The sequence below is a fragment of the Centroberyx gerrardi genome, chromosome 16 (assembly GCF_048128805.1).
Source record: "Centroberyx gerrardi isolate f3 chromosome 16, fCenGer3.hap1.cur.20231027, whole genome shotgun sequence".
Taxonomy (NCBI): domain Eukaryota; kingdom Metazoa; phylum Chordata; class Actinopteri; order Beryciformes; family Berycidae; genus Centroberyx; species Centroberyx gerrardi.
In genome coordinates, this window is record NC_136012.1 from 14,311,370 (window position 1) to 14,441,307 (window position 129,938).

The window sequence follows — 129,938 nt, forward strand, 5'->3', positions numbered from 1 at the left end:
ATATACTGTTCTTTGGCGATCTAGCAGTGAAGACTTTTTGCAGTGTTAAGGGTTTAGAGACTGTTTTACAAGAAGTTTCTATACATGTTTTGTTTGTCCTTACTCTGCATACGTCTACCTGATTATTTCTATATACTGTAAGCATTTAAATACAAAGTGGAAATTGTCACTAATGCTTAGTGAATCACTACACTGGAACTATGTGGAAACTAATTGGAGACAGAGGACACAAATTCTCCGGCACTGACAAGCCAGTGTTAACGCAGCACGTTTAGATGAGCCATGACAGTTGTACAGTCAGATTGTGTGTGAAATTTCATCACCCTGTCATCGTCTTGGATGTGTTGTCTAAGCACATTTCCGTAATGTAATTCACCAGCTGCCAGGACATTCAACATTTATCTGCAGACCTAACCTGTCTAACAAAATCACAACACTCTGCGATTATGTAGGATGACTACAATTCCCTACATGAGAATCCCGGCCAGATAGTTCTGTGTAAGACTTAGTGTCAGTAACATACATGCTTTGTTCAAGGGTTCATCATTTCACCCCTAGGTGATGGGGGGCAGAAAAAAAACTGTTACATTTCACAACTGTACTTCTTTTTGTGTCACTCATTACTATTCAGTGTCAAGGATGTGTGTGGGTGTGCGTGTGTGTGTGTATGTTTTTGGGGTGAGCGCATGTCCCGTGCGTGCGCATACCCACCTGTCACTCTGACTGATGTGAGTTTTCTTTTTGAACTGAGAATAATAGACTTCTGTACTTGTGAATGGTTTTCTATTTAGTTCCTTGATTCAATGTTCCTTGCCTTTCTGCAAGTCAAAAATGCTGTATTTATAACATGCCACAGCGCTTATGCAATTGTATAATTCTTTTATTGTTTTTTTTGTTTTTTAACCTTTTGTGTTCCTTATCGTCAATGTAAATTGTTGTCAAAACTTTTGTGGCAATGGAAAAACTTCTGCTAAGGGAGATTTTCTGTACTTTTTGGACAATGATATGGATTTGTGGGTAGAATTTTGGAAATTCGTTTCTAAGTGCTTTCAAGTATTTACTTGGCCTTATGTATATATATCTATCTATGAAATTTCAGAAAGGTATGTATAGTAATTCAACCTGAAATTGTTGTAAATAAATTATATATTGTTAAATCAAGGACTGGATCTTTTACTTGGAAAATTACATCATTGCATTGCTTAAAAATAGATTTTAACATAAATATGTAGCGATAAATTATAGATTACTGGTTTATGTTTATAGTATTTCCAAGCTTAAATACTCAAGATCACTCAGTGTTTTTAATCACAAACTGCCAAGTCCTTGCATTATAAAATGTTTAGTTTAATGAGAATGAGAGAATTAGAATAGAATAATACTGTTGAAAATCAAACGAAAACAACTTTACTGATTACATGGCTCTAACAGTATTGCTCCTACGTCTATAAATTGCACAAATTCTTTCTTGCAACATCTAGAACATGTACACACTGAAGGGATTCACTAGGGTCTTTATTGCAAAGCTTGATTTTAAAAAGGCACTTAATACACTGTACTTTCATACAAAAAAAAAGTAAAAAACCTAAAAATAAATCTATCATAATCCTATTGTTTCAGGAGCAGGTGTTAATGAGAGCAGAGAAGGCCAAAATATCACTATCATTTGAAAATATTACAGCTGGGTTCACATCCAAAAAGCACTTTATCTCATCGTTCTGCCCCAAACACATGGCATTACCAAATTATTATATTTGAAACTTCTCTGCCATAAAACAGCAACTTACAGGCCCATTTAGAAACAATATAAATACATATTCAACCATGACATGAAGGTACTTTCAGGGATAACATTCACCATATTATAATAACAAGAGGGATACACACACCAGTTGACTTTCATACTGTAGTTTTTTTCTTACGTAAATATCAAAATGTCCAATAATTTCTATCAGAATTTCAAAGCTTCAACCAATCTCCTTGCCTTGGTGGAATGTAAAACATATTTAATAACACACTATTACCATCACCCACATGGGCACTTATTGAAATTGGATCAATTAAGGATTATTACATGACTCAACATTACTGTTATGAAGCATGTGCTCCAATTTGCCAGAGCCAGAGTGATGCGTGAAGCAGTTACTGCTTATGTGGAGAGTTGCGGGACATCTCTTTCTGCTTGACTAGACCCCCATTACATTAATCGGCACTGCGGTGAGAGCCAATGAGTAGGCCAGGGTCCTGGATGGGGCTTTAAGTGTACAGTAGTGGCAGATCATTACAGTAATATGTTCGACTATTAGAGGCTAAATGACTCATTCAACTTAGAGGATACTTACTTCAACTTACTACTGAACAAGGATGGGATTAGTCGAGCGATAACAATTCTTTACTAACAAGTACGACCAGATCTAGATGAACTGAAAGTGCCACCTCTAACGCCCAAAAGCATGACAATAACCATCTAAAAATGACTTAATATTCAACAAGCCACAGGTGATTTATTACAGTTAGTGATGACCTGAAATGACTCACTGACCAGTTCCACCTCCGACACTGCACTTGGTATTACAGGTAACAGGAGGTGGCAGTATGTGAAACTGGTGTCGAGTCTCAAATACAGAAACAAAACGGCTAAAAGATAAAAAATACCGGATGTTTTTTATTGAGTGTACCTATATGTGTGGTTGGCAGAGGAGAGGAGATGCAGTGAGTGTGTATGTGTGTGTGCCGGCGGGCGGAGTGGGGTAAGGAGGATGGAGAGAGGAGTGTTCCTTCCTCTGAAGAAGAAGAAGAAGCTCTCTCTGTCTGTCTCTTTCTCACACTGGAGCGAAGGCATGGCCTTTGCACAGGGGCTTATCCTTCTTCGAGTAGAACGTCTTCCCCTCCAGGTTGATTTGGCAGAGCTTTAGAGATGAAAGGAGGAGGAGAGAGAGACAGAGAGAGAGCGGGAGATTGAGAAACAGGAGTAGAGGGATAGAGTGCATATTAGACCTTATGATTGCCAATGTGAACGTACAAAACAATTTCTACTGACCAGCAGGTGCGTATTATGTATTTGATTTTATTTACCGTCTGTATTCTCCACAGAGTGAAAGAGAGAAGGAGAGAGTGACAGACTGCAGGTGACAGGTTGAAAGAGACAGAGGGAGAGAGAAATGCTGCAGGTTCAGAGTTTGGAGCAGATCTTTGGGACGGCATTGTGCTGGGACAGCCAGGAGAGACGGGGCAGAGACAGGCCCGCAGGGAGCCATATCAATCAAAATGACTTACAGCACAGACGAAGCACGTATCATGCCAGCTGTAGCCCAAGGCCTCCAGAAACCGATCCCCGGCATCAATCTTAAAGTCACAGCCGTGGCACTTAGTGCCAAACATCTTCTCATAGTCTGGAGAGAGAGAAAGGTGAGGGGAGGAGAGGTGACGGGCGGGGCGGGGCGGAGAGGGGGAGGGAGGGAGGGAGGGACAAGGGGAGGAGGAAGCATGTGAGATAACCATAAGGTTCAGCAGCAGATGCTATCATCGCCAGGTCTCCGTCTGAGCAGACTAATCATCTAACAATGAAATTCAAAAGAAGTTTCATGAACATCAGGATGAAGTCAAACAGTTTCCATGGCCTCCTCGTTCTCCAGATCTAAACATCATTGAACCTTTACGGGATTTTTGGAGCGTAGAGTGCGAAGTTGATTTTCACCTCCTTCATCCCTCAAAGAAGTGGGGGCTTTCCTTCTGGAAGAAAAATCCCGCTACTCACAGTTCAGGTCTCGTATGGCAGCGCTGAAGGAGGGGTGAAGTTGACCCTTCTCCTTGTTAGATACTTAGTACTTATAAATTGCTAGGTGTTTCCATTATTTTGTCCACCCCCTGAGCATTAGTGTGCTTCCTGAGTGTAAGGGAGGGATTAGGATAAGGGGAAATTGCTCCAGATACTTAACTGGATAGTACCAGTTTTTTCATTACGGTGACTCGGGGGAAAGTGTCAGGCTGTAATGCTGCTACTCAAGAGCGAGTGGGTGAGAGCCGCACAATCCCTGAAAGATGCTGAGGCGGCAGAATGTTTATCAACGCTAAAGGCATTATTCAGAGTATGAGTACTCAGGTTCTGGCTTCGCCTCTGATAAAGCAGCAATCCACTTCTGAGCCTCAGTAGTGGGGGAGAGGCACGCTGACCCGTTAAATCATTTACAGCACAATAGAACGGCACACACCATTCATAAAAACCAATAGAGAAACGTATAAACTAAACTGGGGCTAAATAGATTACAGCAGATGAAAACATCACGCATCTTGATGGACTGCGGGACGCGGCGAGAGATTCATGATGCAAGCCCGGCCAAAACCCCCACAGCAATAACGCTACAATGGATTGTTTCACAAATAGTTTCATAAAGAAAACGGATACATCACTTGGAAAATGTTGCCGCAACAGATGGTTTCAAGCGAAACTGGAGAAACACCTCGCAGTGCGCTGGTACTTTTTCAGCAGAAACTCAACTTTATCATAACGGACTCAACAATAACACTGAATATTTCACCTGGTGCATTATTCTGTTTTCGCACCACACCTTGTTGCTATACTTGACTTTGCTATCTGTTCAAAGTAAAGGGAAGTCCATCATTAGTAGTTTCTAAACATACAGATATCTGATTACTTTATACACCAACTTTTTGGGCAAATAAGCTCTTTCACTAACTTTCATCTCCGTCTGTTCATGTTCTTGAGACTCAATTCAGATTCAGATTAATGATTAATGCGTTAAGTTGCTTACACAGATTGAGATCTGTGTGTTTCAGCTGTTCCTGTCTGGACTCGGACTATTCATTCTGCACACTGAGGATTTTGTTTGTGCCTTTGCTTGTGCAAATGTTTATTCAATACCTTCTTTTTCTTTCCCATTTACTATGGTGGAAAATCAGGCGGCCACCGTTTGCCTTTTCATGTCTTTCTGCTGAGGCATTACCTTAAAATACCGTCTGCATTTAAAAGGTTTAGAACGACCGCACACAAAAATTTAATTGGATACTTGCCCTTGGGAAATTGATTGGATAAAAACATAATAAAATAAACTTTATTTATTTTTTTATTTCAGTGGCATCTTTGGTGCTATGCGCTCATTGCTGTGGTGTTTCTGCACTGCACTTCCCAGAGATCAGTTGTCAATATAACAGTGTGGCTAGTACTGTGACTGTCTGTCTTTTTGCATCTCTTTTATAATCCCTTAAAAATGTGTGTGAGATTAAACTTTGTATGTATGAGGTGTGAGATGAGACTTCAATAAAGGATTTAGCAGACTGAGATAGTTGTGTTTGTTTTTTAAACCTTTAGTTCATTTTAATAATACCGGTTAATGCAACAGTATTGTATTTGATGTCTGTGGTGTTCATTATTATGCAGGTTTCTTGTTTTACATCAGGATCCCAATGGGAGCACTTGACATATTGCAGGGTGTTGAGTACATATGGAAAGCACCGTTCAAATGGACTTAGGTCAGAATCCGTGGACACGCCTTGATTTACATAGTCATCATCTCAAATTTGCATCTTATCCTGCGTGTATCTCCATGGTTTGAAGCGGCACAGTGGGGCCCAAACATACATAACAACTCAAGCACCACTGTGTGGCGCTTAAGTCAAGGTCTGAATCAGCCCTGTAGCATTCTACAGTGTTTTTGATATTATAAAAAGCTAATTTGTACCGTCCACTAAACATATACAGTGGATGGTACAGTGTGTTAGTTTCAGACCACTGTTTTAAAAGGAAAGGTGTCATTTAGGGTTGGATTTTTGGACTGCCCGAGTTGTAAGTGTGTGTGAATAACTGCAGCGATTCACTCCTCACCTCTCTCACAGTAGGGTTCGCCCTCCTCCATGTAAAAGGCTTGGTTCCTGATGGGAGTCTTACAGGCAGCGCACTTGAAACACTGGACGTGGTAGGTCATCTTCAGGGCATGCATGATTTCCTAAAGTGGGGAGGAACGGTTGTAAATTGCTTGACTTACAGCTTAGCTCACCGGAGTCTTAAGAAGCTAGGAAACAGAGGCTAAACCTAAATATTTTACCCCTGTGATCTTCTTTTTGCACTTGGCACAGTTGGGGGCGTAGCGGTTATCGTAGCACTTGGTACAGAAGACAGAGCCTCTCTCCTCGAAGAAGCCCCCCTCCTCCAGGACCACCTTACACTGCGAACACGTAAACTCCTCCGGGTGCCAAGAACGCCCCAGTGCTACCAGGTACCGACCCCTGGAAAGACACACGCACGTGCACACACACACACACACACACACACACACACACACACACAAAGTAAACAACGCATCCGAAGCGTGATTGAGATCTGCTACACGGTTTTCCACTTCAGCACAGAAAACAAGGCCGGCTGTAATGGAAATGTCAGATCCAACAAAGGCACACATGACTAGCAACGCACAGCAAAAGTGCATGGGACGCTCTCAGGAGACATCCTCAGAGTTCTACTGGCAACTTTGTAGCCATCACTTGTTGAAATACCACAACAGGAATTATGTTTTCATCAGTTACCTCTGAAACAAGGAAATATGTGAAATGAGATTGAAATGATTTGATGGCCTCGCCTCAGTGACGATGGGGTGTCTCCAGTAAATTTACAGGTGGTATAATGACTTTTGTTGCGTATACAAATTCAATTGTCTTGAACTTCAACGATCTGCCTCATCTCTAAAAAGAGTTTCAAAGGAATAAACATTGGTGGTATTTCATTCTGTAGAATCTGTAATAACAAAGCTGTGGGAGTCAGCACAGATGGGACAGCGCAGCCTCACCTGATGATTTTGTTGCAGGCGCCACATAAAGGGGTCCTCCCAGGGTCTTCGGGTGCCTGCTGCGCCGCCTGCAGGATGGAGCTGCGGTTCTGCATGGGCGTTGGCTGGGCCGGCTGCTGGTGCTGGGTCAGGACTGTACTGGTCTTGTCCGGGCGATAACGGTCTGCAAAATTAGGGTCAGTGACCCACGGTGGTCGACAGGACGGGCCTGAGCCGGCTGCTGCTGCTGCTGCTGCTGCTGCTGCTGCTGCTGCTGCCGGGGTCTTAGAGCCTGGGCCAGAGAAACCAAGGCAACCGTATTGGAATTACACCAACTACAAGAACTCCACTCTATCTTTGACTAATTTGGCAAAGGGGGTACACTTTTCACACACTATTCAAGATTTAATGTAATATACACAATCTCACACACACACTCGGCTCCACTTGTGTGGTGTGACATCAGTTTTGTGTAGGTGTCATGTTGTCGTTCATGTACTGACACTTAATAAAAATCTATTAGCGCAGCATCGGATGCTGCTGGGGTTCCTTTTACACATCAGCAGGAGCAGAAACTCACCATCTGGTTTATCTGCTGCCTGGGCCTTGGCAGGTGAGGGAGTTGGCTCAAGGCTGTGGGGAGAAAATGACTCATTAGAAAAAGGTACACACAAGTCTCAGTCACCATGGTTACCGGCCGCTCAGGAAACTTCATGTTTAGACGCTAGCAGTCATGGCTATCTCCGTTATGGAGTGTCATGGATTACCTTCTGTGTGACTCATCGTCATTATCAGCAATAAGCTAGCATGGTGTCGCATTCTTGAACACAGCAAGTCTCACCTGCTGCGGCAAGGAAAACTGATGTGTGGAAAAAAAATAAATAAATACAAAAAAAAAATACTGCCAAAACATTGTTACTGACTTTTCTTCCAAGTTAATGAAATGCGGGCTGTCTCCAACATCTCATTGTGTTTGCGGGTCATCTTGTACGATCACATGTGCCTTTGTGTGACATTTTCAAGAAATCAATAATGTAATTCAAACAATCAATGATGGATAATGGGCACAATGGTGTGCATCTGAAAAAGCTGTTTTGCCTCTGCACCTACTAATGAAAGAAGCCTGAACAACTCCATGGACTGACTGACATCACCCGAGAAGCTACGCCACACCGTACAGAGAGGGCAAGTCATGAGACATGTCATCCTGTCAGATTTGGACGGAGAAGAGTTTCACTCTTCAAGCCTGCATGTGCAGAACTGTTGAATAAACGACTTCCTACGTGTCAAAGTTCTGTTACAGTTTGTAACCCGCAGCAAGCATCACTAAACTCTCAAAAAACTCGGAAAATCTTCAAACCATGACTGAGACGAACAGAGAACTTCAATTGAACTTCAATTGTGAGCCGAGACAGTGAGCTCTGGAGACGTCTTATCTTGGGAAAAAATATAACACTGCCGCAGGCTTCTATCATGTTTACATCATCTACTGTGCCATCCACAATAGACTAATGAAAGGTGATGAAATCATTTCTCATTTGCAGAGAAAAAGAAGAAAATGAATGTGAAACAAATGATCCTGCAGCTGCTTTGTTCTACAGCAGCGCCTGCCTCTTATTCTCACTTTATCAGGATTAGATCTCTATCAATTATAGCCCTTACTTGTCGAAGCAAGTAGACACAAGAAGAGGTTACAGAGGCAGGAGCTGTGCAGCACGAAGCAGAATGAAAACAGTTTGCCATTTTCCAAACAACAAACCCTGGATAACAAAGGACATTACGTCCCTTCTCCATAGGAAGAAGAGGGCTTTCGGGGCTGGGGACAGGGAGGAAGTTAAGTCTGCCCAGAGGGAGCAGGAGAGGAGAATTAAGGATGGAAAGAACACCTATCAGGAGAGGGCTAAAAACAAAACAGTGTGAAGGAGGCGTGGGATGATAAGGATCACTGGCTATAGGCAGCCGGGTCAAATGAAGGGGAAACAAGGATGGAGCGAAGAAGTTAAACCTGTTTTTCTAACACGTTTTGACACGTGGACCCCCCAGTTCATATACCAGGCCCACATGGTCATGGACAGCACCATCATCAGGGAGAGGCTCAAAGTGATGCAGGTGGACAGCACCATTGGTTTTCCTGAATTACACACTCGCTCACAGACAGGCCGCCGTTTGTGTGGGACAGGCTGCAGAGTGGCACAGCGGCGCCCCAGGGAACTGAACTGTCACCTTTCTTGTTCACTCTCTTTACACCTCTGATTCAACTCTGGTTCCTGCCACCTCCAGAAGACCTCTCAAGACTCCCCCTACTGTGAGATGCACCGGTGACGACAAGGAGGAGGAGTATAGGAGTCTGATGGAGAGCTTTGGCGGGTGGTGCAATGAGAACTATCTGGTTTTGATTTCCAAAGGAGCAAGAAGCCACTGACACCCGAGTGAGGAGGTAGAGATGGTGCAGTCCTATAAATACCTTGGTGAGCACATCAACAACAAACTAGACTGATCCAACAACACCGAGGCACCGTACAAGAGAGGGCAGAGTAGACTGCTCCTCTTGGCGAGGCTCAGGTCTTTCAATCTATACAACAGACTCCTCTACATGCTCGATCAATGAGTTCTGGACAGTGCGCCGTTCTGTCCATCCTAGACAACACCTCCCTCCCCCTCTGTTGTAAGGTGATGCAGCTACGGAGCACCTTCCCCCTCCGCCTCGTCTCCCCAAGGTGCAACTCTGAGTGCTTTAGGTGCCGTTTTGTGAAAACAGCCATTAGCCTGTACAATGATTCCTGTCCAAACAGCCTCAGCCAGAGAGGAGGGTGATGAAGCGGGGCGCCTGTATTGTCTATCAAACCTAAATGAGGGGAATACCTTTGCATTTCAATGCTCTAGACTATATGGCATTTGCTTGCAGTTTATATATTTCAGTATATATGTATGTAACACTATATATGTAACACTGTACATATGTTGGTACTTCATCTGGAGCTTTTGAAATGGAGGAGTAATGCACAGTTGGCATATTGATCTTTTTTCCAATTTTCACTTATTTCATACTGCACATATTTCCCATTCTTTTTGGCCCAGTATTCTGTTACTGTTTTCTGCTGCAACAACCCAATTTTCCCACAGGGATCATTAAAGTTTTTTTTTATCTTATCTTATTTTGAAAATTGGTTGCACTCCAAGCAACTTGACAATTTCTCCAACTGGGTGATGGGGCTCACTGGCAGAGTACTGTCTTGCAGATGGGTCTTTTGGATTTTCCTTTGACTGCTTTTCAACTGCGATCACATGTTCACTCACTACATATGGCCACTTGTTTAATTAATAATGGTGTATTTGTTTAAAAATACCTATTCACATTGAGTTAACAATGCCAAAATTATAGCCTAATCCAAATTTCCATTTTCCAAATGAAATTATTCATTTGTTTAATTAATGCCTACTTCCATTTTCCAAGGCAAATTCATTATCTGTTCAAATCGTTATGGCCTGATCCCAACAACGACCACAGGTTTCCTGCTGGCATGAAATTCATTATTTGTTCAAACAAAGCAAGGTAGAGTGCCTCTCATTCACTTCCACTGCCCAGAGTTTCACTGCTGCTTTAGGGATTTCACCTGCCAATTTTCTGGTCACAAGTTTATATCTCAAACCATCAGGCTATCACCATTCTCAAGCAACCAGCCCAATTTTGTCTAAAGACAAAGCTAGATTTTGTACCTTGCCCATGCATAAGGTTTCTGAATTATCTCCAGTAGTCTTTTCACTCAAACCATCTGAAAATCCTTTGCTTTCAAATGTTCTTATGTCCAAGTGTTCTTTCAAGAGTAATTTGAGTTTTCAACCCACAGTCCCTGATAAAACAGATCCAGGACTACATAACCATGAAACAGACTTACAGCTTGGATGGAGTGAATCTTTGTCTTTGCTAATTTGTTGATGGACAGGCTACTTATAGGGCACCTGTCCATCAAAACACAGGTATTAATGAAAAGTCATTCTCTATTCAAATTCCGAGTGCAGCTATTTTCCCCAGTCTTGTGTGCAGCATGCCATTAGAGGGTTCCTCATTAATTCAGGAGTGCAGTTTCCCTAGCCTTCCTCAGTAAAAACAGATGCAAAAAAACATCCCCTCTTAAGACTTTAAAAGCTAGGGAGAGCCCTGTTTCTAGATAATCATATTTGTTTGGTACACTAGGTAGCTTGCATTCAATATTTTCTTATCCTAAGATGATTCCCGTGATTCAACTGGAGGACGGCTACAACTAAGAGTCGGATATGAGGAGATGCATCCTTTTAAGTTTGAATATTGAATCCTTACAGGTAACACACTATTGTTAAAGAAGAAAGAAGAAACACAGAGGAAAGGACAGAGAAGCAGAGGAGTTGTTTTTTCAGATGTTTTATATTTTTGATGACAGCAGAAAAAAAAACAAAAGTACAGATTTATCTTCCCTTTCTTTCTTAATGGTTGGAGAAGCCTACAAGATGAGGGGTTTAGAAATGAAATCAGTGAAAGATGAAGAACTCAATACATGGAAACACAGAGCAAAGAGAGAGGGAGAGAGAGCAAGAAAGAGGGAGCTCACAGATCAAAGGAGGGTCTGAACTACACAATCAAAGCGGAATAAAGAGCAGAACGGTGCTTCCCACTGCCGAGACCCCTCCTCCCACCTCCCCGGTTAAGATTACTCCAGGTAGCGCAGTGTGACATGGGAAATAGGGCTTCAGACACACGGTGTTCCGCAAAGTGTTGACAACACTCATCAAGTCAAAAATTCAGAGGGAGATCTGACACATAGGCTCAGTATGCAAGGTTCCACTTTGGGCTTTGTCATCTAGGCCGCGTTACTTCTATTTTTTGGTTTTCTTTTCTCTTTTTTTTTTGCCCCCCAAACTTCGTTTTCGTCCCATCTGTATCTGGAGGGTGAATTTGTTAACTGCCGCTGGATAGTTGGCTATCGTCGTCTTTGTCATTTAGTCGTTGTGGTGTAGCTATCGCTAGCAGGCTCTGGCTGGGCTCTGCATCCCGTGACGTCTAGGATGTTGCTCAGGATTTGATATTGAGGGCACGAGCAGACCTCTCGTGGTGCCAATCCCTCAGACGGGCATAGCGGGGACTCTGAATCTCAGTGAGGAACTTTTCCCTAACCACACGCAGAGATATGAAGCAGAGATAGACAGGGAGGGGAATAGATTGGAAGGGACAGAATGAGTAAAAAGAGTAAGAGAGAGTAGAAAGTGGAGGGAAAATGCACAAAAGGGAGGAAAAGTTAGAGAGGAAAAAAAAACAGGTCAAACAGCATAGACAGAATAAGGCTAGGACAGGTTTGGAATGGAAAATGAAAGAACAGTCAATTATGATCTGCATTAAACCAGTGAAGCTGGAAGAAATCTGCTAATGATGCCATCAAGCAGATATGCATGTACTAAAAATACAAAGGATGGAGTACAACTCACAACACGCATGCTTGTGTTCAAAGCAGCTATAATTGACAGCTAAATGTAATAAACAACAAACGGGGATTTAAAAGTTGAGTTCAACTATTTTTCAAATAATTGCCAAACTGAAGCCTCCACACACAAGCGCATAAACACGACAACACACAGGCTTGTGATGAAGTGAGACAGAGCATGAGACTGCTCAAATCAACGGCACTCAGTCTTTACCTGGCCCTCTTCATGTTTTCATCATCTGGGTCCTGCACTGAGAGATCCAGGAGAGACACACATCAGAATGCCTCACTGCTTTACATTAACATGACACTCCACTTACTTTCATACTCTCTGCAGGCCTACTAACAGACTAATAAACAGCTGATACCAACCCAAACATGATAAATAATATTATAAATAGGCATTCATAAAATGGTGCTATTCTTATAGACGACTCTTCTTTTGCTACACAACGTTCGGCATGAAAATCATCATGTAAAGTAAATGTGCTTTTGTCATCAGAATGGTTATAGTCATGAGGAAAAAAATGCATGCTGTCACTGAAGACAGCATCTGAATGACAAAATGTAAAGTTTGAGGGTCGTCTTCACGCCTGAAAACTTGACACCCTTTTTTATCCATCTTTCCTGTGTCACTCACTCTCCAGTCACTCTCTCTGATGATCCTTATAATCATCAGATCAGCTCTTGTTCTGGCACTGGCCTACACCTTAACCTCTTCCCCCACCCTCCCCCCCTTGCTCCCCGCCTCTCTCGTGCGTCTGCCAGGCCTCGTCCCTGACTTACTGAAGTCGGTGCCTGTGAGCTGGGCCAGGATGCGGAAGGAGCGGGACTGGGTGGTGCCGGTGCGAGGCTGCCAGTCCTGAGTGTCCTCGATCAGCCTCTTCTTGCTGCGGTCGTTGGGGATGAAACAGGGCAAGTTCTCCGCCCTCAGGCCGTGCCTGCACACACACCCAGCAGCAGCACACGGCAGGCCCGGTTAACACAATCCCATCCCACCCATTCACTACAGCCGAGCTAATCAGGTGACCTTGAAAATAAAGGGCATTCTGAACAGATCATGCAACGCTTGTGTAGATTGCTTAGAATTACAGTCACACCATATGCAAGCTAATGGATGCTCATTAATAGGATTTCTCATGGGCACGCTGTAGATACACAAATTGACACTACTTCATTAGAGATCACATACTTAACTCTCATTAGAATCAATGCGAGAAAAGCTGTCAGACTATAGTACCTGCCCTTGTGTTTGTGGAAAAGGTAGCTCTAGATTCAAGCTGTAAATGTGATATTACTACTTCAAAAAGCAGCAGAAGAACTGCATCTCATTTCAAACGTGTTGTTCCGCGGCAGCTGCAGATCAACTGAAGCATGCATTCATCAAAAAGCAAACAGAGGATGAAAGATGAACGGTTACTGATGGACTCTCCATCTCTATCCTGTCCATGAACTCTTTCATCTAGCCAACCCAAGGGCATCAGCTCTTCTGTCCTACCATATCTAGCATGGCTGTAATAACCTAGTAAGCAGACAAGCCGGCCTGCATGCAGCTGCCCCTTACTTGGACACTTGGTACATGTCATCATAGAAAGTCGCTTCACCCCTGTAGAATAGACCACAGATCAAGAAAAGTATAGACAGATTGTGCAAGGAGAGTGAACAGAGGACAAGCAGAATATAGAGAGGAAATTAATAAATAGTAAGAGAAGATATTTTGTTGGGTTAATAGAGTTTTGAGAAGGACTAATAGAATATTTCTGGTTTGCCTGGCGGCCTGCATATAATCTCTAAATTTGTCCAAAACAATGTGAAGCTAATGGGGATTCGCCAATTAGAAAATAGTTGCACAGATTCTAATAGAGGATGGAAGTTATATGAGAGTGAATAATAATTTGACAGGCACACAAGCATTCATTATTTTGTAGTGAGGTGAATGAAAGAGAGTTTTACTAACTTGTCAAGAGTTTCCATCTGCAGAGTTAAAAGAAAAGAGAGAGGGAAAGTAAAGAGAAAAGGATCAGAGTTCAGCTTTGGAGAACAAGAGAAACAGAACATGTCAAAAATATGACAGCGGATGTGCACAATAGGAGAAAAAAAATTCTCTAGGATGCAGAAAACATGCAAGAGGTGACAAAAGAGACAGGCTGTTATTGTCAACAGGCTCTGTGAGAGAAAGACGGCATTGTGGGTCTGTCAAATGTATTCTATTCTCTTTAGTTTGTCACTCTGACCCAAAATGACTCAGCAGGTTCAGCACAAAACCTTTGCCATTCTGTTCCTCTCACTCGTGTACAACAAATCCCACTCAAAGTTATGTCAATAGCTGTGGCATTTGCCAAAGAAACCTCGCCTAATTTCTGTGCAACCCGAACAAGTCAAATATTTCCAATCTGTGCTCCAATACCCAGTCAATAATGGTAAATGTCACAGCAGTGATGCGCCATGATGACAATGTAAGCTCTGAATAAATAACATTACACCAAGCCTGTTTCAGTACAGCCACAGACATATTAGACACATTCTGTGTGTACCCAACTGTATTATCGAGAAAGTCTGGAGCCGTCCGGTGATGTCTTCATCATTCATTTGGGCTCACCAATATAACTGGGGTCTGTTCCTTTCAAAGATGGCGGGAGGAAGGAGTCCCGGCCCCCAGACAGCAGAGCTTCACATCCATGTGAGGCCTCTCTAAGTAAGGCTGCTTAAGTAATCCAGCACCGCTGCAGTAAAAGCGCTTTGAAAACTCAGCAGATTTTATGAGTCTTGAGTGGAGCTAAATACAGCAACAGACAACATCTAGCCAATGCAAATAGTCAGACCGCTACCATCCCCCAAATTACAGGAACCAGACTGTCCTACCCTTAAAGACCACCCTGTCCACTTCAAGGGGACGCTTAAAAAACTGACCATTTCATGCCACACTGCTCCAAAACCAGTTGATTTAAAATTGTGTTTTGATCTGTCCCAGGAAACCTTGTAAAAATCTTTATATTTTCCTCTCTGTGGTGACTGTAAAAACTAAGTTGAAGGTTTTGGTGGAGAGTGGTAAAATACAAGCTTGGGAATTGGGACTTTTGTCTCATGTTGTTCTAGCTTCTTCTAAGATTTACTCTAGTTTGGTCATGGGAATAGTCAACATTAACATCTGTTCAGAGATGATAAAACAGTAAGACACAGCAGCTTCAAAACACACAATCAGCTTTGAAACCAGGATACTTTTCTTTCAAAAACAAATGAAGAACCAAGAGATCAGAAGCCAAATTAACCCCTGGAGTTTTCAAAGACAAGAAGATTGCCTTTTCCCGCTCGAATGTTAATTTGAGGAATAACTATTGTACGGTGGAAAAAAGGGGCTCTCTAAAGCCAATAAGATATCATTTTAACATTTGATCCATCATATTCTTTTCATTCATACATTTCTCTCCCGCAGAGTGGTTAAACATGGAGTATAAAGACAAACCACATGAGCCACTAATGTCACAGGAGCCACAAGGTGTGTTTTAACAGTGAAGGATTTAATCACTGAGAGTCAAACAATAATAGCACCTTAAAGAGTAAGCACTGGGTAATTTTAGAAGCCAAAATACAAGTGGGGTGGAGGAAGGGTGCCTGTGATATTTACTGCACTATGATAAAAAAGGAAAAACAAAAAGTTTGGCTGCACAACCACTCTAAAAACAATCTTGTGCGACTGATTTTTGACACATCTTCCACTGATCTTTGTGAAAACACAATTTTCATCGTCTGTGTGATCCATAGCAGAGGAATTTCAGCTTGGACAAGCCAGTTTGGATGGCAGACACTTGGTCTGCAGGGATATAACTCAAGGAAATGAACATATTCCAGTTTGCGTATCCTAAGATTTAAGCACATTTCAGATGTTTTGTCTCAGCCCAAATACGGCCCCTCTTGGGTCTTTTTCGATAAGAGCTTTGACAATTTCCTCTTGTTTTCTTGAAAGGTTAGCACCAGTCATGGCGAAGGAGACATTGTTGATGAGTGAGATTATTATGTTTCATCACTTGTTGAGTCTCATGGCACAGAAAGCACACATCAGGCATCTTGCTTTTATTGCTGGTGTGCTTAGCCATGAAGTGACTAATCGTAGACAAAAATCAATATGGTTCCCATGTTGCATTTTGAACTCTTGGCGAAGAGTGGATTCATTTCCGATCACCTCAGTAGTTAGTAAACATACACTTCCTCTATTTCCCATGTTTGTTGATAAGACATGACTTTGGGAATATTTTGCAGCAGTGATTTATTTTTTTTTTCCTTTTTATAACATTTCTGTGTTTTTTGGATAGTAGTTAGTTTCTCAACATAATTTAGTTTGGAAATCTTTTCTTTTTTTCATGTTTTCTCTTTAACGCAAGTCCAGACTAGTCAAACAACTAAAACACCACGAAAACAACATCGGTCACGTTGTGCTTCCAAAGGCAATAGTCTGTGTTTATTTGTTTTTCCACCTACCCATTGTGTGGCTGCTGCATGCTGGCAGGGCCCTGTGAGCGTGGAGCGTTAAGTTTAGGTGAGTAGGCCACAGGCTTAATAACAGGACCTGAGTTGGCACTACCACCACCTGCCGCAAATGGCCTCGCCATCTTGTTAATGGCTGTGCTGGGGGCAAAGGAGTACTTTGGCTGATTGGAGGCTGGGGCAAGCGAATCCTATAAGGGTGTGAGAAAGGAGACAGAGTAGCACAGCACACAACATGCAGTTACACATTTAAGACACACAGTCCATGTTCTTTCTGCTGTTGCACAATCCCAGGCTTTATCTTAAAGACATATCTCAGTGAAGTCTAATATTTTTTCATAAATGATCACTCTTTGCTGCACCACTGGCTCTGTCAAAGCCAGCTGACGTTGCTCTGCACACGGAAGAAGCGCTTCATAAGTGTGAACGTAGCCCATTGTTTGACAAATATTTATGTTGGCAGTCACCCAAGGACTATCCAAAATAATCTTCTACTGCTGGTGAAAAACGCTCAACATGACAGGCGTGAAGCGTTACATTTGAATGACATGTTTCACTAATGACACTTCTTACTGAGCATTGTGCCGAAGGTGCAGCTACTAAAATGGAACTGTTTGCCTTTGTGGACATATTATGTTCCAGCTCATTTACCAAAAAAATACAGTGTGCAGCACAAGGCAGTAAATGACACCATTATAGTATTCAACCTGTAATGAATAGGGATATTAGCTTTCTGGAGGTTTCTAAGAGTGATACTAAATATATCACCATTACTCTTGAATTGTGGGATTGGGATTGTGCAAGGCATTGAAGGATATGCAACATTCACACCACTCCATCCAGCAAACCAATCGTCTAGTGACTCACTGATGCTTTGCTAATGGATACTGCATGGACCCCATGAGAGCTTGAGAAGTAACTGAATCAGTATGAGTTTAAACACAAGATGACTTAATACATTGTTGAGGCCCATCATGAGCAAAGTTTACATGGAGTTTCAAATTGCATCATCTGTCACCGTAGTCCAATAGCAGACCATGGAGGACAGAGAAGTCTTGCTTTAAAGCGGGACAGGGTAAGCTGAGACAAACTGCAGAGACCAATTCATTAAGGGTTTAACAAAACTTTGGAAATGTTGATCCCATTGTCAAAGCATCACAGTCTTCATACAGAGGTGAGATTAATGTGCCAGACAAATCTAGCCTTACCTTCTGGTCTCCTCCCGCTTGGAAAGCTCTGGAGGAAAGAGGGAGTGAGCAAACAGTAATTAGAACATGAAGTTACAGTAAACAAAGTTACATTAAACTCACACAAATAAAATCACAGTACCGAGGTTGCAATGTTTCAATCAGGCGTTTGAGACAGCCTTCTGAACAAGATATACTGGTTCTATGCATAATGCCTAGCCAAGATAATCTCCAATGATATGTACACTGAACAAACTGTAAGCATACTGCAACTGTAATATTCAGCAAATAAAACTGCACCATGATGTTTTGTCAGTTTTGTGCACCTTCAATTCAAAATACAATCACAAAATATATATATAAAAAAATAACTTTGTTCTGAATAGGCACAATATTTGCTTGTTGAACTGGATGTTGAAGTGGATATTGGATGCAAATTGTCAACTTCTCATTTCACATAAAGGACAAATAGCTGGCTCTAACCTGCCTGGAATTATACATGACACTGGTTTACAGTTTGTCTTCGTTTATAACTTTGGTTTGGTCTGTGGATTTATTACAAAACACCAAACCATCAGCAATATCAATCTTGTCTTTTTCCCCCCCAATAGGCACTGAACTACAGATTCACTCATAAGCAAGTGCCACGATGTTGTGCACTTCTAAACTCCAATCCCAGGGATCGCATTACTGAACGGCACTCTTGTTGACTGGAACAACACATAGGAGGCTGCTCATTAAAATCATTTCACACTTTATACAAAGGGGAACCTATAGTTCAAATTGCCACTGGTACTTACTGTAACTACATATAAACCATTTCCATCCATTGTCCTATGTTTGCTATAGCTTTCCTTACAGAAAGCTATAGTGGGGTTAGGCAAGGATGAACCAGCCCAGCAGTTAAACTCATTGTTTCAGGCTATAAACATACACACACACACACACACACACACACACAACAATTGGCATCGCTTCCTGTGACTATGAGCAGTGAGTACCCACTCATATCATGGCCTGCTCAACCACTGATAGAGACAGAATGACAACAAAGTACAACAGGGCTGTTAGATATAGAAAGAGGGAGAGAGAGGAGCGAAGGGAAGGCTGACTGACACGCCTGTGTGTGTCAGACTTGTAGGAAACAGATGACAACTCAGTGTGACATAGCACTTCAGCTAGACTATTGTCTTAAGAGTTAACCCACATTTTGACAAGCCAGGCTTAAGTGTGGGATATAAGGCATGTGTCTGATGGCCTCATGAAAAGCAGTTAAGATAGCGCTGCTCTGTGCTGTATTTCTTTTGGCAAACTGGACCAAAATGAAAACATGTAGAGATGATTAAGTCACTGCTTCTGGGAATAAGTTAGTTTGCTTTATGGACTGCATTTGACCTGGGCTGAAATTTGATATGCTTACCCATTTCAAGAGTCACTTATTCTAGCTGATACACGCTCGCTTGGCTTCCAAGCTGCTGGGAGTGATCTCAGAAATTTCACCAAAATCCACCCAGGCCATTCTAGTCAAGGTCGCATACATCATTGGCATGCTCAAACCACATCCCTCTAGGCCGGCCACTGGCAGTGGAACATTATAATCAAGAGGGACACAGTAGGCCCGAATTTCAAAAGGATAGTAGGTGGGGCTCTTCCTTTCATTGTAGGCTTATACTGCCAATCTTTTGGCGATTCCACTTCCTTGAAGAGGCTGTGGAGAAAGCCTAAACCTTTCCCATTAAAAAAAAGACAAAGAGATGATCATTGGTGTTGAACGAAACCAGACACTAAACCAAACAATACGCCATATCTCATAAATGTGGAGCTGTCCTCCTGTCTTAACAAAAATAGAAAGAAACAGTGGATGGCAGCCAAGATGAGAAGTAAAAAATGACAACAGCTCCTCTCCAATTTTAGTGTTTCAGGAAAAAGCAATATTTGCTTGTCTTACACCATAATAACAATAAGAGAGGGTGAGATGAAGAGAAGTGGATGGAGATTCACGGGAAGTGTCATGGGTAAAAAAGAGAAGAGGAATGTGAAGTGTTTACAATAGCCGGCCTCCACAAGGAGACGAGAAATAAAGGGAGGGGAACCACACAGAGCAAGAGAAGTATGTCTGATGTTAAGTAAACATGCTGGCCATTACACATCTGTCAAACCAATTACACCACTCCCCTTGGATGAGATTAAAGGGAAAAAAGAAATCAATTCTAATAGTAAAAAGACTTAAATGTGTTTGTTTTCAAATTTAATTCCACTCACAACAGATCAAGCAAAAAGTTTAAGAATTTAATTTGACACAATGCTTTTTGCGTGTGAAGTCGGGAGTTATTTCAGTCTCATTAAAAGGCTTCACCCCGAGATTCGCCTTGCCTCCATTCTCCAATCACAAAACCAAACGCAGACTAGATGTCTCGCTCTATTACAACTGTAGGTGTTTTCCCCCCCCCCATTTCTAAAACCCAGCCTCAAGAGAAATTACTACAATTCACTTTCAGTATATGCACAATAACAATATCTTCTGACATTAACAGGGTTAGTTTTGGCATATAATACCCCCTAACGCACATTCACACCCTAATTTCATCTTCTTCCACAAGGCAGATCCTTGGAAGAAGAAAACAAAAATAGACTTTTGGACTACTGGATGGATGAACAATGGACATAAAGGAAACAACTTCAGCAAGCTTTCAACATGCTGAATTCTAACACACAGGCCAAATACACTAATGATGGTCTGTTCGCCACCATATTGTTTTGTTTCCACATACATGTGAAATAGCAGGAATACCAGTGTGCTTGCTTGTATGACTCATTTTCAAAATTTGGCATAACATACCTACCTGCCACATAAGCCAACCTCACAAACTAAATGTCGTCCCAGATTCTCAAACTCTAATAAGTTGACTAAAACAATACGATATCTGTGAATGAACTCGGTCACATCTTAACAATGATGTGGAGTCTGATCCCTGACCAGGCAGCAGACAGAGACAGAGAGAGTACATCTGGCTCATAACAACTGGCTAAGCCTCGTCCATCCCTCAGTGGAGAGCATGACATCACTCTTCTCCTCTCTTGTCCCCTAACCACAATGCCATCGAGTCTCTCTGTCTCTCTTTTCTTCTCTTCCCCTCTCCCTTTCTTTCTCACTCGGCTTCTCCGCCTCTCACTCTTGACACTCACCACAAAGCCAAATGAGTCGGCTACTCTCTCTGCCTCTTGTTGCACACACGCTCCTTTTTTGGGCATTTATGTTGGTTTATAGTATGTGACCTCTTTCTGCGGGGGAAAAAAAGCTAATGCAGTGTCAGCTATCTATCTTTTTTTAGGGTCACGGAAAACAGGAATTGCTCACTGGGTCTAGTGAGACAGACCAGAGCCTGGCATTGCCGAGGAATATGCAGCAAATATTCACCAGGATCTCTGAACCCGAAACTATTCGTTTTAGGTTCTGGCTCTGCTTTCGGAGTCGCTCTCAACAAACAGAGTGAACAAAGTAGATTTATCAGAGCTCAGCTGTGGGGTCTCTTGGCAGGCAATAACAAGGCGAACTCCCTTGAAGTAAAAAGTAGCTGTGTGTTACGGCTGAGTTGACAACCCCAGTGCTTATTTGAGCACCACAAAAGCAAAATGAGCCACATGACAGCACCAAAGTGCATCCTCATTACTTCACCATACGTCAATACCCTCTTATTTATTCTTATATGGTTACATTCGATCTCACGGTGGGTGGAAAATCTTTTGTTATAATTAAGCTCCTGATGAAACATTTTGGCTCGCGCTCCAGAGAGATACTTAATCAGTCAGGAATTTTCTGGCAGGAGTTATGTGAGCAGGTATGAGCGCTGGCTGGGGGAAAGTTATCCAATACTGATTAAAATAACTCGGGCAAAATTAAATTTTCCTGGCTTCCATTTAGCAACAAAGTGTTTTTAATCCCCTGGAAAGAGTTTCTCCAATTTCATTATAAAGTTGAGGCATCATGTGAGGCACCCTTGGCTCTTTGAATAATGGCTGGCATTGTTTCAACAGAACAAAGGCCAGTGTATCAGCCGGAGAGTGGTGGGCACGGATGAGTGCAAACGACTCACCCCTGCACTTGCTTCTTTAGGATGATAAGGACTAAATTACTTTTTTGACAGTGTTTACCAGTGGGTTTGTGAACTAGGGGTTAAACGGAATCTAAGTCTAACTCTAAATCTAAAACTTATCTATGTCTTGGGGGAAGGGAAATAATGGGGTATGTGTGATGGATAACAACTTTAATGCTTTAACTTTGTTTTATTGGGCAGAATTTCAAGGATATTACGGCATCTCATCTCCCAAAGGCTGTTATGGTAAAGTAGGATATGTGCTCGGTGAGCGAGCATGTACTCGCGCATTGCATCATGCATTGTCAGGTGACTTACTTGCTGAGGGTGAGGGTGAGAGAGTCTGTTGCTGCTCTGATCTTGTTCTGTGCCTCCACGTGGGTCATGTCCTCTGCGTTGGTGTCAGAGATGGACACCACCCAGTCTCCCACACCAACACCGGCCTGAGCTGCCTTTCCCCCTGGGGTCAGCTGGAGGGGACACATAGGGAAAGAAGTTAGAGGAACATGCAGGGATAAGACGATAATCATCCACCACTCTGGGTCAAAATAAAAGACAGGAGAAAACGACAGATACTCCATGCACAGAAGGCACATGGATCATAGTCACATGAGGCATAGAAGTGCACATTTACTACCTAGGAAATCACACTGAGACGATATTCCTTTTATCAGCTGCATAAATACATGTGAAATATAATAATTCCTTTAGATTTTCATGCTTGTGTCTGAATACAAGCATGAAACATAAAATCTCAAAACACTAATGTGCATTTTCAAAGCTTTGCTTCCATTTCATCTTTGCTTCCATTTCTCCAATTGGCACGTCATATTTCACCAAACAGAAAACAATTTGAAATCCAGAGTGGTAAAATTAAGTACTTCAAATTCCAATGTGCAAACAATTAAATCACTATGTCAGCAACTATTATCTCGCACTTATCACTAGCTGGTCCACCTCTGGGGCCTTTTCACAGCAATCTGCAGGAATAACTGAATACACAAAAGTCCATGTTCATTTGGGTTCACTCTAGTGTCTGTTACCGACACTCTGTAATCAACCAGGGGAGTCTGCGTGTCTGGCTCTGACAAGCTAGCCATGATATTCCACTCAACACTATCTGCAACGGGAACTATAAGTCATCTCCCTGTATGATATCACCAGTCATCGGCCTATGATTTACTGCAGATGTGATTCAGACTATGAACTCACAAAAGTCAAAAACATGGACCATATGTTACAAACATGTACATCACTTACTGGAACAAACCATCTACTTAACCAATCCAGACAGGCAAGTCATTGACCAGTTTGACTGACAAAAGAATGACATCATCCTCCGGAGCCGTCATGCAGACGGCAGACATGTTGAGTCAGAGCTATGAGCTGGAGTTTCATTACAAAACAGGAAGAACAGGGCATAGTCTATATAGGTAATAACACTTTATACATATGCACGTACCACACTGTCTATGTCCTTTCAAACCACTAATATACACAGAGTGGAGATGCCAAAACGTGTTTAGTAAGGGCTTAGTCAGCTTGTCCCCGAGGCTTAATGAAACTCAAGACTTGTGTCAAAGTCTCAGATAACTGGAGTACAAAGTGTTCAGCATCAGATAAGTGAGCGAGCGCCAGGATTTCTGGCAAAAAACCCTATCAGGATTACTCTCTGATGTCATGGATCCCTGCAAACGTTAGCTCATCAAAAGGCTCACAGGACTCAGCGCTTCAATCAATAGATTTCTGCCATGTTCAGCTAAGCTATCACACTTGCCGCTTTGATTCTGCACATTAAACATAAACACTTGTGTGAGCAGCGAGGTAATACGTTCTGTAAACTGATGACAGCTCAAGCTGAAAACTACTCTGTACCCCACAAAGACAAAGAGGAACTGCTCAAGCATATACCTCGTCTCAAAACTAGGCTGTCCAGAGTGTATCAAAACATAAAAATAAGAAGTTTATGCATTCCTAAGAAGACATTCAAGCCACCTTTATTCTACGGCCAAGTTCAAACATCAGTCTAATTGCCTTTGATTCGCCCTCACTGGAAGCAATTAGGGTGGCTAAGAAAGCAATAATTTCTCCAGTTAAGAATGAACTTCAAAGAGTTCAAATGGCTTAGACGGGAGAAAAACAACTATGGAGGAAAACCAACTATATTCTGAGTGGGGGCACAGCCTGGCCTACTGCCAGAGAGGTACTCTATGGAAAGAGGAGAAGGGTAGTGTGGCCGTACACAAGGAGAGAGGCACTTAGAGCCAAAAGAGCTGATATGACTGGGAAAAAAACATTTCAGGATATACCAATGTAATACAACAAAAAATAAGGTGAGATAAAGAGGAAAAACTGGAGGTTGTGTGTGTATATGGGTGTAAGAAGCCCTAAAGACTCTGTAGGTAGAGGCCAGTGTGCGTATGCATGTGTGTGTGTGTGTGTTGGGTTAGTGATGGACACAGACACCTGCGCTCCTGGCTCAGGTTCAGAGTGCAGCTGCTCCCTCACTTGAGAAGGCAGCAGTTAAAGTTGCTGCGCTCAGACCTTTGGTTGGGAGGGGGCGGGCAGAAACCCTATACCCCCCCCAGCAGTTTTGTCAATACGGCGAAGGACAGTGGAAAACATGTTCTTGAATGCGGCACACTGCACCCTACCTCACAACAACCACAGATCTTACATGCTGGTCCGGTGTAGCGGCGACGCAATAAAGATGGCTTTTTAATGTGGCCAATTCGTCTTGGCCACGTAACAAACTAGTAACAGCTACATCATATATCATCACACATCATCATAAATGATTCAGAGCAAATATGATTGTAGATCATTCCACACCATATCTGTGGACAGTTTTTAATGGCATGACATCATTTATTTGACTGAAGCTATCCATAATTGAGGGGTCAGCCTAATAGTTAGTGGCCTAATCTGTTTCAAGGCATTTCCACAGACTAGAGCAGCAGAGCCGTTCAGAGAGATATTTTGGTATGCTATAGAATTTCAAAGCAGTAGCCAACCTTTCAAAATGCAGCGTCTCGAATTCATCTTTCAAGCGCTTCCCTCGACTGACCCTACAGGTGAGCATGGTCCCACACCTCTACCTCTATAGGCTGGCTACACTTCTTCTTGGTTAAACTAATAATGCACTTGAGTTTATCCAGGCCGATACAAATACTAGCCATTTGACTCTGTACCAGCACACTTTTATTCTTTCCGCAGCTATTTGGGGGCTGCGAGACGGTCTGCCCTTACATCACTTGCACAGCACAGCTGATGCAAAGCCATAAATATCCCTCGGAGAAATGGAAAGCCAAACCTGTGAGTATGCGGTCCTGCAGTAATGACTGCAGTGAGAACACCTAGCACAAATTCACCTTAAAACACTGCTGCACTCATGGCAACATAAGACATTCACATCCAACTAGCCACAGAAGAAACTCCCCCTGCAGGCAATCTATCAGTTACTCTTGAATTATTAATTCACCTCCGTAACAAGGCCTCTTTTCTCTGAGTGTGTGTGTGTATGTGTGTGTGTTTAAGGCGCTAGAAGTAAGCAATCAACAGATGGTCTTGAAGCGAGACAGACACACCCACAGCGAAACAGGAATAAGACTCCATGACACATCCAGCTGTGGGGGAGAGACATTCACAAATCTCACCACTTACTTATTAACATGACATCATCTGTAATTTCCTCCTAAGATACATTTGATTTCAGTGGTGTGGCATGTGTTTGTCGATAGAAACCAGATGGCGCTCAGCGTTATAGTATTATAATGTCAACGGAATCACAATGCCAGGAGATCTGGGGCAGATATATGCGGAGACGTCTCCGGGGGGAGAAGGGGGGGGGTGGGGGTTCCAGCTGTAGCAGACTAGGCTTAAGTTTGTCTTGACATGGTGTTTCCCTTCCACTGGTTTCACTGGGAAAGTATTCCTTTGAGATGGGCGGAGGCCATCATCATCATCTGGCGGAGAAAATGAAGTGTGAAGGACATATTGGGTGCAGAAAGGAGACAATGGGGTTGTCTGTTGGCAGCGACAGGATGGATATGAGAAAAATCCCAGGAATGCTGAGAAAGCATAGCTTTCCAGACTCGCAGAGAGGGGAGGAAGGAAACAGCATTCATAGACCGCGGAGGCCTATATTCCAGCTCACAGACATGAGGAAACAAGACACAGCCCTACACCTTCTAAATCAATACCAAACCACAATTTACAACATATACAAGATAAATTATCAGATTTTAAGTTATTGATGATGAGTAAATCAGCCTGAGCAAACTCATAAATGAACAAAATAACCATAACCCCCCCCCCCCCCCCAATACATCTAACCTCAAATAACACTAACTCCTCTTTACAAAAAAAAAAACACTTTAGACACATTGATCTTTCAGGCGTTATCACTTGTCATCTCGTTGCCTCTCAGCGTTTCACAGACCCTTTTGTCCTGTCACTCTGCATGTTCTTTGTTGTGTAATCTCTTTTAACTGACTGTCTGGGTTGAGATGCTTATCTCACGGGCTTTATGCCAGTCAAGACCACCCACTAAATGCATGCAACGCAAGCCCAGTCAGTCCAGGCCTCGGCGCGACTTTCTCCCTGTCAATATGGGATACTGTGCGTGTTTGAGGTTTAAATCCCCTAGATGGGCTGTTTCCATCCTGTGTGATTCACTGGCCAGACCTTTATGACATCCGAGAGGAGAGTCAACAGCTCTGGAGAGGCGAAGACAGAAAACCTGTGACATTTTTACAACTCCTCTACCCCGAGGCCTGAGGGACCACTGGAGCAAGCTAGGTAGATATTAGCCACTAACCAGTCGTTAAGCTTCCACTCATAACAATACTGTTTTCCAGAACGGCATCCATTATCAGTCCTCCTCCAAGCTACTCACAGTAGCCTGTGTCTAACAATGAATACGAATGCATGAAGGCACAGAGGCTGGCGGGGAAAGGCGTTGTAGTACAGAAAATGTGAGACATATTTCTATGACCGGAAGGAAAGTAATCAGCATGCGTAATGTACCTGGACTGTGGGGAAACTGACATTCTGCACTAGCTGATGATTACTTAACATATTTCAACTACTGCTTTTGACTCACCTACTGACATGCATCCTGGCCCAGACTGATATTCCTTTAACTCAACCCCTGCAGCCCACCACCAAAATTCTGCTTTGTTTTGGCTATTCATCACATTAAGTTTTTACATCTGTTCAGTCTTGTTGGGTAGAAGAAAACATTTCTTGTCTTGCATCCAGGAGGAACATTCTGTTTTCTGATTGTGACGCCTGCCAGAGAGTAAGGCAGGTACAGGACGTGTACTGACAGGCTGGTGATAATGGCTGCCCTCACCACAGGATTACGTCAACAATTCTCTCTCTCTCTCTCACACACACACACACACACACACAAACACATGCACACACCTTTAAGGGATCTTGCTTACAACACAGTGAAGAGCAGAATCCTTTTATAAGAGTTATATAAGCCATACTACACAAAGCAATGCATAATACTGTGTTTACATGTTTGTCACTTTTCATCTTGATGTGCCATTATAATTATGTGACTTTTTGGCTGCTAAAAAAGAACAAAGAATCAATAGTTCAAATTAAGAACACTGTCGTCACCATGGAAATGTATTTAGTGTTAATCAATTGTTTGAATGACTGAAAATATGTGGGGTGACTAGGATCAAGACTGACTCACAATACACAATTACCTACTCCCTCCTAATCATCTCTGAAATAGGAAATTGCAAACATTGAACGCAATTGAGAAATTGAGAAATGCAAATCCGTGCAACATTTATAGGTCATCCCAGCCTGTAAGGTAGCAATATAACACCGCCAACGGAAAGTGAGTGCATAATAGAATGCCAGATCTGTGTGCGCAATAGCTGGCAGCAATGTTGGAATGATTTTATGTGTGCGCATGTGTGTATGGCTATGTGTGTGTGTGTGTGCATGTGTGTGTCAAGCAAAGAAACACTGCACTTATAAGGCTTGGAAACTGGTTGTTGCTCTCTTCAATAGCGACAGTAGTTTATGGAGTATTAGAAAATCCATTCGACAATGATGCAGTTACCTAACATGGAGAGCGCGCTACCGTTCCAAAGCAGAGCTAGACAAATCCCAGCGTGTCCTTGTGAGCAATGAACATTATGAATGCAAAGACATTGACTGGTGAGACTAAGTGGATGAGTGCTGACGTGCATTAGGAGAATGTGAGTGGCAACGCAAACTTGAGAATGAAGAGAAATACGGATCTTATTAAAATCATTGCTTTTCTCGCCAAATTCTTCATACAAGAATCACTACTATTATCTATTACTATTACTATCCAAGCTAAACAAAAGGTGATATAAAGATGATCAGGTAGGGTCATCATGTGGTGACAAAGCTTGTACTGAACACTAATAGATGCCTTGAGAAGAGGCCAAGAATTTTACATACAAACATATGGCAACATGATGATTTGTTGGGATGGTTTTAAAAGCAAAACCTTTGGGAAGAGTGTAAGGAACACAAAGATCGCAGATGCAGAGAAATACATAAGTATACATCACTGACACACAGTTTCTTACCCTTGACACGGTGAGGGGCATGCTGAAGTCCTTGCCACCCTGCAGTCTGAAGCCCCAAGGTGCTGGGCCGGCGAGGGTTATACAGTATATATTCATGGCCTTGAGGAGGAGAACAGACATTAATTACTTGGAGAGCCTGGAAGAGGTTTACAAGGCCACACTTTCTTTTCTGCTTCATCCAAGCAGCCAAGTTGCTGGTTATCAACATTTGCTTGGAGCAAACTCACACATTTCCTGTAGAAATTGATATTTGAGTTGGATTCTTCCAGAGAAAATGAGGTTTAACCAGTATAAGATTCTGCTATGAGAATAACCATATTACAATGGTTCATTAATAGTGCCTTTTGGTACAAATTATCTACCTGACAATTTGTAAGTACTTGTGCATTTCACCAGGTAAGACAATGCCAGAACTGCAACTGGCATTCCAACACATCACATTAAATGCATTATTCAATAATTAAAGAGAATTATAATGAAACATTGTCCTTGTCCACAATATACAAACTTGCCTTGATGTTTGAGAATATTTTACATCATTTGCATATAGGCAAAAAGGTAAAGCAAAGGGAATATTATGTGAAACACTTTAAACTTCACTGGAACAAATTTTTCACATTAGTTGGCATGGCACCTAAAAAACAAGTCCATGTAATTTTAAGAACCAAGGGCAACTTGAGATCGAGGGCTATGTCACTTGCTCTCACCAAGTGAGTTACCGGCGTACCACTGACCTCTGTACCTGCACCCCCCAATCCACCTCTTGCTCCTCCCCCTCCTCACTAACAGGTATCATTGCTCTTCCTAGCTACCTGTGACGCTGCCATGCAAACCTACCTCGTCCTCAACGGCTGGCTGGTAACCCAAACCTGGGAGAAAGCTAGAGAGCTGGTGAGCTAAGGCAAGCAGATTCTCTGTCTGTTGGCAAACCTGAACCCTAACCCCCCCCCAACCGCCTGTGACACAGGCAAGCCCTTGCCTCTCCACACTCCTCAGAGGCTATATAAGGAATGTAAAACTACACCAAACTATTTCAGCCCAACACCCACATGAGTCACAGAGAGGAGGGGGGAGAGAAAGAGGGAGAGAGGGAACATCAACTACCCGTATATTCTGGCACCAGCTTTGCACATAAAAGCCAATGGATATTTAAAATAAGTATACTTGTGAAGCAGAAGGCCATGACTGAAGTCAAGCCTATGGGATATGACATTCCTTCCAGAGGGCATGAAGCACAGTACAACCAAACCAGCAATTAGGTTATGACATCATCAAGCCCTTAAAGCAACAGAGGGAACTCGCTTGGAATTAAAATATAAACTGACATCAGGCTATGCTTTCAAGTAATTTAAAAAAAAGTTAGAAATATGTTCTTTATGTATTGTAAAGTAAAGTAGCCAGCCAACTGCAGGTTATAGGTCTACCCAGCACCCAAAATGATCCCATGCAGAAAACATGGAATTCAGACCATTTATTATAAATTATAAGGGGTCAAATCCCTTAAAAGCTTTTTATAATATGCAGGTGCAAGACTGCAATTGTCAGTAAAACAAACCTTTGTATTATTGTATTAACAACTTAGGTCTAGATTCTAGAAGTGAACTCTACATAACATTACAATCACCTATGATGATATTTATAATAATCCTCATAAACATAAATAGACCTTATCATAATGTGAAGAAGGGTTATTAGTCCTACCAATTTTAATGTTGCTGTGTATCACAAAATCAATGACAAGCAGTACCATATCAATTTTTGGTATCAATATAGATTTGGGAGCATTAAAAGATATCAAAAGGCATCAAAAGCTTTAGCATACTGGATTCTTAAAAGCCTACAGACATTTTTATTGAGAAAGTCAACAAGAAGCCTATGGTCTGTTCTATTTATAAAAACAAATGGCATGTATAAATGTTACACAGATAGGAGAAGTTTCTCCATCATATGATGAAATGTGTTTGCATAACATTTCATCACATTTCATTGGTGTTTGCAAGAATGATATTCAGTATTCAAACTTTAAGTATCAAAATGCCACGCAAATAGAGTCAAAGTTCTAATAGATGCAGACTTACTGCAGAACTGCTTGGAAACTTCCCAGCCCAGATACTTATTACCCTAGTTCACTGTCACTTTACTCAGACTACAACTCCTATAGAGAAGCCCAGAAGCCACAAAAAGCAACAAAAGTCTCAACTATTATCACATACTTGAGCAAATGAATGGAAAGACACATAGTAGCAACAGGCAATGGGAAAATATAATATTATACTGGTGATAATTAAATACTATGTTTAAGCATATCACAATAAGACAGTTGAAGTAATAGCATGAATCCAGATGTATTTTTGTTAATTTAATACCAGCCTCTCTATCAATATCACCATAATATTCCTAGTTTTGCTGTTTGTTGTATAGCCTAGTATCCTTCAAAAATGTATCAAGGGATTACCATAGTTATTTTTCTTTTGACCGTAGTTAATTTGTATTTATGAGCACCTAAAGAATGGACTTGAAACAATATTTTGAAAATGGTAATTAAAGGGTATTTTGTAAACAAACTGGAGACTGCAGGCAGACCTTGAAAACCTAACACACCTTGGATTTCGCCAAGGGGAAGAAGCAAGAGGAGACGCAAAAACTGGACAAATTCTCTGCTCTCACAAAGTGGTTTGAACCGCTACAGGCCCATAGTGGTTCACACCAGCTAAAACTACAAACTGCACAAGTACGAGCCCAGCATAGCCCTACTGTACTGTGTCTTATTCACAGACACACGAAGACACATGAAAAGTTGACTTAAAAAGTTTCACCACACAGGCAGAAGTGCATTAAGATGTTTGGACAAATGAATTAGCCTACCTCTTGTCCTTCCCTTTGCTCGCCAGACATCGTGAATCGGTGTACCGGATAAAAAAGCCTATCGGCAAGTAGGCTAGACCAGCCTTAACTTCGGACTTCCTTAAAGCGGACGTCAGAAAGCCACCGTCGATCCCTTGGTGAGCAGCGGCGATCATTCCCTGAAATTCCTTTTAGTAGGACTCCGCCGAAACGTCAGAAGTCACATGGGTCCCCGGTTCATTTCATACTGCGGTAATGAAGGAATAAGCCAGGAGAGGCCGTGCTTTACAGCCATTCTGGAGCAGCTAACCCGTTTTAGCGGTTCTAAAATCACTGTAAAGAACGTCGTAGAGGGAGTTATTGCATTTATAAAACGGCGGTAATACACCATTGCACTTATAAAGAATAAGAACGCAAATGTCCAATAAATCTGTTATTTTTCATCGATAATAATAAAGAAGAAGAAGAAGTAGTAGTAGTAGTAGTAGTAACGTTAGTAGTAGTAGTAGTAGTAGTAGTAGTAGTAGTAGTAGTAACTTTAGTAGTAGTAGTAGTAGTAGTAGTAGTAGTAGTTCTTTCGCCAGGTTCTTGAACAGCACCTGAGGTGGTTGCTAAGCGACCCATAAGTACCCGGATAAGTGAATTATGGTTAGAGAATTAATGATTTACATTATATATCTGCTTTGTTAGTTATTATTTGGTCACAGGTACTTAACAACAGATTTGAAAGTGACTCAGTGAGTTAGAGCTGAGGAAATGTATGAGCGTTATGTTTTTTTCCTTCAGCAGTCTGTCTTCATTTGTGTCTTCATTTGTGGGATGCTCTTTGACTGTGCGCCTACTGTTTTTTTTTCTGGGAGAAACTTTCTAGCCAACAAAAAAGTAGGCTAATAGATGCAACACAGGTTTCAAGGGAGATAAGAAGCTATGCATTAGGCCTATTAGGTCTATACATTGCAATATAATCCTGCATTTCGATGGACATTCTCTATGCTTGTTTATGAAGAAATATTTGGACATTATTAAATTATATTTTCTTTTTTAAGTAATCATCACATTTCCTTGGCCTGAGATAAGTCAAAGAGCCAGGAGAAACTGGCAGGCATGGTTTAGTTCTCTGATAACAGCTGTTATCCCTGTGGCTAAATTTTAGCCACCACTAATAATAAATAAATGGGAGTTAATGGAGGAGGTGGTAATCTAAAGCTGCTAATATTTGTGGGACAATATTTAAAGAAACATGTTGGTTTTTACACACTGCTCTGGCAAAAATAAATAAATAAAATCTGAAAATCACATGGAAAAAACATCTAGGCCTATTTGTCTGATCTGTGGATATAATCTCTCACTTTGAAAAAATAAATAAATGAAATGAATCAAAGGCAATTTAATCAACATCAGCCTACGCTACTTTCCTAACATCAATTTTAACGATTGTGTGGCTTTTGATTAAACAGTAAAAACTGAGTATCTCATTGTCTGGAGGCAGACGGACGTGTAATTGTATTCACCAGCAGATGGGGACAAAGTGTAACAGAGGGAGGTGATGCCTCGGGGTACTACCCTGCTCCATCACTGATTTCACAGTGGTTGAACAAGTGAAGAAATCATGAATCATCACTAAGGACCATAACCGAAGCTAGACATTATAAGCCGGTTATACAAGTGAGTTGCTCGCCCTGTTGCTAAAGCTAGTCATTTGGAATAGCTGTTATCCAAGTGAAATATTTCGCTGTTATTTGAATTAACGTTGGTGAACTGGGGGCCTAGTCTGGGTCTTTAGCTGCCTCTGACTAACGTTAGCTAGCTAGCTAAACCTACCTAGCTAGCTGCCAACTTATAAACAGACGCACTTGACTTTTGTGAAACATGGCTGACAATGGAGCACACCCAGCTGAAGAGGACCCAGCCGCAGCTTTCCTGGCTCAACAAGAGAGTGAGATAGCGGTGATTGAGAATGACGGCGAAGGATTTGGAGAAATGGAAGGAACGGACGGCCACCAGTCTCCCATACATCCCCCCAACTATGGTAAGTTTGTGAATGAGCTAACGTCAGCTAGCAAGCCGACGAGCTAACGTTAGTATAACTAAAACTAACTAACCTACTTACTGGTACTTGGGCACTGTAGTGCTGCTAGTTAGCTAATGTTAACTCTAGCTCAATTCACTCATAATAGTAACAATAGTGTTACTAACATCAGGCAGTTTCGTTCATGGTAACTTTGCCATAACATTACTCATACAGTTAGCTGACTAGCTAACGCTAGCGCGTTTGCTGTAAGTTAGCCTACAACGTAGTTTGACAGCTTGTCCTTCTGTCCTTTTAGCGCAACCAGGTCACACCAGCACCACATCCACATCTCAAATATTGTGACATGTGTTCTTGATTATTCGAAGGGCTAGCAAGTAATTAGCTAATAGTATAGTAGTAAATAGTAGTAACATAACTAATGTTAACTGTTTACACTCTTTCGGAGAAACTGTTGTAGTGTAACGAAAATAGTTCCACAGACAACAGTGGCCAGATCACATCAGTGCCCAAACAGGTGCTCCTGCATTTCTGTGGTCCTATAGTTAAACAATACACCTCTGTCAAAGTGACACAGTAGACGAGGAGGAAGGGTAACTGCAAAACGCCAAGAAACTTTGCTTAAAAGACAACTTTGTGTTTTTTCTGATAGACGATTTTGGAGAGGAGCCTGCCACTGTGAATGGGGATATGTTCCAGGTGAGTTTCTCCAGTATCCTTAGCATAATTGTTCATTGATTAGGTAAGTCTCTCTCTCTCTCTCTCTTTCTGTGTGTGTCTGAGCCTCACTTTGAACAACTTTTTGAAAAATCAAATAATTTCTTATTCGTTTTTATAGTGGCAGTGATCTGTTTAATAGATGTATCACCTGCAGAATATTTTGATCTGGTAGTTTTTTGCAAGGGGGTAATTTTTTTTAATTTTCTCCTAAAAGGAGTCCAATGGCCCAACAGACAGCTATGCAGCCATCGCCCAGGTGGATCAGCTGAGGCAAGAGCCAGAGAGTCTTCGCAAGTGGAGGGAGGAGCAAAAGACACGCCTGGAGGAGCTAGGTGAGCAAAGATTCCTGTCCACTTCCTACTTTGCAGCTGTAATGAGCCACTGTGATTCTGTTTTTTGGATTTTGTCATTTACATTTGTATTATTTACCTTTTTAAGATCTATAATGCAACATCTACTTGAATGTTCTTACTCTTAGAACCGAAAACAGTCTTTGTACCAGAGAAAGATTGTTTTGAAGATATAAAATTATGTCAATATAACCATCTAATAATCTGTCAGCTCTTTTCCCCCTTGTGTATTAACCATGGGAATTCACTAACAATGTTATTCTCTGCTGTTGCACTGTAATAAGACACGGCATCCAAGGCCGCGGAGGCAGAGTGGAAAGAGAAGGCCAGGAAGGAGCTGGAGGACTGGCATGTGCACCAGAATGAGCAGATGGAGAAGAACAAGGCCAACAACAGGTTAGTGTCTGATTCCTCCCCTGTTAACATGCTGAGACATAACTACAGTTGGTGTATCCATTTTGTCTGAGCTGTAATCACAGTGGTAACGTTCCACTAATGTTTAGTAATTACACAATTAGCTCAACAGCCTTGCATAACATCGGAAGTAATAATAATTCAGAATTTCAATCCAATTTTATTTGTATAGTGCATTTCAGGTCACTCAAACACACTTTACATCAACTGAGACACTTTATATCAACAAGAAGCAAGACAGGATAAGGCAAATAAAACCCTAAACTTTATCAGATCAGGTGAAGGCCTATTTATACTCATATTTTGGAGACTGAATGCTCAATGAGCAATGTGGAAATTTGGAGCAGTTACATTTGGCCTCACTGCGTCAAGGGATCAAATGGTTTGTTGGACTGATTTATTTAACAGATGGATATTTTTAATTATTAAAAACAAGAAATATGCTGATCAGAGTTGCATATTGCTTATGTAAAGACAATCTGTCATTTTTTACTTAATGCCTTCGACTTAAAGACAGTTATTTTAGTCTGCTAGCAGTCTATGTTGTACACTATGCTTAAGAAAATGTTGCAGTTTTTCCTTTTCTTGACCAGGCTAACCCCTTCTTCTCTCACGCTTTCCAACAGACTCTGCCCAAGTCTGGCACGGTATCACTCTGCATCTATCACTCTAGTTTAGGCCAATTTCTGCCTCCGTGTCTTTGTAAGCACTGAGAGAGAATCCCCTGATGAGACATTAGTCTAGTGTTGTGATTCCAGTCAACACACCCAGAAAACTAAACAGGAAATAAACTAGCGAGACGGAATGCAAACAGCAGAATGAAAATGTCACTGTTTTCATTCACTTTGCAGTCTAGGCATAAGACATCCTGTCTTCGGCTAAAAAAAAATGCTTAGCCCATCCAAACTTGTTTATCAGCTGCAGTGCATTACAGTAGTATTGGCTTTGTGTATTTAGTCCTAAACCGTAGTCAGTTTTTATTTCCATCTCATTAGAGCTATCTTTCTCTCAATTGCTTACATCATCCTTTTCTCAAGCTGGCCCTAACTTCTCTCTGCTTGTTGTTTGACACTGAAACTGTTTTCCTTTCTCCCTCTCTTTCCTGCTTTCTTGGCCTTGCCTGCGTACTAGGATTGCTGACAAGGCTTTCTACAAACAGCCCAACTCTGATGTTATAGGCTTTGTGTAGGTTTAGAATTCTCATGCTTTTTAATGTCGTATGCCCCACATACATGAGTTGCCACTAGTTCCTTATTATCACTGGATGCATGCCCCAACTCTAAAAATACCACAATTAGTTTTTGAAAGATTGTTTGATACGGTTTGCATTTGATTACTGTGAATGCTAACATAGGCCTAAGTGCTCATAAATTCTGGCATCCATTGAACATGGCTCTGATGGGATGTATGGTGATCATTGGCAAGAAATGCATGAACGTGTTGTGTAGTGGACACAAAGATGCTATTCACATGATTTAACTTTGTGGTTGAGCACCATATTTTGCTCGGACATGGTTTGCTGGTGTGGAAATTCTTCTTTAATGCCTCTCATACTGGGACTCATCCATGTCTTCCCCTGGTCTCCCTCCCTCCTGTAGAGCGTCAGAGGAGGCGTTCCTGGCAGAGTGCGACGGTGACAGCCCAGGATCCGAGTGGGAGAGAGTAGCCCGCCTCTGTGACTTCAACCCGAAAACCAACAAGCAGGCAAAGGATGTCTCTCGGATGCGCTCTGTCCTCATCTCCCTCAAACAGACGCCTCTAGTTCGCTAGAGCACAATGCAGGGAGAATTCTGTCCTAGAAACATTGCCTTTTAAGTTTTAAAAATCCAGTTTGCATCACACGAGTTTGTATGCCCTTTTCCATAAATTTCAGAACCTTTCCTGGTATGTTTATAACCTTTGAAAACAACAGCCTCTCCCATCTTTCTTAATGCCTATTATATTGAATATTGATATAATATACTTTACCTCACTCTCTTGGGAAAAAATGGACTGCTCTATTGTTTCGACATCCCTTAGCTAGTCACAACTTTATCTCTATACTGAAGTAAATATTGTTACTGTAAGTTACACATTTTCCTTCCCCTTTAACTTTACAAGGTTATTAGGTCAACTTTATTGCATGCCTCTGCCAATATTTTGGATGTGCTATTTTTAGTTGTTTTATAAATTTGCATATTTGGTCAATAACAGCCACTAACTTAGTCTATTAAGCAAGCACTACTTAGGAATAGATTGTAACCACCTATGCCTGCCATGAATGAAGAACCATAATCACAAATACTTTGTTCACATTTGTTGTATGATATCCCTAATTACCATATTTTAGGTAGCTAACAGTCTTTTTTCTTTTTCAAATACATAAGCTTGTGGCCTTTTTGATCTCACCTCTTACTCCAGCAACTCCAGTTTGTGTTTTTAGCCAGATGAATTTCCTTCCCAATTGGGCAATTTTTCTGCAAAAAAGTTAAGTATACACAACCAAAGAATTCTGCTATAATCTAAATTTCCACCACACTTCACATTGATTAAGGGTGTGTGCTACAGTTTGATTTCTCATTTCATTGATATTCTCAGCAAAACAATTTTGTGCACAGTTTGTTGTACACCAATGTAATGTTTTACATTTTTTTTGGACAGCAATGAATAAGGTGTCAATTTCAACGGTAATGCCTATATATCGTTTCACATGTTGCCTATTCGGACATGAATCCTGAAAAAAGTGAATGTTAAAAAGGGAACTGGAAAACAGAATAAAAACAGACAATGGAGTATGAACACTTATATTAGCTCGTCATTAAATATTTCCCACCCTTAACAGTTGCCATGGAGGAGCCCTTGAACAAGTCACTTAAATGCCCCAATTTATCCGGCGAGACTGGTTATCTGTGTGTGTTTTGTGTGTACGCGTGTGTATAAACCCTCCTTCCCTTTGCACCTACTTACCCAGGCCATTACTGTAAACAAAGTAGAAAAAATAATAGCCAGTGAAATGACAGTTATATAAGTAGATGTCCTCTGAATACACTGAGCATGTAGTTTTGTCTCTCAAATATATACAGGACAACCAGAGCAGATTCCATTTTATGTCAGAAGATACAATGATCTGTGTTTTATTGACAGGAGACAACACAGTGACAGGAGACAACACATGGTGCAAAATTGTGGTTCCGACATATAGGAATAATTTAAAAGAAATGAGCAGCAAGCACCAAGAAACTGGCAATCCATAAATTATCTGTGTTTCATGTCAGTACTATTGTTACATAACTACATTTGATCTACAGTTAGATTCCAGTTTGCTTACTTGCTGTGGGAGGGAGTAGTCTATGCTTTGGTTTTCCATAGTGGCAGCCTCAAGCATAGCACAACTCCTGGTGCTCAGAGGAAGATAAATCTTGTGTTGGCCTTTACATATCTGCTCAACAATCCAAACATACATTTATTCACCACAGTTCTTTCCAACGGTAAGATCAACCTGATGCCATGTTGAACGGAGGCTGACAGAGGTCTGGAATTGCTCCATCTTCATTGCTTGGGTTTCAGAGCTGTTGTGAAGACACCAACAATAATGGCAACTACAGTGAAGCCTTGAGCAAAGATGCGCCCCCTCATCAGCAGCTGGGACTGTCTGGTTTTGCCTTGATTGAAGGCGCGGAGGCCATACAACAAGGCTCCTGCTGTTCCCAAACAACCTGGAGAACAAAAGACAGTCACAGTGTTCAAACAGGATCTTATGTTCACTATGGAAAAATACTCTGGCACTGGGCAGGCTGTCTGTTAAGATAAGATAAGATAAGATAGCACTATTAATCCCCTTGGGGAAATTCAGGTGCCACAGCAGCAATTGGCAGAACAGTACCAAGTCCTATAGTGTCCTATGGTAGAACAAAACTACATACTATTCAGACACTGTAGGCTCCCTATTCCCTATTGTAATATTGGCAAATACAATCCACATTTTTCCCACATTACACAGTAGCCGTCAGGTCAAGCCACAACATAACATTTTGTCAAGGACACTGTGGCCCCTCCAGTGATTCACAAACAGGCAAAGAGTACACCACTAAAATTTACTCATGTACGAACGAGATACTAGCATCAAATTGTTGTTGGCAGAGTTTGGCATATGCAAGTTGGCAAATAAATCTCTTGTTAGCTAGCAAGCAACTTACTTTCGATTGACAATTTCCTGAGGCAGTCTATAAGCGTTTGAGTGAGGCAAAACTGGGATGACCAGTTAGGATAATTTAGCATAATAGAGAAGACAGCGCCAGCGATTACAGAATGTAGAGAAAGCTTAACACAGTTTTCCACTGTTTTGGTTAGCTAGCTAGCACTTGGTGTAACTATCTGTGCAGTCAGTCCCTTATGCAACTCACCTATCGGGACGAATGGGTTCTCCTTGGTTTTTCTAATAAACTTTTCTTTGAAGGTCTCTTCTTTGAGCCTCGGTAAAGGAGAAAATCCTTCAATAATCGGAGGTTGAGAAAAGTCAAAAGGGACAGCTGCCATCGATGGTGTTTTTGATGTCTGTTCTGGGACCGCTGGGGGTGTAGCAGCCGCCATGCTTCCCGTGATGGAGGAGAGTACAAAACGGAATTACACTTCCGGTTAAAGTTTGCCCTCAGACTTCAAAATAAAAGCGCTAATGCTTGGTTTTTACATCAGAATAAAATACAATATGCGAGTGAAGGAAATATATTGAGAGTGTATGGTGTTAGTGTACCTCCTTAGTTTCCTATATTGCTATTAATTTTTGGTGCAAGAATCAATATCCAATTACTGATACCATCACTCTTTGTGTTTAGTAACTGGAATGGAGTTTCTTGAATGAGAACGGACTAAATTCTGAATACAAAGGGAAGCCTATGATTTCCATTTGACAACATGTATTTTATGGTGCCTCCAGTAAAAGTAGTAGCAAAATGAGCTTCTGCCTCTGATCAACTCATCAGTATTAGTAACTATTTGGTAACTGGAATTCAGTTTCTGGCATTTATTCAAAATAAAGCCTACAGGCATTGGGCATACAGTTCTACAACTCAACAAATATAACTTGAAGCAAGCTCTCCAACCATCTAAGGCAGTGCAATTCATGATGTCCTAAGACTGCATTTTCCTTGATCTTGAGACAAGTACTATGGCCAGGGAGATTGATTCAGATTCAGTTTGTTGATGGTGGCAGAGTAGCCTAGTGGTTTGAGAGGCCGTCCTGTGACCTATAGGTCTTAGGTTGGATTCCAGCAACAGACATGTCCTGTGGAAGTGTCCTTAAAATACATACCTGCAATCAAAATCTGCTTTTCTCCAAGACCGTACTCTGTACAGCTCTGGTTTACAAAGGAGACTCCTCATCAGAGACAATATTCAATATTTTGGTACAAGAACTTTACAAAAAAAGACACCACAGAAGTTCATCTGACAATTTTCACCAAATTTGGGGATTTTTGTGGGGTTTGGAAGTTTATATTTCAGTTATTGAGGTCTAAAATAGTGGTGAACCTGCACAAAATGGCGACTAACAATCAGCAATAATGGAATAAGAGGCAGAATATAAGGTATTTACACGTATCAAGGCAGGAATCACATTGGACACATCAAAAACACCATTATTCTCCTATAAACCAATTATTGACCTCTGTGCTACTGTTGTTGGAAAATTCATATGGTTTCTTCTGACACTGACATCATACACATACTGTGCATTGATCTATTACATTTCATTATGAACTGGGTTTTTTTTTAAGAAACCTCAACATTATGCACCACTCATGTATATGAATATTGCATATTTATGATCAGTAGTCATCTCAGTAGTAGTCTTAGAAAAACTTTGTTCCTCCTGTATGCAGCAATTACTAAATATTAAAAAAAAAGAAGAAAAGAAAATTATTAAATCTTTATTTACGGCACTGATGACTGGCTCCTCATATGGTATTTCTGGTGTAAGAGCTGCAAGCAGACCATGGTGCCTGTTGGAGTTAACTGCAGCCACTGACCGGTCAGTTAATAAAAACAGTGGATGGTAAAAATGCTTCTGTGATCCAGCTGACAGTGGCCCATGTGACATTTAGCATTGGCATTTAGCCAAGTTACACTTAATCAAAATCCTAAGACTTTTCTTACTCAGCAGCTAGTAATAAGTTATAGTTAACAAGTAATAAGTAGTTTTATGCAGAAGCCCAGCTGTGCACATGCATGTGACTTGCAAAAGCTGTCCAAATGTTCATGCTCATTGATGAACAAAGCGAAAATGTTTTATTTCACTAAGAAAACTCAGAGGAGATGACTAAAAGGAACCAAACTTTACATCACTTCACAGGATAGGTGTATTGAGTCTTGACCTCTGTCCATGGCTCGGGAGTCACTATGTGGAGTCACAACCTGGCACAAAGCAAAGACCAACAACCAAACCAACCAGCAAAGTTTTATAAAAGAGCACACAGAGAAATACTTTTCAATCTTTTTATTGAATATTAAGGTAAATATTTCACATTAATACAGGCTACATAAAGTAGAGCCACTATACGACATGAAATTTACTCTCATTTTAACCCTTTTTAGTATGTAAACAATTATACATGTATTTACCACTCTAAAAGGTTCTGATTTCTTTCTCTCTTTAGGTAATCATCATCTAGTTCTGGGCCGAGTTTAAATAGCTACGTCATGTTGAGCCCCCCTGCAGCCCAAGAACGGTGTATGTGGGTTTAAGTCAAAATCGCTAAACTACGCAGAGAATGGATCCTGTTGAACAGGTGATCACGCATGTTTGTTTGCATCATCAGGACACTGATAACAGCCCTCGCCAAATTTCTTATTTTCTTATTTGAGATAGGCACATCAAAGAATGGTGTCAAGAGAACTTCCAATTCTTCAACCTCTGCTCTGCACTCTCTTGTCTCTACTAAAGTTAACATGTTGCAGTTTTTTTTTTCTTTGTCACATCGGTGTTATTCGTCAGTTGGTAATTGATGTTTGCGCTGTGGGTCATGCTGTGTGCGTTTGATTGCTGTCGACGCCGTCTAGTTGACGTGGTTCAGGTGCACATTGCCCACGTGAGGCGCCCAGGTACCAGGCCACACCTGAGGGAGAGAGGCTTCTGTCAGAAGAACTGTCGATAAAACTTAAATCTGACTAATGACAGAAATCAACACAAGCTTTACGTCGGCCTAAACATTAAGCATATGACTAGACAGACCAGTCACGCTAAAAAGGGACTTCACCTGCTGTGGGTCAGAGTTATCTGCGTTGTTTGGGACCACTTTGATAATGGGGCTCCATGCGGGGTCACCAGTGTGCAAGCCGTTGTACATTGGTCCCCCCGGCCCCTCTGCCATGGGAGGATGAGGGGGCAGCATGGTTCCTCCATACATCGACATGGGCATCCCCTGGAGAGGGACATTGGTCATTGGTAACCTGTTTGCAAGTGAGAGGAACAGGGTTCCTTTTTCTGCAGAGGTTTGCATTTGTGTTACCTTAGGGAAGTCCATGTAGCTGTTGGGCATGTGCTGGGGCTGGTGGTAGTTGTTAGCAGGGTTTGCAATGCCCGTATCATCCTGCTCCATGGGCTGGTGCTGAGAGAAGGCCGACTGCTCCGCCTGCAGCTGAGGATGCATCATGTGGCTGCTCATCAGGGGCTGGGACCAACCAGACATGGCCTCTGTCACAAAAAAAACACAAGAGGTTAGCCTCATCAATGGATGTCACTCACCAGCGCACAGTAAAAAAGATTGTGTAAATATGTGATTGTAGTGCGACTAAAGACAAGCTAGTTTTGTAAAATCACACTACTGAAATTACATTCCCTTTTCCCACTTGTCTTAATCGGAAAAAAATATTTTCTCTCTCACCAGACGCACTGCCAACACCAAACGACCAAATGCCGCCCTGTCCGACAGACGCCGTGTAGCTGGTGGTGAGGAGAGGTGGGTTGACTGAACCCGTCTGCCTGATCCTGGCCAGCCGCTCTGTGCCGATGGGTGGGGGAACCTTCCGGTCCTGCTGTGTGGAGCTGCCAGGCTTGGGCTGGGGAGGAGGGGCCACAGCCGAGGCAGAAAGGGCGGAGGACGACACCGTAGAAGGAGGCGGTACAGGAGACTCACCTGGGAGAGAAGGGAGGGCAGGAGAATAGAGTGATTGAGTTGAAAGTAACTGAGTAATTTGCACAGCCTTAAAACAGTTAAACTGCTAACAAAAGACAATAAAATTGACAGCCATGAAACAGGGTTACAGAAACAAAACAAGCAAATACAAAAAAGACATCGGTAAAAAAAAAAACTATATAAAAAGCCTGTCTAAAATGTGTGTTAACACATGATTTTAAAGATGAAAAATTACAACACAAAATAAAACAAACACAAAAAGTGTGTGACTGGTACCTGATGTGGAGGCACTCCAGGGGTGGGGGGAGAAGTGCTGTCTGCTGAATGAGGGCGTGCCAACGGCCGTATGACCATGCAGATACACAGGACTGCCAGAGATACTGGTGGCATAGCTGGTCAAAGCTGCAGGTGCAGAAAAGAGACAGTTCACCATAGAGCACATAAAGCAAATTGCACCTCAAAACTTAACCTTGCCTTAAAGTACAAGGCCTTATCTTTCGGTATACTTTGCCCCTACCTGTACACTTTTCCACTTGTGCCAGTTTTTGATTGTTTTATATTTGCGTCTCCTCCCAATGTTGTGCCTTAGACACTGTATAATGGAGTGGTGAGGTTTATTATGACTGTAAAGCTCTCACTGAAAACTGTAGCCTGTATGCTCAGGTTCACTGACCTGCCGACTTGTAGGCTTATTCATTAGTACCGATTTATCTACAAGGCCATTCTGGGTCTGCTTCCTAACTATTTGTGCTCTTTTCTCGCTTGAATAATATAATTATTAAACATTAAAAAAAATACTTGGAAATTCCATTTTGCTGCCACAGGAACTGTCTTTAATATCTGACCCTAGGGTCAGAACTAAATTAGGCAAAAGTGCCTTTATGTATTCTGCTCCCTCTTCATGGAACTGACTGTAAAGATTTAAAGTGGAAAGAGCTGGTCTCTCTTGGTGAGTTTAAACTGATCTTTAATTTTGTGGCAGACTCAGTAAGCTTTGTTTAGTTTAATAATTAATAAGCTTTGTTTCTTTGCTTTACTTAGTCAAGATTTAAATAGGTTTGGCCCTGAGAACCTGCTGGTTCGATACTGGACTATTGGAGCGCTTACACAGAATATTTTACTTTGTTTTATTATATTTTGTTTTATAATGTTGACTATATTCTGCGTACACTGTTTTATGTTCTCAGTCTGCAACTTTTATGTTTGTCTTGCTATTTATATGCTGCTATTTTGGCCAGGTCGCCCTTGAAAAACAGATTCTTAATCTCAGTGGGATTAACCTGGTTAAATAAAGGTTATATAACGAAAAGATCAAGTATGAACGAAAAGGGAAACTGAGTTGTACCGATGGGGCTGTTGACCATCCTCTGGGAGGCAGAGCGATAGCCAGGGGCTTTGGAGCTGTCTGGGGGAGGAGGGGGCATCATACTCTCCATCTGGCCCATGCCCATGTAGGCTGGTGGGGCTGAGTAGGACTGCTCTGGAGGTGAGCGAGCAGGCAGATGGCATGCGCCCCACACCTGGTTGTTCCCCACCTGCAAGGCAAGCACAATAGATAACAACCAAAAATGATAGTTAGAGGGTGTACATATCAACTTTTATATGTTAAACGTAATATCCTTTCTACATGCTTATCCCTACATAAAAAAAAAATCCCTTCTGTCTCTCCTCCTCGTCTTATTCTGTTTCTTTTCCTAGCACTTTTGCATGATTATTCTAAAGTAACAGCAAAATTGTGAGGGTAACATGGCCCTGACCCTTGCACTCTTTACTGTATTGATTACTTGTAATTTTGTTGATCCATTTAACCTCATTCTACTGTGACATTCATTGTAAGTCACTCTGTCAGTCAGCCAAATGCCTAAAATGTAATGTCAAAGGCATGTTTATACTGTGTGTGTATATATATATATATATATATATATATATATATATACATACATACATACATACATACATACATACACATATATATATATACACAGGGTACTTGAACTCACCTGGCTATTGTTATCAAAGATGCTGCTGAAATTGAAGAGGCCTGCAGGACCAAAGTTTGGGGGCATTTGCTGAGGCTTGGCCGCACTGGGCACATGCTGCATCTGGGAACCGTTCATCATCCCCAGGTTAGAGGAGACCTGGAGAGAGCCAGGAGCTTGGGCCTGGGCCTGGGGAGGCAGACTGGTGGGCTGGGATGCCTGGGGTTGGGTCTGTTTAGGGGGTTCTTGCTGAGCATTGAGGGGCACGAACACAGATTGTTGTTGCTGCTGCTGCTGTTGTTGCTGCTGCTGCTCAGGAAGGGAATAGTAAGGCCCTGGAGGCTGCATACGGTGGGAGACTCTGGGTGCCGGGGCAGAGAAGTGGGGTACGGTGTTGTTGGGGTGTGCGACACTGTGTGAGGGGACAGGAGGAGGCGCTGAGGGGGGGTGGGAGCTAGGCTGCGGGTTGAGGAGGGGTGGTGGAGCCTCTGTGGAGGATACAGAGGAGGGAGGGGGAGGTAACTGCTGTCGGGGCTCTGGCTTGGGAGGTAAAGCCATGGCAGGGGCAGTGAAACCCACAGAGCTGATGCTCTCACTGACAGAAACAGGCTGATTCTCTAGAGGCAGAGAGGGCTTGTCTTTTCCAGGAGGGGCAAGGGCACTGGGCTCTGTTTTGGGAGGCTGGATGAGGGGCTGCGTGATGGGTCCGACTGGGTGCTGAGGGGCATTAGGGGTAATTGTAGTCGTACTGTGGTGGGCAGGAGACCCTGTGCCTCGCACTGCATTGCTACCACTAGTAACAGTGGCAGTGATAGACACGGGGTTGACCCCAGCAGGCTTGGGGTCAGGGGCGAAGAGCTGTTTTCTGACAGAGGAAGGGGTGGGGGCGCTGGGCTGGGGATTGTAGGGGCTGGGATTAGGGGTATGAGGCGAGGCTGCACCTGTAGATGTGTGAGTGTTAGGAGCGCTGGAGCTAGTGACTGGGGCTCCTGAGCTGGCTGTGTTGCTATGCTCGCTGTGGGTGGAAGAGTTGGATCTGACCTGGCCTCCACTACTGTTGCTCCCTCCATTGTGCTTGGGGGAGCTGTTAGCGCTGCCGGGACTCACAGGCCGCACAGGGAACGGTCCCCAGGTGCTGGCAGCGGGAGAGAAGGTGCCACCAAATTGGGCCATGGGCAGACGAGGGTGTCTGATCTGGTGCATGGTCTGAGCAGCCAGTAGAGCCAGCTGGGGATGGGCGTACGCAAGGGGCAGAGACACAGGGAAGGGTTGTCTCACACCTGACGACAGCCCCTTCCCCATTTTGCCCCCGGCCTGAGAGGAGGATGAAGACGAAGATGAGGAGGACTGGAAGGAGACCCCAGTGGAGGTGACCAAAGAGCTCAGGGCCTTAGGCCCAGCGGTCGAACCACTGGTGGCTCCTGTGGTGCTGGGGAAGGGAGCCAAGGTCGTCTTAGAGCCTGGGGCTCTGATGTGGTTCCGGGGGATCAGATCCTCAAGCTCTTTGGCTGGGTCTTGGATCAGAGCGTTGATCAGCTGGACTGCATGCCTTGTAGACTCTGTGCCTCCTCTGAAACAACAAGGGCACACAATCAGTAATCTATATATGCATGTGGATGAGTAACATCTCAAAATTAATTAATCAAAAGTGATTCAGGCCTGAATATGTTTGACAGACCAAACCGATGCCACTTTGTCCCCTCCTTTAAATATATCATACATTTATACAAAACAAAATGAACTAAAAAAAAAAAAATTTTGCTGAAAAGGTCACTGTATACATCTGCTGTTCAATGTTGCCAAACAAGACATTAAAAACACTTTACACTAAGCAGAACCAAAAAAAGTTAAAATGATGCAGATAAACTGTGGTGCCTTTTCTGGTCCCTAGTTGTGGTTGGCAGCAGTGCTAAGAATTTCTGTATTGACACACTGGAGGAAGTTTGGACAGCTAATTGCATCCATGTTTACCAAAAACAAATGTCTAAAATAGTTTGCAGCATATGTAATTATCACTAAACTATGAAAACACAAACATCAAGGAAGTTTTGATGATGAATGTTGTTGATGTTCAATTGCAGGACACGGAATAGTAAAATAGTGATTCAGAAAAAATGAAGTATAGCCCAATTGATTATCATGGTTTTATCAGCATGTCACAAACGATAGTTTGACAATATTACCCTCCCTTCATCATGTTCTACTCTGAACCAGGACCAAATCAGGACATTCCTCTATCGATTTTCACTGTGTTCACCTGTAACCCGTTCCCCCCCCCCCCCCCCCCCCCCCCCCCCCCCCATTTCAAAGTGTCGGATTGGACAGGAAATGATACAGGGTACTTGTGGCATGGTTTTAGTTCCATTTTTTTTTCTTGGTATTTGTTGCATTGTGGGATTGGCCAGTAGCAATGAATGACATCATCCAGGGGGGCTGACATGCTTTATTAATGTGACCAATGGAGTTGCACTCTAGCTGCAGTGGTGTTTATTGTCCACCAGAGGGCTCCCCTCCTACCTTATGGTGATCATCCTCTCTCCGTTCTTGTCCTTCTGTTTGTCCACGTCGATGTGAGCTCCTGTCACGTCCTGGATGGCTGTGATGTTGCAGCCGCCTCGGCCCATGATCCGAGACACCACCGAGGCTGGCACAGACAGCTTCTTGGATCTTCAAAAGAAACAGTGAAAGGTTTGAATGTGTTAATACTTGCTAAAGGTAACACTACTGTTTGGGATTTACATTGATGCATATGTCCATACAAATACAACGCAAATTTGTGAGCTGTGTATGTGAGCTCTGCATGTCATGGAGGTATGCAAAAAAACAAAACAAGTATTGTCTTTCTTGTCATTCTTCAAATGTGGGCACATGGAGTGAAACTTCACCATGTACACAGAAACCCAGTCAAAGGTTATGAAGTTAAACAATATGATTAAGTGAGATACTGACCTTCTGACCACTTCCTTCCATCCCTCTTCTCTCTTCTGGCCTCTCTTGGGGCTGGTGAGGCTGAGCTTACTGTTGGGGGAGGTGACGGGCAGAGACATGGTCTTGAATGGAGAGGGCAGGGAGCTGGGGGTCGAGTCGCTTGCGTCTGGAGCTCTGTGGGAGACAAAACAGGCAAAGTTCACATTCAGCTGGCCCAAAACAACGAAGAATAATCTGCTACTGTTCATCTTGGTTGACACTGATGAAACATTTTGAAATAAGGGATGAAATGAAAACTCCTCCTCTCTCCTCTGTAGTTTAACAAAATGTGCCGTGAATAGTCAGTTTACCCATAAAGAAGCATTTTAGAACTCATTGTTCCATGTGGGTGAGTAGCTGCACACACTTGGCTGTGCAATGCATGTCAGATGATAAATGCGCTGTGCTGCATCAGGGACTCACTTTTGCGTTGGTTTTGAGATGGAGACTGTGACCTTGTTATCCACCTTGCCGTCACTCTGCAGCTGAGGGCAGTGTCTCTTCTCTGGGCCGGGCAGGAGGGCCTGGGAGTGGGCTGCTCCTGAGGAGGGGGCGGAGGAAGAGGAGGAGGAGGAAGAGGAGGAGTAGGAGGAGGCGGAGGAGGTGAGGTCAGGGAGGTAGTTGAGCTCCTGACTCTTGCCCCCGCTGCTGCTGCTCTCGCTGGCACAGTCGGTGCTATCCAAGGGGTCAGAGTCGCTGTTGCCACCAGTCACTCCCCCACCCCCACCCCGTGGCTCACCGTGGATCTTGTTCTTGTCAGCCTTGTGCTGTGCTAGCGCCACCTAGAAGTAAGATGCACAGACAGATGTCATCATATTTGGGGTTTTCCATACAAATAAAAAGGTACTTCCAAGTCTGAATATATGACAAGCAAATTTGCAAGATTATGTATCAACAAAAACAGACTTTACTCACGGCTATCCATGGAAGAGTTAATGATTACCTGTGGATCCTGTAATATGATGGGTTCGTTGGGTGAGGAGTCCTTGGTCTTGTTCTTTTTGCTCTTACGATTGGCGCTGGGGGTGGTGGCCACACTAGCTCGCTTCTTACCAAAGGCGGTACTGAAAGTGGTGGAGGTGGCAGAGATACCAATGGTGGTGGTGGTGGTTGCACTCGGAGGCTCAATGGGAACGTCCGTTTCTAAGGGAAAAGCATAAAATTGAGACGGGAAAGGTGCTATTACCCACCACTTTATTCAGTACATTGACCTCAAGTCTTAGGAAACTCCAATTTTGAAGTTTCTAAGCAAGAGCCATATGAAGGATCGGTGTTGTGGATGTTAGACACTAACCTTCAGCTGAGTCCTCCTTCTGCTCCTGCATCTCAAAGCACTCCTCCTTGGTTTTCTGCTCCTCCTCTTCCTCCTGCTTCCTCTTCTGCTCCTCCTTCTTCTTCTTGCGTTTCTCCTTGCGCTTCTCACGCTTGGCGGCCAGGGCCTGCTTCTTGCTTTCCTCTCTGGACTGTAGATTGAACACATCACAGAGCCATGTGAAAAACACGTTTCAGATAGAGATTCTATCCGCGCAGGTTGGGGTTCGAATTCTTTATGATTTTTTGACATTCAGCTGAAACTTGAACATTGAAATTCATTCCAACAGCCTTATTCAGGATGCCATGACCCTGCAGAGCACAGCCACTTTACCTTCTCCAGGTCCAGCTCCTTGAGGAGGATGCTAGCGTTCTTGTTGGCCTCAGCTGCCTGCTGGTCTTTGGCTTTGACAATGGTCTCCATGCACTGGTGGCACTTCTTCAACAGCTCCTGAAACAACAGGGAATGAACAGCTGGTGTTATAAATAGCTCTACCAAAAAGTAGTCAATATTTTAGCATCAGTACATAGACTAATGACTGGAAAGTGAGCCACGTCCTACCTTGTCAGCGATGGTGGCAATATATCTCATGCACTCGATGTCTGATGGGAATTGGTTGACCTCCTTCACAAGGTACTGCACCACCTTCACATGACCCTAAACCATTAAAATACAATGGTTAGAGACCAGAGGTTTGCCAAAGTGTGGAAACATATTACCAACTACTGCTTAACAGTGCCATAGATGACATGGAGAAAAGAAGCCACAACACTCTCAAAATTAGGGTTACGGTCAACTCTGCACCTTGCGAAAGGCAGCCATGAGTGGGGTGATCTTGCGGTTGTCGGCTGCATCCACATCAGCACTAGCATGCACCAAGAGCTGGACCACATCAAAATGGCCACCGTTGGCCGCCAGCCAGAGAGGCGTGTTCCCTTTCTTGTTACGCACATCGATGTGAGCACCCCTGGAAAGACAGAAGGCAGTGTTGCAGTAAGGAATCAGGGAAAAAGACACTGCAGCTAATCCACTCAAAAGGAGAGCTATTGGCTTATGTAGGGACAGACAATGAGTCGAGGCGCTTTGAAACTGGAGAGGATAATTCCATTATCGGAGAAGTAGCAGTTGCGTACAGAAACACATAGCACAGCATTCACCTGTTGATGAGCAGCTCACAGAACTTGTAGTGGCCTTTGTCGGCGGCGATGGTGAGGGCAGTGTCTCGGGATGAGGGGACAGGAGGGGCGTTGACGTCTGCGCCTTTATCCAGCAGCACTCGGCCCACCTCTGCATAGCCTCCCGAAGCTGCCTCCATTAGAGGAGTCAGACCAGTCTGGGGACAGGGAGTGAGGAATCAGTTAGCAATATGGCCAGCTAATGCAGCACCAATAACAAAGGACGAGTGTATGGATTACATGCATTATGTGGTAGACAGCATATCATGTTTTCTCCTAACTATATTAAATATATCTGTAGGTATTGGTGAATGTGTGACACAGACTCGCACTCCTTCTTACAGATTTTTTGTAGATGTAGAGGTTAGGGGTAATTTTGGTTCTGTTTTTTTGGGGGGGTTTTATTTAATGATGAATATTCATTGTATTTACATTTTTCTAGTTGTGAGGGGCCCCTGCAGCCAAGTGAAAGCAAAGGGGACACTGTCAAAAGACCATTATATGCATTACGTTCATTATGTGGAAAACAGCACATATGTTTCCCCCTAACGATAAAGGGCTTTCAGGTGACATAACGCATGCTCTGGTGGCCATAATGAAGGTCCTCAGCGCTTGGTTAACAAAAGCTGTGAACAGATTAGTTGCGTTTCTAAATGTACAACTTGGCCATCTCAATAGAACTGAATAGACATGGTCAATTTCTGTGCTATTTTTGACTAGAGACTGATCATTTCATCACGGATAGCAGCAGCACCTGTTAGCTAGCAGACATAGTGTCTGATTAGCTAAAATACCGGTGGTCAGTTACGGATACACACTCTTTGACGCGGTTTACAGTCTTTTAGTGCAATTTTTTCAAGAGCTTTTGAAGAGTGACATGAAATCATACATATTTGAGAATGCAAAAAATAAATCTCATATCAAAGAGTGTTTGTGTCTGGATTTGGCCCAAAAGCATCTGGAATTAGCCACCAGTACAGGAACTACCACTGTCCTGTTAACACATCTAAGGCTAGGTCTAAAAGACAAGACAGTTTCCTGTGTCACAGTAACTTATATTTGGAAACAAATCTACCTAATCAGATTATTCACTTTGACTTGTAAAATTACTGAATTGACCTACACACACCACAACAATCTTTTCAGGCATTTCTCTTTTTCTTGCCTGGTTGTTATAGGCCTATATTTAGCCATTATTTACGCACAGCCAATTCTCTGGATCTCTATGATGGCGCCAGCTGTGGGTGCTAGGAGATTTGTGACACCGCTTCAAAGCCTCTAAATTAAGTATATGAGCCTTAGCGAATATGTCACTCAGATCCCTCACCTTTGCACGGTGCTCTACGTTGGCCTTGCGATCCAGCAGCAGACTGACAACCTCTGCCCGGCCCTGGAAGCAGGCCAGGGTCAGAGCCGTGTTGCGGTTGGTCTCAATTTGGGCGTTGATGTCCGAGCCCATGTCTAGCAGCAGCTTCACTGCTGGTACGTGACCGTTCATGGCTGCCAGCATCAGAGGAGAGATGCCCAGCTTACTGCCAGTCCTGATGAAGAGAAGGTTGAGAAATTAAAGTTACTAAATGATCTAAATAAATAAAACATTTAACTGTTAAATATCCACAGGGAACACCATGGAGCATGGAATGGGCCAAATTAGAATGGATTGGCCAATGAGGGAGACAAAACAGTGGATGTGATGTCAAGACAGAGCCAGGATGCAAATCTGACCCATTCCAAGGTTTTCAGATGAGCCGTTACTCCCCATAATATTTAAAATAGTAGGGCTGCATGATTATGGTGAAAATGATAGCTAAATATTGTGATCACAATCATTAACAATCACTATTATAAATAATTTTATTGCACCGTAACATATATTTTCGCTTTTATATTTATCAAGATAACAGCAGCTACAAAGTTTTGCTTCCACTCTTATGGTCCTACTCTTATTCTGTCATTTACAAAACTCAAAGAATAAATAATCACAACTTTGGCAAACAGCACAAAGAATCTACTTGTTTGTTGTCATCTGGTTCAGAAACAAAGTACCTCCAAATGACAGACGATGATCCACTTTTAGGAACTAAAACAAAGCTTTCACATTTTCAGACTCTTTTCTTCTCAGATTTTCTTCTAACACTGGGCCTGTCCATTCTTTTCCACTTTGCTCATCGCTACATTTTTCCAAAGATGGTCTATGTAAGGTTTCCATCTTTTCCACGGGCCTGCCTGCTTCTCCTTAACTGTCGTTTTGGTGGCATGGGTGCACGTTACGCATTAAAAGGTTGTGATTGGTCACACTTAACAGAAGCACTCGATATACCACACCAGGACTTTCAGGGGAATTGAAAATATAACAAACACGACAATATGCCGCATTATATGATTATTAATTGACGATCAAATCATGACAATTACATGTGCAGCCGATTGTACTGGTATTATCCATGAAATAAAATTAAATATTTTATCTATATGACTTTATAAACACCTCTGTTGGAGAGTTACAATGTTTGTTTCAGCAATTAAGCTGAGGAAAATTGGCAAAGGCACCCTCCCCCAGCTTTACCAAAAATCATCGGCCCATGACTCCCACCACCAAATGGTGAACTGTCCCACCAATACAAAGTGGTGAAATGGTGTATATATCAAGGTTCTTGCTCCTAACCTGGAGTTAATCTCAGCCCCAGCATTGAGGAGTATTTTAATGATGTTGACGTAACCCCCGGAGGCAGCCAGGCTGAGAGGTGTGTAGTCTGAAACGTTACGGTGTTCCTTATTGGCTCCCCGTAGCAGCAGCAACTCCACCACCTGACCAACACAGGAGACACAGTTACACAACATAGTTAGCATAGGGAAAATGTTTTCCCCAAATGTCTTGAGTATTGTTTGGGTGAGGGATAAGTGGGATGCTGACTCAGGGGGAAGTGAATATGTTTACCTCCTGGCGTCCCCCAGAGCAGGCCAGGGAGAGGGGTGTGTCTTTGGTTCTCTCCGACTGAGCCTCAATGTCGCCCCCTTTGTCCAGGAGGACTTCCACCACTCCCACGTGGCCCGCAGTGGCAGCCAGGATCAGAGGGGTGAAACCTGTGGAGAGCAGAGAGGGACAAGGGTTTATTGGTTACCTGGATTATAAAATGCCTACTGTAGATGCAAATCTGCTTCACCCTTCTCCACTGTTTATGATAATACTGCCTTTGCTTTTCATGTTCCCATTTTGTCACACTACGCCATACCTTTTTTGTCCCGGTGCTCAATGTTGGCTCCTCGTGCAATGAGGACAGACACCAGCTCCTCGTGTCCTCCTGCACAAGCCAGCGTCAACGCAGTGTCATGGTTACTCTCCGTCTGTAGGGAAAACAATATCTCTCAATAGGGAAGAGGTCTTTGTGTGCATGTGTATTCACTTGCATTTTGCCAGTTTTGAGGATTGTGTGAGTGATTGTTTCAGTTCGCAAGAGCGGCAATGTTTCTTACATGTGCATCAATGTCAACGGAGGGGTAGAGGGGCAGTACAGAGGGGGGCGAGGCGATGTTAGCGGGCGTCTGTGAGGGCGGCTGGGACAGGGGTGTGGGTGAGGTTGTAGTGTTCAGCATGGGCACGCGGCTGCTCACAGCTGCAACACAGAGACACAAGACAGTTCATATCACTTCAGACAACCCTTCCTGTGTGAGCTCTACTTTATCAATAGAACTCAAAACTTTCAAGCAGACTTCAAACAGATACACTCACCTGCCATGATGTCGTCCAGCGTGTCTGTGAGCGTCTGTGCAGGTGTAGCCACCATGAGCCCATCCGGGGCCTGCTGAGCCAGCATACCTGGGCCTAACCCGGCCAACTGTTGACCCTGGCCCTGCTGCTGCTGCCCCAGCATCTGCTGCCCCACCAGAACCCTCTGCAGCTCTGGGCTGGTACTTCCCGGGTAGTCTGCAGGGTTGTACTCTGGCAGGGGCTGGATGGGAACGAAGGTGGCCTGAAGAGGTGGAGGAGGAGGCTGAGGCTGGGCCTGGGGCGAAGGGGGCAGAGGAGGCTGCTGTGGGGGCTGCTGCCCATCCCTGTAGAGGATCGTTCCCACCTGAGGCAGCTTGGCATAGTCGTCATCTTCTCCGTCTGCCTCCTCCTCCGAACCTTCCTCTTCCTCATCGTCATCTTCCTCCTCCTGAAAATTGTATAATCAGATACAACTTAAGTGTCAGGGGTCAATAAAGACAGTGTTCAAGTCACTGCAGACATTTCAAATACCAAACATATAAAAGTACTGAGTTTCACCTCTTCCCCTTCCTCTCCTGTCTGCTCCTCATGCTCCCCATCTCTGTTGGCCTCTTCATCTGTGTCGGAGCTGGTGTGTGTTTGGGCCCCTGGTGTGGTGGTCAGGGTCCCCGGGCCAGACGAGGCACTACCCGGCCCCGGGCCCGGGCCCTGGCTTTGCCCAGCCTCCTGCTCCTCCTTTAAGCCCTTCGCCTCCATGTACTCTTTGGTGAACTGCTGCTGTGTCTTCAGCTGCAGCTGGCGCTCCACCTTCTGCAGCTCCTTCAGGATCTTCTTCTTCTTCTGTACCTACGAAGGCAACAGTCAAATAAATCTGCTTGTCTGACCAACTGAACTTTTGAAGCAGTGCTATAAGTAAGGATATATTTTAGTGCATTTTCTTGTAAGGCCATGTCGAAAGGTAATTGGTGCCATTACCTGCTCCTCTCGGCTCTTCTTGAGCTCCTCGATCTTGTCTTTGGTGAGCGGCTCCCCCTGAATGAGCTCTAGCGACTGCAGCTGGGCTTTTTCAATGGCGCTGATCCTCTGCCCCAGCTCGTTCAGCTTGCCCTCCGTCTCCTCCACAATGCACTCTAGGGGCTGGCACAAGTGGAAGGGTGGCAGAGGCTCTGCTTCAGGCCCCCGGCCCACTGAGCTGGGGCCACCGGGCTGGAGGGCCGCCTGCCTCTGTTTGGGCACACCTGGAGAGGAGAGAAAGGGATAGAAGCTGATTAGAATGGGGTTATACAAAAATGCCATCAGTACAGGCACAATGGTGGATTAGCTCAGAGAAATCTAAAACTCATGGGTAGACTCAAGGTTGGAGAGACGATGAGGTTTTTAGTCGTCACCTTTGCTGGAGACAGGTGGGGGTGTGGCGATGTTTGATGGGGCTCGGTCTGGCTCCTGAGGGGGCACCACCATGGCGAGAGCTTGGAATGGGACACGAGGAACCTGCAGAGGAGTGAAGGGGGAGATGTCAGTTTTAAGCTATCAAAAACAATTAATCAGACATGCCTCTTACTACAGATTAATTAGTCAGTTCCAGCAGTCATAAAATGTCTACATGTTCACCACCTGCTGTGCTTACCTGAGAGGCATCTTGCGAGGGGGGAGTGAGCTGGGAGAGATCAGGGGCTGGGACAGACAGGATGTTGTTGGGGTAGTCCAGCAGGTAGGACACCACATTGGTGTGGCCCCCTTTAGCAGCTTCTATCAGCATGGTCGAGCCATCCTAGAAAGAGAAACATGCATGGTTTAGGATTATGTATAACCAGCTACAAATGGATAACCATAAATATTCTAACTGGTCTACTCCAGTGTATGTGTATATTTATCCAGTGTATGTGTGTTACCTTGAGTCTGTGTGTAGGATCAGCTCCATGCGCCAGCAGCAACTCCACCACAGCCAGATGCCCACCAGCACAGGCCAGAGACACCACTGTGTGATCATTATTGGCTGTAGCTCTGTTCACGTTAGCACCTGGACAGGAAAGGAAGAGGAGTAAAAAACCAAGTTAAAACCCACTGTACCTTTCCAGTAGGAGATAATGGAGTCCATAACTATTCCATTAACAAATAGAGCTATATGTAAACTCCTAGGGCGTCACAGCACAATTAACTGTGTATAATTGTATATTGAAATTTTAGTTTCCACAACTAGGCATGTCAGTAGAGGTGCCTGGTACCAATTTTTCAGAACTGATACGTGTACCAAGTACTTTATTAAGTAGATCAGCCAATACATGTACCACTCACTAAAAATCAGTCACAATTTCAGAATAAAACCTATACTAATGAACATGTGTTGCAGTTTTTTGGGTAATACAAAATAAATATATTTAAGGGGGATTCCCCAAAACATCCTGTTCACACCATATAAATATACCAACATTACTTGATTCTTCTTTTTTTCCCCAGAAGTGACAATTTTGTGCTTTAATTTGGCTGGGAGAATCGCCTCACTTCTGGTATTATTCTAACTGTCTGGCTGGTTTGAGGGAGCTGCTTCACCTCTCCTCTACTCTCAGCACTGCCAGACACTTTAGCTTGGTACAGGTGGCACTTTGCTTCACTGAGATCAAAGAATCACCACACTGCAGACATTTTTCTGCATCAGTATCAGAACAGCTTCAATTGTCGATCCGAGCAAGAGTATTTGGGAGCTGGATAGACAGATATTACACTGCACAGATACATATCAGCAATCCTAAAACATTTCATTTAATGTGTGCACTGTACTGTGCACACATGAAAGTAGAAAGTAGTAGTAAAATCCAAATTGTTTTCTGAATATGAAAATGTAGAAGTCGGTCTGTTTTATCATTGTCTACTGGCATGAAACTAAGTTGTGGCCCTGAAGCATTTGATTTAGGCTGGGTTTTTGCTAGCGCACCGTTTCAAAATGTGTCTTTGCCAATTTAAAATAGACACATTTGGACAAATGTGCAGCTGTTGTGGATGACATCTTTTAAGGAAATGTCAATTCAGATTATTATATAAATTTTGACAACCTGGTAGCCTCTTGCCTCTGAAAAGTCTCTTAAAACTGCATCCATGCCTCACAGCTGCTTAGAATGATCTCTTTTGGTTTCAAGTCTGTAGCAACAACATTTTAATTTTTCAAATGGGGAAATTAAAATCACTTTTGAATGGATTCAGGTTCAAACTGATGGGTTTCAAAGATGATTCTCAATAAAATGGATGCTTTTATACCCATTTTTTAATTAGTGCCATTTTCAGCTTAACAGCCAATAACTCACCTTTGCTGATGAGGAACTGCACTGTACAGAGGTGTCCCGCCCTGGCCGCCTTCATCAAGGGAGTCCTCCCCCCTTCAGACTCATGTTCCTGGAGGACAAAAAAAAGAATGACAACGTGTTGGACACGGCTTGGTTCAGACCAGAAGCACAACAGAGGCATAGCAGGAGTTACGCGTGCCATTTGCAGCAGGGCTGTTCACACCACTAGTGCATTTCAACACGCGTTCTTACAGCTCCAACAGCCAAGACAACAGCATCCCAAGCCTGCCATTTTTAATGTCGTCTTTGTAGAAGCAATGCTGAGGGGCTGAGGGTCATATAACTCCCCGTATTTTCCACTTCGGCGATTAAATTTACATCGTCCATCTTCTTCACTTTCTTCAGACTCTCGTGCATTAAAACTCGCTTGCTCCCTCTCTTTAAAAGTAGAAACGGAACAGTTCTCTTTTTCTCCTTTTGAGGTAGTATATAAAGAAATAATATACGTATAACCAATATAAAAAAAAAATAACTACAAATTGAAATTCAATTAATAGGACTCTTATCTATAGCCTATAGTACACACGTCTGTCTGTTGGAATCTGACTAATTGCACTGATGGGAAGCTATGTAAGCCAGTAGCAAGAAAAAACAAAACAAAACAGAAATGTATACAGGCCTAAAGAAAACTGCACTGGGTTCCATAGTATGAATACGTAAAAAAGATCTAATTATACAATCAGAACAGCTGAAACATTTAAGAACTAACTATGTGACAGTAGGTGCAGATGCTGGATATCAGCATTAGAGTGCTATAGTTACTTTTGGTACTATTGTCCAATGTGGTAGTGTTGTGTTCAATCTATCTATCCATCCATCCCATTACCACGTATCCCAAATATATACTAACATTTATTCTAATTTAATTTAATTAAGTGAGACCTGTGGTTGCATTAAATTTACACCAGTGCACATGTATTAACAACAACAGTAAAGACATTGGCAGGTTGATATGATGTGGTAATATGATGCAAATAAGGCCATCTATAGTGTATTTTCACTGTGTATTTCTGAGAAATTTGCGCACACAGAAACAAATTTGACACCGAAACTATAGCTGCAGGTCCATGACCTGGGAGAATAGCTCTGCACCACAGTGGGTGACAGCACTCCAATCCATTGACATGGGCGCCCAGAGCAAGCGGGCTCCGCTACACGTCCGTTCCACTTTTGGTGTTAACCAAGCCTAACGAGAACAAAGAGCCATTCAAAAGGGACAAAAAAAGAGAGAGATGGTATGAGTGTGATGCGTACCAGGTTGGCTCCAGCCTGCAGCAGCACATCCGCCACATCAGTGTGTCCGTTCTCACACGCATATGTCAACGCAGTGTCACCTGTTGCCGTGGTGGCATGAACGTTTGCCCCTGAATGACAAAACCAACAGATTAGGATAACAATAACAGTGGTACAGCAGATATAAAAAATGCAGCTAAGCCTACTCCCTTTGCTTCTGTTCTCCTACATCTCCAACTACTTCTCCCTGCTCACCTGCAGCCAGTAGGTATTTGACCAACTCCAGGTGGCCCTCCTGTGCAGCTTCCATGAGGGGGGTGGAGCAGCCCAGCTCAATGTCGGCCCCTGCCTTGATGAGGAAGTCGGCCACTTCCAGGAAGCCTCCACAGCAAGCCAGGGTCAGAGCCGTTTCCTGGGTCTCTTCCGTCTGGGCGTTGATGTTAGCACCTGGACAGATTGTGTAAGAGCCATATAATTCTTTGCATCAAAAATCGGCCTACTTTGATTTTGAAAAAAAAATGCTATACAGACTATAGAGTCCACATTTGTTAGCCCTTCTGTACTTGCCATATTTTGCATTGAAGATAACCATAATATTTTAATTCACTGCATAAAATATTGTTACATTCTTTGCATGCTATGGCCTCTTAAAGCTTCTGTTTTTGCACATCACCATTGGTTGTATACAAATTACCATGTTAATAAACTATTGCTCATAGTTATTTTCACATTTTTCCCACATAATTGTTAAAGCCATTACAGTAATGGCATCAGATTGTACATTAGTTGTAGGCCTGTGGTGACATGATGACCATACATGTGTCAACGGTTCCTCTGTCAGCTACTTCTCTCTCTGTTGCATTGCAAGGGGGATGTTGTGCTGTTTCAAAAGGCTATAAAATGGAGACAATGGACTTGATTGAGGCAGCGATCATATGGAAGGCTTTGAAAGGTTTAACCTTTTCAGGCAGTTCTGCTCTCCGATAGTCCAAGTTAGCAGAGAATGAGCTGCTCTAAGATATAATCTTTGATTTGCCATGTCTCTTTTGGTGCTTATTTCGTTAGCTCAAATGTGGCACATTGCATCAACTAAAATTCTGTGTATTCCATCCGGCTATGGGGGCTACGGTGCCATGCTACCCCTGGGAAAAAAGTTTGATGAACAAGCTCTTTTCATGCATTTTAACACCTAAAAAATAAATGTCTCAATTATTAGATCATTTTAATATACCACAATAACTGTATGGTTTACTTTCCATATTAAATATGTTGTGGTGTAGAGCACTGAGCATTGGTAGTTTTGTACTGAAACAAAATACAACCACTATAGAGCTGCAACAATTAATCGATTAATCGATTAGTTGTCAACTATTAAATTAATCGGCAACTATTTTGATAATCGATTAATCGGTTTGAGTAATTTTATAAGAAAAATAAGTCAAAATTCTCTGATTCCAGCTTCTTAAATGTGAATATTTTCTGGTTTCTTTACTCCTCTATGACAGTAAACTGAATATCTTTGGGTTGTGGACAAAACAAGACATTTGAGGACGTCATCTTGGGCTTTGGGAAACACTGATCGACATTTTTCACCATTTTCTGACATTTTATAGACCAAACAACTAATCGATTAATCGAGAAAATAATCGACAGATTAATCGACAATGAAAATAATTGTTAGTTGCAGCCCTAAACCATTACCACTGAAAATGTACAAATGACCTTATAGATCCAGTTCTCCCACTACATTGAACATACTGTGTCTATTTAATAATAATTATAACAATAATAATATTAATAATAGTGTGTGTGGTCCTGAAAACAACATGCGTTGCTGACATAAAATTCAAAAGTGATCCATTATTGATAGAAAATAAGTGACTAATAGATGGATGAATATGTACTAAAACACAATAGGTAGATGAAGCCTTCCATTTGAGAAGACCAGAGTTACCAATGTAACCCACGCTAATGTTACGTCTAACTTGAATATGTAACAACCAAAAAAAAATAAAAAAATCAATGACCTGGTGATCTACACACCGCGCACCTTAACTGTGTTTGAATTTTAATAAACCACGGCTAGTGTGGGTTATCACAATGTGCTGAGTCAAATCAATCTGGAATATAGCTCCAACGAGCATGTGTGCAGCATTGTACTCACATTCACCTTATATCCAAGTGTTAGGCTATTTAGCAAATCGTTGACAACTAAAAAGGGTCAAGTTACTGTCTAGTACACACTGTTACAAACACAAGCGAGCAATGTGGAGTATAGAATCTTAAGTTCCACTTTTGTTTTACAACTGGAGGCTCTGACAGATTGGACAACATACAACTGATCTCTGGTCCCCATTAGGCTTGTCTGCACATTTTCTGACTGACCAGTTCCATTTAAGGCCCTTGTCTCTTATTGTTACCTGCTATAGAAGCCATTGTGATACTGAACAATGTTACCCTCTACTGCCAGGGGGGACTCGCATGTCCTTTTTTCTCCCAGTGTAGCACAGCGCTAAAATTAAGTTGAACAAATTGTGGCGATGGGAGCCTTGCAGTCACACGAGACGAACCTCAAAGATCAATATGTGATCAGATCCATTAGGATTTCTTCAAAAACAAAAATTACCATTAAAAAGTCACTGACTGGAAAGGAGTCAGTAACCAACTATCTGGCTGGTGCCAATGAAAATGGCTGCTTCTCCCTCATCATTTGGCTCCAAGTCAATTTGTGCCCCAAAAATGGCACAAAATACAGGTAACATTAAAGTAATAGATCATGATAATGGTTTACATTTCAGATTAGTCTTGGCTCTCTGGTTTCTAGCTTTGGGAAAGAGTTGTTCATGTCTATAAACACTGACAGGACTGTCTTTTGCCATATGAATGTAAATTCTTGAGTCGAGTGGTATTTCACTTTAAGCTTCCATTTTACAAATCAAGGGTTCAGGTTTGCTTACCTTGAGCCAGCAGCAGCGCCACCATCTCCTCATGGCCTTCTCTGGCTGCCTCCATCAAGGGGGTGTAGCCCTCATCATTCACCTGGACACAAACAAAAGCACAAGGAAATAAGAAAGTATAGGGGCGGGTGTGACTCACTGAAAGCTGTTGCACAACTGTTTCTTGTATGGGATATACAGTACAATCCATTGTCTAGAACTTGGCTTGTGCTTTGTGTCTGCGTGTGTGTTCTCACACGTCAGATTTCTAAAATTTGAATGATTTCCCAGATCCTAAATTCTTGATTTGGATTTGAAGACTATAGCTTGTGTTCACTATGATCCATGCTGGCATGCAGCAAGCAGTTACAAGGTTTTCACCCAAAAGCAACGATAAATAACTACATATGTGAAATCACAAGTTGGTCTACAACTATACTCACATAGGGTAGTATTGAGACACACACTCTCAGCAAGAGAGCTGGGAACTATCTGCTTCATTTTCCATCCTTTCCCAGACTTGTGTGGGAAATCTGGTTTATACATGAAAGTGTATTTACTTACCTCCTCCAAGTTGGCTCCTCTCTCTATGAGCAAGGCTGCCAGTTCCACATGTCCTCCGCAAGCTGCAAGGGTGAGGGGCGACTCGAAGGAATCAGCCGGCATGTTGACCTGCGCACCGCTGTCCAACAGCAGTCGCGCTACCTCCACATGGCCGTCCTGGGACAGCGCAGAGACACACACAAAGAGCGCAGAGATAAGCACCTGAACAAACATATTGGGGATATACACTTTTCCATCAAGCTGTCCAAAAAAATAAAATAAACTGGTGTCCTGGATTTTCCACAAGGGCTTTGTAGGAGCGACCCAATCTTAAAAATGCCTGGGACAGCAACTTTGATGGTTAATTAGTTTAAAACATCTTGCAGTGTTCATTCACCCTAAGGCAGAAAGAAGAAAAAAAGAGAGAAGTGTAGATGAAGGTGACGTGGTTTGGGTCAGATGCTCACCATGCAAGCCTCCATCAGTGCTGTGTGCATCTCATCTGTCTTATGCTCCTGGTCCGCCCCAGCCTCCAATAGAAAACGCACCATATCCAAGTGACCTAAAGAAGATAAAAAAAAATGCTTTTTTTATTAAAAAAAGCTTTTGACACTGTTAACAGGATACCAGTAAATAGTATGCCTACAGTATAGAGCCTATACATCATAATCAATGAGGTGTAGTTCTGACCTTTGTAGCAGGCGAGTGTGAGAGCGCTCTCTTTGAACTCGTTGGAGTGTGTGTTGATGCCGGCGCCATACTCTAGGAGTACCCTGGCCACCTCCACGTGGCCAGCACTGGCCGCCTCCATCAGAGGTGTGTGTCCATTCTCGTTGTGGTCCTCAATGTTAGCACCCTCCTTCAGCAGCACCTTCACCACATCCACAAAGCCACCGGCACACGCGTACGTCAGAGCTGTGTTGCCTGGATGGAGAAAGGACAGGAGAGAGGTTAAAACCTATTCTTGAAAATGTGTATAAGGAATGAGTGTGTAGGGGGCCAGGGAGCTTTACCTGTGGAGGACTGTGCGTTGACATCTGCCCCATGGACCAGGAGCAGTTTGACGATGTCCACATAACCTCCGCTGGCAGCAGCCATCAGTGGTGTTATGTCCCCCTTGATGCCCCGGTCCTCCACATTGGCATGCATGGCCAACAATACCTAAGGGCAAACCAACAGGTTCAAAGAATTTAGAGAATGTATGGAGACCATCATGATTTCATCTTTCCTTGGCAGTAAGTACGGTTAATACAGAGCACAGATCTTACACGCTGCAAGCACATAGTGCATGACTACACTAACTCCCATCCCACATTCAAACCTCCGTTTCACACACCTGTGCAAGTTCATAGTAGCCAGCAGAGCAGGCGAGGCACAGCAGGCTCTCTCCCTCCTCTGTGTGTTCGTTGACGCTCCGTCCCTCGTCCAGCAGTTTGCGCACTGCGTTCACGTCACCGTCTGAGCACGCCTCCGCTAAACTACGGCTGAAAATAACCAGACTGCTACAATTACTGCCACTGTGACAGGAGAACACACATACGCCTAACAGTTACACTGCTACAACTTAATCCCACTTTGAAAGGGCAAATACACACTCAGATGTAGACATACAAGCAAATCAGATTTGGGAAAAGGTATAGGAGAGTGATCATATCTGGATGGACATAGTCTATATTGGTCTATAAATAAACTGTCTACAAGATAAATGATTATTATGGTAGTGCCAGTATGGGTGAGATACATACTTGTCGGCTTGGCCGGCGTTGAGTGTGTTTTCAGCTCTCATACGGGTCAGGGCTGCTGCAGCCTCGTCCAGGGCACAACTCACAGATGATGTCAGCCGCCGTAGCACCTCGGGGTCTGCAAAAGCTTTACCATCGGCAGTGGACAGTTTACCGATGCCTGCCGGACACCAAGAGGGCAGAGGTGCATAGGGCAAGGCAAACCAGAGGGGAGCACAACCACACCCAGCCACAGAGACCAGATGAAGAAGCAAGTCCAGTCCAGCCAATCCAATCCAGGGTTAGTAGCAGCATACACAAAGGAAAAAACACACACACACACACAGAAAACACACACAAGCATTTGTTAATATTGCCAAAAAAACTTTTTTCATCAAAACTACTGGTCCATACCATGTGTGATTCTCAATAATTTCAATTTTGCTAACGATTGGGTCAAAAGGTAAGCAGGGTACAAAACAACTCCACAGGGCAACTATGGGAACACCCGGGCAAGATCAGATCTGTGACCAGAAATAGGATGAATGCAGCGAGTAAAGTAATGTTAGTTCTATACTGTGTTTGATACTAGTAGCAAGTGTTTAGGTTCGGGCTGTTAATGGTAGAAGAGAAAAGGTCTCCTTCTGTGTGAATTATAGATGGGGTGAGAGACGGTGAACGTGAGAGAAACAGATAGAAACAGGAGACAGTGGTCAGCAAGAGAGGGAGGCACAGCTGGGAGGAAAGCAAAAATGCAGAGAAAAATGTGTGCGCACACATGTGTATATGTCTGTTTGTCATGAAAGAGAAGAGAAAGCCAGAGAGGGGAGCGAGAGGGAAGAGCAAGCAGGAGGGGGGAAAAAAACAGCTTGTTCTAATGACCTACATTGAAGGACCTCTTTCAGAAGACAGAGCAAGGACCATTTCCCAACCAGCGAGACCATTCAAGTGTGTTTGAGTGAGAGTGTGTGTGTGTTTGTGGGAGCACGCATTTTGAGGGTATGTGCAGAACAGAAGCGAGAGGAGCAAAGAGAGCTGAAAGTAAAAGTGTTGGCTTAGAACTTTTCAGCCTCAGCCTCAACCCATCCATTAGTCAGGCAGAAGTGAGCTCCAGTCCTTGTGGTCCTCCTGTTTTCACCACTAGGCCTGTGACTCAGTCTAAACTTAGCATGGCTGTCAGAGAGGGATTTCGCAATGCTCCCCAAGGCAGAGGAAGCAGAGGTCTGGGAAGTTGATCATTAATGCATTAATGTACTGTTTATCTCACAGAATGCAAGAAGTCCACTGGCCCACAGAGACTCAGCATACAGTTGGCTGGACGCACTGTAAACACGTCAGATGAAAACAAAGCAACCAAGCGTGCCCTCTTCCAGGTTTCACTGACCTGGTTCTATATTATTGAAGATCTTTAGTTCAAATCCAAATTAATCAATCATGGAGATTTTTAATGCCTTTGAGGGTGATAATTTTCTCTGATCTTTATTTTTACAGGCCCATTTGTAAACTCTTATAACACAGCCTTTTCTATAATTGTGAATCTTGCTTTTAGCAAAATAATTGACCGTCTCCTGATTAAGTTTAGCTCTTTTTGTTCTAGCACTCAAACTAGCCTAAACAGACAGGAATAACTCACTGTCTTTTCACTGTGGGCAAAATGTGAGATAAGCTTAGAAACTCAAGTGTGGGACTTAAGTGCTAGTGCCAAATTTCTTGCGTTTCCAGTTAGCCATTAAGCTAACTACACCAACTGTGCCGCCAACCAACTCTGCAATTTGAATAAACATTCTGCTTAGCCACATAGCTAGTTAAATGCTACATCCAACATTTGTTAGAGGACATCCAACACAAAATAGCAAGCAAGTCGACGTTAAAGCTAAAAACAGCTACAGTTGCTTGCTTGCTGTTATTTCATTAGCAGCTACTTGAATTTCCAAACTTAGTCTGAGACTCTCAACATAGGCAGTTGCTATCTGTTCTTTAACTACATTAATGATTGTCAGCTTGTAAATCCAGTAGTTCTGACAAAGTAAAGGGCTTACGAGGCATTTCAGTCATTTTTTAAGTTTTCTATGGCATACTACCACCAGGTTCTGATGCAACTTCTTCGTCCTGGCTGTTTTGAATGGCCATGTAAAAGGTTGAGCTCCTGGATAAGCCCTGCCTTGGCCAAGCCCAGCACAGCACAGTGGAAAAGTGGCTGGATCCGTGGAATTAAGTCCAAGACCAGCCGAAAGTGGGATACAGCGTGTTTACCCATAAGCACCTGCTCCTGCACTGCTTCCCACAATGCTCTGGAAATATTTATACGGATAACATGAACATATCTTCTATCTTGTAGCTCTAACGGAATATGCATCTGCACAAGTCTAACCTTGTATACTGTATATACCAAATGGTTATTCACAAGATAAAAATTAAATTCAGACTGACCGACAGCATTGATGCTGCGACTGTCTCCTTCCTATTGATGCCCTAATTTGGGACAATCAAGAGAGAATGTTATGGGAGCTGATGGACCCTAGAATCAAAAGAGACTATCTCCTTCCCTCTTTCCAGAATTTCACTTGTTACCTATGAGAGAACGTACAGTGCCTTTGTTCAAGTCTGTGAGGGCCAGAGGGTTTTTTTCCCCAAAAAGCTGTCAAGTGTAGTGGATTCTGTATTGAGAGATCCAGATCTTCATAGTTTGGACTTGCTGTTGACTTGTTACATTTTTGTGTTTTTGAACACCTTCCCCCTATTTTTTACCATTTTTCCGACACTTCGGCTTTATTAGATGGTACAGAGTGGAGATACAATTCGCCTTAGTCATCTTGTATGTCCATTATTATTTGTTTTTAATTCTGCTGGACATTAATAGCCCCTTTACAATATGAGATTTTTGACACATCAAACAGAACAATCCCAAACTAAACACTAGGCAATTTTCCCTTATGTAGTGTTATTCACAGACTATGACTATGATTATTATTATTATTATTAAAGTTGTAATTGGCCGGAAAGAAATCAGATAATATAAGTTCCCACGTCTTCTGTATGACTAGTTGGGGAGAAAGGGGAATAGATTTGAGATTAGCCATTAGCCTTTCAACATGGTCTCTATGCATGCTGTGGAGGCTCAGGCGAGTTGCAGCGTTAATCTGCCTGGCCATGTTCATAAGCCCCAAGCAGGCCAGGACACACAGACCTAATGGATTAGTCCACACAGTCACTCTCACACCCAGATTACAAGTTCTAATCAAACTAATTTACTCAAATCACTTTCAAACTATGTGCTGATATAAGACCTGCAGAACCGGCAGATCCCCTTTATTTCCATTTCAGCCTTAGGTGGTATACAAACTAAGACCTCAGCATAGGTTTAAAAGGGATGGGGGAAAAAAAGAAAAATGGAGGCTGAAAGACACGCAATTGCACCCAATTGATTCTGAGACATGTTAAAGCACAGATTAAGGCTTGTTAGATGTGCTAGTTCATAGACTGGAATAGGTATGGCCAATAAAGTACTGGTTAAGTACTAATCAATAGAAGTTAGGTCTTATAAAGCTGAATCAATTTCAGGAAAAGTAGTCATACCTGCAGCCTCCAGCAGAGCTTCGAGGCGGGCCTGTGTCTCTGCGTCAACCGTCCTCAAGTCTACTCCATCTGTGGCGCTGGACAACAGCAGCTCTGACGCCGTCTTCATGATGGGGTTATCCAGGTCTTCCTGGTCCAGGATGAATGACTCCACCTGACAGAGACGGAGAAACAGAGGAGGAAGAAGAACCATTAGCCCTTATACAGATACTTCCATGCTGATTTCTGAGCAACAACAGCCAGACATATCATTTAAAAAAAGGTGACAAAGTAATAGATCTGGGCCAGGCAGAATGGCCTTTGGCTCAGTAATCGTGAAATAGGAACGGTTAATTAACAGAATAGGCATAATGTAGTAATGTGAAAACATCTGTATTAAGTTGGCATTATTGCTTAATGCACCAATTAATTACAAATGACTTTGTTCTGTATAGAATCAATGTTAGCTAAGGCTTTGGTATGCTCATTTTTTATCTTGACACCCCCCACCCCACCTTAAAAAAAGAGCAGGAATGCTGCTGTTCTTGATTTTATGTTTCCATTTCTTTTAACAGAGGGAAAGCAAAAAGGAGTACAGAGATAAAGGAATCACAATACAGGAAGTGCTATGGCCAGGAATCGAACCGCTGCACACATGGGGAGATTCAGGTGTGAGTCAGCTGCCCCAAGTAAAGCACCTCAGTCTCATACCTGATATCTCATATATCGCAGTCTTACAAACATTTCATTCTTTCATAAATCCTCCAGGCAATTCTACATCATTAATCGAAATTTTGCTACAAGGGGCAATGATTTATTTCTCTATGAAGTGTAGTTGCAGTGTCAATAAAAAGAATGAATTTTTTTGTAAAATGTCATTAAAATACTTAATAGTTGTACTACATGTAGTTGTGCAAATTATCCATGACACAGCTGGATACATTTTGCATACAATAGCTGACACAAACCTCAAAGTCAGCCCAATATAACTAAGTGTACCAGATATTCCACAAAACCAATGATATATATTAAAAAATCTGCCAATACACCAACCCGTGAAACGTGAAGTAGACTGGACAGTGGCCAAATGAATAGTGGAGAGTTGAGGTCTTGATTAAAAAACACATATCACATCCCTCTCCTGAGATGACAGATACTTTATGGGAATAGTGCTGTGGCGCACACCAGGAAGTGTAAAGTATTGCCACCTGGGAGTATTGACCCGTATCTAGACCTTTAACATCAAGGATAGCATCATGCGATATATTACATACAGCACTGGTTGCTTTACGCAGTTCCAGGCGAGTGACTACATTAAGTGCAAGGTCAAGGCCAGACAGGAGCTTGGGTGCACCAAACACCATGCTACCTTCAGGTGTCTTGACTCCATTCCGCTATCCTGTTTAGTGAGCCAGGCACATATATCAAGCATACTGAGAATGACAATATGACAGGCATAACAATTAACTTGGGCTAACATCCTATTTAGAAGTTGATATTTTCTAAACTTTTTAAACAAGAATAAAAAAACAAAACATGGCCATCAAAACATCTTAATCTGTGAAATAGCTTGGATAACCATGCAAAAACAATCCCTGACTAAAAAAAGAGCAGAATAAAATCTCAGCCTATTTTTGTCTATAAGCTGCAGCAGGCTTTTAGGGCCTGGTCCAGAGAGCAAATGTTGGAGGGAGTCGGCACTCAGTATGTGGAGGAATGTGGCTATACGATAGGAATGCAGAGCACAACGACCCATGGGGGATGTAGTTCTACAAAGGCTTTTATAATCAACAATGGACATCACAGTCCTCACAATTAATGAACTACAGTTCCCAGAATGTTAGTATCCAGAGAGCTGGAAAGGCCTAGAATGGCATCTGCTTAATCCTGGGGCTCAGATTTTAGCTACTGCCCAGAGCAGCGAGTTCTCCACTGGGGTAATACACCACAACAAACCCTCCCTTTCAGGCTGATACTCTAGGCGGCCGGAGTGGAGAAACATGACACGGAAGGCATACATTTGTCATTTGATTCAATTAAGTTGTCTGACAGATGATTGTCAAACTTATTTTCTTCCTCTGCTACTAAACACCTGATGCTAAGACAGAAAAAGACAGACTACATCTATATATAAGTATAAACTAACAGACTTACTTGTCTGTCTTGCAATCTTCAGACATCAATACTCTCACTAGTCAAGTAGCACAGAGATTTAAAAGGGTAGCTCAACAGGTAGTGTGCATTAAGAAATAGTGCCAATCCGTTGCACATCCTTGAATCCTTGACGAGTGTGTTTCTGACAGTGAATACTGCATCATCTTTTTAATCCAGGCAGATGGATTTCTCATTGCTCAATGTTAATGAATATTAAATTAGTATGGAAATGTAATTTAACTGAGACCTTAGACAGGTTTGTGCCACTCAAATATTTGCCATCTAGCCGTCTGGCAAGTTCCATTCCTGTGTCAGCCACCGTCATATGATCTGGCAAACTCAATTACATGACAATAGTGTAGCTGAGAAAGCACCATGCCTTTAAACTGACAGCTAACATAACCAAGTACACGTTGTGAAAACGTTTGCTGATAATGACAAGATATACGCTGAGTCTGACAGGTAACCATTTGATTATTTTATGCAAATCTTGGAAGGTGTGGCGTACTCGCGCGTTTTCATCCAGTAAGATATAATGGTGATTTTTAGTTAACTGGGATATTAAAAGGAATCGTACTGTAGAGAACATTTTGCATCCAGCGGAGTAAATATACAACAGGCTTATAGTATGTTCAGCTCAGCTGACGGGATGCTATAACACCTGTCCCAGTGTGTGACTGCCAGCACATGGAAAGTTGGACACTTCTCAGCATGAACTCTGCTTGCTTTCAAATGTGACAACACAAAACAAGTTGACATTGTTGTGGTGGCTATCAGACCGATAGTGGTGAAGGATGAAACTAACCAAATTAGCTTATTTGGCACACCGACTGTCGAAAACTCGACTAGTTTAGCGAGGAAAGCATAATCAAAACGTATCGAAAAGTTAGTTGAAGGACAGTCGGAGTCAATTTACATAATTTTGAAGGGTGACGTAATTGCACCACTACTATGAAATGGCAGATAGTTAGCTGACCATGTACGTCTGTGGGTTTACGGGCATCTTCCATTTGCTGTGGCTAGAAAGCTGTTGGTGAGCTGCAAAGTTGTGATGGGTGTTGTGTGCTGTGCTGCTGCACAGAGTGCGCGAGACGACAGCACTGACGAGGCCGTCGTCGCTTCCACCCGAACTAGGCCGTGGTCACAGCCTACGCCGCATAAATAAAACATTTCAACTGGTTAGCGTGAATAATTGCTTGTGTCTCACAAACATTGTCGATGTCAAACACCTCATACGCATATGAATTCTCAGGAGACATTATTCGATTAAAGTGCTGGATGATTTTACGTAATTTCATCGGCCTGGGAGGGGGTGGTTGCCAACAGCTAGCTAATTCGCTAGCTAGCTAGTAGCCAGCTCGCGCAAGGAGAGGAATGTTGGCTAGCTCTGGTTAGCGCTTAGCTAGCGTAGCTACCTCTGAGACCTCGTCTTCGTCGCTGCCGGATCCTGGACCCGAGGAAAGGACGGCTGCTGCCGCTAGTTTGAAATCCAGTCTTTCTGTTGCAGGCCCACCGGGCTCACCGAACAAACGTACTTTCTTTCCGCCCACACCAATCCCAATGCCCCCGAGTCCGACTCCTCCTGGTGTTGCTCCTACCCCCATCCCTACCGCTGGGGAGCGAGGAGTCACCGAGTCAATCTCGTCCTCGAAGCCGTCCGTCAGCATTGCCGTCCCGGCTACTGCATCCTGCATACTTATATTCACAATACGTGTATTAATGAGCTTATTGTTGACTTAAACGTCCGTCCAGGCTCTTTCTTGTAGAATATTTGCGTGGTTTTACTTCAGGGAATCCAGAAACTCTCCCGAAGCGAGGGTTGAGGAGGATCTCTTTCCCCCAGCCATTAACTTTCTAACAACCTAACCCACTACGCACTGTTTCTCAGAAAGTCCGCCTCTGTGGAAAATCCCGACTGCCCTATTGGTTGAGCTCAAAAAATGTCTGTTGTCAATTGGTCAATATGGATGCCTATCGAACGAAAGACCGCAACGTCATGTTAGGTTTACCAATATCACGAGGCTGTAGAACGAACGTCAAGACATGACATGGTAGGCCAACTAAACTGGTAGCTAGCAGTACTAGTCCATGTGAAGTAAACTCTAATACGGAATTCACGAAAATAGAGGGGAAACAGTGATAATATATTGGCATTGTTATGAATGTTAATTGGCTCAAAAGAATGATTTAGAATGACATAATGAATAACAGTGAGATATTTGAACCTTGCAAATTACTTAGACTGCAGCTCATCATGGTATAAGTGTTTCAGTGTGTTATTGACATAAGTGCATACATTTTGAGATGATAAATTGTCAAGGTCACCGATATCTCTTTTAATTCATGAGAAAAAAAAAATACCAGGATGATCAATGCAGAAGCCCTCAAAGTCCTAATCATACTTCATAATTTAATTTGAATATTAGATTACTTTCATATGTAGATAGATTTCTGCTGCAAATGAATGCCATAGTCTGTAAAATCATAAGTAACACATGATTCCATAATATCCAAGGACCTTCTGTAAGCTTATAATGGCATAGATTAAAATAGAGAGAGGATGGAGCAAGCAGGGGCCTCGTTCTCGTTACCGTGGACTCGTCCCACAAAAAAAGGGCTTCATTTTCACATCATATAAACACATTCTGAGACACTTTGTTGAAGTAGCCCTCTAATGCATAATTACATTTTAAAATGATCACAGATTTAAAATACTCTCCATCTGGGCCTTAGTGAGTCTCTACATCAGACTTACCAGTGACATAAGGCTCCTGTCCACCAGGGACCCCGAAAGTAAAACATCTGGTGTCACTTAACAAAGTGCCCAGAATGCTTTTATTTTTCTACATTGTTATTCATTGTTAATTTATCTGGGCAGAATATTTATGAAAAAAACAATTTTCAGTGCTGGAATACTTTTTTCAGTTGAATTCCTGCGTCTCTGCAAACAAACAAGCTGGTGTAAGACCTCACTGTACAGGTTCCTGGCTTCTAGCTTCCTATCAGAAAACTCAGTGTTCTTGCTGATATGAGTTTTGGAAATTCATTGGCAGTTAAGTTTTGTGACACTGCACAAAACATAAGGTAGCAATACGGAGGGGGTAATTCATTATTCACAACATTCCCAGGATTTTCTATTCTGTAAGTACTGCTTGCAAATGTAGTTGTCATTTAATTGACACATTCTAGATTATGTTTTTATAACCATTATTTATTAACATGCATGTTCTTTTTCAGCAATACTGTGCTTCATATTCATACAGGTACACACATTCACACCTGGGAGCTGGCCGTTAACCATAGTCTCCTGCTGTTGGCCAACTGCTGCAGGGTTAAGTGCCTTGCTCAAGGGCACCTCAGCAGTTGTGGTTAAGGGATGGGAAACTGTTAATTATTAATTTTCCTGCCCAGATTTTCGCAGGCAGTCCTGGGATTTGAACAAGTTATCCAATGGTAGCAAGCCTGCTTCTGTTACTTTTAGGCTACTGCCACCCCTACATCTTATTTACAACAAGGGTAGTTGCAGAGGGGCGGAGGGCTATTCTCACATGTGAACAGTCACACCTTTAAACGTCAAAGCACAACCACAGCCTTGTCTTGGCCACCAAGCATCTCCACTGGAGCAGTTGCCTAAGTGCTATCCTTGATTAGATTGTAGTTGTTGAGTGCTGCTTGTTCACTCCTTCCACCCAGATTTCAAATTGTCAATCTTCCTGTCACAGCCAGCCTTTCTATCCTTAACACTGCTGCCACCACCAGCAGCCCAGGTCTTAGATCCTGGTTTGGTTTCCACAACAGATCCAAATAGAACCATATCCACTGGAGTGCTCATAATTTTCACTCATTATCCCTCAAACCCAAATATTTGTCATATCTTGTTGCTAACTGAGTTGACTTGTCAAATGGGCTCTAGTTTCAAATAGTGCTTTTGATGATATATTGTAACATTTTGAGTTGACTTTGATGTGCCTGAGACCCGTTTCAATCTGTTGTGAAAAGTGGCCTATGCATGTTAGAACCTTTTTTAAATATGTCCACAGTGTAGAAGTAGTTGAATTGTAGGTCTATCTAATTATCTCATTAGGCACTGTTAATGGGGATTTGTAGGCCTAAGGTAAAGCACAGGAAAGGCCACCAGGCCAGGGCCCAGGGCCCAGGGCCCAGGGCAGCCAACGTCATCATTTTGGGGCGTGGACGAAGACCGGTTGGAGGCGCTTGGTTCTGCAGACCGGATTGCCAGGTTTGTAATAAAACCTCCGTTACTGGCGAGTTTCAGATATTTCAGGAGAGTTAGCAAAACTGTATTTTCTTTTATTTCGATTCATTTCAAAATAAACGGAAATGTGAATGAGGATTATCCGTGTGTTTATCATGATTGGTCTTGCTGGCTAATGTGTTTGTGTAGCACGTTGGAACAGAAGCGTAAACTAAGCGCCTCTTCTTGTATTTCTGGAAAGGGGGATGGTCTCACAGTTATTTGGCAACCCTGCGCAAGATTTCAGCAGCACCACGCAAGTCTGGCCATACAAGAACGTGTTACGTCTACGTTTGTAATTATCAGGTAAATTTTATTCACGTATTTGCCGTTGAACTTTTGAATAAGAACATAGCTCTAATTTTGTTGTATATTTTAACGTCTCTAGCTCGCTACAGGTATGTATGCCAGTTTTCGACTCCATCTTACTAACGTTAGTTAGCAAATGCTAGCTAGTAAGCTAACGCTAATAACATGGCGCAGGCTGAAGGCCGCTTTTGTTCTTGTGCCTGGGCGCGGTAGCGTGCGTGTGGCGGGGCACGCTTAAAGGCAAAAAAATATATATTTTCTTTACTAATGTCTAATGTGGCCTCGAACTCCAAAATACCGCTCAAAACGTTTCAAAGTCTAAAATATTGAGTAAAATATAGCTTCTATGTAGCTAGGTACGACTCTGGGCGCGCGCGTTTTGTTAGAGCGGTGGCTATCCGGCCTAGACTTGGGGGGTGGGGTGGGCATCGGGTGATGATAAATTGTTTTAACAACGAAAGTTTGTATGTTACCATTTTTTCAAGACGCCGGGAAGCCCTTGTCCACTGAAGTTATGGAATTTGTGTTGGCATGAGCAAGCGGCCCCAATACGGTGCAATTATTTAGCATTGTCTTGGATCTAGAATCAAAACGCGACTAACGTAAAATCTAGGAAGTCTTGTGGGAAGAAGAGGCCGATCAAAACGGGGTGTGAAACATTTTTTTCGTTTCTAACGTTACATAGAAAGTATGTGGATAAATGCACTTAAAAGTTCGAGTCGTTGTCCAAACCAACTCAGAACATCGAAGAAACGAAGTATCACACACTATTTATGGGTTATACAGACATGCAACTCGAAAAGCAATAAGTCATCTGGCCAGTTATGTTTTTATATACATTGACTCTGAAGTGATGTTGCCACTTAAGACGATTTCCAGGTTAACAACCCTGTAATGATACAATAGACCATGTTAGCCTCATTGACTTCCATGCAATACTGGTCTGTCTGCCCATTAGAGGGCGCTCCAAACACTTGACTGCAAGGGTACTGTTGGACAGATAGCGAGTTGGGGGGCTATCCGTGACTATAATGACTGGGAATACCAAGTCCATCTCTCGTGTCATCTCGTGTCTTTGTAGAGCATGCTGCTTCAGCATGCTCTACAAAGACACGGTAAGACACGGCAAGAGCATGCATATTCAATTCTATATTTACATAGCGATGTAGTTTTCAATGTAAAAAATATTTTTTTGCAAAAAATGCAATTGTGCTACACTCAACTTATCTCCAATATGGAGAGAACGTCACACTAAACTCCATTTAAAAATATGGCGCTGGTCGTTCTGTACCTTGCTTATCAGCAAATTTTTAGAAGCCACTGTACAGTTCGGCATACATGTAGTCCACAAAGCAGCACTTGTTCCAAAAAACTGTGGGAATGGGTTTGACTGTTATTCCTATAATCTTCTTCCAGCTAAAAGGCACCATGGAGGGGTAGCGGGTAGCGAGCGAGAGAACGACTCATAAAAGTTGAAATAAGAGCTGCTTGGTGGATTAGATGAATACCAAATTGAGAAGTGGCTCCTAATTCATAAACAAAACAAGCCACATTAAATTGCTAGGTTTGGCTTGACCTTTCAAATCAAAGACTTAAATACGTAGTAAGTTTTTAATGTAGTTTCAAATAAAATGGCATAGGCATAAGGCACCGCACCGGGGTGAAACTGGGGAAATAGGGAGTCCCTGCTGACTCTAGCATGCACAGACTGCTCTGTGGACCAAACTTGCAAACTCAAATGTACAAGACGATAATGCTGAGAGAATGCATTCCAACCAAACACCATCAGCCGATTTCACTGAACTGGTCTACCTTCAGCCAGAGAGGGGGAACTAATCAATAAAATCAGCTAATCTAGTGTTCGTTCAGACTCGAGAAGTAAATGAATGCAAATGAGTGACAGTGACATCTTGAGGCCATTCGGGTTAGGTTAGGCCCGGACGTCCAATTCACTGGCACTTGTAGTCTCTGGGGAATCATAGGCATCGTCTAAGGAGTAGCAGTGTAGGCTAATTTGCTGTACTTTAATTACAAAGTAAATCATGGTTTGGTATTCTTTTTCTCCAAGGGATCGTGACCAAACATGGCTGATGAGGGATACGTCGTACGCATCAGGGGTCTCCCTTGGTCCTGCTCAGTGGATGAAGTACAGAGGTTCTTCTCTGGTGTGCAATTTATTTATTTTACAATATTGCAACACCGAAGCATTCAAATTTGATTGAAACTGAAAATAAAAATCACCTTTTCAAATACAGATTGCAAAATTGCCAGCAATGGAACCAGCATCCACTTTACCTACACACGAGAGGGACGTCCCAGTGGAGAGGCGTTTGTCGAGTTGGAGACGGAGGACGACCTGAAGATCGCTGTGAAGAAGGACAGAGAAACCATGGGTCACAGATACGTAGAGGGTGTGTATAACTACTAACTTTGACTCTGCATTATGGCTCCTTCGTTGTGATAGACTAGGAGTATTGTCATTTTCTTGAATCGTAGCCGTGGTAAGTGATTTATGTGTTTTTGTGTCCTGTGATTTAGTTTTCAAATCCAACAACGTTGAGATGGACTGGGTCATGAAGCACACTGGTCCAAACTGTCCAGAAACGGCAGGAGATGGGCTGGTCCGGCTCCGAGGCCTTCCCTTTGGCTGCAGCAAGGAGGAGATAGTACAGTTCTTCTCAGGTAAGAATAAGTCATGCTCATTGGTTGACTGTAGAGCTTCCTTAAGGTCATATTAGTGCTAAAGATTTTTTCTCTCTTCCTTTTCTTGTTTCCTTTCTCTTTTGGACACTGAGTAATTAAGTAATAAAGACTATCGAACACTGGAAAAAGGATATTATCTGCATATCATGTATAATTTAATAAAAAAGGAATTAATTATATTTTGAATTAGTGACAGTCAGGAAAGGACACTTGAAAAGGAAGCCAGTTACTGTACATCTTAAATGGAGAAATTATTCAAAGACTGCTTGTGTTTTTGTTCAAGGGCAGGAACTTATTTTTCAAACTCCCTTTCCCATCCTTGCCCCATCATAACCATCTTTAGCCCACATTCATCACTTTTTTCCTATAACAAATTGGATCTGATACTCAGAGAATATTGTAATACAGTATAGCTACTTTTTTTATGTTGTCTATGCCCGAGTTAATTTTCTCATGATGGAATGGGGCCCACTCATCAGTGATCTGACAGACTTTATCATTATTTTTTCCTTCCCCCTATCTGCGCACACCCTTGTGTTTTTCTTTTGTTTGAAAAAAATAAAATTTCTTCACAAACATGTCAGTCTTTAGACCAGTACAGAATGGGCGAAGACAGTAAAGTTAACTCATGTCACTCACCAGGATCTTCTCCTCTGTTCATCTACACACCAATGCTAGCCTGATGTCCCACACAGTGACCTTTTCCATATATTCTTCCTCTATCCTCTCATCCCTCTTTTTTTCCCCAAACACAGTAAAAGTAAGTAGTCTAAATGGCCAGTCACTGGTAAAAACTCAACTGGTATGTGTGATGATGTATAGAGTTTTCCATAAGTTTTCTCTCTCTCTCTTTAGAGAAAGTTATCTCTCTGTGATTGGGCATGTGATTTAATATGTCCCCTGCTGGGGTTATCTGTCCTTGGGTTGAAGGGTTGGAAATCGTGCCAAATGGGATAACATTGCCGGTGGACATCCAGGGGAGGAGTACGGGGGAGGCCTTCGTGCAGTTTGCTTCACAGGATATAGCTGAAAAGGCTCTAAAGAAACACAAGGAAAGAATAGGGCACAGGTGGGGATGGTTGGTTGGTTGGCTGGATAAGTTGCTTTTCTTATGGTGTGCACCTTCAACATCTGAACCAAATGCAAAACTGACACTATTGATATTGGCTAATTCAAACACATTTGTAATATTTAATACAGTAAACAAACACATAGTCTTACTGCCATATTAGATCAAACTATACCACACATTCACAATGTTCAATGGGAAGATTAGTGCTTTGGCACCATTCTGTTTCAATACTTGAGGCAAATCTTGATTTAGAGAACATGGTATTTATTTTGAGAACAAATGGTGCCTCAGCACTAAACATCAGTCCAGGTTGATAAATGGTAAGAAATCTCCCAGGTGGTAAAATCAGAGGGCCGCTGTACACAAGGATCTGGAGCCCACTGTCACAGGTAATGCTTAGAGTGGGTTGCAGAAGGGCAGGAGCCCTCTCTGCCCCTCTAGAACCAGGACAATGGCTGTCATGGCAAGGACACAGGACGCTCTATTACAGTATGTTAAATCAGATCTGTAAATCACTTCAGGTAACCATAAGAAAAGTGCAAAAGTCATTAAGACCCTTATCAATTTGGATCCTTTTTTTCCCCTCAGTGTTACAGAATTATTCTTTTTATCTACTCTGTTAAGCGTCAGCATTATCCAAAGACATTACTACCTATGGACCACACCATGACAGCATCTGAATAGCCCAATTTCATCAGTATTGAGCAAATGCAGTCTCACCCGGTCCATTTCCAGAGTCTTCACTGTGATATCTGTATGCTCTTAGGTACATTGAGATCTTCAAGAGTAGCCGCGCTGAGGTGCGGACCCACTACGAACCCCAGAGGAAGCCCATGGGCATGCAGAGACCCGGCCCCTATGACCGACCCTCGGGTGGTCGCGGCTACAACATGATGGGCCGAGGGGGATCCTATGACAGGATGCGCCGTGGAGGCTATGGAGGAGGTGGGTGTGGATAGCTGACTGGAGAGTTGTATGGGTTTGGAACTGAGTCAAAATTAGGTATAGAAACTACTGCATTTATGCTTATTTCATATAATCACTGTCCCTCCATGCTAACAGTACGCAACAGATTTGATAAGATTAAGACGTAAAGTCTTAATAAAACCTTGTGTTAATCTTGATTATCTATATGCAGGTGTATCGGATGGGCGCTATGGCGACGGTGGCTCTTCCTTCCAGAGCACAACAGGCCACTGTGTTCATATGAGGGGCCTCCCATACAGAGCCACAGAGACAGACATCTACAATGTAAGTCGAGGAGAGAGAGAAGCGTCCCCCACCTTCTTTAGCTGAACATCTGCAAAGGCACTCGATCGTTGAAACCTGATTCACTCTGTGTGCATATCTTTAGTGTTTAGGCTGTGTGTGCGCGTGAGTATAGCACTGGTTAACGTTGTCTTCTCTTTTCTCCATTTCTCTCAGTTCTTTTCTCCATTGAATCCAGTGCGGGTCCACATTGAGATCGGCCCAGATGGCAGGGTGACCGGGGAGGCAGATGTAGAGTTTGCCACGCATGAGGATGCTGTGGCAGCCATGTCCAAGGACAAAGCCAACATGCGTAAGTTTGACTATAGCACCCTGAAATAATCCCCTGTATCACCCCCCATTCCCCCTTACATCCACATACAGATGTTTATGATGATGTTCACGGTCTCTCTCTGCCCCTCAGAGCACCGCTATGTGGAGCTGTTCCTGAACTCAACAGCAGGAGGCAGTAATGGCGCCTACGGCAATCAGATGATGGGCGGCATGGGTGAGTATAGCAATAGGGGTCCCAATGTCCTCTGTGTTTGGACAAAAATGCTTACACATTTCTTATATTGTCCCCCTTGGAACCAACAAATGTGGCCCACTATTATCTAAGATAGTAATAAATCGATTAGTCGATTGCTAGAAAATTAATCAAGTAAAAATGAACGAACATTTGCTGGTTACAGCTTCAAATAACATAACATTTGCTTGCTTTTTACATACCGTAAATCCTCTAATATTGGCCCGGGCCTTTATTTACCTCAACTGCAGAGGGTACCAGGCCTTTATTGGAAGCAGGCTTATATTAGAGACAGGCCTTTATTTCTAATTCCGTAGTAGTATATTTGCTCATATTTTAGTACGAAGCCTCCTTGTTTTCTGATCTGCTTCTGTTGGGGTACGTTAGGTAGACATTTTTTTGTTACTGCAATGCATTACGATAATTACGGTAATCGACGACGGCATGCTCCAGAGACTTCCGCCGGCCGAGCCATCTTGTGGCACTTGTACGTTACTACAAACTACAGTTACAAACAGGCACCAGGAGTTTACCGGTATCCACCGTTGTTTGCATGTAAGCTGAAGCTAAGTGAACCTGGGCGCCAACGTGGTCCCGGTGATCCGGCCGAGATTTCGGCCGGATCACCGGGACCACCGACCAGGAGCGCGGTGGAGAGGCAGCGGCGGAGAGAGGAGACGGACACGGTCCAGCCATATACTAGGTTTTGACCTAGTCTTGTTTCCTTTGTTTTTTCCCCCGGCCTGTATTTGAGGCGGGCCTTTATTTGTTTGTGTCGACCACGGCCCCGGCCATTATCGGAGACCCGGCTTTTAATTGACTACAGGCCACTATTTAGGATTTACGGTATATCATTATAAAATTAATAGTTTGGGGGTTTTTTTGGTTGCTGGCCAGACTTGGTAAGAAATTATAAGACATCACTGGGCTCTGGTAACTTGTGATGACCATTTGTCACTGATTTGACATTTTATAGACTAAATGATTCATCGATCAATTGAAAAAATAATCGGTAGATTAATCATTAATGAAATGATCATTAGTTGCAGCCCTACCAGTTATTTGTATATGCTAATGGCGGTCTTTTCCTCTCTACAGGCAACCAGTCCTCCTACAGCGGTGGCCAGCTGAGCTCCGGTTACTCCGGCGGATACAGCAGCCAAGGCAGTATGGGAGGCTACAGTGACTATAGTGAGTGTCAGCTCCGCTACACAGGGGCTCTGGGTCCTACAACCACCCACACTTAACAACCTTTCTGGCTAGGCTGTAGTTTCGACTTCAAGTGTCGCCGTAGCTTGCTTGCGGTGTCTATGGCAGTGCGAGCATTTATAGTTCTCTGTTGGTGGTTCTGCGCACGGACCGCCAAAACACTAGATCAGGCTTCTTCAGTTGTGGTCCTCCTGGGCTGGTGTCTGGCAGGTCTTTGTTCCTCCCTGGCAGTTAATGAGGCACACCTGGTCTCAGGTAGACACAGACCACAGGTGTGACTAACCACCATGTAGGACCAAAAGTCTGCAGGACATCGGCCCTGGAGGACAGAAATTGGAGAACCCTGCGCTAGATGGCAGTGTCATGCTTTGTTGAATTCTGTCTAGAAGAAAAACGTAAACCTGTTCATTCTCTGAAACGGAATGGTAACAATGTCGGCGGAAAGGTATTTGGAACTGGAAATGGCTTTGTTAGATGAGTAAGAAGAGCTAATTTGTCTATCATTATTGAAAAGGAGAAGATTATATTGTAGAAGTTGGTCTCTCTTTGACCTGCTCCATGTTGTCTTCACATGGAAATCAATCAGAAACACATGGGAGGGAATACCAAGCGGACCAATCACAGTTCTTGCGCCCTACACCTACACCACTGACACCTACGGCGACATTTTGACATTGAACCATAAATTACCCATGTCTCCCCGAAGGCAGTTCATTCATGTACCGCAGTATTAACATGCAACACAACACATCTATGTCCTATACAAGAACGGGATCTCTCCTCGTAAAACAAAACTCGGGCAGGTTTTTTGTCTTGTTGAAAGGACATTCGTGCAATGTCTACTTTCTGCATATGACTCCTTGGTGAACTCCTCGGTCCTATAGTGTGTATTCTCTCTCTCTTGTTAGGTAACCAGGGCGGAATGGGCAGCAGTTACTACGGCGGCGGCGGTGGAGGAGGAAGCAGAGGCTCCATGAATGGACTGGGTGGAGGATGGGGAATGTAGTTTTTTTTCTTACTCAGTTGATGTGTGTTTTTTTTAAACTCAGCATTTTGCTGACCGGACTGGAAATGTACATCTCACCTAGTAAACATAGGCAGGGTTGGGTGAGGTTGTTTTTGAAAAAGAAGAGGGGAAGGGTTTGGATTTTTTTTTTTTTAAAGTGGATGATCTTTATGGAGAAATGAGAGCATCTGGTACCACAAGAAGTATGTCAGAAAAAAGCGCTGTTTGTCTTCCTCATTCCTCCTCACAGATTTGACAGATCACAGAAACAGTTTGTGCTTTAAATTTTCATTACCGGGAAGTAGGGCTGAACAATTTTGAAAAAATATCTAATTGCGATTATTTTGACTAATATTGCAATTGTGATATGATTTGCGATATTAGAGGGAATGGTCATTTTTACATCATTATTCTCATTTTCATTGAAAAACATTAAAATGATTATGGTGTGATTTTTGCGGGGATCTGTACCAAACAAAGATATTTTCTTAAGTCTGTAGAATATGATGTGTAGGCCAGGACATCTCTGCAGCACGACAATATTTAATTTAAAATGGTATTTTGACACACATTTAGCCTTTAATAAATATTGCGCCTCCTGCGATTGTAAAATTGCAGTAGGCCATATTGCGATTTGGATAAAATTTTTATTAATTGTTCAGCCCTACCGGGAAGTGTGCTGTTTTTGTGTTATCGTTCTACAAACGCCTGGCAGTCCCTTAATAACTCATCTTGTGTTAATAGCTTTTCCATTAGAGTAAATGTTTGAGTGCATGAACAAACAAAAAATCTGTTTGTAAATATGTCTGGAATCCGTTGATGTTTATTCCCTGTTTCATCTTATACCTACATAATGTTTAGTCTGTTTTTTTTGTTTTTTTTTACAGTTGAAATGTTAATCTGAATTTGAGACTTCACATGGTCAGAGCATGTTTTTATTTTATTTTTTCAAGGTGTGATCGTGGATAGGGCAGTTTTTTCTCGAGGGCTACATCAAGGGCAAGCAAATTTCAAATCTTGCCAACATGAAGGTTTCTACTGCTTCAAATGCTATTCTTTGTATTTCCTGTGCACAAAGTGAATAAACTAGTCTGGAATATCTAATTGAATTAAGCATTGAAAAGAACAGGAGGCTTTATTGAATTCAATATCTCTTTATCAAATGTCTAGATAGAAAACATTTGGTCAAAACATGCCCAAATTACTTAAGAAAATGGCTTTGTAGCACTTGACGAGCCACAAAACTCCATTGTTATACATTCTAAAATAGGTTTTTGATTCATGTCAACATTCTACAGTCATTTACAATTTTTCATGTTTTAATGCTTTTGCAAGTATGTATCTGGGTAATGGGGCAACATCCATAGACTCGTCTTGCTGATTCACTGAGTAGGGGCCCAATTAAAAATTGTGGACAAGCTGAACAATATGAAAGTCGATGTTACATGTTCTCTCCATAGACAAAACACTAATCAACCTACAGAGACCATAAAAGGAACTCAACATAACTTGAATCCAAGGTTTTCATTAAAAAAAACTATGTACTTTATGTAGGGAGTGTCAACTTGCTCCAATACTGCTCCATGTAACTATGATGAAACATTGATCATATGAATATCGTGCACCATTTCATCTTCTAAGCAAGTCTTTCCAACATATCGTCTACAGAAACAATATTAGCTCATCCCATTAGTGGTAAGAATCATAAAAATGTGGCCCCTTATTATTCATTAATGTACAGACAACCTATTGTTCCTGAATTTCAGGTAAGAGTGGAAATGGAACACACCAAATCACTTTCCCTGCTAAGATTTGATGACTGTTTTTCTTTTAAACAAAGAGTATAAGTAGTTGAAATCGGAGTGAGGGTGAGTATGTGCAGTGTTAGAAAGCGAATGTATGAAAGCACGAGAGCTTGTGTGTGTGTGTTGTGTCAGGAGGCTGTGGACGAGCTTCTCTGCAGCAGGAGCGAGTGGCAGACGTCGCACACCCGAACGGGCCGAGGGTAGGAGGGCAGCGCCAGCTCGTTACCGGAGCAGTTGTTGCAGTAGATGTCTCCACAGTTTCTACAGTGGTGCTGCAAACACACACACATACAGAGCTTACAATGAAAAGACTGTGAAGACATATATTACAGAAACTCAGAAATAAAATAGTTGCGTAAAAATACGATGGAAAAAGAAGTTTAACCTTTCTGCGAGAGATGGAGAACTCCTTTTGGCATTGCTTGCAGTTAGTGGCCTCATCATCTTTCAGCCAGGCGTGACCCTGATGGGAGCAACAGGCGAACAAGATAAGCCTATATAGAGACGGGATGTTTTGCAGATATTCTAGTATCAAACGTAAACATCCGAAATGCCTTTAAAGTTTACCTTCAGGGCTTTATTGACCTCCTTGAAGTCCTCCATCTTGAGTTTAGACCTTTGATAGAGACGGATGCAACACAAAAACATAAGACAGACTGGTATTGACGAAATGTAAAAAAAGATGGCCAAAGGAGCAAAGAGACAGAGAGAGAGAGAGAGAGAAATAGCAAGGGTGAAGATCAGAGGTACTGACTGGCTGAGATGCAGGCCCATCTCCTGTAGAGCCGTTTCCTGCTGCTCGCACATCTGCTGCAGCTGCTGCTTCTCCTGCTTCAGATCCTGCAGCTCCTACACCACCAACACACAGGAGGAAAAAAAAGCATGTTGATCATACACCTGCACAGATTCTATAGTGTTTCATCTACATTCATTTAGCTGCAGTGGAACCCCACAGCTAGGAAAACATATCATCTGGTCTTATTTCTGAGACTGCCTTACCCCCTCAAAAAATTGGAATTACAGCACGATTGTCCATATATCATGTTATAAGTATTCAAACAGGAACCAGAAATGCAAGATCTACTGAAACTGATGCTGGAATGGGCTCAAGAGCAAACCTCAGAATCAAAATTACCCCCATAGCTACGAGAAAAACACTACAATGCCTTTTATAAGAGTAGTTTGTGTCTGTCAGGTAGGTATCAATTCATTCTAAAGTCACTCAATTCATTTTTGTAAATTAAAACTGCAATGCGCATAATGATGAAGAATTTTGTATGGGGAATTTTCTATACAGATCAGCTATAAAGAACCTCCTAGTGGCAAAAGGTTTCACATTTTTTAACATTTCCAATGAAAAATCATCCACTTCCTGAGTTATCTGAAGTGAAAGCGGATTGACCCCGACCCTGGTGTGTGTGTGTGTATGTGTGTGTGTGTGTGTGTGTGTGTGTGTGTGTGTGTGTGTGTGTGATACCGACCACGTTCAGCCCCTGGAGCTGTTGCAGCTGTGTGCGGAGCTCGATGCTGTTGTCCTGTTCCCTCTGGAGCGCTTTCTGCATGCTCTGTCTCTGTTCCTTCTCAGCGCGCAGCTCACTCTCCAGACCCAGCCTGGGCACAGAGGAGAGAGATGGTGACTGCTTGTCTTAATTTGAGCCTGTATGTGTGAGTCTTTGTACGTATGTAAGGCTTCATTTTTAAAGGGAGGTAAACAATGGACCTTGATGGCAAATTCCTTTCCCCTACCAAGACCACTGAATAGGAAACAATTATCTACAGCTGAGATGGTGCAGACTAAAATAACTGCCAGTCAGAATTGATTTTAAGATTTTACTGATCACTTTAAGAGCTCAAAATGGCCTGGCCTCTAGATATATTGCTGACCTTTTAACCTCTTATGAACCTGAGCGTGACCCGAGATCCTCCAGCACGAGAAATCGACTGTTCCTCAGTTTAGACTTAAGACTAAAGCTGAGCCACTAGGTTGTGGAACGACCTGCCTGACGAACTCAGGTTAGCCAAATCAGTATCATCCTTTAAATCTCTTCTTAGGACTCACTTTTATAGACTGGCTTTCATCTAAATTTGTCTTTTATGCTTTTTATTCCTTGTATCTTTTTCTTTTTATCATTTTTTTCTGACCCTTGGGTTATTTATTCTTACACCTTTTGCTCCAGTCCTTCTGTTTCTTAGCTTCTTTTATATAAAGGACTTTGTAAACTCTGTTCTTAGACAAGTGCTACACAAATAAAGTTCATCATTATTATGAACTGTGTGCGTCTTCACCTCAGTGTGTCCAGGTCAGACAGTTGTTTCTGCAGAGCGTCCACTTTGCCCTCCAGCTCGAACCTCATGTCTTTGTCTGACTGGTCACTCTGTCTGCGGTCCTGCTCCGAGTTCTGTATCCTACGACAGAAAGAAGGACCAAGAACTTTTATTTTGAAGAACATCATTTTTTAACACATAGATCCCCACAGATGCACACACATACAGTACAGTACATACCTCTGCTCCATCTCCGCCATGACTTTCTCCATTTCGCTCATCTTCTGCTCGAGCTGCACAGCCTCCGCCTGCCTTTTCTCTGCTTCTCGCTCCGAGTCCTTAAGAGACACACGTGTTGAGTGTGTGTGTGTGTGTGTGTGTGTGTCTGCCTGAGCGCGCATGGGAGAGAGAATGAGAAAGAAACAAGAGTATGTATGTATGTGTGTGTGTGTATACCTGGGCTTTGTGGAACATCTGCAGGTTAAGGGTCTTGACTTGGTCCAGCTGTAGCCGCAGGGCCGCCAGTGTGTCCTGCTTCTCGTGGGTGTCCTTCTCCAGCAGTCTCATAGCCACCTCCATCTCCTGCTTCAGCCCCACCTGCAGCTCCAGCTCGCGCTCCAGCTCCTAACACCGTGCACACACACACACAAAGGCACCGGTCAAATTCAGCTCTAGAGTCGATCCGTTACACTGACCACTAGACAGAGGGTCTTTGTGGCACGTTGTCGCTTTTTCAGCACGTACGGTACATCCATCTCGGGTCTCGATCAACTGAACAGCTAGTGTGCACACATCAAAATCTGCATCTTCTGTACATATGTTATTCACATCTGTAAATTTAATATATTTGATAAGGTTGCTTTTTTTAGAATGCATGTCACTCTGCACACCTAGAGCTGTGAATGTGTAGACCCATTAATATGAACATTACGCAAATTCTCTATATTTGCTGTAAATTCACACTGTTTTCTGCATATTCTAATGTCCTTCTAATGTGTTATATGTTGCACATATCTTGGTAATTTTTCACTTGCATACATTTCCCATCCTTGGTATATTTTCGTACTGTACATATTTTTCATTCTTTTTTTGCCTCAGTATGTTCTACTGCTGTTATTTTTCACACCCTCATGATGCTGCAGTTTGTTTTTTCTCTCACTTTGATTCATACATTTCTGCTTAACACCTTGTAGTGTTGAAATCGTCAGTTGTCTTATGTTTAAATACCTCCCATTTGCTCTATTCTTATATTCTTTTTCTTGTGCTGTACCCTGATGCTGCTGCAACATCCCAGTTTCCCCATGGCGATAATTAACATATCATGTTATCTTATATATATATATATATATATATGACAGATTTTTTTCCTATCTGACCTGGCGAATGCGCTTCTCCTCTTTGTACTGCTTCCACACCACGTTGTACATCTCATCCAGGCCCTGCCGTGTCTGTTTGTACGTCTCCAGCTCCACCTGGTTGTCCTGCAGAGTTGCCTGGAATGCAAACACACCCAACAGTATGTGGATTCATTTCACTTTAGATTTAAGGAATAGAGCGTCTGTGTTCCCACTAAAATAACAATTAAAAAAGCATCCAAAATGATAACTATAATTATAATTTTTTCGATCTCAGAGCTTTTTTTTTGGATGAGACAATGACGAAACATTTTCTCACAATCAAAGCAAAGTTGTAAGAAAGAAGGAGGCAGGAGAACTTGGCAGCTCACTACAGTGATATATTTGTAGTGTGAATGCTTGAGCAACAATGTATCATTATAGCTTATAGTTATCGTATGGGCCTTTAGGGTGATTTAGTCAGACAACAAAGTGAATGTGTCTCCATCTGTACATTGGTCTTCTGACCTCTTCCTTCTTCTGGCTGGACTGCAAGATAGACTCGTTCTCCTTTTTCAGCTGTTCCTGTTCCTCCCGCAGAGAGTTGATTCTGTCTGTCGCTGCCGTCAGCTGAGGAAAAGCAACACACACTGGTCAATCAGGTAAGATACGCCTAATACACACAGACACTACCTTCATGTCAATCAATCACAGAGGGCTTGATTGATTTTACATTATTGGTTCGAGCAAAGCAAGACATTTTTACACACGAGTGCACAAACACAGTTCTTCTGACCTCCTCTACAAGTTTGCTGTTGGTCTTCTCTAGAGAGTCCATCTTAGCCTGCAGGTCAGTGACGGTGCCACTTAGGTGACGATTCAACTCCTCAATGTAGTGCTTCTGATCCAATATGGCTGTCATCTTAGAGTCACTAAGAGAAAAAAAGGAGTCAGTTGTTAAAAATAAGAAGGAAAGAAGAAAAGGAATGTGCATCAGGTCTATTGTTTGGATTTTAATTATTATCATGGAAGAATGTAGAGTGGTTTAAACCAAATTGAATGTTTAATGAAAAGCAGTTTAGGTGAACTGCAGAATCCATGTGAATTGCAGACACTCACTCTTTCGGAGTCTCACTGTTGGCCGGGTCTTTCAGGTAAAGGGAGAAGTCAATGACCGCCACCTGAACAGGAAAGACAAGAACTTAGCACTCTGTATCCTGACTGACCCGTTCCTCAGAGGGAAGATGAGGTGTGACTGGTGGGAATTATAGGACTCGTGTGTCTATCCACCGCTCACCTGGGAGTCCAGGTCCTCCCCTTTAATACAGAGGTTTGCATCAATGACGTTGAGGCCCACCAGCATCCCCACTATCACCGTCCCCTCCTCCTCCATCATCAGCGCTCCAGGGTCATAGAACTCACTGGGCGGAGGCGGAGAGAAAGAAGAAATTAAAAGATTATAAAGTGTATGTAAGCTTGTGAATTGGAAATGGGAATGTATAACATAGTCGTATTATGCCTTGTATTAAAGTCACATTGAAATGAATTTTTTTTTTTCTTTTAAGCTCATTCAAACTATCATACCATTTGACAATTTATGCTAAAGAATTTTAAAAAACAAAATATTTTCTTGTGTTTTTACATCAAAATCTCATTAATTTTACTTACTGGAAAACAGAAAACCTTTAGTGGTGACTTCACTGTGTATATAAAAATTCCAACCAATAAAACCATCACGGATTTTTGAACAGTCCCACCCCTCCGCCCTTCCCATCAAATAAAACTGGCTTTCTCTCCATAACTGATCTCCCATTGGTTTACACTTTTGAATGATCCTTTCCCGCGTTTTGACCCGCCCCAGCAGGAAATACATCACATTAAGCAAGCAAGATCCTCTCAAAATGTGGTTTGACTTTGACTTTAAGCCCGTAGTAACTCACCCCAGGAGATCCTTGCGGTCCAGCAGGGCTTTCATGTAGTCGGCTACTTTCTTCTGCATGAGAGCTAAATGCAGCCAGGCCCTCGCTCGTCCCAAACCCGTCCTGAAAGAGAGCGACGGTACAAACTACAGAGTCAGACGGAGGCAGGTCTATCTTACATTGCAGGTTTAATGGAGAATGGTGTGCGAGAGCTTACTTAAGGCCGGGCAGGTCTCGGGCACTTGTGGCAATATCAGTGGACTCCGGACACAACTTCTCCACCAGCTCCAGCGGTCCCCATATGGACTTATTCTGACCAATGAAGGACTTCTTGGCTGAAAAGGCAGAAGGAGAGAGGAGGGTTGGGGACGGGCTTCTGGTTGGCTCTGCTTGCTCTTTTAATAATATGGTAATCAAGGGTGGAAGTAATTACATTTACTCAGTAGCTTAGTAGCTTTTTTGTATACTTGTAATTTTTTGAGTATATTTAAAATGAGTAACTGTACTTATAACTGTAGTAACTATACTTATATTGTACTTCTTAAATCACATCCCTTATAGAGCGCAAATTTTGTGGCTCTCCATAAGCATCAGAAACTGGACCATCGTAAATTGGCAAATTGTGAAGCCGTTCACAGTGAGCTGTCAGTCAGCAAAGAAGAGAAGAGTAATCTGGCTTTACTTTGTGCACTTGATTTTGTAATTTATAATTTTTCCAATTAAAAGGAATCTAGTTTGAACTCTGTCCTCTCATCCTTTTAGAATTGCATGGAAAAGATCACATGTAACAAAGTTGTCTTTTCTAAAAAAGTAACTCAGTAACTTTTACTCTGAGTACATTTTAAATGAGCTACTTTTTACTTGCACTTAAGTAGATTTATACACCAGCTGTACTTTTACTTCTACTTAAGTAAAATAACAGCAAAGTAACAGTACTTCTACTTGAGTAGGACGTTCTAGTACTCTTTCCACCTTTCAGTCTAACTGCAAATTTGGCCAGTCTCACCTTTCAGCCCGTGTTTGAGGCAGTGCTCCAGCACCACAAAGAACTGCTGCAGCGGAGGGTAGTCGGAGTCCAGCGTCCTGCCCAGACTCAGAGACGACTGGATCAGCACCTTGATGCTCAGCTTCATCATGCTGAGAAGGTTGGACCTCTCTATCAACATGGGGTCTTTGGGTGGCAGAACTGCAGAGGAGAAAGTCAGACTGAAGTCATAATTTTAATTACTTGAGACTTGACTTGATGCATGAAGAGAATACTTGAGACTTGACTTGGGTTCTGGTGACTTGGGACTTGACTTTGACTTGTACTTTGATGACTTGAAAAGGTTTCTAAAGTCTGAACAGAAGATCTTGTGTTTGTGTAAATGACTTAGGTTTAAAGTTAGGAGATTTGTTCCACCAGACGACTGAATTTGAATCCTGTTTTCTTAATTTGTATGGAATGATTGAATTTATTGAAGTTGAAACTGGTTATAGAAATCAAACTCATGAAGCACAAGTTTTTATACTTTTGAAACAATATCGCACTGAAAAGTCCTAGTCTCCTAGATATTTTGTTTTCTTTCAGATTTTAAACTGACACTCTTGATTTGTTCCGACTTGAGTTTCTACATTTAGACTTGACATTACCGACACAGACTTGACTTGGTAATCTACATTTAGACTTGGAACTTGACTTGAGACTTGTGCTTCAAGACTTGAGACTGACTTGGGACTCGAGCAAACTTAACTCGGTCACACCCATGTCAGTCAGCGTAGAGTTACTAATGCTTATATCCACAAAGTGCAGGATAAACATTCACGCAAACACACCATACAGCAGAGTCGCAGAGAAAAACGTAGTGTGCTGCTGTACGGGGTCACCGTGCCATAAAATCCAGCTTTTATCCATGAAGATATGTGTCCTGACAGCTGATCAATAACTGATAGAGAGAGGAAGTAGTCTGATGGACTTTGGCTGCAACATTTCTACTGAAAGTGAATAGAGAGTTTGGGTGTCAGCAGTTACAAATAAAAGTCTCAGCCCACCTGGAAGCATTTTCGAGCTGCCGCTGCTGTTATTAGAGTCATTTTCGGAGTCCTTCTCGGTCGGGGAGCTGGCCGTGGATCCCGGTGAGGGGTTTCTGAGGGCAGCACCGTAGCTCACCCCGCTGCTGATCGTCTCCGTGGCCTTGCGAGCCAGAGACAGGATGGGTGCCGACCAGCTGTTCTCTCCCACCGGCTTCTCTTTCCGTCCCTGGCCGTCGCCGCTGCTGGCCTCGCCGTCTGTCGCAGCTCCCAAAACTTCGGGCTCTTCTTCTGGCTGTTTGGCTTCACCATCCTCAACAGCTGTGTTTGTTTCCCCTGCCTCGTCGGCCATCTTTTTTGCTCCCCAAAGTAAGTCACGTGACCAGACCAGAGCAATCGCGCCTCTCGTGAGAGCCGATCAGCCCTGACCAGTCTATGGTCCTGACGCATCAAACCCAACGGTCAAACCCAACGGTCAAACCCAACGGTCAAAGATTCGGAGAAACGTCTAAATCTGGTGTTCATTAATGTAGGATTTACATTTACGTTTATATTTGATATTCCCTCCTTTAGCATTGAAAACAGGGCAATAATTCCATAGTCATTATCCATAGGCTAAAGTCGGGAATTACTGCGTCTGGTTCAAACTTTTACCGCTAGATGGCGCCAGTGTATTCAATGTATATTGGGCTTTGCCTCTCGAACCTCTTACAATATGATTTGTATTTATTTATTTATCTATTAGGTAAAATAACAATATTTTACTATTATTGTTTTAAATTTGCTCCACATGTGTAAGGGATATCCTAGTTTATAGGGCCAGTGTACCCCCCCACCCCAGACAAAAAAGAAAAGACATTATGTTTATTTCCACTAAGCTCAGGCTTAGTCTTGCATTAATCTCTTGCATAATGGGTTGTGGCTGTTAACACAGCACTGAATGCCCAGCCAAGGTCTAAATAACTGGAAGGGTAATATAGGCCCTACCCTTTCATATAGGTTGTTATATGCAATTAAAAAAAATTAAAAAAAAGGGCATAACCCTTTTGTATTCTACAACAGGTCTAGGTTTGTGACATGGGAATAATCTTGTATGTAGGCCCAGGTATATTACAAAGAAGATTAATCTATGTAAGGTTTATTCATGTGTACACATTTTACATTTTAGCCATTTAAGGGGAAATAAGTGCAGCAGGAATAAGCTCAAATTCCAGTATCACCAAGAAGACCAGCAGCCAGGACCAACACCAAAGTGCCAAGACAGTAGAATAATAACATTCCCGTGACTATGAAAATGTTTATTTGACCCTGAAATAAGCTACTCAAGTCTTCAATGAGGCAAGAAGTCTGATTATTAAAAAGAGCAAAACTTCTAAAAATAAGAGCCAAGGTTTTTTTTTTTAAAGACAGGATCAAGCAGGAAGCCTAAAGATTGAGGAGGAAGGTGGAGTTGATAAATTTGTATATTAATTCAACCTATTACTTAGCTCTTCCCTTATGAAAATAATCTTAGAAATTTTAGAAAGACACTATACAAATATCAGAGCACAACTATAAACTACATATAATATAGTTTAGGAATATTATAGCCTACTGTTACTATAGGAGATTAAAAAAAGAAAAGAAAAAAAAAGAAAAGAAACAATTTGTTAACTTTAACTTTAAATTAACTACAATCAAACTCACTATTGAGTACCACAGACACAGTATATGTTCCTATAGGAATATTAAAGTGACTTTTGATCTTGAACAGCATAATGTCACCCAACACAACAGTGAAGCAGTGTGTCTGCCGGTAGGCGTGGTGAAAGGTTAGCGGGCTATAAATACCGCTGTCCCTCTGTCTTGTCGCTCCTTCACTCCGCTCAGCCTGCGCCACCAGAGGCGCGTCACGCATCTGAAATAAGGAATAACTTAATATAAAACAACGAAAAAAGCGAGAAAGAAAGGAATATTTAGACCCGGAACAAGTCAAAGGAATACAACTATTAGATCCATTTTTTTTTTCAATTTCTCCTTTAAGAGTCACTGGAAGTTTTGAAGACATGAGGATTTTGAGAGTTGCGCTCCTGCTCGTTCACGCCTTCGGTAAGTTTCAAGTTTCCTCTGCGCTCCTAAGATGATCACCAGTATTTTCCTTCTCCATTGAGCAGGATCTGTAGGCTGCCTATATGAATGCCATGCTATAGCCTACTATTTCCTCCAATTGTTTATTTCTTGTTTACCTGTATCAAACCGACCCTTGTTTATTAGCGTGAACTTCTCCAGCATGACCTTGTGAACATGCCTTGTAAACTTTATAACCATAAGGCGACGATTTTCATGATGCGGAGGCTATTCGGGAGCTAATGGGGTCATCTCTCTATTTTAGAGCATGCTTTATGTAACTGGATACATTTATTTTTAACTCATATTCTTGCCTGACATTAGCTAACTGTCTATCCATGCAATTTTTTTTTTTGTGTGAGCATATGCCAGCTTTGCTTTGCCCCCCCCCCCCCCCCCCCTCCACTACATTACATTTCACTTCCAAAACCTACAAGTCCTAGCCAAGACCTAGACTGTCCCGCTACCGGAGGATCTGGGTTTAGGGTTTATGCCTCCGTGTTGGCAAGCATCCGCCCCGCTGAAGTGTCCTTGAGCAAGGCACTGGCCCCCTACCAGCTCCTGGGGCGCCGGGGTAGCCAAAAGAGAGTTTCTTAACGGGCATCGATAGCATCACGTTATAATCATTATTACAGTAAAATCCCCAAATCCCACCTGGAGCGTCCTGGTGCAGCAACATGTTTCAACTTGCCCCTGTCCGCGCGCCCACCCACGCACGCACGCACACTAAAGTCTGTGCGCTAGAAGACACGTTTCTTCGTCGTTTTAACGTCCACTGAAGTGATAACTACATCGAATTAACTATAATAAGCAAGTTTAATGTTTAATGTTTCATGTTTTTACCCCCCCCCCTCTCAGTGGTGTCCAGGCTGGCCAGCGGCGCTGCAGTTGACAGGTATGAGAGCGACAGGCAGCAGCACACGGCTGTCATCAACCTGCTGGACACGAGGAACGACAGGAGGATAGAGGAGGACAACAGAGCCGTGGACAGGACGACAGCGGAGTATGGCGAGGAAGAGGATGAGGAGTATGATGAAGATTACTACTACGGAGAGGAGGAGGAGGAGGAGGAGGAGGATGGCATGTCTGGAGGCTATGAGGTCGAATTGCCGCGAGGTAAGCCAACTGCAGGCTACTCACCATTACCTAATCACATGTGGGAACACAGCTGTGATGCTCTTCATCAAATTTGACATCATAACGAGACACTTCTAGGTGTGTTTGTTGTTTACCCCTGCTTCCTTAAAAAGACAAGGGGATTTATGTCACATTCATTCATTCATTCATTCTTTCTCTTCTTTTCGGTTCAGTTGCCATGTCAAGCAAACCCAAGGACTCTACTGCTGTCCTGGAGGCCGAGGGGAGCGAGGGGAAGAGAAGGAGAGGAAAGGGAAAAAAGAAGGGCAAAGGCAAGGGGAAGAAGAGGAATCCATGCCTGAGGAAGTACAAGGACTTCTGCATTCACGGCACCTGCCACTACCTGAGGGACATCCGCGCCCCGTCCTGTGTGTAAGTAGTACCTCTACATCTGTGTGTATATCTCCATCCATCCATCCATCCATTCATTCATTCATAAATCAATAGATCCACTCATTCACAATTGAATTATGATCTTCTCTGTGATTGTACATGTACCTTCTGAAGACGAGCCACTCAACCGATTCTCTCTTTTTCTTCTTCTTCTTCTTCTTCTTCTTCTTCTTCTTCTTCTCCTTCCTTTCCACAGATGTCACCTGAGTTACTCTGGGGAGCGGTGTCAGTTCTTCACGCTGCCCGTGGAGGGGAAGACCCAGGAAGGCTACAGCAGGACCACAGCTCTGGCCGTGGTGGCGGTGGTGCTGTCCTCGCTCTGTCTCACCATCATAGGCCTTTTACTAGCACTCAGGTGAGTCCAGCACACACACACACACACACACACACACATACACACACAGAAACACATGCAGATTTATGGCTTTTCTAGAGACTTGTACTGGGCTGAGACAATTAATGGTCCTAAATTAGGTCCTTTTTCTTTATGTGCTCACAGGTTTCACAAGCGGGGAGCGTACGATGTAGAGAATGAAGAGAAGGTCAAACTAGGGTTAGCGCCCAACCACTGAAGAGACAGAGAGGGGTGAGTAGTGAGGAACAGGGCCACACACACACACACATGCACACTCACACACACGCACGCCAGCATCTTTTGTCGCACTCAAAGATAGAAGATAATCACAACACATAACAGCAAATTCGATTCTTTTTCTTTTTCACGGTCTGAATGAAACGAAGTTCGCTCATCGCCTCTGTGTCTGTTTCAGGCAAGGATGCGGAAATTCTACCTCAAAATAGAAAAGGAGAAGCGAACTGCGAGAGGAAGACCGGGAGGAACAAGGAACGTACATGAAGAAGGGAACAGAGTGGGCGTGCCCTGTGGCCTGGCACCCTTAACCCGCCCCTGGACAGAGAGAGAGAGACGGACCCATCAGACTCAGGATTCTCCAGAAGGCCTCATGACCCGTGAGGAAAGAGCCGAAAGCCCGAAACTGGAATACTGATTGGCCCGGAGGACGGACTGGCGATGTGACGAGCACACGGATGACGAGCAGGAGGGAACGAGAAGGAGGAACATGTCTAGACTCACTGCTGCTTCTTGGCTGCGTTCAAAACTACCAGGAGTTTCAGACTTTTAACGGGATACATTTTTGCCACTCCCCCTACAACAATGAGAGCTCATCCTGGAGTTTTTTGTTTTTTTGTTTTTTTTTCTCTCAACAGACAGCATTTTATATTTTCCTGCACATGTTCGTCATTTTTTTAGTGTACTGTAAACCTTTTATTTATACAATCCTCCTTTTAATTTATTTATTTATGTTTTGCTGTATTTATGCAGATTTTTAACTGCTTTCATCCATTCAAAATGCACTGTCAGTTTGTAAAAAATGATGTTACGGTTGGTGTTTTTATATTTGATATTAGACAATATTTATTGATGAAACTTAGAAACGGCAAACGTTGCCGAAGCTCCTGGAAGACATAAGTATTTCAAAATAAGAGTCGTCCACGGATATCTGATTTCTAGCTTTGATTTCGGCACTCAGTAGGAGATGAATAGCACTGTGATTAATAGATTGATCAATTCATTGATTAGACACTACCTTAGTGTTCTGCCCCAATGTTACACTGACAGGTCTCTGTCTGCCATTATGATACAGTGCATTAGTCTTTTGTCTGGCTATATGTTGATTAATAACCAACAAAACTGTGCACTCAGCTTCTATGTGTCTGTATTGCTATGAAGAGTTGAAAAGGGAGTCAAATATCATACCTGGGGCCTTGTTTAGTCAAGGCATTGTAGCAAGAATTGGGTAGAAACACTAATATGTTGTATTGTTGTGTTGTCTTACCATGGCTAAAGGAGAAAGAGTTAACTCTCTCAGTGATCATTACACACTGAGATCCATGTTAAGCTGTTGATAAAAATGTGAATTCAAGTGTTCCGCCTTTTCAAAACAACCTGCCCTGCAGTTTTGAAGTGATTTTTATTTATGAAAGTGTTTTTTTTTTTCTCAGAAAGAAATAAAACTTTTTTCTCAGAACGTTTGACTCTCATAGTGCTCAATCACTTCTCAATGTACAAATCAATCACTGGTCATCGCATTTCGTTTTAGGCATGAATAGGAGTTTCATAATGTGATACTTGGAGTCTGATAAGTAAGGTCAAGTTTATTTTAGCTATGTGGTTCACTTCCTGATTCTGGTCTCACACTATATTTTAAAAGGGTCTGGATGTGATAACACCAGTGTCCTTTTGGCCCATTCAGGAGCTGTAATTATAGTAAACATAATATTTTATTTCCCCTGTCTCTGACGTGTAAGCAGCTCCTTTCAACCAAAGCACCTGTATCCTGGCCATCAGTGCTACCATTATGTAATGCTCTAATGGCCTGTATTTTTAGCTAGTACAGTTGAGTGCTATATAGATATGGAGGTAGAAAGCCTTCCTTCATAAAACTGATTACAGGGACATTTATTGAAGCAGAACGTCGATAGCAGTGTATAACAGCGCTGATGCTACTAGTACAGTATAACAAATCACTGTTGCTGGTTTGCGTGCAAATATGAGCTAAATATACATATTTGGCTGCTACATTAACGTATTTCCCGGAACTCTCGTCATTAGACCAAATGTAAATTGAAGAAATTATCAGTTTGCTCTGATGACAACCACATCATCAGTCTCACTGACAGATCAATCATAGGTTACGGCATGCTTGGGCGGCGGTCGGGACTCACTTACTAGCTGCTATGTATTTACGCAGCCATGGGAAACAGATGTGTAGCGTAGGCCAGGGGGACACCTGATCTCCAGCCGCAACACATCATGCCACAACACCACACCATTACTCACGCAGCCAACAGATGTCATGTTCAAAGACGCACCACTGTAACATCTGAGACCTCAACCGCTCCTGAATGCCACAGAGTTCAGAGAGACCACATACAGCGAATACTAGCAGGATGCAACAATGCTGTCATGTATACCGCACGCAGGTTTAATAGGGTGAGGATGGTCAAAAGGCCCAGCTGGACTCAAAGGCAGGCTGAGACTCAGCCAAATGTTAGTCACCCCTTGAAGTCACCTCCTACACGGATGTTGTTACACTGACAGCATGTGTGTGTGTGTGTGTGTGTGCGTCTGTGAGTGGGTATGTGGTGGAGTAATGCCTTGGAGCTGTGTCTGTGTGGGTTTCAAGGGTTAACCAACCCATTACAGCCAAAATCCACAGCAAAACATGAGTGTTTACATGTTTGCTATGGAACATCGTTTTCAACACTGTTTGTGGGTTTGATTCCCATACGTTCTATATATACTGAATAAACAAGATAGGGCTCAGATATTCACACTGGGGGAAGGTAGTTGAAGACAGATGTTCAGCTGAACCATAAGGGTGTGGCAGCTAGACCTGATCCAGGACTTAGCACTCCTCATACCATTTGTTGAGCAACTGAAAAGCATGAGTTCAGCATCTAACCAGTGTTTTTCCTGGAATATGCGTGCCATGCCCACTTGCACATATCGTGATTTGCTCATTTAGCATTTTTACCAGCGTGCTTTAGAGGGAAGTTCATTTCAACCATTTGATTAACTTTTCTGTGCGCGGCAGATATGTGTTTTACAGGGAATACATGCCGCCTTACTGAGGAGTCTTTTTACACAAATAAGCATTTTGTTATTGCAATGCATCTGTTTATTGTACGTATGACAAGTACACTTGAAACTTGAAACTACTTTTCCAACCATTGTGTTTGTCACACTATTTCATATGCAGCAGAAGTAGCTAGTGGAGCTATGCATGTTTGCATGCACGTATATATGCATACGTGCATGTGCATGTGCGTGTGTGTGTCTATGTGTATGTCTTTGTGTGTGTGTGTGTGTGTGTGTGTGTGTGTGTGGGTCAGGGGCTTGTCATTTACAGTAGTGGAGCCACATAATCCTGGCCTCTCAATGTCAAGTAGCACAGCACACAGAAATAGTGCTGTGTAGTCATGGTCACATAGCTGCTATTCCCGGGGCCGACAGGCACCAAAGGGCCAGAACGCTGAGAGAGACGGCGGTCCGCTGTGTTCTGTTTCTCAGCGGCCCGGTGGCTCGCGGCCAGTATGGCGGCCCATCGTCAGGCCGGCACCGCACCGCTCCTGAATTTCACCTTGTAGGGTCTTGAGAGGTGGAGGGCCAGCTTAGTATCTTGACACGTCCCTTGTCCTCATCATCTGAGCTCTCTTGAATGTTCCTAGAGAGACCGGAGAGGATATTCCCACAGCTCAGAAGGCATTTCCTTGCAGGTCTGGCAAAATTCATCGGAAGTTGCCAGACTTCATTGTGTGCCACAGCCTCCTGGGCATTGCTTTTGTACCAAGACCAAGACCAAGCTATTGTTTTCGATAAGTTATTGGCAGATATCAGTGCAGGACATTGGCATACAAACTGAGTGGTTCTCAACCTGGAGGGCAGGACTCCCCAGGGGGTCGCAAGATAATTTCGGGGGGTCACGAGATAATTCATGGCATATGAAAAAAAATTATTTCTACCATGCAAATTTCTTATCATGTCTACTTTTTCCGATTTTTCTCACATTTTTGCTTTTTTCTTGTGAAATACTGAATGGTTTTCAGCCGGTTGGCCTCCTCTGATAATGAATCAAATGAAACGAACTGAAAAGGGAAAATAATTTTTGGGTTGAACTGTTCACCACTCTGCATATGCAGCCTGTGATGGGGGTCGTGAGTAGGCATCACCTAGTTTTAAGGGGCCCCGATCCAAAAATGATTGAGAACCACTGTACTAACTGATACTTTTTTAAGGTTTCTGAACTTAATTTGACAGCACTGTGAAGTAAACCGGTATGGGTCTGTGTACTTGATACATGGCCCAGTAGAGCTGAGTAATCTGATGCTGCAGTGGTTGCATTGGGTTGAATCTGCGTTAAGAGGGATTGTTGTGAAAGGTGCTTCCTGCCCCGGTGAGGAGCAACAATGGGTAATTTCCACGGTGATATGGAAGTGCGCACACCAGCAGTTGGAAATATAATCATTCCCTTACCGGATATCATCAACAGGAACACATTATTACCTGAAATTAATGAGTGTGTTTGTCAGAGTCTGCATTTATAATTTATAATGTATAAGTCCTGTCATTGCCCTGCCTGTAAAGTGCTAGAAAATTGTATGTGTGTGTGTGTGTTTGACTTTGGCACAAACTGAGAACCAGCTGCTCCTGTACAGTCTGAGTGAAGTGCGAGCCCAGCCTCTGTGTGCCACTCAGGCCTGATGGATGAGGTGGTGACAGTGACACGACCATTGTAGCATGACAGACAGAGGCCGCGATGGATCAAGCGTGTTGTACACAATCAGTACCGCTGTTTACACGGGGTGGACAGCCAGGGAGAGCGAGGGCAGGAAGGATGAGAGCGAGGGAGAGAGAGGGAGTGAGAAGGATAAGGTCGACACGGTAACACGAGAGGGGGAGCGAGGGGAGGAGAGAGAAGGATGGAGAGTGGGTCAAGGTGAGCGCAACCAGTTAGGAGGGTGCTGACTTGTCTTCAGATGCCAGTGGATAAGAGAGATTAAAGAGTTAGAGGAGAGTCTCTGTCTGTCACTGCCTGTCACAGCTCCCTCTGCCTTCTCCGGCCCTTTGATTTACCCTTCCACAGGGCCGGGCGATATGGTTGAAATCAATATCATGATAATCATGAGGATTTGTTCCAGTATTGATATATATATCACGATATGACTCACATAAGAAAAATCACGTTAAATAATCAAATTAATGTTCATCCTATTGAACCAAATATGATGTTAAATGAAACTGAAATTTCCAAATAATATTCCTTAAAATGTTTCATACCTCATTTTTTAAGGTTTTTAAATCAAATTTGCTTGTTATCATCAGTTTAGACAGCAGAATTGTGTGTCACAATATCCCTAAATCACCATATCATCACGATATGATTCCACTAAAAGACGATAAACGATAATATTGAGAGCCCTACCCTTCCATTCCTTTTAACCCCATTTTTCTCCATCTGTGAATTCCCCTCTCCTCCCCTCCTCCACTTCCTGCCCTCTCTCCCTCTTCTCCCTCTTCCCTTTCCCCTGGAACTGTCATGTGTCCTCAGCAGTGTTGCTGTCCATGTTCCTGGTAGATGCCTTTGAGCATAAATAGTGTTGAAACACAGCTCAGCTCTGCTCCCCCCCCCCCCCCCCCCCCCTCATGATGCCAGGAGCTGGGCAGGGATACCAGCAGATTCCCCGCTGCTGATGTCACCCTGCTGGACGGACACTTGTTATGTATCATGGTCACACTATTAAATTCTCACTGGGGTCTATTTAGGCCCCGAGGAGGCTGATGGCAGCATCACATTACTTACTGGGTAAGAGGAGAAGAGAGAGAGAGAGAGAGAGAGGGAGAGGGTGTAGAAGGGATGAGGAAAGGAGACACAAGAGAGGAAGGAGGAGAGCAGAGGAGAAAAAATAGGAGAGGAGTGAAGAGAAAGTGAGGGAAGAAAGTGAAGGCAACGGGAGAGGATGAATAAGAGGTGAAATGTCTTAGTATGCAGGGCTGGAACAGATGCATGCACACACACACACACACACACACACACACAAAACAACATAACAATTCACACAAGCAACATCTGTGGGTTCTGTACTCCAACAGCAAACATAGTAGACAGGATGACTGGATGACTGCATGTTTGACTCATTTGTTTTCTCTGCCCCTTACAGTATATTCTCTCCAGAAAATCCTCCCATATCCGCCCAGGGTGTGCACGCATGTGTGTGTGTGCCCGTGCATGTCCATATGCATGTGTATGTGTGGAAGCAGGCACCTAATGTGGTTTTAGGGGAGCAGCCCAACGCGTGCTGGCTGGTTGTGCCGGGTGACACCACAGTTCATGACAAAGGAGAGGCAGACGGATGTCAGAGCAGACGGCAGCAGGCTCTGCTCACCGCAAGGAGTGGGCGCCAGGCATTCCTCTTAACTGTGTTTCCTTTGTGGTCAGCTGCTGTTGAAACTGAATGAACAACCCCCCCCCACCCCAAACCCCAGAACTTATGCAATAATTACTGTCTCCAAAATCTGTCCCATCATGAACGGACTGATCATGACACAGCGAAGGGTTTTCGCTCGTGGAAAAACACTTCTATGTATCTTCAGTGTGTTGATATATGGGGCAAGGGAGGAAGTGGAGGAGCGCTCTCTCTCTTCCTGTCCTTCCACACAGTCACTAAATCAGGAGCGGTTGACTGATGAGCCAGGTCTTCTGCTTCCTTCATGCCCGCTGTGTCACTAATGACCATTGAATGCTGACAATAGCGCAGTTCCCAGAAAGGCAGTTCAGGAGACAAATCTAGGAATGCTGGAATGCAGTAAACAGACTTGGTCTTGGCGGCACGGTGGCTCGGTGGTTTGTCGCCTCACAGCGAGAAGGACCGGGGTTCGATTCCTGTCCTCTGCCCTTTCTGTGTGGAGTTTGCATGGAATTCCTCCCACAGCCCAAAGACATGAAAGTCAGGAGGATTGGCGACTCTAAATTGCCCATCGGTGTGAATGAGAGTGTCAGTGTGCTTATCTTTGTGTTAGCTGTGACCTGTCCATGGTGTTTCCTCGCCCAACATGACTCTGAATAGGAATAAGCAAGTGAAGACAATGAATGAATGACTTTGTCTGTCTCTCTTTTTAAATTTCTTCACTCACTTGCCTTCATCTCATCCTCCTCTCTGACTTTCCCTGCTAACATTTCTCTCCCTGTGAGGCCGCCCAAACAGCCCACAGGCTATTAGTGAGGTCTCTGACCTCCGCAAGACTTTCCCCTCTGCTCTTCTCCCTCCATCCCTCCTCCCACCCTCCGTCTCTGTGCTCCCTCTCTCCCGCTGCCGTCGGAGACAGTGTGGGAGCTGTTCAGAGAGCAGGAATGCAGAGGGAGAGCTCAGAGCTCAGCTGGTGGAGGAGAGGAGAGGGAGGAGAGGAAGGCAGGAGAGGGGGATTTTTCCTTGGATGAGGTCATAGATGATGGCTTCTCTCAGAGCGAGAGCTGAGCTCGTGGCAGACGCGCCCCTGACCTCCCTCTGTTGGGCGCGCACACACACACACAGAGAGAGAGAGAGAGAGAGAGAGAGAGAGAGAAAGGGCTGAGCCTATGGAAGCACTTGGTTGGCAGAGAGATGACATCTAGTTTTCATCTCGGCCCATTACACCACAGCTAATCTCACAAGCCAGATTGCTCTGTCTTTATCAACACACCACACACCACAGCTAGCTTTGCACAAGGCAGTAAAGTCAAGCCCCAGTGGGCCACTTAGTGGACTCAGCCATGTGGTAAGCCCTGCTAAAATCTGCTCTATTGCTAGCTGAGAGATGGAAGTGATTAGTAACGTGCTACGTTTAGCCCGCTCAGCGCACACACATACGCACTGACACAGCTGATTCAACAGCAATATCCTCTCATCTTGAGGAGTGATCTGATATTGTATTACTGTACAGTTTGGCTGAGGAGTCCCGGTTAGTAGCAACTGTCGAGACGGCAGGATGATGGTGGTTATAATAGTGATTACTCAGCCCCTTTTCCTCCCCACGTGTGAGTCACGGAGGCCGGCGCTTTGTGCCTCGGTGTGAAAAATCTCTCTCCCTCCGCGAGCCCCCTTCCCCAGCATGGATTTCGGGAATCAGACATAGCACCAAAGCTTCGGCGGGGGGGACAATGGGGCCCGATCTGAATGTGACACATCCTTGTGGGTGCAGTTGTTGTTTTTATACATCCCCTGACCCCCCGGTGAGCTGGATTAGAGTCACCCTCACCACCCAGCCCACCCAGTCACAGTCTCAGTGTCAGGGAAACACAGACAGACGACTACATGAGAGTCAGCACTTTCACTGACGTCGGTGTCGCAATCATCTAGGATGAGTTTAACTCTCAGAACCTCATTTTACTCTTGGATGAAGACAACATGTCACTGACCCAACAAGGTCTGAAGGCCAGTTCATCAACTAGTGTAACTTCTTCTACTTCGTTTACAAAGGCAGTGAAACCAACAGGCACCTGCTGGTCTGACTTATACGTATTTAACCACCTTCAGAACCTTCACCTTTGGAGTTCTCCTCACAACACAATCCTTCCCATTCATTTTCAATCACTCACTCTCTCTCTCTCTCTCTCTGTGTCACACACACACACACACACACAGCCTGTGAGACCTCGGCGCTCTTTACTTTAAGACAGTGGTGTGATTGTTCAAGGCTGCAGGTGTGTTTGCGTCTTTGGGAGTTCCCTCGCACTAATTACAGGCTCCTCTCTGACATCTTTATTGTCACTGAATTCCAGCCCTCCTCCAGCACTCCCTCTATCCCTCCGTCCACTCCTCCCTCCCTCCCTTCTCTTTATCTCTGAGCTTTCTCAGGAACCCGAAGATCCAGAGGTCAGGAGCTGCTGAGAAACCACATCTCAGCGCTGTGAAAGCATTACAGGGAAATGAGTTTGGTAAGCCCAGTGGCCGCAGCACCCAGCTGACCGCAACATCCTCCCTCTCCTCGGCTCATTAACAGCGCTCTTTCCTCCCCGGATCGCTTCCGACCTCCGTCCATCTCTGCGGGGTATCACCCCCCCACCCCCCACCCCCACTCCACCCCACCCCACCCCACCTTGTCCGCCAACAAAGACCCCACATCAAACAGAGTTACGGCCTGGCAGGACGTGACATCACCACATCACAAGTCTTTGTTTGAGAAGGTTTGGTTCACCCGTGGGCTCACTTCAAAGCCTGCTGGGCCCCGGGGTCTGGAGAGCGGTTGTTGCACGGCGAGTTGGTATTGGCGACCATCCAGGACTGGAATTCCTGTAGCTGTGTGTGTGTGTGTGTGTGTGTGTGTGTGTGTATGTGTGTGTGTGTGTGTGTGCAGGGCCTCATTATAGCACCTTATATAGAGATAATAGGCAGGGTAAACCAGTGTTACTAAGTCCAATACACTTACTAATGTGATGGCAGATTCTTTTCCCCTGCTCAGACTCTTCCCTACAGCTTTAGCCAGCGCAGGCCTTTACCATCGATCTCTATAGTTACTGTAAGGGATGCCAGGCTGAGAAAACAACACCGTAAAAGAAAATTGCTGTTGAGTCTTAACAGCCGTTTAAACTGGATTCTATAGCTGGGTGGGTGGGGGTAATTGAGTGCAGATGTTGCTTTCTTTGTGGGATTCAAAGAGATATTTTGTGTGCTTGTGTGTGTCACTGTATGCCTACAGTAGGAGCAGTGAAGATGAGATCAGAGTTTTCCTGCTCAAGGTTAGCCAGTCAACTTTAGCAGATAGACACAACACAAGAACTCCCCACACCCTGTTTCCTATTGTCTGTCTGCTATCATCTTCTATTTATGAAAGCTAAAAAGTTTATCTGTTTGGGTGTCTATTTCCTGAACTGCCATATTTCCCAATAACACACTTAGGTCTAATATTACTTACAAATACTTTCTTAGACTTTCTAAGAAAAATAATTAATTGAAGAATACAATGAGCGCCAGAAAGTTTCGAAAATAAGAATTTTAATTTTTTCTGTGAGTGACACCATATCTGAGACAATCTCAAATGCCCTGAAGTGGTAAACACCCCCCATCTGCTAAGAATTATTTGCAACACGCACACACACACACTGGCATTGTGTGTCAGTGCCTGAGTTTGATTTTTATTTTGCTGACATTCAGCTCACCCCTCCCTAACACTCACACTGCACATTGCTCCATTTTGTCCTTCATTGCATAGTTTTCTCCTCTGTTATCTCTACGGATATCAAGTTTGCTTCACAGTTGGTAAAAATATCCCTTCTGTCAAGACCATTGTGTCTATTTATGCCATTGTCAACTGTTTTACTGTCTGGTCACTCAATACTGTATTTATTTATTGTAGTGATTTATTGTTCCATATACTTCATGTTTTCCTTTCGTTCTCCCTGGTCTTTTTCTATAATCATACTCTCTCCATTTTGTTTTAGTATACCCTATATCTTATTGTGCCCAGTCTGTCATATGGGGGTGTGCATGTGTGTGTGTGTGTGTGTGTGTGTGTGTGTGTGTGTGTGTGTGTATTGTGTGAGAAAACGGGTGGATCCCCAGGCTGGGGGAGATACGCTGTCTGCACTTGGACAGGCTCTTCCTCCTGGCTGATTACTCCACAGTCATAGGCACCACAAACGGAAACACACACAGACACACACACACACACACACACACTGACGACACACTGCTGACACTACACACCCAGGAAAAAAGCCCTTCTTGCATAAACACAAAGATTGTTCTTTGTTTTCCTTTTTTTCCAGTACCCTCTCTCCTTACCAACATAGCTGGGTTTTCTTCCATCTGTCTGTCAGCAATGCTATTTTAAGATGCTTTCTTTAGACGTGGGTGTTGGTAAAGCAATGGCCAATACACTAAAAATAAATGAATGAATTCTAAGGGACCTAAAAATAAACAAAAGAGGAAACCAGGAGGAGAGGAGGAGGATGTGGAAGGATGCATCCTCTGTCTGAACATTGAGTTTGTGTTTGTGCCCAGTGTTGCAGCTGTCACCTCCCTTTACACGCACACAGACACAGACACAGACACAGACACAGACACACACACACAGACACTTTGTGTACTTTGGAATGACTAAATATTGCACATTTTGAGTTTGAGTTTGCTTTGCAGGTTTATTTGCAAACAGTTTAGTGAAATACAAAAAAAAAAAAAAATTACAGTAGTAGATCTTTTCAAACCAATGAGTAACCAATAATGATGACTATGGATTGGTGACTCATGTTTCTCATTTACTCGGTAATTACGTTTCTCTGAAAAGGTTTCCAATCACAAAGTTTAGAGCTCCTACGCCTTTTCAAAACGACATGACATAGCCTGGTCGTTACTCTGCGAGTGTGGTGGCGTCAAACTTTTCTCAGAACAGTTCTTAAAGGAACACACTTCAGGAGAATAGTCTGTTGGTTATTTTACCCGTTAAGTGATGAGAACATAGACACCAAAATCATCCTTAGGTCCCTGGTAGATCATTCGCTCCTGTGCTCCATGCTAACACTTTAGCATACACCAAAGACTGTTAAACTGTAAGAAGACTTTTAGTGATAAAAAGTTGTTAGTTCTGGCATATTTTGTGTATATTTTACCAATCTGCTAGACAAAACTGCCAGACTTGGCGGAATATAATTTGATTGCTTATCTTTTAGCTTCAAAGCTGTTATAAGTTCTCATTTTCCCCACATTTTGAAACAATGCTAATCACCTACTATCATTCAATATAGTGTATGCTAGTTTTAGCAGCGAGCACCTCTCTGAACCTTTGCTGGCCTCCACAGATTCCTCCAGGAGACTCTTTCTGTATGGCTTCTGGACAGTACAGAGGCACCCCCAAGGGCAGAAAATGGTGTTGGAGAGAAGACTTTCCTCTTTTTCATGGGAACCTCTGGCTCCCCTATTGCTGTCTTCAGGGCTTTTGCCCCCATCAGGATAGAGTTTAGGATGGAGGTCGACAGGCTGGTTGGTGGGGCTGGATAGGAGAGTCGGGGTAGGAGGCTGATCATGGTGAAGGCAGGTGGAAGAAAGTTCTTGTCGTGTTGATTATTGCGTAGTAGTAATAGTAAAGCTCCCATTTCATCAGTGTTCAGCACTCCATTGTTTCCATGACCACAGTCCAATACAAACCAGTTATTGATGCTCTGGCTAGGGATTGAGGGGTAATTGCTGCCAGGCGTGCATTTTGAACACTCTATGGTATTGTTGTTAAACATAGCATTGCTGCCATGGAAAGGGTTTAGTATAGTCCAGGTCCAGGTGTTACTCTGGTTGGAGACTGAGAGGGAAATTGTTGCCAGTCAAATTACTGCCATTGTTGTTGGTTGTGTCAGTGTAGGCCAGTAGTTGGCCTGTGCGCAAAGGTGAACACAAGTGCGCAGAAACACTGTAAAGGCAGACAGATCATCGGCTTCAAAGTGTCACAAGATGCCTCACTATTCTACAGAAAGATGACAGTCGGGAATGTAGGAGGCCACACACAAACCATTCCCACTTCCTTGCTTTCCTTAAACCATTGTGGTTACATTACACTAACGCCTATTAGGCCTGACTTCCCTCACACCATGACTGTGCCTGCTGATATGTGGTTTTCCTGTAATACACTTAAGCGCCTCGCTCAGAAACTACCGGCTACTCATTGACACGTATCTCTCTCCACACCGCCTCTGTCTTTCTCCTTCTCCTCTTTCTCTTTCCAAGTGTGTTGTGTCTGTGGGTGCTCGGTCTGTGTCACGCTGTCGTGCTGCCACATTCCTTCCTGACCAGTTCCTGTGCAGTCTCAAAACGGTACTGACAAGGGAGAAGGAAAGAGGGAAGAACAGAGCGGAGGGCAGAAACTGGCAGGGATGAGAAGCAGAGCGCAGACGTCAAGCGAGGGTGGCCCAGTGAGCTCACTGCTCCTGTGATGCCATGGAAATGCTGGTGGCCTCAACGTAGGCACTGCATGATAATTTTGAGCTTGAAACTTATAAACACAAGCTGGCTGGTGTTTATAGCTTGTTTGAGCTAATAGCAGAGTACAACTAAGGAAGATATAGCCTCAAAGTTCCCCGTGCGGCAGTGGATCTTCCATCGACCCTCCGTGAACACAGAGAAGCTGAAACAACACAGGAGTCTTTGGAGTGAGGAAGCGAGGCTGAGGTGATTGTTGTGAGGATGAAAGCAGGAGAGAGCGAGGGGGTTTTGAACCCACTTTGGCCTGCGGGACCGACCCAAGAAGTCTTTGTGTGCGTTTTACTGCAGAACTCTTGACCTTCAAATGAATGAATGGAAAAAAAATAAGCCTCTGCCTGGGCATTTGAAAGGAGACGGGCAGACACAATGGCATAGGCGCACACACACACACACACACACACACGCACGCACACAGTGATACAATAGGGAGCCACTGGCATCGTGGTAGCACTTTCCCATAATTCCCTTGGGTTTGGGCACAACCAATGGGAAGTTACTATTTCAGTTTTATGTCAGTATTTTTACACATAGCAGTCAAAAACACACTTCCTGGTTGTTTTTTGGCATCCTCGGTCTCCAAAGCAAAAATGTTTCCCAGTTCTAAAGGGGTTACAGCTTTAAGAGCCGAGCTTCCCAGCTTTAAAGAGTTTTCTTTATGAGCTTTGTGCTTTGTCTCTGTGGAATGTGTGTAAAAGCCTGCGAGGGGCTTACTATATTCTAAAGTATGTTCCTGCTTGAGCCAACTCACCGCTGTCATGCAAGGCAGCATCGCTATGTAGCAGTGTTAGGTTAGGAGACAGCCAGGCACCAGGGCTTTTAAACCTGAATATATAATACAGTTATGGTAAATGTAGTGTTGTGGAACAGGCTCAGGCTTTTGGAAGACTGCCTAATGGACAAGCTTTAATAGTGCCAGTGTAGCGGTCTCATTGCTATTTGTTTTGTAAGAGTTCAAAAAGCACTGGTGAGATTTATAGGTGACAACAGCTAGCTTTGACAGACAAAATAAAAGCTGAATACTCAAATTATGAATTTAAAAGGCAATAAAACAATAATAAACAGGGATTAAATTCATAGGAGGACAGAGGTGGAAAAGAGCAAACATTCAAGTAAATAGTGGTATAGTCGTAGGATGAAAACCAAAATAAATAAAATAATAGAATAAAAAATTAAGATAGAGTTAAGATAAAAGATAAAAGACGTAAAAAGACAATAGAAAGATGATAAAAAGATGATAAAAAGCCGATAAAAGATAAAAAGACGATAAAAAGACGACATCACATAAAAGCAAGTCTATAAAAATGGGTTTTAAGAAGTGATTTAAAAGAAGTCACTGATTCTGCTAGCCTTATCTCCTCAGGCAGGTCGTTCCAAAGCTGAGGGGCCCTGATGGAAAAGGTCACCTTTAGTTTTAAGTCTAGACTTTGGAACAGCCAGAAGGGCCCCGCCTGAGGATCTAAGGCTGCGCACTGGCTCATATGGGGTCAACATATCTGTTATGTAGCTTGGAGCCAGACCGAAACGTGCTTTAAAGGGTAACTTCGGTATTTTTCAACCTGGACCCTATTTTCCCATCTTTTTGTGTCCATCCGGTCTGTGTGTAACTTCCTGCGACAACTCAACTCTCGCGAGACTTGGTCACACACAGACCGGATCAAGCGAAAGGTAAAGAAAAACGTTTCATTTCTCTGTAGGGTCCTTTCCATAATGTTGTCAGACACTTGTAATAACAATCTGAGCCTGTCAGTGGCAAAAACAAGCACTTTTAGTGGACGTATATTGACGGTGCGATTTGCCCCGTCGGATTACATTGCAGCTCGTTTTGCGGCTGCCGGCTGAAGCGATCTCGCTCAATACTGGACCAGTTTCAAAAATTGTTGTCCCCTTTAGTCACTTAGACACAAAAAGATGGGAAAATAGGGTCCAGGTTGAAAAATACCGAAGTTACCCTTTAAAAGTGATCAGTAAAATCTTAAAATCGATTCTAAACCGAACAGGGAGCCAGTGGAGAGAAGCCAGGATTGGGGTGATGTGATGTCGTCTGTTAGAACCAGTAAGTGGAAAGATACAGCGCTCTGAATGTTAGCTCACCTCTGTGACACACATACACACACACACTGGCACACGCAGTGTTACAGTTTAACTACAGGTTCTGACAGGAAAACACTGGAATGTGATAAACGAGGCGTGGAGGAGGTGAGGGAAGGAGGGACAGGAGGGACAGGAGGGGGAAGCGCGCTAAGCGTAGCCCGGGGCGACCTTCTTATACTTCAGATCTGTACAGGTGAGATCTGATGACAGAGGCATGATTTACACAGCGGGGTCCTGACTCACAGGAGTTGCACTGTTTTACACTGCTTTGTATTGTTTTATCTCTCTCTCTCTCTCTCTCTCTGTCTCTCTCTCTCACACACACATATTGAATCCTCTAAGCATCCCTAGCAGAGAGGCCATAGAGCCGGCCGTAGTAACCTGAGTAAGTGTATGACGAGGCAGCACTCAGGTAACTTCAAAGCTCCTTTTCCAACAAACATATCACATTTCTCTTCTGGAATGTTCCACTGCTGGAGATATGCTGGCAGGAGCTTTTAGTGAGAGGCCATGTTTAACCGCTTTTGTTTGACATGAAAGAGAATCAGTCTGGAAAACATTGAATCCTTTGATCGCTGCTAACACACCTCTGTGTGTTCGGACTCTCCGGCGTGGCGAAGACCAGGTGGAGAGCCTGTTGTGGTCGTGTAAGCTTAAATTTACGTTTGATCTTACACCGAAGCACCTGGGGAATGCAGAGGAAGAGAGAGAGAAAGAGAATAATGTGGTGACAAGACGTACACATACATTTACCCTAACAGAGAGCAGAACTTTTATGTTGTTTAAAGGATGAAATACTTTTGAGGTTACGCTGCATTCTTTCAGGTGAATACACTTAGCGGAAGAATCCATGGATTATTTGAATTGTTTCCATAACACAATGCATTTGACTCAAGCCTTGCAAATGCATATCAGGTATGTTTGAAATTTGTAGCAACCACAACTAAACTACCATTGGATACATGTTGCTTTGAGCCAGGATGCCTGGTAGTGCTGACAATAGCTAGTGACCTGAAATTGGTGAGAAAGCATAGAGTGTTACAGCTGGAATCCGGGACTTTTTCCAGTAATAAATAGCTATGTCATCCATCTGGACCATGGAGTCAGATTACACAATAGGCTACCAATTGGCAGTATTACCATGGTTGGAGACGCTCTCCATAGACCGCTATTGACATTTTTGACTGGGTAAGACAAACCCTAACCCTAACGTTAGCCAACACAGGCTACCTGCGCTGGTACTAGCCGAGTGCCGCTAGCTAGTTAGCATATTAGCCGATCCAAAGAGCTTACACTGAAAATAATTTTTGGCCAACCTGACTGATATGCTAGCGGCTCACACTGTAGGCTGCCGCTACTGTCAAGTCGCAATATTTACACCTTCATAAGCGATGTTATTGCCTAATTTTGTTATTCCCTAGCATGCCATTTTTAATCGGGTGGGAACTGTTTACTGGTGAGCTGACAGCACACTGGCTGCTGCACCTTCTTTGATAATATCATTATTACTTCCATGGTTGTTTGGTTGAAGACAAAGGAGGCAAGGAAATCAGGGAAATCCCAGATTTCAGCAAGGATAGAAAGATATACACAAAGAACTACAGAGAGAGGGGAGAGGAAATAAAAGATAGAGAGATATTATACAGTGATTCATAGCCAGCCTGAGTTCAGGCTCTAACAGTTTAAGTACAGTGCAGGGTTGGGTTGGGCTCAGCTGAGCCGGATGACCCTGTGATTCAGGTAGACTGAATGGGTCCAGACACGCCTACAGGAAGCACCCCTGGACCTGTCTGTCCTGAGGCAGATGGCACTGTCAAACAAATGCACACGGAAGTGAGGCCAAAGATTGTTAGCATTCCACCAACATTCCTGAATGGCAATACTCCACAGCCTGGATGGCTATGGTTACACCGGTCATTTCGATGTGACTTTTATCATTCGATCATGCCAGGACATAGCAACAGGTCTGGAACAATTTTGCTCACATTGCTATAAGAGCTTCAAAACCAGTTGTGGAAGTGGACAGACCTGCATTAGCCACAGTGTACATACAAGCAATGTAAAAAAATGGAGAGGGAGAGCAGGAAAAAGTAATGCAGATATAGATTTAAATGTATACAGCCACAGGTGACATATAAGTGTGGATATAGAGCAATGTAATTGATGTGATTGTTAGAATTAGATCTCAAAAATCACGTTTGAAAAGACAAGTGTAACCGCAGCCGGTGTCACAGACAGAGATCGATACCATCAGCCATTGCTGTCAGTTGCTCATACCATTCCTGACATTACTGTGAGAGGCAACCCCAGTTAAATATTTGCACTTCCTGCTATAAACCTGTACAGGATGACTGACTAATGAATACAGAGCTTTGAGAGAGTTATGAGAAGGACAGTGAAATACGATAGTAACGAAGAGGGCAAAGAGATAATTAGAAAAAAGAGCGGGAGAGATGGAGGGAGGGAGACGGGTCAAAAGGACAGTTTGCAGCTCCAACCATGGTGCTTTTTGCCTGTCAAGGCGTCTTTCATCACCCTTCCTGCGGTTTCACTTCTCGTGGAGGATGTTTCCTCATCCCCCACATTTCGATACTGTTTAAAAGAATCCACACCCTATTTCACTATCTGGTATTGGTTGAACTTTTTTCTTCTGGCACTCAGAGTCCACTCATCTTAAAAATTAACCCAATAACGACGAGGGGGTGGGGGGGAAACAGAAACCCTGAACCCTGACCTAAATTGCAGTCTCATGGCGACTCTGTCACTCGCTGCTGTGGCACCTGCTGGACTTTGGACCTTGCACCAGATCCAATGTGTGTGTTGTACAAATTCACAGAACTGATGGCATGATCGAGATTAGCTCACACCACAGCTTCTGCTCTGGGAGGCTGGAGAAACTGGAATTTACATCACTTTCATCCCCAGAACTAGTGCTAAGATTACAATTAGTATGTGTTTGTGGAATCTGTGTGGGGATTTTTTTTCGAAGGGAAAAGTCACTGATACCCGTGTGTTGCTCTGTCTTACTCACTCCTTGTCTGATCTGTCTGAATCGCAGACAGTCATAATACGATCAGAATCTCAGTAATCGCTTGTCTTCCTAATGCTCTCTGGCCTCGGCATGCACACACACACACACACACACACACACACACACACACACACACACACACACACACACACACACACACACTTCCTATTATCCAGCTCCCCATTGGTGCCTATGTAACAGGAGCTTTCTCACAGAATGGAGAATGTCACAACGATAGATCTCCATTCTACAGGCTCTCCTGACCTTCACACAATGCTGCTTTTGAAAGCCTAAATGTCTCTGCACACAGGCCAGGCAGTTGGTGTGTGTGTGTGTGTGTGTGTGTGGCAGGGGGAATCCCTGAGACAAAAAGTGTTTTTTTACAAGCCCAGCAATTGAATGGTGCATATTGCCAACATAAGCACGGTGCCCTCTCTTTCTAAGATTAGCAGACACTTTCTTAAACAATGTGGATTCTTTTAGTCTGTCACAAGCCAGAATGAAATGGATATATGGAACAGGAGAGAAGAGAGAGAGGGAGAGAAAAACCATTTGTCCCCGGGAACACAAGTCTGGGTTTCCTTGAGTGAGTGATGCCTCCCATGATGAAAACCCTGTTTATTTTTCTATCATGGACCACACTCACACCCCGCAGGGAGGGAATACGCTGTCTGTCTCAGCTGCGCCTCATGGATTATGCGAAATATGGAGAGGATGTGGGGGAGACAGACATGTTCTGTTTGACGTGAACGGTCCTTCCCTCAAAATAAACCCAAAGCGGTGCAGACGGACGGTCAGGGAGTCTGATGACTTGGCTGACACGCTGGATCTGACCCTTGTGACGAAGAAGGGAAGGAGAGTTCACCTGCCTCACAGATGATATGAACACTGATATTTGTCACTCCAGATATAAAACAATATATTTTCTTTTTGTGTTTTGACATGTCAGATTAGTGGGACAACACAGGTTCATAGCGATATTACACTGAAAAATCGTCAGTGTTAATATAACTCTGAGAGTGTAAATTAACACTGTGCCGGTGTTCATATAAGTCCACACCCATCACAGTTATTTTAACACTTTTGATAGTTTTGAATTCCCGCCCCAGAGCTGTATCAGCGCTATGACTGGACAAACAACTCTCCAATCAATACTTGTCAACTCCAAATAACTGGCACTGAAAAGTCAACATGTGTTACAGTAATACTGGAAAGTTTGCTGTGTAGCTTGGATTCATACCAATTTTGAGAATCAGTCATGATGCCAAGTTGTGGCTATAATCAGGAAGTGGTAGGTTTTATAAGGTACATTTAATCTGTAGTAGTAATTTAGTAATTTATCTTCAATAATTTATCTCGTAATTTGCCTAGAAACAAAAACAAATGTGCTTATCAGACCATGATTAAATAAAAATACCCCAAAGGATTGGGGTAAACACACTGTAGAGGGAATTAAATGTTGTTTCCTAGTGAAGGTGTGTGGCAAAGTGTCGACAGCGGTGCTCTGTCTGGACATGTGTGTGAGCAGAACCTCTGAACCTGTCATGACATCACGCTGACTGATTACCCGTCTCACAACTAAGGAATGCAGCGCGGGTTTCCCTCTCCCTCCTTCCCTCTCTCTCTCCTTCCCTCTCTCTCTCCCTTGCCTGTTCTTCAGTGTTGGGACAACGTGGACCGCTGCATCAAACAGATAGCCGTTTATTGCCTTGCCTACCACGCGTTTAGTTTCCCTTTCCACCTTATGCATAATTCTGTTGATCCTGTAAACAGACGCTCCGACCAGTGACCATGTTGTCTACTGAGATACTGACACCCTCCAAGCCACCACACACACACACACACACACACACACACACACACACACCTCAGATAACACCTATCAACACATAAACAATTTATAGCCCCTACCTCCTAAGCCACTGTATGAATACAGTGCCTGTTCATAGCTCAGAGGTCATAAAACACTACGCGGGGCGACTAGCGCAGCACTGACTCAAGCGTTTTGCCAAGACCACTGGGCTTTGATTATATTAACACCACATTCACAATTTATTACCCCATTGCAAATAAATCCAGCATCTAAGAATACACAGCATGCGGTGTAGTTTTGCAATCAAAAGCTGCAGAATAATGCACACGCAGTATTGTATGTGGGTGCAGTGGCTAAAAAGTGGAGCGTGGGGGAACCATACATAGCATGCAGTGAGTGTACATAGCCAGCATTCCCCCCACCCTTACTCTGTATTTAGCAGCCCCCCCCCCCCCCCGCCATGATCTACAGGCCGTCATGACCTCATCATCCAGGAGGCTCGTGCATTCACGTGGTCAAGGGGCAGGGGGTAGCCAGGGGTGTTAATTTACAAGTTAACATGATGTCATTAAACTACACACACACACACACACCCTTATCACAGCCCAGACTTGACCTCAAAATTAACCCCCCTCTGCGTTCAAAGCAGGTCTCTCATCAGGCAATATCATTGCAGCAGGGCATCGTGTGTGTGTGTGTGTATGTGTGTGTGTGTGACTTTCACGCTCTGAGGATTCAACGTGTGATGACATCTTTTTTCAGCACTTGTCAGAATAAGCCGCCTCGCCCCGGGTCATTGTTTATCAGCAGGGTGGATGGGAGTGTATGTGTGTGTTATTAATACCCCAGAGGCAGTCAGTTGGGGGGATTTGAGAGGCTTCTTGGGTTTCAGTGCTTCTGAGCTCACAGACAAATGTCCCTACATGGCGGGTTTCTTCTCCACTCCGATGTGCTAACGACTTGTCCCCCCCACTGAAGATGCCAATCCATCAGACCCCACTCTGCACCGCATCGCTGTGGCCTATATGATCTGCTACGTGAGCAAGCACACGCGCACACACACACATACACACCCATGGACGCGCACACACACACACATGTTGCATCCATGCACACAAATGGGGCAGCAGTAGCTTAGAAGTTGGAGAAGCAGACTTGTGACTGGAAGGTTGCTGATTCAAGCTGGGAGAATCTGGGTGGGGTGGGATGGGGTGGATGACAATCACCACCCCCCTCCTCAACAATGGCTACTGCGGTGCGCTTGAGCAAGGTACTGAACCCCCAACTGCTCCAGTGGGGCTTTTCAGTGTCCAACAGTAGAGGACTGTGGTTGCACTGGTTTAGCTGAATTAATGTGAAGCAGGGTGTGGCTGAAAAAGAGCATACATGCTTAGTCACCTTTCCCTGGTGAAATAAAGGTTAAACAACTACATAAACGTAAAAAAAAATACATGTGCACTCACTGCAAAAACGAATTTGCTGTATCGCTTCCTAAGGAGTTGTATAGTCATGCATGTCTGGGAACTCTACATAGCAGGATAACAGGGATGAGGCCAGTCCATGCCACGGGCAGAACATATGCTGTGTGTTAGACTTTGGCCATCGATGCAGTGAGGCCAGTCTCAACACCGCTCTGCCTGGAGGAATGACTCTGCATGTCTGCCTCCTATTCTCTGACCTTGTATGTACGTTTGTCTGCGTTAACACTATCTGTCCTCTCAGTCTGTGTGCCTGCCTATCTGTCTGGCCGTCTATTTGCAGTATCAGACAGTCTCTCCGGTTTGCGTTTGACAGTTGATGTGTTATTCTGTCTGTGTGTCAGAGTGATGTCATTCAGGTGCAGTGTGCCAGGGCAGAAGGCCCAGGTGTCACCATCAGCTTTTTTTTTCTCTCTCTGCCCTTTCTTCTGTTACCGGACACTTTACAGTCTGGGCTTAAACAGGCCACACACACATTCACATATGTACGCATGCGCACACACTGATACACACTTGCACACACACTTACACATGCAAATAGAGTGGGTATGCATGCACATGTACACGCTAAAAAAACATGCAGTACATGCATACGTGAAGGTATGCACACACTTGCATGCGAGCAGGCATGGTGTAAGGATGCAGATGTTTAATGCTGCGCTGGAGGTCCAGTGGTGCAGCGTGACCTGTGGCACTGTTGTGGTCAAGTCGTGAGCCATTTTAAATAGTCGAGCCCTGGGATTGGCCCTTGGTGACTGATGGGCCACACTTTCCCTTCCTCGCTCTCTGGCTGTCTGTGCTTTTGCGCTGCGATGATGGATGCCCAGCCCTCTGTAAATATAGCCCTGCCCCAGCTAGTTAGCATGGTTGGCATGACCCAGGCTGGCGGTCATAAGCTAAATATATCTCCAAAATAAATACTTCCAGATTCAATTCTCAACTGTTGTTTGGACAGGCCTCAGCGTAAATCTCACAGAGAAAAAGAGTTAAAAAACCATTTGGTGTTGATGCAACGGCCTTGGCTTAAACTTCGCAGAATCAAAGAGTTGAGAAACCATAGAACGGGCCATTTTTTTTAGAGACCAGTGGGGGGAAAAGTGGTTCTGCCGCTCTCTACAGAGGCTTTGCCCAGTACTGTGGCGACTGTGGTGACGAGTCATCGCTGTGGTAACAAGTCATTGCCATGGTTTCCGTCCAAACTCTGAATTTGTGTTCAAATGCACTGATACTGTGGAATGGATGCTGTGGGTGGGGAAATGAGGACACCCAGCCAGCAGCAACCACAGTAAGTGACGCAAGTTGAGAGGATATGATGTTATTGGGGCAGCGAAGAGTCCGGTCAGGTGTGATCATACTGAACAGCATAGTCACACCTGCTTCTCACCTGAATTCATGCAGAGAGAAGAACAATGGCACTTCCCTTTTCTACCCGCAGGTGACCTGTCAACACCGATGCTTTATCAGATCAAATCGGCATCAATGCACCTACACATTCGCAAACCTGTGAGATCGCTGTAAACCGCTCTCAGATAATGGGTCATTGAAGTATTCTAAAGGGGAAATGATTTGAATCCAGCGGGACAGGACAACAGACTCTTTGAGAGCAGTTCAGAAGAAGCTTATCAGACCGCAGCCACCGTGACCGCACTGGTAGGATGGAATCTTGCTGTGTGAGAGCTTCCATTCTCTCCACAACAATAGAAGGCCTTCTCCGCCTGCTTCCAGCCTCCTGCCTCTCCGCACCAGAATAACCCAAATAGTTCTCCGGTTTTCCCCCTCCGCCGCTGTTTCCACCAATAGACTGATGCCAGCGACACCGTCACCTGTGCAGAAACATGCATGAGAAAGTACAGACATGCCAGCGCTTTCCGAAACTCGCCTCTGGTTGGCTTAAACGTGGACTGTTTTCACAGCAGACCAGGAGCTGAACTCATTCATTTCTTTTTGAGGGTCACACAGGGGGCTGCAGCCTTTCCCAGCATGCACTGGGCAGAAGGCAGAGGAAACACCCTAGATAGGTCGCCAGTCCATCACTGGGCTAACACAGATAGACAATCATAGACATTTAGTTGCTTTTTTTAGAGTCTCTAATTCACCTGACGTACGTGTCTGGAATGTAGGAGGAAACCGGAGCACTGAGCACAACAGCGCTAACCACTTGTATATCATATATTGCCCTGTTTTGAACACCTACCAACCTGAATAACATTTTCCAAAGCATACCTATCTGACTGATGATTCTGTTTTGTTTTTCCTCGGTTGGTACTTGGTGCCCTGTCTCTCACATCACAAAAATGCGGGACCTGAGCAACGCTGCTGTCAGAGAATGACTGCTGAAGGGAAAGGTTCGACAGAGAGATCATCAGTCTGTTATCACATTGCACCTCCACCCATGCACACAATAACAAGCTCTGTGTAGAGGCTGCCTTCGGGCTCTGATCTGCAGTGATCTCTGCTTTGCATCCTACCGTGACTGATTACTGGGGAAATTTAATGATGGACTCGGATTGGGAAGTTAAGGGCAACTTCAAAATAAAATCTGAGATAATACAAAGCACGCCGTCCTCTTGGTTTTGTTAGCGCTGTGTTATGTGTTGCATGCTGAAAATACACCCTCACTATGGCACAGGGACAGGAAAAACACATGGAAAATCATACGTAACCCCTATCTGCTACTTATCTCTCACCCAAGGCACCACAAACAATGCAGAGGCACCAGCCTACGTAACAGACGATCCAGTCAACAAAACTATTAAGTTGAGTTTGACTGCACGTATTGTTTGTTTCACACTCTTCCTGCTTGTCTTGTCTTGTTAATCCCATGGTTACCTTGAATGTTACCATCAGCCTGGTTGTTAGTCCCAATTGAAAGAGCCTACTCCTGTAATTTATGTTTAATAGTCACTTGATAGTAAGTGTGCAAAATGGTTATTGTGAAGCCTGTAAACATAAGTAGGGATTGATGTGAAGGGTGGTGAAAGATGATAACATCTCCTGTGTTAACACAAATTCATGTCACTCATATTTGGGGAAAATATCTATTTAACTTCCACCATTCTCCTAGTGGTTAACTTCTGGAAAAAGGCTGAAGGGAGAACTCCTTACAGAATTATAAGCAAGCACAATTTAGTCTTTATTTCCTTAAGAAACGGAGGTCTTTTCATGTTTGTGACAAAATGCGTTTGAGTTTTTATCATAGTGTTCTTGTTACTGTTCTCAGTTATGCCCTCATTTGATGGAATGAAAACCAATCAAAAGAGAATGACAACAGAGTGGGAAGGATCAAGAAGCAAGCCGGTTCAACTATTGGATGTAATCGTGAAACAGTAAATTTACTGTAGAATAGGAAAGTCATGTCTAAATTTCAGAGTGTCATTGTCAACACAGATCACTACTTCACAATGTACTGATTCAACACAAAAGCTTTCAGTAACAGGTTTATTCTTCCCAAAACGTCTACAGAAAGGTTCAAACAACCTTCTGTTCGCAGTGTGATGAAACTGAAGAATGATCATAATGGATCTGTGCCTGACCTGTCTGCTTATTATAGACATGGATGGTTGTGTATGTATGTGCTGTTTGGTTTGTGTTCACCCTGTTTGTGTTTGTTACTGGTTGTTGCATCGCTTGTGATGTTTCTGTGATACACACATTTCCCTCTGTGGGATTAATAAAGTTGTACTACTACTACTGCTAATATTGGAGGGATGAACACATACAGAGTGGTGCAAGCAGGATGTCCATTGCCTCTCCTTATCCGGTAATTCTTAATCTTCTCTCTTGACTAATACAGCTCCTGTGTCACTGTCATCCAGCTGCTTGCTGCCGCCCTGGTGTTGACCTCTGGTAGCACTGCACAGCTGCCTGTATTTTGTTGTGCTGCAGGATCTCAAGTCCTCTCCGGCATGCCACGCATTGTCCAGGGAAGGTTCGAGATTCCACACACTCCACTAGGCGATAAAGCCAGAGATAGAAAGACGATGGAGTGAGAGAGGAGAGGGATAGAAAAGAGCGACGAGGCAGAGAGGTTGACCCTAAGTATTACTGTTTACTGAGAAAACAGGGGAGCCGGTCCGAGACTGATGTATTACCCTTCATGTTTTAGGTTTATGCTCTAATGTCTAATAGCTGCATTATTAAATGTCTGATGTCTAAGGTCTGTGTGGCCGGGGCCACCCTTACATGACTCACTGCTTTATCTCATGCTCCAAGAATCCGGTGACCCATACACCCCACAGCATAACGAACCTGACCACTGAACGAGACCAAAGACCGATTCCCAGGAGATTCCCTCACTTTAATATCATCCAGACCTCTCAGTCTTCAGTTGGCTGCAGCCCATGTGGTTTATGGCGCTGTCCAACTCAATATGCAGTGCTTTAAGTTGTGCTGTAGGAAACAGCTGACATAGTGCAGTATCAATAAGGACTGAGACATGCCATCAGCTCTGAGTGATTCAGGATGGAGGCAGCAAAGAGCCTGTTCCTGTCAATAAATCTTTTCTCTCTCTCTCTCTCTCTCTCTCTCTCTCTCTCTCTCTCCCTCTCTCTCTCTCTCACACACACACACACACCCCTCCTGCACTCTGTCTCTCTCCTCATTCCTTCCATTCCTCATTGATCTGCCATCCAGGTCTCGGGAGGAGGAGGACGGGTAAAGTGATCAGGCTATGACATCATTTTTTTGGCTACCTCATCCTTAATGCTGAATAATGTGTGTGTGTGTATGTGTGTGTGTGTGTGTGTGCTCCAGTCTTCCAGTCTCTCAAGGACAGACTCATACTATAAGTAACTGTTTCCTCCCTAGACGTTAGGGGTCCTGGGACACTAAGGGACTAGACTAGTCTAGACTAATGATTTCCACTCTAAATGAAAACATCTCATTTCAGTGTCCTGTTTCCAGTCCTTTATAACATAGCTGTCGTCGCAGTAGATATAGCAGTAGCCTCCAGCGAGGGATTCCTCCTGTGTGATTGAGCAAAAAGGCTATCGGGGCCAAAATCAATAATTTGAAACAAATGGTGTGGTTATGGTACAGGTGAGTCATCTAAAGCTGGATGATTTCAGGCTGGTGAATATAATAACAGAGGTTTGGGGGTGAGGCAATCATGAGAGATGATGTGAAATCTGCTCAGGCAGACAGGTAGGCACACTGGAGAAAGACAGACTGGTAATTGGTTGCTCGGGTTCCAATTTACACAAATGGCAAAAAAAAGAAAAAGGCCAATAAACTTGAACTGAGAGAGACAGGTCTGAATGACACATAGAGACACATAAACAAACACACACACACACACACACACACACACACACACACACCAGAGGAGAGTTTACAACATGGGCTTGTTGTTATGCTGAGCTGTTGCTAGGAAACAAGGTGAGAGCCGGAAGGCATGGTTTCAGGTAACGCTCAGGTGTTTCTTAATCCCGCCCGCACTCACTCACTCACTCCTCCTTTCCCTTATCTCCTACCTCCTTGCCTCACTCACCGGCTGTCACAGGCTGCGTTCGCTCACAGTGCGCTGACAGATGCCAACTTGCTTGTTACAACCCGCCCACTTCCCTCGGAAGCAAGCCTTATATAGGCATAAGGCTGGGTCTACAGGTACATCTCCCTCTCTTCAGTTTTTTCACTCTGTCTTGTTAAGTAGCTGTTGCTGAACCAGGTTCTCTCTGGTTATGGCTCTTTGATAAGCACTGAAGCCAGAATATTATGTCTCGGTTGACATGGCAGTAAAGACAATAAAGGTTCCCAGCCAGAGAGACGAAGGTTCACTTTGATTACTAATAGCAACGTCTGGCAGGGACCAGACTCACCTTATGAACTGGTTTCCTCCCTTTCATCAATACATCACACACACATGTACACTCATGGACAGACTGACCGACACACTAAGTCACACAAAAGTCTTTCTCATTTTTCTCTGAGTCGGCCATGCAGTCATCACAAATCCACGTTTCTAGAATCTAGACAGCTCCTAGTCTGCCTCCTGTAACAGAGGAGACACGCTGGAAAATGTCATGAAGCACATTACACATTTTACTCCAAACAACTTTCTTATCATCACTTAAAACTCAACCTCTTATCTCGCTGCCGGGCCGTGCCACCCACTCTTTGCCACATTCCTGTTATCAGTAAGACAATGTAGAGAGGACTTTTCCATTCACCAATCGCCCCCCAGTGGGTCCACATCAGACGTGGCTAGGAAGTCAAACCCACTCACTCCTGGGTGCGGTCCTGGGCGATGGGGCAACGTGTGTGTGTGAGTGTGTGTGTGTGTGTGTGCGCGCGTATCATCACATTCTGGGGTAGAAAAGTGGTCACAGAATCATAACAATAACAGACTCACTGGAAAGAGCCCAGAGCTCCCCTAATGCGCTGTATGATGTCATGGTGTCTGTTTTGTGTGTGTGTCTACAACTGGAATTCATTGGAGCCACACACGATGGGGAGGATGTGTCTGGAAAAATGTGATTAGTATTAAATGATTGATAAAGGCGACCTAGACTACCACAATGATTTATCTCTAATGCCTAAACGCTGCAAAGTCAATTGTCAATATTTATTTTATTAACACAATGCAGGTAATATAATAACATCATCACTGTCCACAGGTCCATGGTGTTCTCTTCATAGACAAAGACTGTCTCACACATGTTGGCTGACTGACTGGAGTCTCATATGGGCTTGAATTTGAGCAATGTTTGGCATGGTAAACAATAAAGCCGTACTGTGTGTGTGTGTGTGTGTGTGTGTGTGTGTGTGTGTGTGTGTGTCTGGAAGTACTTGTGTGCTAGGTGTGCCGGGAAGTTTATACAGATTAGCATGTGTTCCTAAGGTGTGCCTCTGTGTCTTGCTGGATTATTATCCGGGCCATGACAGAGGTTTACGACAATAATCTTGTAAAATTGAACACCACATTCCATACTATAGCTAGATTGTTGTTATCATATGCTGTTGCTACGCGTGGTTTCACCACCCACACGAGGAGATTACATTTATATCTGAGACATTTGGCCGAAACTTCACTTTTTAGAGCGACTTATGATAAGTGCGCAGGAGGAGGTTCAGTGTCTTGCTCAAGGGTTAGGGTTGTTTGGCTGTTGTAGGGATCAAACCTGTGTCTGTCTAACCAATAGGACGCCCCGGCACCTGGTTTCTGGGCCAGTTTTTATATCGACAAAGATGTGGTGGACAGAAGACAGCTTTGTTTTAGGTGCTGGAGTGAAATAATTCTCCAGTGCTGAAAATGAACCATACAAAGAGTACGCTTTTCTCCAGGTGTTTCAGTATCACATCCCCTCCAGATGTGAGTGAATGGTCTCATGTGTTTCTGTGGGGCTCTGAGTTGTCCTTCCAGATGAAACACACACACACGCACGCACACACACACACACACACACACACACACACACACACGAGTGCGCACACACACTACAGCCCCACACAGCTACTGGTCAGACCCCTCATTAGTTTTACAGCCATCCACATCAAAGAAAATAGGGGCCATTTTTGTCCCTCTGGACAAACAAATTAGGCTCTGGTTTGAGTTAACAGAGTCAGGCTTTGATTAGAAAATCATTAAAACGTGTTTTACTGTGACTGGGTCTTCTCACGAAAGGTTAACAGATTTTTACTGTACCTTCAGGATGTAACATATTCAACTGCTTTGGTGGTCTGTGGCACCCTCAAGTGGTCACAGTTTTAAATCAGAGCCATGTTGTGGATATTGAGGGGAAACTGGAATTGTTTCCTTAATGTATTTCAGTGAATCTTAATGAAAGACAAGATTTTTCTATTCAATTCAATGTCACCTCCACTGTATACATTGTTGCCCATTTTGTTGTCTTTATAATTAATTATTATATAATTATATTGTTATGATGTTTGTTCTAATTTATATACATTAGATTTTATCTCTGTTTTTAACATCTACATTTTTGTTTTATTATTGTATTCTGCCTTGTAACATTTGTTTTGAGAGGTGCATTATAAATAACGCTTTACATACTTTTTTTTACTTTACATACATACTTTACATTACAATGTAATGGAGCAAGTGCATAAACACATTATATGGTCTTATTTTGCCCATCCTGCCATGATATGCACAATTAACATTTACTTCACAGCTTCTTTTATGTCTGAATTTTTACCAAAAGTGGCCGCTGACGTTTGAATACTTTACACCGTAGGGTGGCTATGAGGGAAAAAAAAAAAGACATCAAACCAGCAGGCTCCTTTGACATGAGGCCATTGATTTGAAAGGTTACCTGGCAGGAGTGTAACTGAGATGATGCAACATTTTTAGAGGAGAGTGAAACAGCTTTAAAAATCTTACGTCATGCACTAGTTTTTTGTTTTTTTCACCCTTCACCTGCACTCCTCCTCCCTGACACTAGATGGGTGTCTGGTGCCGGGCCTTAAGAAAAACAGTTTGCAAGCACAAAATAGAAAGTTAACAATGTGATACTCTTTTCACTTGCTCCCCTCCATAGGAAGGCTAGAGTGCAGGGTCAGTTACAGAAACAGTGTCCCAGGGGCTTGAGCCTGGGTCCTCTGGTTCAAGATTGGCCTTCTTACTCATTATAGCACCCTGCTGCCCCCTATACATATTGTCTATTCCAAGTTATTTTTGTCCCAGGCCGATCTTTCAGTGCCTGAGTAAGTGTTTGACATTTTTGCATGGTTGATATGTCACAATCTTTGACTGGCTGCAGTGTCATCTTAAATGCAATCACTGATTTCAGCAACCTATGTGGTTTAAAACAATGGAGCCATGCCAGCTACATTTCATATGAAAGCTAGAAAATTACATGATGTTAAAAGTTCCAGTATTTGACACCTTAGTTACCACAATGATCTGACCAGGAAATTAATCTTGACATAGTTAAATTGCTACATTATAGTATACTGAAAAGGCATGACAAAAAAGACACCGGAATACAGATACATTCATATATGACATATTTTATTGGCATTGTTGTTGCAGACATCATGTGCACAAACTCACTCATCCAGTATTAGAGAAACAAAATAATAAAATAAATATGAGGTTCTTCTTAAACAGTATTTTCAAGTTTGTTGGAGATATTTGTTAAAGTACACACATCAGTAAATCAGTAAATCTATTGATTTATATTGCTCATGTATTATTGGTAAGAATATGATGTTCTTACTCTCTATCCAAAAGGGCAAAATTTAGATAGATCTTTTTGGCTTCAGGTATTAGTCTTAAGAACACTTCATAGAAAAGCATAACTTGTGTTTTCAAAACTATCAATCATAGAATAATAACATTCATATTTATTCTTCTATCAAAGCAGCCCATTACAGTATAAGCAGCAGCAAATAAACAACAACCAAAGAATCACTGTCTTCAGTTGCTATGTGAAAACTCAAATAACATTACAGGCTAACATTAGACAACCCCTTTATACACTGTGTATTTAAAACCCAACAGGCTCCAGGAAGACGGCCTCTAACCTCTATTTCAGGACCTCTTCCCCCCTGCGGTGGGTAGGTTGGGGGGATGTTTGTGGTAGCAGTCTGGTGGGGTGGGATTGGGGCTTGCATTCATCCCTGTAGGGACATAATACATACCCTCCAGGTAGCTCTGGTCGAGTGGTGGATGGCTCTGGGGCTCTGGTTTGGACCCCTGACCAGAGGGACTCCCGTAACCGACCCCGGCCCCATTCTGGTGCATCGCTGCTGAGGCAGAGGACTCGGGATGGCGGGACGGTTGGGGCTGAACCTGGGGGTGGGGCGGGGCAGGTGGGACTGCATAGGGCAGGTACTGTGGACCAGGGGCGTACATGTTGGGGTTGTGGAGGGAAGGATAGGGGGCCGCTGAGGGAGGATAGAGGCCTGAGTGAGACATGGCCTGCTGGGGGATGAGCACCTCCACGTACTGGCCAGTCTCTGGGTCAAACAGCATCTTCCTCAGTGGCTGCACAGGCACCTCTATGTAGAAATACTTCCCTGTCTCAGGATCCATGAGCACTCTGCGAGGCGTCTGTCCATAGCTACTCTCTGAGTACAGACTGGAGCTGTCACCCCCATACTCAGAGCCATAGGACGGCCCCAGGCTCTGAGGGCCACACAGGTACTGGGGATCCATAGGTGGAAGGCCAGGGGAGTGGCTATGGCCAGGGTCGGTGTACGGACCCCCACCCACACCTGGTGGCTGCTGCTGGGGAGAACGGTGGACAGGAGGGCGCCGGGGGTCAATATGCTGAGGTGGCTGCAACGGGCGGTCAGCAGGGCAGGGCTGCATGAGAGACGGGTGGGGAGGGCAGGCAGGAGGGTGGTGGAGAGGCTGGTATATGGCTGGAGGCTGGCTTGATTTAGGAGAGCTGGGCTGGTAGCTCATATGCTGAGGGTCAGGTCTGCACTGGTGGGGACGGAGAGCGGGCTGGGCCACAGGGTAAGGTAGTGCCTGGCCTGGGGAGTGTGGGGGGGCAGGTGGGGTGAGGTTGTGGGGGCTGTGGTGGTGGTGAGGCGGGGTGAGACCGGGGTGGGAGGGGCAGCCAGAGGTGCAGGAGCATGGAGGAGGGCGGGAGGAGGGCTGGAAGCGATTTGGCCTCCTGGGGGTTAAATCTGGCAGCATTAGGGGACTGAAGCTCTCCCTTTCATCGTAGCTCGGAGGGTCGTCTGAAGCGTAGAAACGCAGGTCATCTGTTCTGTGGGAGCGCTCGTTGGACAGTGACCTGTGGTATGGCTGGTGGGCGTGTGTGTATCCCGGCGCTTGTGTTGTGGATACAGTAACAGGTTGTTTTGTACTGTTAGAAGTGACCGGCATACCTCGCTCTTGAGGGTATGCCGTCCTGGGATGCTGTGGTTGGCTGTTTAGATCCGTAACAGCTGGCTGGCTTGCCTGGCTGGCTGAGGAAGGTCCAGGGACTTGGTTTGGTGTCAGGTCAGGAACTGGACCTAGAGCTGAGGTTGGACCTGGGCCCTTGGCTGATGTTGGAGCAATGGTTAAGGTCGTGGGTCTTTGTGTATATCTGGAGCTCTGAGGTGAGGCCCCTGGCTGTTGCTGCTGAGCTCTGTCGTTAGATGCCTCTGTCTCCGATGGTGCCGTTGATCGGTTTGAGAGACTAGAGATGGTGGTTGCCATTGTTTTGCTCGGTGGAGGTCTGCAGCTGGAGACTGTGGACACTGCTAGTTTTCTTGTATAATTCGATGTTGGTGTGGACTCACTGGAGAGCTTTCTGTAGATTGTTGGTGAGGAGACTACTATTGTTTGAGGCCTCTCCTCACTTTGTGGTTTTACGCTTGATGTTGTCTCTGCTGATTTCTGTGATTCATTTGGCATTGCTCCTAAATCTGTTGGTTTGAATTTGTAATTTGGTTTTGGTGGCACAACTGGTTTTTGAGAGTTGTTAGCTATAGATTTGACCTCTATAGTTTGAGGCCTACTGCTTGGTGCGTTGTTTGTGGGCATCTCTTGTTTCTGTGTTTCTTTAGACAGTGACGTCACCTCGATTGGCTGAGGTCTGAATCTCCTTATTGCAGGGGATCTTGGAGGGAAAGTTGGATCTTGTCTTTTCACTGCTTCAAAATCTCCTTGCTCCTTCTGTTTGACTTGAGATGAATTTCTAAGAGGAGACACACTATTTTGCTTTGCTGCGTCTCTTACTGTAGGCTTAACATTAACTCCCTCGTCTTCTCTGGTCTTTGTAAGGGTCTCTGTGTTGTCAGAAACTGCTGTGGAGCCAGACTTGGTAGAAGAGGAGGAGAATGTTCTTTCCCTCCGTGACTCAGTCAGACTTCCATCTGAAGGCGTGGCGGTCTGGAGGGGGATCTCCAGGCGGTTCACATGCTTTCGGGGGGGGCCTTTACCTCCAGCTGCACTCTGGCCCTCACCCACTACTGCTCCAATGTCAGCTTGGTAGCCCTTCTCCTTTAATATCATGGAAACTGAGTGGCCGCTGCTGCCAGGGGTTGTGCCAGAAGTGGGCCCAGGCGAAGGTGAAGTGGATGGGGCTTGGAGTGGGGTGGGAATCTCTTCCTGGGCTGGAGATGCAGATGTCTTGGTCTTGCTGGATCCATCCCTTATCACAACTACAGCAGTGGACACCTCTCTGTCCTTACTAGGGAGTCTGGGGAGGCTTCCCAGCATGGGGGGCTTTCTGTCTCTTCTAACCACCACAGGTTTCTCCTCATTGTCTGGCATTTTGTAAGTTTCTGCTTCAGTATCTTGTGTTTCTGCCTCCATGTTAGGATCAGGTTGACATAGCTTTGCTGTTGCCGTGTCCCCTGTTGTGTAACTCTGTCTGTCTGCGTAGGAGGAATTCTCTGGTTCTGGGCTTGTCTCGGTGGTGAGCTGTGGAGAAGCTTGGTGTTTGTCACCTGGATTCTCTGGGTCTATCTTGCTCTGTGTCATTTTATTTTTGTCTTCTTTCCAGCAAACAGCCTTACATTCTATCTGCATTGGCTGTGGGCGAGACACAGGCTTTCCCTTGTTCTGCACAGGTGGAGATAATGTTAGGAGCTTTGCATCTTCCACCTCCACCTTCTGTTCCTCTTTTGTCTCCACCCTGAGCTCCTCTCTCCTTTCCTCCCTCTTCTCCTCTTTCCTTTCCTCTGTCATCTCTTCCCTCCTCTCCTCCCTCCTTACCTCTTCCCTTGTCTCCCTCCGCTCCTCCCTGATCTCATTCCTTTCCTCCTTAATTTCATCCCTCCTCTCCTCCTTTGAAATTTCTGTCCTCTCTTCATTCTCATCTGATGGCATTACAGCACTGGCTGCCTTGAATGACAGATTATATGTATTTTTTACGAGCCGCCGAACGTCTCTTACTTTGTGGATGGGGACTTTAACTTTACTATTCCCGTTCCCTTCTTCCTCCTCTGGTTTCCCATCCACTCTGGCCTCTACCCTTTCTTCCTTTTCTCTGAAGGACATTTCTGGTGAAGGAGCTTCACGTCGTAGCTCAGATTTATTTTCCACCTCAGGTGTGAGAGAGACATTGAGCGAGGTTTTCTTTTTCTCTGTGGCAGTACTGGCTTTGAGGGTAATCTCTGGTGTTT

General features: G+C 43.5%; 8 protein-coding genes across 16 annotated transcripts in view; 3 read left to right on the forward strand and 5 right to left on the reverse strand.

The window, feature by feature from the left end:
- Positions 1 to 1,494: 1,494 nt before the first annotated feature.
- On the reverse strand, positions 1,495 to 31,588 carry pdlim7 (PDZ and LIM domain 7). 2 transcript variants are annotated; one of them, XM_071916454.2, is made up of 11 exons: positions 31,451 to 31,588; positions 28,586 to 28,684; positions 22,314 to 22,465; positions 17,923 to 17,950; positions 16,709 to 16,905; positions 7,360 to 7,412; positions 6,801 to 7,071; positions 6,063 to 6,243; positions 5,843 to 5,963; positions 3,277 to 3,392; positions 1,495 to 2,909 (listed from the first exon to the last, which is right to left on the reverse strand). In XM_071916454.2, the coding sequence occupies exons 1-11, from the start codon at positions 31,478 to 31,480 to the stop codon at positions 2,823 to 2,825; spliced, it is 1,335 nt and encodes a 444-aa protein (XP_071772555.1). In that variant the 5' UTR covers positions 31,481 to 31,588; the 3' UTR covers positions 1,495 to 2,822. The 2 variants fall into 2 exon arrangements, with proteins under 2 accessions (XP_071772555.1, XP_071772556.1); XM_071916455.1 differs by lacking the exons at positions 1,495 to 2,909; positions 3,277 to 3,392; positions 5,843 to 5,963; ... (2 more) ...; positions 7,360 to 7,412; positions 16,709 to 16,905 and adding exons at positions 11,081 to 11,923; positions 12,447 to 12,483; positions 13,019 to 13,173; positions 13,797 to 13,838; positions 14,190 to 14,206.
- Positions 31,589 to 33,006: 1,418 nt separating this feature from the next.
- Positions 33,007 to 37,720, forward strand: cltb (clathrin, light chain B). Its single transcript, XM_071916451.2, has 5 exons — positions 33,007 to 33,458; positions 34,111 to 34,157; positions 34,393 to 34,510; positions 34,813 to 34,924; positions 36,541 to 37,720. The coding sequence occupies exons 1-5, from the start codon at positions 33,299 to 33,301 to the stop codon at positions 36,710 to 36,712; spliced, it is 609 nt and encodes a 202-aa protein (XP_071772552.1). The 5' UTR covers positions 33,007 to 33,298; the 3' UTR covers positions 36,713 to 37,720.
- A 357-nt stretch (positions 37,721 to 38,077) lies between these two features.
- higd2a (HIG1 hypoxia inducible domain family, member 2A) lies at positions 38,078 to 39,517 on the reverse strand. Its single transcript, XM_071916481.2, has 2 exons — positions 39,325 to 39,517; positions 38,078 to 38,637 (listed from the first exon to the last, which is right to left on the reverse strand). The coding sequence occupies exons 1-2, from the start codon at positions 39,509 to 39,511 to the stop codon at positions 38,471 to 38,473; spliced, it is 354 nt and encodes a 117-aa protein (XP_071772582.1). The 5' UTR covers positions 39,512 to 39,517; the 3' UTR covers positions 38,078 to 38,470.
- A 1,879-nt stretch (positions 39,518 to 41,396) lies between these two features.
- Positions 41,397 to 71,505, reverse strand: ankhd1 (ankyrin repeat and KH domain containing 1). Of its 5 annotated transcripts, none has more exons than XM_078288972.1 (39): positions 71,283 to 71,505; positions 67,540 to 67,693; positions 63,988 to 64,144; positions 63,579 to 63,741; positions 63,256 to 63,403; positions 62,933 to 63,166; positions 62,710 to 62,804; positions 62,264 to 62,419; positions 61,721 to 61,802; positions 59,019 to 59,210; positions 58,785 to 58,894; positions 57,492 to 57,579; positions 56,085 to 56,212; positions 55,820 to 55,963; positions 55,581 to 55,683; positions 55,168 to 55,430; positions 54,751 to 55,038; positions 54,214 to 54,640; positions 53,958 to 54,097; positions 53,717 to 53,828; positions 53,422 to 53,567; positions 53,149 to 53,291; positions 51,811 to 52,024; positions 50,466 to 50,641; positions 50,113 to 50,275; positions 49,870 to 49,965; positions 49,642 to 49,758; positions 49,291 to 49,459; positions 48,940 to 49,139; positions 48,420 to 48,778; positions 47,979 to 48,131; positions 47,547 to 47,696; positions 45,051 to 46,599; positions 44,396 to 44,585; positions 43,327 to 43,452; positions 42,799 to 43,050; positions 42,424 to 42,608; positions 42,172 to 42,336; positions 41,397 to 42,030 (listed from the first exon to the last, which is right to left on the reverse strand). In XM_078288972.1, the coding sequence occupies exons 1-39, from the start codon at positions 71,364 to 71,366 to the stop codon at positions 41,971 to 41,973; spliced, it is 7,881 nt and encodes a 2,626-aa protein (XP_078145098.1). In that variant the 5' UTR covers positions 71,367 to 71,505; the 3' UTR covers positions 41,397 to 41,970. The 5 variants fall into 5 exon arrangements, with proteins under 5 accessions (XP_078145098.1, XP_078145097.1, XP_078145096.1 ...); XM_078288971.1 differs by having other exon boundaries at positions 63,579 to 63,726; positions 63,988 to 64,111; positions 71,088 to 71,505; XM_078288970.1 differs by having other exon boundaries at positions 63,988 to 64,111; positions 71,088 to 71,505.
- Positions 71,506 to 74,130: 2,625 nt separating this feature from the next.
- Positions 74,131 to 83,109, forward strand: hnrnph1 (heterogeneous nuclear ribonucleoprotein H1). Of its 3 annotated transcripts, none has more exons than XM_071916477.2 (11): positions 74,131 to 74,233; positions 76,305 to 76,401; positions 76,492 to 76,647; positions 76,775 to 76,918; positions 77,870 to 78,008; positions 78,778 to 78,956; positions 79,150 to 79,262; positions 79,437 to 79,572; positions 79,684 to 79,767; positions 80,884 to 80,976; positions 81,903 to 83,109. In XM_071916477.2, exons 2-11 carry the CDS (start codon positions 76,320 to 76,322, stop codon positions 81,998 to 82,000), a joined length of 1,224 nt encoding a protein of 407 aa, XP_071772578.1. In that variant the 5' UTR covers positions 74,131 to 74,233; positions 76,305 to 76,319; the 3' UTR covers positions 82,001 to 83,109. The 3 variants fall into 3 exon arrangements, with proteins under 3 accessions (XP_071772578.1, XP_078145055.1, XP_078145054.1); XM_078288929.1 differs by having other exon boundaries at positions 80,884 to 80,980; positions 81,903 to 82,012; XM_078288928.1 differs by having other exon boundaries at positions 74,207 to 74,325.
- On the reverse strand, positions 82,857 to 91,686 carry rufy1 (RUN and FYVE domain containing 1). The gene is made up of 17 exons (XM_071916456.2): positions 91,355 to 91,686; positions 90,330 to 90,509; positions 89,541 to 89,658; positions 89,345 to 89,446; positions 88,702 to 88,825; positions 88,524 to 88,585; positions 88,201 to 88,336; positions 87,933 to 88,034; positions 87,447 to 87,563; positions 86,527 to 86,694; positions 86,311 to 86,408; positions 86,092 to 86,211; positions 85,287 to 85,416; positions 84,560 to 84,654; positions 84,373 to 84,421; positions 84,191 to 84,268; positions 82,857 to 84,077 (listed from the first exon to the last, which is right to left on the reverse strand). The coding sequence occupies exons 1-17, from the start codon at positions 91,683 to 91,685 to the stop codon at positions 83,934 to 83,936; spliced, it is 2,154 nt and encodes a 717-aa protein (XP_071772557.1). The 5' UTR covers position 91,686; the 3' UTR covers positions 82,857 to 83,933.
- A 1,512-nt stretch (positions 91,687 to 93,198) lies between these two features.
- hbegfa (heparin-binding EGF-like growth factor a) lies at positions 93,199 to 97,009 on the forward strand. Of its 2 annotated transcripts, XM_071916473.2 has the most exons (6): positions 93,199 to 93,421; positions 94,298 to 94,555; positions 94,750 to 94,948; positions 95,166 to 95,324; positions 95,469 to 95,555; positions 95,740 to 97,009. In XM_071916473.2, exons 1-5 carry the CDS (start codon positions 93,379 to 93,381, stop codon positions 95,539 to 95,541), a joined length of 732 nt encoding a protein of 243 aa, XP_071772574.1. In that variant the 5' UTR covers positions 93,199 to 93,378; the 3' UTR covers positions 95,542 to 95,555; positions 95,740 to 97,009. The 2 variants fall into 2 exon arrangements, with proteins under 2 accessions (XP_071772574.1, XP_071772575.1); XM_071916474.2 differs by lacking the exon at positions 95,469 to 95,555.
- A 29,328-nt stretch (positions 97,010 to 126,337) lies between these two features.
- Positions 126,338 to 129,938, reverse strand: part of LOC139925215 (uncharacterized) — an 8,450-nt gene continuing 4,849 nt past the window's right edge. Inside the window, exons 4-5 of the mRNA XM_071916487.2 lie at positions 129,529 to 129,938; positions 126,338 to 129,375 (exon numbers count right to left, since the gene is read on the reverse strand). The exon at positions 129,529 to 129,938 is cut by the window's right edge and continues 2,111 nt beyond it. Coding sequence (XP_071772588.2) covers positions 126,400 to 129,375; positions 129,529 to 129,938 — 3,386 coding nt within the window. The 3' untranslated portion in view covers positions 126,338 to 126,399. The remainder of the gene's footprint in view (positions 129,376 to 129,528) is intronic.

Bases quoted from the DNA above. Each gene is read 5' to 3' on its own strand.
- higd2a (XM_071916481.2), bottom strand. From the start codon at position 39,511: ATGGCGGCTGCTACACCCCCAGCGGTCCCAGAACAGACATCAAAAACA. The intron at 38,638-39,324 runs GTGAGTTGCATA...TTTGTTCTCCAG, and splicing joins GAACCCATTCGTCCCGATAG to GTTGTTTGGGAACAGCAGGA.
- rufy1 (XM_071916456.2), bottom strand. From the start codon at position 91,685: ATGGCCGACGAGGCAGGGGAAACAAACACAGCTGTTGAGGATGGTGAA. The intron at 88,586-88,701 runs GTGAGCGGTGGA...TTTCCTGTTCAG, and splicing joins GGGAGGACCTGGACTCCCAG to GTGGCGGTCATTGACTTCTC. The intron at 86,695-87,446 runs GTCAGATAGGAA...GCACGGTGTTAG, and splicing joins AGGAGAAGCGCATTCGCCAG to GAGCTGGAGCGCGAGCTGGA.
- cltb (XM_071916451.2), top strand. From the start codon at position 33,299: ATGGCTGACAATGGAGCACACCCAGCTGAAGAGGACCCAGCCGCAGCT. The intron at 34,158-34,392 runs GTGAGTTTCTCC...TTCTCCTAAAAG, and splicing joins TGAATGGGGATATGTTCCAG to GAGTCCAATGGCCCAACAGA. The intron at 34,925-36,540 runs GTTAGTGTCTGA...TCCCTCCTGTAG, and splicing joins AAGAACAAGGCCAACAACAG to AGCGTCAGAGGAGGCGTTCC.
- hbegfa (XM_071916473.2), top strand. From the start codon at position 93,379: ATGAGGATTTTGAGAGTTGCGCTCCTGCTCGTTCACGCCTTCG. The intron at 93,422-94,297 runs GTAAGTTTCAAG...CCCCCCTCTCAG, and splicing joins CCTGCTCGTTCACGCCTTCG to TGGTGTCCAGGCTGGCCAGC. The intron at 95,325-95,468 runs GTGAGTCCAGCA...ATGTGCTCACAG, and splicing joins GGCCTTTTACTAGCACTCAG to GTTTCACAAGCGGGGAGCGT.
- hnrnph1 (XM_071916477.2), top strand. From the start codon at position 76,320: ATGGCTGATGAGGGATACGTCGTACGCATCAGGGGTCTCCCTTGGTCC. The intron at 79,263-79,436 runs GTAAGTCGAGGA...CATTTCTCTCAG, and splicing joins CAGAGACAGACATCTACAAT to TTCTTTTCTCCATTGAATCC. The intron at 79,573-79,683 runs GTAAGTTTGACT...TCTGCCCCTCAG, and splicing joins CAAGGACAAAGCCAACATGC to AGCACCGCTATGTGGAGCTG.
- ankhd1 (XM_071916459.2), bottom strand. From the start codon at position 71,366: ATGCAGGATGCAGTAGCCGGGACGGCAATGCTGACGGACGGCTTCGAG. The intron at 62,420-62,709 runs GTGAGCATCTGA...GCGCTGTCCCAG, and splicing joins CACTGATGGAGGCTTGCATG to GACGGCCATGTGGAGGTAGC. The intron at 49,759-49,869 runs GTAGGACGTGGC...CTGTTGTTTCAG, and splicing joins TTGCCACCATCGCTGACAAG to GAGCTGTTGAAGAAGTGCCA.
- pdlim7 (XM_071916454.2), bottom strand. From the start codon at position 31,480: ATGTCTGGCGAGCAAAGGGAAGGACAAGAG. The intron at 17,951-22,313 runs GTAAGTCACCTG...TCTTTCCTCCAG, and splicing joins CTCACCCTCACCCTCAGCAA to AGCTTTCCAAGCGGGAGGAG. The intron at 5,964-6,062 runs GTAAAATATTTA...TCCCCACTTTAG, and splicing joins GCAAAAAGAAGATCACAGGG to GAAATCATGCATGCCCTGAA.